General features: G+C 44.0%; 1 protein-coding gene across 1 annotated transcript; it reads left to right on the top strand.

Annotated features, from left to right (window-relative positions):
• Window positions 1–61865: 61865 nt before the first annotated feature.
• On the top strand, window positions 61866–131888 carry LOC311107545 (short transient receptor potential channel 3-like; the record flags this gene model as incomplete). Its single annotated transcript, XM_084150052.1, has 13 exons — window positions 61866–62020; window positions 71138–71912; window positions 72353–72403; window positions 74786–74971; window positions 88543–88707; window positions 91644–91860; window positions 100160–100393; window positions 101139–101403; window positions 102530–102725; window positions 103654–103863; window positions 131127–131210; window positions 131325–131400; window positions 131740–131888. The coding sequence occupies 13 exons, from the start codon at window positions 61866–61868 to the stop codon at window positions 131886–131888; spliced, it is 2763 nt and encodes a 920-aa protein (XP_084006178.1).
• Window positions 131889–144179: the final 12291 nt, after the last annotated feature.

Here is a 144179-nt window from a genome sequence, read left to right as displayed (position 1 = left end):
TAATTTGATTTTTGGGGAGAATCCTGTTTCCATCCCGTGTAGTAGGTGGTAGGATGCACATTAAATTGTGTGATCGCCAATATATCATGGAAGAAGAAGAAGAAGAAAAAGAAGGGATTGGCGGGAAATCAGTTGAGAGATGCATTGAGTAGCCCATCCTCCACACCTGGTCTTTTGGCATGCCTATTTGTGTTTTTATATTGGTATACTATTATTTATCACCATCAAATGAACATAATATAACCTGCTTGGGCTGGCCGACTCAGGAGTCAGGACAGAGCTCACCCTGCCTGGAACCCGGTAAGTAGACTATACTATTCCCACTTCAGAGAGTATATCAGTGGTCAGTGGACCGTTCTGATAAAGAATGTGTTGTTTGCATCGCTGAGCAGTGCCCAGGAAATAATCAAATCAAATTGTTAGATGCTATACACCCTGGGACTCCCTAAAAACACATCACTTCGAAACAGGTGACATTTCGTAGCAGGTTAGCAGATAACTTTCGCTAACCCTTTTCCTAACCTTAACCTAATTCTCCTAACCTGCTGTGTAAGTTATCCCAAACCTACTACGAAAAAGTTGCCGCTGTATTGAAGTGGCGTGTTTTTAAGGAATCCAATACCACCCCCTCCCCAAATCAAACGCAAACATGGATGTCAATGTTTGCACACGCTCCGTTCTACTTCCTGTCTGCGGCAGCATTGGTCCCGTATTGCAAAGATGATTAGCTAGGACAAACAGGGTTGAAACAGACAGGTGTGCGCACAGGAAGAAAGGAGTGAAGTTGAAGAAGTAATGGTAGTAGGAGTAGAGACACAAGATGATGTTCCTTGTCAACAGAGGGATCCTGACATGTTGCATGTTAAGAAGGTGGACTTTGTAGCGTTTATTACTTTGGCTATGAAATGCACAGCACAAACGGAGAGGAAATCTGAGAACATAGGCAACATTGTGAGTGTGGCTGAGCATTTATTGGGACTCAGGAACATTTCTACAGAAGCATTACAAGGAATTCTGTCGATGAATGCTCCGTCCTCACAGGCACCTAAATTGGCTTTCAAAAACTTTCGAAAGGCAGGGCAGGATGGATATAGATCTGTAACAGTTTGGATCTAGAGTGTCACCCCCTTTGAAGAGGGGGATGACCGCGGTAGCTTTCCAATCTCTGGGGATCTCAGACGTTACGAAAGAGAGGTTGAACAGGCCAGTAATAGGGGTTGCGACAATTTCGGCGGCTAATTTTAGAAAGAAAGGGTCCAGATTGTCTAGTCCAGATGATTTGTAGGGGTCATTGTCATGTGTACATACAGTGCATTCGGAAGGTATTCAGATCCCTTGACCTTTTCCACAATTTGTTACGTTACAACCGTATTCTAAAATTTACTCAATCGTTTTTTTCCTCATCGATCTACACACAATACCCAATAATGACAAAGCAAAAACAGGTTTTTAGAAATCGTTGCACATTTTTATATAAAAATATATATACTGAAATATCACATTATTACATAAGTATTTAGACCCTTTACTCAGTACTTTGTTGAAGCACCTTTGGCAGCAATTACAGCCTTGAGTCTTCTTGGGTATGACGCTACAAGCTTGGTACACCTGTATTTGTGGAGTTTCTCCCATTCTTCTCTGCAGATCCTCTCAAGCTCTGTCAGATTGGATGGGGAGTGTCACTGCACAGCTATTTTCAGGTCTCTCCAGAAATCGGGTTCAAGTCCGGGCTCTGGCTGGGCCACTCAAGGACATTCAGAGACTTGTCCCAAAGCCACTCCTGCGTTGTCTTCGCTGTGTGCTTAGGGTTGTTGTCCTGTTAGAAAGTGAACCTTTGCCCACAGTCTGAGGTCCTTAGTGCTCCGGAGCAGGTTTTCATCAAGGATCTCTCTGTACTTTGCTCCGTTCATCTTTCCCTCGATCCTGACTAGTCTTCCAGTCCCTGCCACTGAAAAACATCCCCACAGCATGATGCTGCCACCACCATGCTTCACCGTAGGGATGGTGCCAGATTTCCTCCAGACGTGATGCTTGGTATTCAGGCTACAGAGTTCAATTCTGGTTTCATCAGACCAGAGAATCTTGTTTCTCATGGTATGAAATTCCTTTAGGTGCCTTTTGGTAAACTCCAAGTGGGCTGTCATGTGCCTTTTACTGAAGAGTGGCTTCCGTCTGGCCACTCTACCATAAAGGCCTGATTGGTGGAGTGCTGCAGAGATGGTTGTCCTTCTGGAAGGTTCTCCAAACTCCACAGAGGAACTCTGGAGCTCTGTCAGAATGACCATTGGGTTCTTGGTCACCTCCCTGACCAAGGCCCTTCTCCCCTGATTGCTTAGTTTGGCCGGGCAGCCAGCTCTAAGAAGTGTCTTGTTGGTTTCAAACTTCTTCCATTTAAGAATGATGGGGGCCACTGTGTTCTTGGGGACCTTCAATGCTGCAGAAAGGTTTTGGTACCCTTCCCTAGATCTGTGCCTCGACACAATCCTGTCTCGGAGCTCTACGGACAATTCCTTCGACCTCATGGCTTGGTTTTTCCTTTGTCATTATGGATATTGCGTGTAGATTGATGAGGGAAAAATGTATCTAATCCATTTTAGAATGAGGCTGTAACGTAACAAAATGTGGAAAAAGCCAAGAAGAGTGAATACTTTTCGAACGCACTGTATGTGCTATTCAATGATTAGTACGGTAGGTGGCATAATTGTATTGTAATAACGGCATGTCATCCAAAGTTAGTATCTTTGTGTGAGATGGTAATCTGTATTTGTCAAACACCTAATGAATAATCTACACTTGCTCCTTCATAACACTGGAAATGGCGCCGGAGGAGATGGCTGCCTTGTTATGGGCTCCTAACCAATTGTGCTATTGTTTGTGTTTTTTCACGTTATTTGTAACTTATTTTGTACATAATGTTTCTGCCACCGTCTCTTATGACCGAAAAGAGCTTCTGGATATCAGGACAGAGATTACTCACCTCGTACTGGACGAAGTCTTTTTTCTTTAACGAGTCGGACGCGAAGGATTTTCTTCAGACACCGGACAAGGCCAAAATCCCCGTCATTCGCATGAGAAAGAGACGGAGATATCGAGGACGTAGGTTGGGGTGCCTTGTAAGGATCCGATGGCGAGTGGGTAATCTGCCTCTACCATCAGTCCTATTAGCCAATGTACAATCATTGGATAACAAAATAGACTAACTACGATCGCGGATATCCTACCAACGGAACATTAACAACTGTAATATCTCATGTTTCACCGAGTCGTGGTTGAAAGACGACATGGATAACATACAGCTGGCGGAATATACAGCTGGCGGAATATATGCCGGTTAGACAAGGGGTGGCGGTCTGTGTATATTTGTAAACAACAGCTGGTGCACAAAATCTAATATTAAGGAAGTCTTGAGGTTTTGCTCGCCTGAGGTAGAGTATCTCATGATAAGCTGTAGACCACACTATTTACCAAGAAAGTTTTCATCTATATTCTTCGTAGCTGTCTATTTACCACCACAAACCGATGCTGGCACTAAGACCGCACTCAATGACCTGTATAAGGCCATAAGCAAACAGGAAAATGCTCATCCAGAGGCAGCACTCCTAGTGGCGGGGGACTTTAATGCAGGGAAACTTAAATCAGTTTTACCTCATTTCTACCAGCATGTTAAATGTGCATCCAGAGGAAAAAAAACTCTAGACCACCATTACTCCACACACAGAGATGCGTATAAAGCTCTCCCTCACCCTCCATTTGGCAAATCTGACCTTAACTCTATGCTCCTGATTCCTGCTTACAAGCAAAAACTAAAGCAGGAAGCACCAGTGACTCGGTCAATAAAGAAGTGGTCAGATGACGCAGATGCTAAGCTACAGGACTGTTTTGTTCCGGGATTCTTCCGATGGCATTGAGGAGTACACCACATCAGTCACTGGCTTCATCAATAAGTGCATCGATGACGTCGTTCCCACAGTGACCGTAGGTACATACCCCAACCAGAAGCCATGGATTACAGGCAACATCCGCACTGAGCTAAAGGGTAGAGCTGCCGCTTTCAAGGAGCGGGACTCTAACCCGGACGCTTATAAGAAAACCCGCTACGCCCTCCGACGAACCATCAAACAGGAAACGCGTCAATACAGGACTAAAATTGAATCATACTACACTGGCTCCGATGCTCGTCGGATGTGGCAAGGCTTGCAAACTATTACAGACTATAATGGGAAGCACAGCCGTGAGTTGCCCAGTGACACGAGCCTACCAGACGAGCTAAATTACTTCTATGCTCACTTCGAGGCAAGCAACACTGAAGCATGCATGAGAGCATCAGCTGTTCCGGACGACTGTGTGATCACGCTCTCCGTAGCCGATGTGAGTAAGACCTTTAAACAGGTCAACATTCACAAGGCCGCAGGGCCAGACGGATTACCAGGACGTGTACTCTGAGCATGCGCTGACCAACTGGCAAGTGTCTTCACTGACATTTTCAACCTGTCCCTGACTGAGTCTGTAATACCAACATGTTTCAAGCAGACCACCATAGTCCCTGTGCCCAAGAACACTAAGGTAACCTGCCTAAATGATTACCGACCTGTAGCACTCACGTCTGTAGCCATGTAGTGCTTTGAAAGGCTGGTCATGGCTCACATCAACACCATTAACCCATTAACCCAGAAACCATAGACCCACTCCAATTTGCAACAGATCCACAGATGATGCAATCTCTATTGCACTCCACACTGCCCTTTTCCACCTGGACAAAAGGAACAACTACGTGAGAATGCTATTCAGTGACTACAGCTCAGCGTTCAACACCATAGTGCCCTCAAAGCTTATCACTAAGCTAAGGACCCTGGGACTAAACACCTCCCTCTACAACTGGATCCTGGACTTCCTGACGGGCCGCCCCCAGGTGATCTGCCACGCTGATCCTCAACACAGGGGCCCCTCAGGGGTGCGTGCTCAGTCCCATCCTGTACTCCCTGTTCACCCATGACTGCATGGCCAGGCACGACTCCAACAACATCATTCAGTTTGCCGACGACACAACAGTGGTAGGCCTGATCAACGATGAGACAGCCTATAGGGAGGAGATCAGAGACCTGGCCGTGTGGTGCCAGGATAACAACCTCTCCCCTCAACATGATCAAGGCAAAGGAGATGATTGTGGACTACAGGAAAAAGAGGACCGAGCACGCCCACATTCTCATCGACGGGGCTGTAGTGGAACAGGTTGAGAGCTTCAAGTTCCTTGGTGTCCACATCACCAACAAACTATCATGGTCCAAACACACCAAGACAGTCGTGAAGAGGGCATGACAAAGCCTATTCCCCCTCAGGAGACTGAAAAGATTTGGCATGGGTCCTCAGATCCTCAAAAAGTTATATAGCTGCACCATCGAGAGCATCTTGACTGGTTGCATCACTGCCTGGTTTGGCAACTGCTCGGCCTCCGACCACAAGGTACTACATCAATGGGGCCAAGCTTCCTGCCATCAAGGACCTCTATACCAGGCGGTGTCAGAGGAAGGCCTTGAAAATGGTCAAAGTCTCCAGACACCCTAGTCATAGACTGTTCTCTCTGCTACAGCATGGCAAGCGGTACCGGAGTGCCAAGTCTAGGTCGAAAAGGCTTCTTAACAGCTTCTACCCCGAAGCCATACGACTCCTGAACAGCTAATCAAATGGCTACCCGTACCCTTTTTTACGCTGCTGCAACTCTCTGTTTATTATCTATGCATAGTAACTTTAACTCTACATACATGTACATTTTACCTCAATTACCTTGACTAACCTGTGTCCCTGCACATTGACTCTGTACCGGTACCCCCTGTATATAGCCTCGCTACTATTATTTTTTACTTATCTATTTTTTACTTAACACTTATTTTTTTGTTAAAACTGCATTGTTGGTTAAGGGCTTGTAAGTAAGCATTTCACTGTAAGGTCTACAGCTGTTGTATTCGGCGCATGTGACAAATCCAATTTGATTTCATTCATGTCTTCAACCATTTAACGCTTATTGTATTGTATTTTTTTCTGAAATATTAAAATATATATTTCCATTGTTCATAATCCATACATTTTAGCATTCAGCACACACAGCTGTATCCCACAACCAATGCTACAGCCCTCCCTGGAGTCTACTGATACAGCCCTCCCTGGAGTCTACTGATACAGCCCTCCCTGGAGTCTACTGATACAGCCCTCCCTGCTGTCTACTGATACAGCCCTCCCTGGAGTCTACTGATACAGCCCTCCCTGGAGTCTACTGATACAGCCCTCCCTAGAGTCTACTGATACAGCCCTCCCTGCTGTCTACTGATACAGCCCTCCCTGGAGTCTACTGATACAGCCCTCCCTGGAGTCTACTGATACAGCCCTCCCTGGAGTCTACTGATACAGCCCTCCCTGGAGTCTACTGATACAGCCCTCCCTGCTGTCTACTGATACAGCCCTCCCTGGAGTCTACTGATACAGCCCTCCCTGCTGTCTACTGATACAGCCCTCCCTGCTGTCTACTGATACAGCCCTCCCTGGAGTCTACTGATACAGCCCTCCCTGGAGTCTACTGATACAGCCCTCCCTGCTGTCTACTGATACAGCCCTCCCTGGAGTCTACTGATACAGCCCTCCCTGGAGTCTACTGATACAGCCCTCCCTGGAGTCTACTGATACAGCCCTCCCTGGAGTCTACTGATACAGCCCTCCCTGCTGTCTACTGATACAGCCCTCCCTGCTGTCTACTGATACAGCCCTCCCTGGAGTCTACTGATACAGCCCTCCCTGGAGTCTACTGATACAGCCCTCCCTGCTGTCTACTGATACAGCCCTCCCTGGAGTCTACTGATACAGCCCTCCCTGCTGTCTACTGATACAGCCCTCCCTGGAGTCTACTGATACAGCCCTCCCTGGAGTCTACTGATACAGCCCTCCCTGGAGTCTACTGATACAGCCCTCCCTGGAGTCTACTGATACAGCCCTCCCTGCTGTCTACTGATACAGCCCTCCCTGGAGTCTACTGATACAGCCCTCCCTGGAGTCTACTGATACAGCCCTCCCTGCTGTCTACTGATACAGCCCTCCCTGGAGTCTACTGATACAGCCCTCCCTGGAGTCTACTGATACAGCCCTCCCTGCTGTCTACTGATACAGCCCTCCCTGGAGTCTACTGATACAGCCCTCCCTGGAGTCTACTGATACAGCCCTCCCTGGAGTCTACTGATACAGCCCTCCCTGGAGTCTACTGATACAGCCCTCCCTGCTGTCTACTGATACAGCCCTCCCTGGAGTCTACTGATACAGCCCTCCCTGGAGTCTACTGATGACAAAAAAACAAAAAAACACAGATCACTCTGAAACATATCTTGCAGCAAACGTGGCTATGCCTTTTTGTACATATACAGTGCCTTCGGAAAGTATTCAGACCCCTTGACTTTTTCCACATTTTATTATGTTACAGCCTTATTCTAAAATGGATTTAAAAAATAAATAATTCTCAGCAAACTACACACAATACCACATAATGACAAAGCGAAAATAGGTTTTTAGACATTTTTGCAAATGTATTAAAAATGAAAAACAGAAATACCTTATTTACATAAGTATTCAGACCCTTTGCTATGAGACTCGAAATTGAGCTCTGGTGCATCCTATTTCCATTGATCATTCTTGATTTGTTTCTACAATGTGATTGGAGTCCACCTGTGGTAAATTCAATTGACTGGACATGATTTGGAAATGCACACACCTGTGTATATATAAGGTTCTACAGTTGACAGTGTATGTCAGAGCAAAAACCAAGCCATGAGGTCGAAGAAATAGTCTGTAGAGTGGCCAGACGGAAGCCACTCCTCAGTAAAAGGCATATGACAGCCCGCTTGGAGTTTGCCAAAAGGCACCTAAAGACTCTCAGACCATGAGAAACAAGATTCTCTGGTCTGTTGAAACCAAGATTGAACTCTTTGGCCTGAATGCCAAGCGTCATGTCTGGAGGAAACCTGGCACCATCCCTACGGTGAAGCATGGTGGTGGCAGCGTCATGCTGTGGGGATGTTTTTCAGTGGCAGGGACTGGGAGACTAGTCAGGATCGAGGCAAAAATGAACAGAGCAAAGTACAGCGAGATCCTTGATGAAAACCTGCTCCAGAGTGCTCAGGACCTCAGACTGGGGTGAAGGTTCACCTTCCAACAGGACAACAACCCTAAGCACACAGCCAAGACAACGCAGGAGTGGGACAAGTCTCTGAATGTCCTTGAGTGGCCCAGCCAGAGCCCGGACTTGAACCCGATCAAACATCTCTGGAGAGACTTGAAAATAGCTGTGCAGCAACACTCCCCATCCAACCTGACAGAGCTTGAGAGGATCTGCAGAGAAGAATGGGAGAAACTCCCCAAATACAGGTGTGCCAAGCTTGTAGCGTCATACCCAAGAAGACTCGATGCTGTAATCGATGCCAAAGGTGCTTCAACAAAGTACTGAGTAAAAGGTCTGAATACCTATATAAATGTGATAATTCCGTTTTTTTTATTTTTATAAATTAGCAACAATATCTAAACAACCTGTTTTTGATTTGTCATTATGGGGTATTGTGTTTAGATTGATGAGGGAAAAAACGATTTAATCAATTTTAGAATATGGTTGTAATGTAACAAAATGTGGAAAAAGTCAAGGGGTCCGAAGGCACTGTATGTTTACTGATGGTGGACAAAAATAATTGTGTTGATTAATGGGCACATGTCTCTTTGGATCATTGATCCATGGAAAGATTAATACATGAATAAGTATTCTATAATTAATTCAAGTTTCAAGTTTTATTGTCACATGCACTAGTACAGTGAAATGCCTTTCTTGCAAGCTCCAGACTCAACAATGCCGTTATCAATATCAATGTAGTACTAAAAATAACATAAGTTAGAACAAATAAGAAATGGAAAGAACACAAGAAAGTAAGCATGCTATATACAGGGTCAGTTCCAGTACTATATTTACAATGTGTAGGGATACTGGAGTGATAGAGGAAGATATGTATAGGGGTAAGGTGACTAGGCATCAGGATATATGACAAACACAGTAGCAGCAGTGTAAATTATGATTGTGTGTGAGTGCATGCATGTGTGTAGAGTCAGTATAAATGTGTGTGTGTTGGAGCCATGTGAGTGTGCATAGAGACAGTGCAAAAATAAAATACAAGGGTCAAGTCTGTGTAGCCATTCTGTTAGCTATTTAGCAGTCTTCTGGCTTGGGAATAGAAGCTGTTCAGGAGCTTGTTGGTGTCAGACTTGAGGCATCGGTACCGCTTGCCATGAGGAAGCAGAGAGAACAGTCTATTCATGAAGCTCACTGTATTTTTTTTACGCACTGCAAAAGTGAACGTGAACCCGATCATAATGCTCTCTCCTTTCTGTTTCTTTTCTCTAGAACTCACTATCTTCAGACAGTGTTTTATAACATCTCTGTTGATAGTCATTAGCTAAAGATCACAAAGTAGTAGTAGAAGAACAAAAGTAATATTTTATTGTATGTATTGACAATGCAAAGGGCATTTCCTCATCCTCCTACACCCTTGGCATTAGTTCAATGACTTCTGGAAACATGCTCACGTTGGCCACTAGATGTCTCTAGACACTCCTTTTTATGCTTATGTCAAAGAGATGAGCGCGACAGACAGTCATATCTGTGGTTTATGCAGTTCATAGCCTCATAACCTGTCCATTGCTTTAGTTCTTCAGTCATATTTTTCCAATTGTCTTGTCAACTTGTGTGATTGTCCTGTCCATTTCAGATGACAGGCCTGTGTCTACTCCCTCTGCACTCTCTTTGTGTTATGCAGATGCACATCTGGATCGTGTTCATTAGGGAACACTGTAGCAAACATTTTTAGCAACGGAAAACAAAAATGAACGTTCCTTATTGGTCCAGGTAGTCCCTACATTTTATTCAGTCAGTTTTCTTCCATTTGGTGCCTAATGAAAACATCCCTGATACTGCTCACCTGATGAATGCAAGCCTGTGCTCCCACACACAAGAAGGTGCCTCACAAGCTCAGACACAAGCTTTGAAAAATAGCTATGTCAAAACGCTTCAGCTTTCATTAACAAAAGAGCACAATTAGTTAAAAATCATCTCTACAAGCACACAATAGTCTCTCCCACCACCTCATAATTAATTGGATTTAAACACCTTCATCTATAGTTGATGAGGTTTTATGGAAATAATGTACTGCAGGCGATCGATTAGTGTAATTACCCAGTAAAAAAATGACATGAGAAATGCTGATGAATGGTTAGCTGTTTCTGGATCGCAGCTATGAGCGTTTTAAATCACCCAGTGTGTCCTTGCCACAACCAAACCACATGATGATACCTTGGTTGACCATGGCCCATAGGGAATAGGGTGCCATTTGCGATGCAGCCTGTGTAAGTGTTGGATCAGTGCAGCAAAGTTGTATAGCCTAGTCCTGTCCACACCAACAACCGTGTTCAACAAACAGCCATGTTTGACAACCATGTTTTTGAATGTTTATTATGACTGAGTCAGTGCGCCGAGATTGCAGTTAGGTCACGGTGGATAAAAATCTAGTTCAAATTCAATGGTATCCCTCAATGCCCTGCAATAAAGGCAGGAATAAACAGATGGTGTGAAAAAGATTAACACAAACTGCAGTGACAGTGTGTGTATATATACTGAACAAAAATATAAACAGAACATGCAACAATTTCAAAGATTTTACTGAGTTACAGTTCTCATAAGGAAATCAGTAAATTTAAATAAATTCATTAGGCCCTAATCTATGGATTTCACATGACTGGGAATACAGATATGCATCTGTTGGTCACAGATACCTTAACAACAACAAAAGTAGGGGCGTGGATCAGAAAACCAGTCAGTATCTAGTGTGACCACCATTTGACTCATGACAGCAGCATGACACATCTCCTTTCCATCAGGCTGGTTGATTGTGGCCTGTAGAATGTTGTCCCACTCCTCTTCAATGGCTGTGCGAAGTTGCTGGATATTGGCTGTAACTGGAACACGCTGTAGTACATGTCGCTCCAGAGCATCCCATAAATACTCAATGGTTGACATGTATGGTGAGTATGCAGGCCATGGAAGAACTGGGACATTTTCAGCTTCCAGGAATTGTGTACAGATCCTTGCAACATGGGGCCGTGCATTATAATGCTGAAACATGAGGTGAAAGCGGCGGATGAATGGCACGACAATGGGCCTCAGGATCTCGTCACGGTATCATACAAATTGCCATCAATAAAATGCAGTTGTGTTCGTTGTCCGTAACTTATGCCTGCCATACCATAACACCACCGCCACCATGGGGCACTCTGTTCACAAAGTTGACATCCGCAAACTGCTCGCCCACACAACGCCATACACGTGGTCTGCGGTTGTGAAGCCGGTTGGACGTACTGCCAAATTCTCTAAAACGGCGTTGGAGGCGGCTTATGGTAGAGAAATGAACATTAAATTCTCCGGCAACAGCTCTGGTGGACATTCCTGCAGCAAGCATGTCAATTACACGCTCCCTCAAGACTTGAGACATCTGTGGCATTCTATTGTGTGACAAAATGCACATTTTAGAGTGGCCATTTATTGTCCCCAGCACAAGGTGAACCTGTTTAATGATCATGTGGTTTAATCAGCTTCTTGATATGCCACACCTGTCAGGTGGATGGATTATCTTGGCAAAGGCGAAATGCAAATTAACAGGGAGGTAAACAAATTTGTGCAATATATTTTAGAGAAATAAGCTTTTTGTGCATATGGAACATTTCTGGGATTTTTTTTTCAGCTCATAAAACATGGGACCAACACTTTACATGTTGCATTTATATTTTTGTTTAGTTTACAGTTGAAGTCGGAAGTTTACATACACTTAGGTTGGAGTCATTAAAACTTGTTTTTCTACCCCTCCACAAATAGATTTGGCAAGTCGGTTAGGACATCTACTTTGTGCATGACACAAGTAATTTTCCAACAATTGTTCACAGACAGATTATTTCACTTATAATTCACTGTATCACAATTTGAGTGGGTCAGAAGTTTACATACACTAAGTTGACTGTGCCTTTAAACAGCTTGGAAAATTCCAGAAAATGATGTAATGGCTTTAGAAGCTTCTGATAGGCTAATTGACATAATTTGAGTCAATTGGAGGTGTACCTGTGGATGTATTTCAAGTCCTACCATCAAACTCAGTGCCTCTTTGCTTGACATCATGGGAAAATCAAAAGAAGACCTCAGAAAGAAAATTGTAGACTTCCACAAGTCTGGTTCATCCTTGGGAGCAATTTCCAAACGCCTGAAGGTACCACGTTCATCTATACAAACAATACTACGCAAGTATAAACACCATCGGACCACGCAGCCGTCATACCACTCAGGAAGGAGACACGTTCTGTTTCCTAGAGATGAACATACTTTGGTGCGAAAAGTGCAAATCAATCCCAGAACAACAGCAAAGGACTGTGTGAAGATGCTGGAGGAAACAGGTACAAAAGTATCTATATCCACAGTAAAACGAATCCTATAGCGACATAACCTGAAAGGCCACTCAGCAAGGAAGAAGCCACTGCTCCAAAACCGCCATAAAAAAGCCAGATTACGGTTTGCAACTGCACATGGGGACAAAGATCATACTTTTTGGAGAAATGTCCTCTGGTCTGATGAAACAAAAATACAACTGTTTGGCCATAATGACCATCGTTATGTTTGGAGGAAAAAGGGGAAGCTTGCAAGCCGAAGAACACCATCCCAACCGTGAAGCACGGGGGTGGCAGCATCATGCTGTGGGGGTGCTTTGCTGCAGGAGGGACTGATGCACTTCACAAAATAGTTGGCATCATGAGGAAAAGGAAAATTATGTGGATATATTGAAGCAACATCTCAAGACATCACTCAGGAAGTTAAAACTCGGTCGCAAATGGGTCTTCCAAATGGACAATGACTCCAAGCATACTTCCAAAGTTGTGGCAAAATGGCTTAAGGACAACAATGTCAAGGAATTGGACTGGCCATCACAAAGCCCTGACCTCAATCCTAAAGAACATTTGTGGGCAGAACTGAAAAAGCGTGTGCGAGCAAGGAGGCCTACAAACCTGACTCAGTTACACCAGCTCTGTCAGGAGGAATGGGCCAAAATTCACCCAACTTATTGTGGGAAGCTTGTGGAAGGCTGCCCTAAACGTTTGACCCAAGTTAAACAATTTAAAGACAATGCTACCAAATGCTAATTGAGTGTATGGAAACGTATGACCCACTGAGAATGTGATGAAAGAAATAAAAGCTGAAAGAAATAATTCTCTCTATTATTCTGACATTTCACATTCTTAAAATAAAGTGGTGATCCTAACTGACCTAAGACATGGAATTTTTACTAGGATTAAATGTCAGGAATTGTGAAAAGCTGAGTATAAATGTATTTGGCTAAGGTGTATGTAAAATTCCTCCTTCAAATGTGTATATATACAGTGGCTTGTGAAAGTATTCACCCCCTTTGGCATTTTTCCTATTTTGTTGACTTACAACCTGGAATTAAAATTTATTTTTGGGGGGTTTGTATCATTTGATATACACAACATGCCTACCAGTTTGAAGATACAAAATATTTTTGAGCCACCTTTTGCAGCAATTACAGCTGCAAGTCTCTTGGGGTATGTCTCTATAAGCTTGGCACATCTAGCCACTGGGATTTTTGCCCATTCTTCAAGGCAAATCTGCTCCAGCTCCTTCAAATTGGATGGGTTCCGCTGGTGTACAGCAATCTTTAAGTGATACCACAGATTCTCAATTGGATTGTGGTCTGGGCTTTGACTAGGCCATTCCAAGACATTTAAAATGTTTCCTCTTAAACCACTCGAGTGTTGCTTTAGCAGTATGCTTAGGGTCATTGTCCTGCTGGAAGGTGAACCTCCGTCCCAGTCCCTCAAGAATTTCCCTGTATTTAGTGCCATCCATCATTCCTTCAATTCTGACCAGTTACCCAGTCCCTGCCGATGGAAAAACATCTCCACAGCATGATGCTGCCACCACCGTGCTTCACTGTGGGGATTGTGTTCTCGGGGTGATGAGAGGTGTTGGGTTTGCGCCAGACATAGCGTTTTCCTTGATGGCCAAAAAGCTCAATTTTAGTCTCATCTGACCAGAGTACCTTCTTCGATATGTTTGGGGAGTCTCCCACATGCCTTTTGGCGAACACCAAACGTGTTTGCTTGTTTTTTTCTTTAAGCAATGGCTTTTTTCTGGCCACTCTTCCGTAAAGCCGAGCTCTGTGGAGTGTACGGCTTTAAGTGGTCTTATGGACAGATACTCCAAACTCCGCTGTGGAGCTTTGCAGCTCCTTCAGGGTTATCTTTGGTCTCTTTGTTGCCTCTGATTAATGCCCTCCTTGCCTGGTCCGTGAGTTTTGGTGGGCGGCCCTCTCTTGGCAGGTTTGTTGTGGTGCCATATTCTTTCAAATTTTTTATAATGGATTTAATGGTGCTCCGTGGGATGTTCATAGTTTCTGATATTTTTTTTATAACCTAACCCTGATCTGTACTTATCCACAACTTTGTCCCTGACCTGTTTGGAGAGCTCCTTGGTCTTCATGGTTCCGCTTGCTTGGTGGTGCCCCTTGCTTAGTGGTGTTGCAGACTCTGAACAGGTGTATATATACTGAGATCATGTGACACTTAGATTGCACACAGGTGGACTTTATTTAACTAATTATGTGACTTCTGAAGGTAATTGGTTGCACCAGATCTTATTTAGGAGCTTCATAGCAAAGGGGGTGAATACGTATGCATGCACCACTTTTCCGTTATTTATTTTTAGAATTTGTTTTAATGTTATTTTTTTTCATTTCAATTTTGACTATTTTGTGTATGTCCATTACAATTAAATTACAGGTTGTAATGCAACAAAATAGGAAAAACGCCAAGGGGAATGAATACTTTTGCAAGGCACAGTACACTCGCAACATATTTATACCCAGTGAATGAGTAGTATGGGACATGGCTTTCACAAACCGATAACCATAATGTTCCATTCCTCTACAAGGGTTGACATTCTACGTATGCACCAAATAGGCACCAAGGAAGTACAATTAACATTGTTACAAAACAGGTGGTCAAAACAGTTTACTTTCATGAGTAGCTCGCTCTAATTGTGTATCCTAATCTATGTATTTTGAATAGGCTTTACATTTTTAGAAAAGTTGGCATATGCATGCATACAGCTAAGATGGACCGCATAGATGAAATAATGAATGAATGAAAGCTTAATTAAAGGCTGGAGATGAAGAGGTCACGGTGGCTATAGATCTCCCACCTAGTGGAAGGTCGTCACCCACCTCTGCTGTTCAATAAACCTGCCCTGTCAGGAGTCCATTACCCTCTGCACCCCTCCATCCCTCCCCTCCACCCCTCCACCTCTTTACCCCTTCATTCCTTTCCTCCACCTCTCCACTCCTCCATCCCTCTCCTCCACCTCTCCACCTCTTCACTGCTCCATTCCTCCACTCCACCTCTCTACCCCTCCATTCCTTTCCTCCACCTCTCCACTCCTCCATCCCTCTCCTTCACTCCTCCTCCATCCCTCCACTCCACTCCTCCATCCCTCTCCACCCCTCCATCCCTCTACTCCACCTCTCCACTCCTCCATCCCTCTACTCCACCTCTACACTCCTCCATCCCTCTACCCTCTACCCTCCATCCCTTTCCTCCACCTCTCCACTACACACCTCCACCTCTCCACCCCTCCATCCCTCTACTTCACCTCTCCACCCCTCCATCCCTCTACTCCACCTCTCCACCCCTCCATCCCTTTCCTCCACCTCTCCACTACACGCCTCCACCTCTCCACCCCTCCATCCCTTTCCTTCACCTCTACTTCACCTACAGTGGGGAAAAAAAGTATTTAGTCAGCCACCAATTGTGCAAGTTCTCCCACTTAAAAAGATGAGAGAGGCCTGTAATTTTCATCATAGGTACACGTCAACTATGACAGACAAAATGAGAAAAAAAAATCCAGAAAATCACATTGTAGGATTTTTAATGAATTTATTGGCATATGATGGTGGAAAATAAGTATTTGGTCAATAACAAAAGTTTCTCAATACTTTGTTATATACCCTTTGTTGGCAATGACACAGGTCAAACGTTTTCTGTAAGTCTTCACAAGGTTTTCACACACTGTTGCTGGTATTTTGGCCCATTCCTCCATGCAGATCTCCTCTAGAGCAGTGATGTTTTGGGGCTGTCGCTGGGCAACACAGACTTTCAACTCCCTCCAAAGATTTTCTATGGGGTTGAGATCTGGAGACTGGCTAGGCCACTCCAGGACCTTGAAATGCTTCTTACGAAGCCACTCCTTCGTTGCCCGGGCGGTGTGTTTGGGATCATTGTCATGCTGAAAGACCCAGCCACGTTTCATCTTCAATGCCCTTGCTGATGGAAGGAGGGTTTCACTCAAAATCTCACGATACATGGCCCCATTCATTCTTTCCTTTACACGGATCAGTCGTCCTGGTCCCTTTGCAGAAAAACAGCCCCAAAGCATGATGTTTCCAACCCCATGCTTCACAGTAGGTATGGTGTTCTTTGGATGCAACTCAGCATTCTTTGTCCTCCAAACATGACGAGTTGAGTTTTTACCAAAAAGTTATATTTTGGTTTCATCTGACCATATGACATTCTCCCAATCCTATTCTGGATCATCCAAATGCACTTCAGACGGGCCTGGACATGTACTGGCTTAAGCAGGGGGACACATCTCGCACTGCAGGATTTGAGTTCCTGGCGGCGTAGTGTGTTACTGATGGTTGGCTTTGTTACTTTGGTCCCAGCTCTCTGCAGGTCATTCACTAGGTCCCCCCGTGTGGTTCTGGGATTTTTGCTCACCGTTCTTGTGATCATTTTGACCCCACGGGGTGAGATCTTGCGTGGAGCCCCAGATCGAGGGAGATTATCAGTGGTCTTGTATGTCTTCCATTTCCTAATAATTGCTCCCACAGTTGATTTCTTCAAACCAAGCTGCTTACCTATTGCAGATTCAGTCTTCCCAGCCTGGTGCAGGTCTACAATTTTGTTTTTGGTGTCCTTTGACAGCTCTTTGGTCTTGGCTATTGTGAAGTTTGGAGTGTGACTGTTTGAGGTTGTGGACAGGTGTCTTTTATACTGATAACAAGTTCAAACAGGTGCCATTAATACAGGTAACGAGTGGAGGACAGAGGAGCCTCTTAAAGAAGAAGTTACAGGTCTGTGAGAGCCAGAAATCTTGCTTGTTTGTAGGTGACCAAATACTTATTTTCCACCATAATTTGCAAATAAATTCATTAAAAATCCTACAATGGGATTTTCTGGATTTTTTTTCTCAATTTGTCTGTCATAGTTGACGTGTACCTATGATGAAAATTACAGGCCTCTCTCATCTTTTTAAGTGGGAGAACTTGCACAATTGGTGGCTGACTAAATACTTTTTTTCCCCACTGTATCTACTCCTCCACCTCTCCACCCCTCTACCCCTACATCCCTTTCCTCTACTCCTCCACCCCTCTACCCCTACATCCCTTTCCTCCACTCCTCCACCTCTCCACCCCTCTACCCCTACATCCCTTTCCTCCACTCCTCCACCTCTCCACCCCTCTACCCCTACATCCCTTTCCTCTACTCCTCCACCCCTCTACCCCTACATCCCTTTCCTCCACTCCTCCACCTCTCCACCCCTCTACCCCTACATCCCTTTCCTCTACTCCTCCACCCTCTACCCCTACATCCCTTTCCTCCACTCCTCCACCTCTCCACCCCTCTACCCCTACATCCCTTTCCTCTACTCCTCCACCCCTCTACCCCTACATCCCTTTCCTCCACTCCTCCACCTCTCCACCCCTCTACCCCTACATCCCTTTCCTCCACTCCTCCACCTCTCCACCCGTCTACCCCTGCATCCCTTTCCTCCACTCCTCCACCTCTCCACTCCTCCATTCCTCTACTCCACTCTTCACTCCTCCATCCCTCCTCTCCACTCCATCCCTCTGTTTTATCTCTCTTCTCCTCCCCCAAGCCATCGCTCCTCTCCACTCCTCCTCTCCTTCTCCTGCTGTGACCCAGGTCTCTTGCCAGCAGTCTGTCTGCCAACACACGTCAACACTGATGAGTGATATCCCACCACTCTGAGGTAGGAGAGAGGCATTTGGACTGGCAGCCATGACGTCGCTGACAAGGCTGTGAGGGAAAGAGAGAAGGGACGTGTGTTCAGAGAGATGACACACACACACACACACTCACAGACAGACAGAGATGAATCATTGTCTAGAACTATCACTACCAATTCGAGAATTTGATAAGACCTATGAACCATAAATTCTTATGAGGTATGACACGGCAAACAAATTACGTTTGTAAAGTCGTAACATACAGTGACATTCTCAATGAGGTCATGTTTCTACATCATGGTAATCTTGTTTAATTCTAATTATTATGCTTTTTAAGGGAAATCCTGGCTCACTTCTTACATAAATATGTTATAAAAGCTTTCCTGAGATAATATTTACCCACTTTCACATCTTCAACACAAATGTAAAATCAGTTCTCTATAGCTGCAAAACATGGAAATCCACACAACCCCTAATCAATACACTACAAGTCTTCATCAACAACTCAGTACATTACATTCTGAGGACATGGTGACCAAACATGACCTGTGGAAGAAAATGAAATGGGAGGCCATCAGCAGCGTAATAACTGGAAATGGATTGGACACACAGGAAAGACATCAAACATGACAAGACAAGCACTGGACTAAAACCCACTAGGAAAAATAATGCAGGGAAGGCCAAAAAACTACCGGAGACTCTCTGCTCTACAAGAACTGAGAAAAGTGGGGATTTCCTGGCTAGAGGCAAAAGCCCTCTCATGGAAGAGGGTGAGGTGGAGAGCCATGGACACCCTCTATTCACAAGTGGAGCCATGGTGGACACCATATACTCCCAAGAGGAGCCATGGTGGACACCCTGTACTCCCAAGAGGTGCCATGGTGGACACCCTCTACTCCCAAGAGGGGCCATGGTGGACACCCTCTACTCCCAAGAGGAGCCATGGTGGACACCCTCTACTCCCAAGAGGAGCCATGGTGGACACCCTCTATTCCCAAGAGGTGCCATGGTGGACACCCTCTAATCCCAAGAGGGGCCATTGTGGACACCATCTACTCCCAAGAGGAGCCATGGTGGACACCCTGTACTCCCAAGTGGAGCCATGGTGGACACCCTCTACTCCCAAGTGGAGCCATGGTGGACAACCTCTACTCCCAAGAGGAGCCATGGTGGACACCCTCTAATCCCAAGAGGTGCCATTATGGACACCCTGTACTCCCAAGTGGAGCCATGGTGGACACCCTCTACTCCCAAGTGGAGCCATGGTGGACAACCTCTACTCCCAAGAGGAGCCATGGTGGACACCCTCTACTCCCAAGAGGTGCCATTATGGACACCCTCTACTCCCAAGAGGAGCCATGGTGGTCACCCTCTACTCCCAAAAGGAGACATGGTGGACACCCTCTATTCCCAGGAGGGGCCATGGGGGACACACTCTAATCCCAAGAGGGGCCATGGTGGACACCCTGTACTCCCAAGAGGTGCCATGGTGGACAACCTCTACTCCCAAGAGGAGCCATGGTGGACACCCTCTATTCCCAGGAGGGGCCATGGGGGACACACTCTACTCCCAAGAGGGGCCATGGTGGACACCCTCTACTCCCAAGAGGAGCCATGGTGGTCACCCTCTACTCCCAAGAGAAGCCATGGTGGACACCCTCTATTCCCAGGAGGGGCCTTGGGGGACACACTCTACTCCCAAGAGGGGCCATGGTGGACACCCTCTACTCCCAAGTGGAGCCATGGTGGTCACCCTCTAATCCCAATAGGAGCCATGGTGGACACCCTCTATTCCCAGGAGGGGCCATGGGGGACACACTCTACTCCCAAGAGGGGCAATGGTGGACACCCTGTACTCCCAAGAGGAGCCATGGTGGACACCCTCTACTCCCAAGAGGAGTCATGGTGGACACCCTCTATTCCCAGGAGGGGCCATGGGGGACACACTCTATTCCCAAGAGGGGCCATGGTGGACACCCTCTACTCCCAAGAGGAGCCATGGTGGTCACCCTCTACTCCCAAGAGGAGCCATGGTGGACACCCTCTATTCCCAGGAGGGGCCTTGGGGGACACACTCTACTCCCAAAAGAGGCCATGTTGGACACCCTCTACTCCCAAGAGGGGAGATGTTGTACACCCTGTACTCCCAAGAGGAGCCATGATGGACACCCTCTACTCCTAAGAGGAGCCATGGTGGACACCCTCTATTCCCAGGAGGGGCCATGGGGGACACACTCTACTCCCAAGAGGTGCGATGGTTGACACTCTGTACTCCCAGGAGGGGCCATGGGGACACACTCTACTCCCACAAGGATCCATGGGGTCACCCTCTATTCCCAAGAGGAGCCATGGTGGACACCCTCTACTCCCAGGAGGACCCATGGTGGACACCCTCTATTCCCAAGGGGAGCCATGGTGGACACCCTCTACTCCCAAGAGGAGCCATGGTGGTCACTCTATACTACCAAGAGGTGCCATGGTGGACACCCTGTACTCCCAAAAGGATCCATGGGGGACACCCTCTATTCCCAAGAGGAGCCATGGTGGACACCCTCTACTCCCAGGAGGAGCCATGGTGGACACCCTCTATTGCCAAGGGGAGCCATGGTGGACACCCTCTACTCCCAAGAGGAGCCAAGGTGGACACTCTGTACTACCAAGAGGTGCCATGGTGGACACCCTCTACTCCCAAAAGGAGCCATGGTGGACACCCTGTGCTCCCAAAAGGAGCCATGGTGGACACCCTGTACTCCCAAAAGGAGCCATGGTGGACACCCTCTACTCCCAAGAGGAGCCATGGTGGACACCCTTTATCCCCAAGAGGAGCCATGGTGGACACCCTCTTTCCCAAGAGGAGCCATGGTGGACACCCTCTACTCCCAAGAGGAGCCATTGTGGACACCCTCTATTCCCAAGAGGAGCCATGGTGAACACCCTCTATTTTCAAAAGGAACCATAGTGGACACACTCTATTCCCACAAGGATCCATGGGGGACACCCTCTATTCCCACGAGGAGCCATGGTGGAAACCCTCTATTCCCAAGAGAAGCCATGGTGGACACCCTCTATTCCCAAGAGGAGCCATGGTGGACATCCTCTACTCCCAAAAGGAGCCATGGTGGACACCCTGTACTCCCAAAAGGAGCCATGGTGGACACCCTCTACTCTCAAGGGGGGCCATGGTGGACACCCTGTACTCCCAAGAGGAGCCATGGTAAACACCCTCTACTCCCAAGACAGGCCATGATAAACACCCTCTACTCCCAAGAGGGGCCATGTTGGACACGCTCTACTCCCAAGAGGGGCGATGGTTGACACCCTCTACTCCCAAGAGGAGCCATGATGGACACCCTCTACTCCCAAGAGGAGCCATGGTGGACACCCTCTATTCCCAGGAGGGGCCATGGGGGACACACTCTACTCCCAAGAGGGGCGATGGTTGACACCCTGTACTCCCAGGAGGGGCCATGGGGACACACTCTTCTCCCACAAGGATCCTTGGTGGACACCCTCTATTCCCAAGAGGAGCCATGGGGGACACCCTCTACTCCCAGGAGGAGCCATGGTGGACACCCTCTATTCCCAAGGGGAGCCATGGTGGACACCCTCTACTCCCAAGAGGAGCCATGATGGACACTCTGTACTCCCAAAAGGACCCATGGTGGACACCCTGTACTCCCAAAAGGAGCCATGGTGGACACCCTGTACTCCCAAGAGGAGCCATGGTGGACACCCTTTATCCCCAAGAGGAGCCATGGTGGACACCCTTTATTCCCAAGACGAGCCATGGTGGACACCCTCTATTCCCAAGAGGAGCCATGGTGGACACCCTCTACTCCCAGAGGGGCCATGGTGGACACCCTCTATTCCCAAGAGGGGCCATGGTGGACACCCTCTATTTTCAAAAGGAACCATAGTGGACACCCTCTATTCCCACAAGGATCCATGGGGGACACCCTATACTCCCAAGAGGAGCCATGGTGGACACCCTCTATTCCCAAGAGGAGCCATGGTGGACACCCTCTATTCCCAAGAGGAGCAATGGTGGACATCCTCTACTCCCAAGAGGAGCCATGGTGGACACCCTGTAATCCCAAAAGGAGCCATGGTGGACACCCTCTACTCCCAAGAGGAGCCATGGTGGACACCCTTTATCCCCAAGAGGAGCAATGGTGGACATCCTCTACTCCCAAGAGGAACCATGGTGGACACCCTGTACTCCCAAGATAGCCATGGTGGACACCCTCTATTCCCAGGAGGGGCCATGGGGGACACCCTCTATTCCCAAGAGGGGCCATGGTGACACCCTCTACTCCCAAGAGGGGCCATGATGGACACCCTCTACTTCCAAGAGGAGCCATGGTGGACATCCTGTACTCCCAAGTGGAGCCATGGTGGACACCCTCTACTCCCAAGTGGAGCCATGGTGGACACCCTCTACTCCCAAGAGGAGCCATGGTGGACACCCTCTACTCCCAAGAGGTGCCATTATGGACACCCTCTACTCCCAAGAGGAGCCATGGTGGTCTTCCTCTACTCCAAATAGGAGCCATGGTGGACACACTCTATTCCCAGCAGGGGCCATGGGGGACACACTTTACTCCCAAGATGGGCCATGGTGGACACCCTGTACTCCCAAGAGGAGCCATGGTGGACACCCTCTACTCCCAAGAGGAGCCATGGTGGACACCCTCTATTCCCAGGAGGGGCCATGGGGGACACCCTCTACTCCCAAGAGGGGCCATGGTGGACACCATCTATTCCCAAGAGGAGCCATGGTGGTCACCCTCTACTCCCAAGAGGAGCCATGGTGGACACCCTCTATTCCCAGGAGGGGCCTTGGGGGACACACTCTACTCCCAAGAGGGGAAATGGTGGACACCCTCTACTCCCAAGACGGGCCATGGTAAACACCCTCTACTCCCAAGAGGTGCCATGTTGGACACCCTCTACTCCCAAGAGAGGCGATGGTTGACACCCTGTACTCCCAAGAGGAGCCATGATGGACACCCTCTACCCCCAAGAGGAGCCATGGTGGACACCCTCTATTCCCAGGAGGCGACATGGGGGACACACTCTACTCCCAAGAGGGGCGATGGTTGACACCCTGTACTCCCAGGAGGGGCCATGGGGACACACTCTACTCCCACAAGGATCCATGGGGGACACCCTCTATTCCCAAGACGAGCCATGGTGGACACCCTCTACTCCCAAGAGGAGCCATTGTAGACACCCTCTATTCCCAAGAGGAGCCATGGTGGACACCCTCTATTTTCAAAAGGAACCATAGTGGACACCCTCTATTCCCACAAGGATCCATGGGGGACACCCTCTATTCCCACGAGGAGCCATGGTGGACACCCTATACTCCCAAGAGGAGCCATGGTGGACACCCTCTATTCCCAAGAGGAGCCATGGTGGACACCCTCTATTCCCAAGAGGAGCCATGGTGGACATCCTCTTCTCCCAAGAGGAGCCATGGTGGACACCCTGTACTCTCAAAAGGAGCCATTGTGGACACCCTCTACTCCCAAGAGGAGCCATGGTGGACACCCTTTATCCCCAAGAGGAGCCATGGTGGACAACCTCTATTCCCAAGACGAGCCATGGTGGACACCCTCTACTCCCAAGAGGAGCCATTGTGGACACCTTCTTTTCCATAGAGGAGCCATTGTGGACACCTTCTATTTTCAAAAGGAACCATAGTGGACACCCTCTATTCCCACAAGGATTTATTTTTTTATTTTATTTTATTTCATCTTTATTTAACCAGGTAAACCAGTTGAGAACAGGTTCTCATTTACAACTGCGACCTGGCCAAGATAAAGCAAAGCAGTGCAATAAAAACAACACAGAGTTACATATGGGGTAAAAAAAACATAAAGTCAAAAATACAACAGAAAATATATATACAGTGTGTGCAAATGTAGCAAGTTATGGAGGTAAGGCAATAAATAGGCTATAGTGCAGAATAATTACAATAGTATTAACACTGGAATGCTAGATGTGCAAGAGATTATGTGCAAATAGAGATACTGGGGTGCAAAAGAGCAAAATAAATAACAATATAGGGATGAGGTAGTTGGGTGGGCTAATTTCAGATGGGCTGTGTACAGGTGCAGTGATCGGTAAGGTGCTCTGACAACTGATGCTTAAAGTTATTGAGGGAGATAAGAGTCTCCAGCTTCAGAGATTTTTGCAATTCGTTCCAGTCATTGGCAGCAGAGAACTGGAAGGAATGGCAGCCAAAGGAGGTGTTGGCTTTGGGAATGACCAGTGAGATATACCTGCTGGAGCGCAGACTACGGGTGGGTGCTGCTATGGTGACCAATGAGCTAAGATAAGGCGGGGATTTGCCTAGCAGTGATTTATAGATGGCCTGGAGCCAGTGGGTTTGACGACGAACATGTAGTGAGGACCAGCCAACAAGAGCGTACAGGTCACAGTGGTGGGTAGTGTATGGGGCTTTGGAGACAAAACGGATGGCTCTGTGATAGACTACATCCAATTTGCTGAGTAGAGTGTTGGAGGCTATTTTGTAAATGACATCGCCGAAGTCAAGGATCGGTAGGATAGTCAGTTTTACGAGGGCATGTTTGGCAGCATGAGTGAAGGAGGCTTTGTTGCGAAATAGGAAGCCGATTCTGGATTTAACTTTGGATTGGAGATTCTTTATGTGAGTCTGGAAGTTGAGTTTACAGTCTAACCAGACACCTAGGTATTTGTAGTTGTCCACATACTCTAGGTCAGACCCGTCGAGAGTGGTGATTCTAGTCGGGTGGGCGGGTGCCAGCAGCGTTCGATTGAAAAGCATGCATTTAGTTTTACTAGTGTTTAAGAGCAGTTGGAGGCTACTGAAGGAATGTTGTATGGCATTGAAGCTCGTTTGGAGGTTTGTTAACACAGTGTCCAATGAAGGGCCAGATGTATACAAAATGGTGTCGTCTGCGTAGAGGTGGATCTGAGAGTCACCAGCAGCAAGAGCGACATCATTGATATACACGGAGAAAAGTGTCGGCCCAAGAATTGAACCCTGTGGCACCCCCATAGAGACTGCCATAGGTCCAGACAACAGGCCCTCCGATTTGACACACTGAACTCTATCTGAGAAGTAGTTGGTGAACCAGGCGAGGCAGTCATTTGAGAAACCAAGGCTATTTAGTCTGCCAATAATAGAGGGTGTCCATGGGGGACACCCTCTATTCCCACGAGGAGCCATGGTGGACACCCTCTACTCCCAAGAGGAATAATGGTGGACACCCTCTATTCCCAAGAGGAGCCATGGTGGACACCCTCTATTCCCAAGAGGAGCCATGGTGGACACCCTCTATTCCCAAGAGGAGCCATTGTGGACACCCTCTATTTTCAAAAGGAACCATAGTGGACACCCTCTATTCCCACAAGGATCCATGGGGGACACCCTCTATTCCCACGAGGAGCCATGGTGGACACCCTCTACTCCCAAGAGGAGCCATGGTGGACACCCTCTATTCCCAAGAGGAGCCTTGGTGGACACCCTCTATTCCCAAGACGAGCCATGGTGGACACCCTCTACTCCCAAGAGGAGCCATTGTGGACACCCTCTATTCCCAAGAGGAGCCATTGTGGACACCCTATATTTTCAAAAGGAACCATAGTGGACACCCTCTATTCCCACAAGGATCCATGGGGGACACCCTCTATTCCCACGAGGAGCCATGGTGGACACCCTCTACTCCCAAGAGGAGCCATGGTGGACACCCTCTATTCCCAAGAGGAGCCATGGTGGACACCCTCTATTCCCAAGAGGGGCCATGGTGGACACCCTCTTTTCCCAAGAGGAGCCATTGTGGACACCCTCTACTCCCAAGAGGATCCTTGGTGGACACCCTCTACTCCCACAAGGATCCATGGGGGACACCCTCTATTCCCAAGAGGAGCCATGGTGGACACCCTGTACTCCCAAAAGGAGCCATGGTGGACACCCTGTACTCCCAAGAGGAGCCATTGTGGACACCCTGTACTCCCGACTAAGTACAGTAAGTCACCCACTTCCACCCTAGATGTGTGAATGATACTTTCAGCAAGCTAGATATCATAGCCATAAATGTTCAACAAATCTTTCTCAATGTCCCGAGCCCTTTCTACACTCGGGCGACTACGATAATCAAAGTACAGAACTCAAATGTCAGAAACATTCATGTCAGATGTACTTAATAACACACACTTTGCTGGTGCTTGATGGAAAATATCTGTGACATGCTAAGAGGCTTGACAAGACGCCATGATCTCAATGACGTTTCTCTCCACGCCTCAGACAGAAAGGATGCTGTTTGCTATTCAGGTATCATTGTGTCAGGCCGCGGCATGAATTATGTGACGCAGAGAGAATCTCGCACGCACGCACACACACACACACACACACACACACACACACACTGTCCTCTAATGATGGTTATCTATATCTGTTGTGAATGTGATGCTGTTTTGTGACCCCGAGCTACATTCAGCCTTGTTTGCAACCCTCTCAGGATATTGAAGCATCTGTCATCTTAGCATCAGAGAGGGACCCAAATTGAAAATGCATTTTATGAGCCCAGGTAAAAACATTGAGTAATACCGTGGGGAAGCTGGCTGAAGGCTCACACACAAACATTTTTAAACCAGAGATCCAGGAGCTGAGACTTCTCAAATAGAAGATACTGAACACCTCATCAGATGAGTACTAACATACTGACATTAAGCACACTGCAGGTTCCATAGAGGAAAAGTAAGGAAAGACATGTATGTGGAGTTGGGTTATAAGACCCTTGAACACATACAGTAGACAATTATGGGGGGGGGGGGGGGGGTGGATCCTTAATAAATATTATCAGTAGTATAAAAAAAAAAACATCCTGGAGATATCCTGGACATGGAAGGTCATTTTTTGGTGCAAGGAGAAGCACTTCTCTTCATTAGTATTCAGGCGTCTTAATTCTGGATGACTCATTATCCTAATTGCTCCAGTAAGTCACTCTGGATAAGAGCGTCTGCTAAATGACTAAAATATACATGTAAATGTAGAAGATCAGAGACCTCACTGTCTACAGTCAGCAAACTCCTTCACTGGCTGCTAAAGATGGATCTAATTAAGGCAAGATTATAGTGATTAAATGCTCACAGGCATTTATCAAGCCATTCTGATAAAATAGAGAAGGGAATAAAGTCTAATTGATTTGATACCATTGGAGCAAGTGTAGTGTGACAGTCGATGGGCTTCATCATCAATCATCGATTAGACCTCAATCAATATAACCTACAGTGGCAGGTATAGAGATATTTGAGTTGTAAGACAGTCCATTTGCACTATACACATCCCATCCACAAAGGGCAGCAGCCTACAGTGGGGAAAAAAAGTATTTAGTCAGCCAACAATTGTGCAAGTTCTCCCACTTAAAAAGATGAGAGAGGCCTCTAATTTTCATCATAGGTACACGTCAACTATGACAGACAAATTGAGAAAAAAAAATCCAGAAAATCAGGATTTTTAATGAATTTATTTGCAAATTATGGTGGAAAATAAGTATTTGGTCACCTACAAACAAGCAAGATTTCTGGCTCTCACAGACCTGTAACTTCTTCTTTAAGAGGCTCCTCTGTCCTCCACTCGTTACCTGTATTAATGGCACCTGTTTGAACTTGTTATCAGTATAAAATACACCTGTCCACAACCTCAAACAGTCACACTCCAAACTCCACTATGGCCAAGACCAAAGAGCTGTCAAAGGATACCAGAAACAAAATTGTAGACCTGCACCAGGCTGGGAAGACTGAATCTGCAATAGGTAAGCAGCTTGGTTTGAAGAAATCAACTGTGGGAGCAATTATTAGGAAATGGAAGACATACAAGACCACTGATAATCTCCCTCGATCTGGGGCTCCACGCACGATCTCACCCCGTGGGGTCAAAATGATCACAAGAACGGTGAGCAAAAATCCCAGAACCACACGGGGGGACCTAGTGAATGACCTGCAGAGAGCTGGGACCAAAGTAACAAAGCCTACCATCAGTAACACACTACGCCGCCAGGGACTCAAATCCTGCAGTGCCAGACGTGTCCCCCTGCTTAAGCCAGTACATGTCCAGGCCCGTCTGAAGTTTGCTAGAGTGCATTTGGATGATCCAGAAGAGGATTGGGAGAATGTCATATGGTCAGATGAAACCAAAATAGAACTTTTTGGTAAAAACTCAACTCGTCGTGTTTGGAGGACAAAGAATGCTGAGTTGCATCCAAAGAACACCATACCTACTGTGAAGCATGGGGGTGGAAACATCATGCTTTGGGGCTGTTTTTCTGCAAAGGGACCAGGACGACTGATCCGTGTAAAGGAAAGAATGAATGGGGCCATGTATCGTGAGATTTTGAGTGAAAACCTCTTTCCATCAGCAAGGGCATTGAAGATGAAACGTGGCTGGGTCTTTCAGCATGACAATGATCCCAAACACACCGCCCGGGCAACGAAGGAGTGGCTTCGTAAGAAGCATTTCAAGGTTCTGGAGTGGCCTAGCCAGTCTCCAGATCTCAACCCCATAGAAAATCTTTGGAGGGAGTTGAAAGTCTGTGTTGCCCAGCGACAGCCCCAAAACATCACTGCTCTAGAGGAGATCTGCATGGAGGAATGGGCCAAAATACCAGCAACAGTGTGTGAAAACCTTGTGAAGACTTACAGAAAACGTTTGACCTGTGTCATTGCCAACAAAGGGTATATAACAAAGTATTGAGAAACTTTTGTTATTGACCAAATACTTATTTTCCACCATAATTTGCAAATAAATTCATTAAAAATCCTACAATGTGATTTTCTGGATTTTTTTTTCTCATTTTGTCTGTCATAGTTGACGTGTACCTATGATGAAAATTACAGGCCTCTCTCATCTTTTTAAGTGGGAGAACTTGCACAATTGGTGGCTGACTAAATACTTTTTTTCCCCACTGTAAATGGCTAGGTGTGTGACAATATATTATATATATTATATTATTAATTTTCAATACGTTTACAAAAATGTCTTAACATTTTCGCTTTGTCATTATGGGGTATTGTGTGTAGATAGGTGAGGAAATAAATATATTTAATCAATTTTTAATTCAGGCTGTAACACAACAAAATGTGGAGAGGTGTGAATACTTTCTGAAGGCACTGTACCTGGAGAGTAGCCTCCCTACCCAGCACAGTCTTCCTGGTGTTTCCTACCCAGCACAGTGTTCCTGGTGTTTCCTACCCAGCATAGTGTTCCTGGTGTTTCCTACCCAGCACAGTGTTCCTGGTGTTTCCTACCCAGCATAGTGTTCCTGGTGTTTCCTACCCAGCACAGTCTTCCTGGTGTTTCCTACCCAGCACAGTGTTCCTGGTGTTTCCTACCCAGCATAGTGTTCCTGGTGTTTCCTACCCAGCATAGTGTTCCTGGTGTTTCCTACCCAGCATAGTGTTCCTGGTGTTTTCTACCCAGCATAGTGTTCCTGGTGTTTCCTACCCAGCATAGTGTTCCTGGTGTTTCCTACCCAGCATAGTGTTCCTGGTGTTTCCTACCCAGCATAGTGTTCCTGGTGTTTGTTTGAATCCTTTTAGTTTGGCTGTTTGTTTTATTTGGTGTATTATTATTTGTGTCATCAATCTGACCTGCTTGTGTGGGCGACTACAGTGCCTCAGGCTACATGTACAGTGGCTTGCAAAAGTATTCACCCCCCTTGGCATTTTTCCTATTTTGTTGCCTTACAACCTGGAATTAAAATATATTTTTGGGGGGTTTGTATCATTTGATTTACACAACATGCATACCACTTTGAAGATACAAAATATTTTTTATTGTGAAACAAACAAGAAATCAGACAAAGAAACAGAAAACTTGAGCGTGCATAACTATTCACCCCCCCCCCCCCCCCCAAAGTCAATACTTTGTAGAGCCACCTTTTGCAGCAATTACAGCTGCAAGTCTCTTGGGGTATGTCTCTATAAGCTTGGCACATCTAGCCACTGGGATTTTTGCCCATTCTTCAAGGCAAAACTGCTCCAGGTCCTTCAAGTTGGATGGGTTCTGCTGGTGTACAGCAATCTTTAAGTCATACCACAGATTCTCAATTGGATTGAGGTCTGGGCTTTGACTAGGCCATTCCAAGACATTTAAATGTTTCCCCTTAAACCACTCGAGTGTTGCTTTAGCAGTATGCTTAGGGTCATTGTCCTGCTGGAAGGTGAACCACCGTCCCAGTTTCAAATCTCTGTAAGACTGAAACAGGTTTCCCTCAAGAATTTCCCTGTATTTAGTGCCATCCATCATTCCTTCAATTCTGACCAGTTTCCCAGTCACTGCCGATGTAAAACATCCCCACAGCATGATGCTGCCACCACCATGCTTCACTGTGGGGATGGTGTTCTCAGGGTGATGAGAGGTGTTGGGTTTGCGCCAGACATCTGACCAGAGTACCTTCTTCCATATGTTTGGGGAGTCTCCCACATGCCTTTTGGCGAACACCAAACATGTTGCTTATTTTTTTTTCTTTAAGCAATGGCTTTTTTCTGGCCACTCTTCCGTAAAGCCGAGCTCTGTGGAGTGTACGGCTTAAAGTGGTCCTATGGACAGATACTCCAATCTCCGCTGTGGAGCTTTGCTGCTCCTTCATGGTTATCTTTGGTCTCTTTGTTGCCTCTCTGATTAATGCCCTCCTTGCCTGGTCCATGAGTTTTGGTGGGCGGCCCTCTCTTGGCAGGTTTGTTGTGGTGCCATATTCTTTCAATTTTTTAATAATGGATTTAATGGTGCTCCGTGGGATGTTCAAAGTTTCTGATCTTTTTTATAACCCAACCCTGATCTGTACTTCTCCACAACTTTGTCCCTGACCAGTTTGGAGAGCTCCTTGGTCTTCATGGTGCCGCTTGCTTGGTGGTGCCCCTTGCTTAGTGGTGTTGCAGACTCTGGGGCCTTTCAGAACAGGTGTATATATACTGAGATCATGTGACACTTAGATTGCACACAGGTGGACTTTATTTAACTAATTATGTGACTTCTGAAGGTAATTGGTTGCACCCGATATTATTTAGGGGCTTCATAGCAAAGGGGGTGAATACATATGCACGCGCCACTTTTCCGTTATTTATTTTTTAGAATTTTTTTAGAATTTTTTCCATTTCACTTCACCAATTTGGACTATTTTGTGTATGTCCATTACATGAAATCCAAATAAAAATCAATTTAAATTACAGGTTGTAATGCAACAAAATAGGAAAAACGTCAAGGGGGATGAATAATTTTGCAAGGCACTGTAGCTAGTCCTGGGCCCTGTTGGGTATTCTAGCTGTCTCCTTGGCCATATACATAAAACACCCCATTCCCTTACCTGACTTTTCATGTTAAATTCACACTCTGTGAAGTTACAGGCTTTAGCTTATCCTCGCTTCCGTAGATTGAGCCAGAGTGGGATATTGGATGGGGTTGCTAACCGGTTTCCTAACAGGACATAATAATCAGTGAGTGCACTGTCGATGTATTGTATTCATTAACTCTTCAACAAACACATTCACACACACTGCAACATGCACTCACACAGACACTGATTACCTAGCACAAAGCTTTGCCAAAGCTCTAAATTCGCTTAGCCTTTTAAATCCCACCTCCCCTCCACTCACCCTCATCTCACAAAACGCTCCAATTTACTGCCGTGATGAAGCACTGGAGATGAACACACACACAGCAGGCCAAAGACCCATCACCGGCTGTGCCTCGCTTCACTCATCATTCATATACAGATGAGAGAGGGGATGGGAAAGGGAGTCTATTTCAAAAGAGGTGAGATATGACAGGAGAGTCCATACAACATTCACACAGTAGGGAGGAACAGAGGTCAAATCGATCATTTTAGGTCTAACTCTCAGCACGTGCGTTGGGAGACTAATGCTTGTTTTCCAGGGAGCAAATCAGAACTGGGTCCATGGTTCTCAGGACAGCACTGGAAAGAGGTTGTGAGGTCTATAGAGGGATTAGCGGTTGTAGGTCGAAACGGATGTCTCAGTGGGGAAAGAGAGAAAATAAACCGCAGTTGGATTAAATGTACTTCACTGCTAAATTAACATAATTAAAGAGCATACAGTCTTGGAGAAGTTCTTCAATTCCCCTTCTCAATAAATAGACAATCATGATTATTTTTCATTCATTTTAAGTATGATGTGGTTGTTTCTGAATCTAATGGGTCGTTGGGAAGCTTAATAGAGAACAGAGAAGTTCCATTTGTTTAATATTAAACTGAACTGACACGTGATCAGCTAATCAACTCCTTCATTCTCGTGATTGTATTGTTTGCAATTAAGAGTTCAACTTCTAACAAATCTGAGCTGATCTGATTGGTCAAAAGACCAATTAGTGAAAAAAAAGATGATAATTTGGATGTCTGTGTAAACACATCCTCAAGGAGCAGTACATCTGCCCCAATTTTAGAAGAACAGGAGGTGGTTCTCATGAGGAATGGGAAGTAGCAGGGTGTGGTGGGAGAGGCGAGTGAGGGAGAGGATACTAATAGTGTATGGTCAGACAGCTTCCTATCCTCCTCACTAATGCATGGTGGGTCAGACAGCTTCCTATCCTCCTCACTAATGCATGGTGGGTCAGACAGCTTCCTATCCTCCTCACTAATGCATGGTGGGTCAGACAGCTTCCTATCCTCCTCACTAATGCATGGTGGGTCGGACAGCTTCCTATCCTCCTCACTAATGCATGGTGGGTCGGACAGCTTCCTATCCTCCTCACTAATGCATGGTGGGTCGGACAGCTTCCTATCCTCCTCACTAATGCATGGTGGGTCAGACAGCTTCCTATCCTCCTCACTAATGCATGGTGGGTCGGACAGCTTCCTATCCTCCTCACTAATGCATGGTGGGTCGGACAGCTTCCTATCCTCCTCACTAATGCATGGTGGGTCGGACAGCTTCCTATCCTCCTCACTAATGCATGGTGGGTCGGACAGCTTCCTATCCTCCTCACGAATGCATGGCTGGTCAGACGGCTTCATATCCTCCTCACTAACGCATGGCATATTTATGAGCTAGGAACTGTACTAAACAAAAATATAAACTCAACATGCAACAATTTCAAAGATTTCACTGACTTACAGTTCAATTGAGGAAATCAGTCAATTGAAATAAATTCATTAGGCCCTAATCTATGGATTTCACGACTGTCACGACACTGTAGAGTTTTACGCGTTGCTGCGTACCGCTGTATTTGCCGAATAAACCGTTTATTCTGTGATTTACCCTCCTGCGCCTGACTCCGTCCAAATCACCCACTACAGAATCACACACCCAACAGCATGGAGTCAGCAGGAGCGGTGAATATGCCTGGAGTTGTTGAGCGGGTCCGGGAGCATTCCAACATGCTAGCCAGCTTGGGCGAAGTGATAGATCGGGTTCTCCAGGTCGTCCAGCGCCTGGAGAGGCATGGACCCGACCCTGCGGAACCAGCTGAGCGACCGGACCCAGCCACCACACCCCAGTGCCCAGAGGTATTCATCTGTCTCGACCTAGGGAATACGACAGGACAGCGGCCCGCTGCCATGATTTCCTCCTGCAGTTGGACCTCTATTTTTCCACCATCAGCCCGACTCCATCGGGTCATGAGAAGGTGTCTGCCCTCGTCTCCTGCCTCTCAGGAAAAGCCCTGGAGTGGGCCAACGTGGTCTTTAGTGAAGGAGGAGACGCGTTGTACAACTACGTCTTTGATCACCCCCCCGAAGGAAGAGTGGCGGGCGAGCAATTGGTCCATCTGAGGCAGTGTACGAGGACCGCGCAGGACTTTGCCCTGGAGTTTAGAACTCTAGCGGCTGGGTCCGGGTGGAACGAGCGGGCCCTCATCGACCGCTTCCGGTGCAGCCTGCGAGAGGATGTCCGAAGGGATCTAGCCTGCCGGGATACCACGTTGACATTCAACCAACTGGTGGACATGGCCATCCGGTTGGACAACCAGCTGGCTTCGAGAGGACGTCCTGGAAGGGGCCTGCCCGTTTCACCTCCCCTCAACCCGGATCACGTTCCGATGGAGCTGGGTGGTGCAGCGATCCGGGAGAACGGAGGACAACAGATCCAGTGTCACTCTTGTGGCAAGAGAGGACATTCTGCTTCACGCTGTCGTCAGAGTTCCTCTGGGTTTGGAGGCAGCAGGCAGGGCACTCTCGCGTCACCCCAGGTAGCGCAAACCCACACTCGTTCAGAGCCCTCTGCTGTGCACTTCACCATCCATGTCCACTTCCCTGATTACACGGTAGTTCCCCAGTGTAAGGCGCTGGTCGATTCAGGCGCAGCTGGGAACTTTATGGACAGGTCTTTAGCTAATAGTCCATGTATTACATTGGTTCCCCTACCCATTCCATTGCCCAACAAAGCACTTGACAGTCGACCATTAGGGTCAGGTTTTGTTAGGGAGGTTACAGCACCAGTCACAATGATTATGCAGGAGACCATAGGGAGCAAATCACCTTTTATATTATTGAGTCCCCTGATTTCCCTGTTGTGTTGGGCCTTCCCTGGCTAGCATTACACGATCCTACCTTGTCATGGCCGCAGAGGGTTCTCAAGGGGTGGTTGCAAGAGTGTTAGTGTAGGTGTCTAGCTGTTTCCGTTGGTGCATCCACGGTGGAAAGTCCAGACACTACCTCCACCCCGAATACCTCGACATGGCGCACGCGTTTTCCAAAACGCAGGTGACCAAATTACCACCCCATCGGGAGGGGCATTGCGCGATAAACCTCCGGTTAGACGCTGTGCCTCCCAGGAGTCATGTAGATCCCCTGTCGCAGGCTGAAACGGAGGCTATGGAGACATATGTTCCCGAGTCCCTGCGCCAGGGGTTCAGATGTCCCTCCACTTCGCCCGCCTCCTCAAGTTTCTTTTTTGTGAAGAAGAAAGAGGTCTGCGCCCTTGCATTGATTACCGGGCACTTAATCAAACTACCATTCACTATAGTTACCCTCTACCCCTCATCTTCTCTGTTATCGAATCAATGCATGGGGTGCACTTCTTCACGAAATTTGATCTCAGGAGTGTGTACAACCTGGTGCGTGTACAGAAAGGGGTCGAGTGGAAGACAGCCTTTAGCACAACCACGGGGCATTATGAATACCTGGTGATGCCGTATGGGTTGATGAATGCTCCACCAGTCTTCCAGTCCTTTGTGAAAGAGACGTTTCGGGACATGCTTGGTCGCAGTGTGGTGATCTACATTGATGACATTCTGGTGTATTCCGCTATGCGCGCCGAGCATGTGTCCCTGGTTCGCAGAGTGCTGGGCCGACTGTTGGAGCAGGATCTAAATGCCAAGGCAGAAAAGTGTCTGTTCTTCCAACAGTCCATCTCCTTCCTCGGATACCACATCATCACCTCAGGTGTGGAGATGGAGGGAGACCGCATTTCAGCCGTGCGTAAATGTCCGACTCCAACCACGGTGAAGGAGGTGCAGCACTTCACTGGCTTTTCCAATTACTATCTGAGGTTTATCCGGGGCTTTGGCAAGGTCACAGTACCCATCACCTCTCTGTTGAAGGGTGGGCCATCCCGGCTCCGCTGGTCTGCTGAGGCTGACATGGCTTTCAGTAACCTGAGGGCTCTGTTCACCTCAAGCCCCGGTACTGGCCCATCCCGATCCATCATTGCTGTTCGTAGTGGAGGTGGACACGTTCGAGGTAGGGGTAGGTGCTGTCCTATCCCAACACTCAGGTACACCACCCAAGCTCCGCCCCTGTGCCTTCTTCTCTAAGAAGCTCAGCCCGGCGGAGCAGAACTATGACGTTGGTGATCGGGAGCTGTTGGCTGTTGTCAGAGCCCTGACCGCATGGAGGCACTGGCTCGAGGGGGCGAAACACTCTTTCCTCATCTGGACTGACCACCGTAACCTGGAGTACATCGGGCAGTGAGTAGGTTGAACCCTCGCCAGGCCAGGTGGGCCTTGTTCTTCACCCTGTTTGATTTCACACTGTCCTACATACCAGGCACAAAGAACGTGAAGGCAGACGCACTGTCACGGCTGTACGACACAGAGGAAAGGCCCATAGACAACACCCCCATACTCCCGGCTTCCTGCATTGTGGCGCCGGTATAGACGCGGACATAGAGCGGGCGTTACGCACAGAGCCATCTCCACCTCAGTGCTGCCCACGTCCACCTCTAGCGCACCGTGCGTCGCCAGAAGGCCAACGCTGACCACCACTGCAGTGAGGCCCCGGTCTTTGTACCGGGTGATTGGGTCTGGCTCTTGACCCGGAACCTGCCCCTCCGCCTGCCCTGCCGGAAGCTGAGCCTGCGGTTTGTGGGGCCGTTCAAAGTCCTGAGGAGAGTAAACAAGGTTACGTATTGGTTACTACTCCCTCCTGATTACCGTATTAAACCCTCGTTTCACGTGTCTCTCCTCAGGCCGGTGGTGGCTGGTCCGCTCCAGGAGTCTGAGGTGCAGGAGGTCCCTCCGCCCTCTCTGGACATCGTGGGGGCCCCGGCGTCCTCCGTCCGTACCTTGTGGAGTGGGAGGGGTACGGTCCGGAGGAGCGGTGCTGGGTCCTGGTGAGGGATGTCCTCGATCCCTCCCTGTTGCGGGATTTCCACCGTCGCCATCTGGCTCACCCTGCTCCACGTCCTCCTGGCCGTCCCTGAGGCCGGTGTCGGCACGCTGCTGGAGCTGTGTGTCAAAGGGGGGGGGGGGTACTGTCACGACTTCCTCCGAAGCTGCCTCCTCTCCTTGTTTGGGCAGGCTTCAGCGTTCGTCGTCACCCACCTTCTAGCCACTGCCACACGTCATCTCATCATTCCATTTGTATTGTCTTGTTTTTACACACACCTGGTTCATATCCCCTCATCAGTACCTGTATAAGTATTCCCTCTGCCCCCCATGTATTTGTGTGTGATTGTTTTTCATGTGGAGGTGACGATAGCTCGGTGGAGCTTTATGTATTGTATCGCCGGGATATTCACCAGTATGCTTTGTTTTCTCCAGTGCGCCGTTATACCGCACTGTAGAGTTTTACGCATTGCTGCATACCGCTGTATTTGCCGAATAAACCGTTTATTCTGTGATTTACCCTCCTGCGCCTGACTCCGTCCAAATCACCCACTACAATGACTGGGAATACATATATGCATCTGTTGGTCACAGATACCTTAAAATAAATTGGCCTCACAATGGGCCTCAGGTACTCGTCACTGTATTTCTGTGCATTCAAATTGCCATCGATAAAATGCAATTGTGTTCGTTGTCTGTAGCTTATGAGGGAGCGTGCAATTGGCATGCTGACTGCAGGAATGTCCACCAGAGATGTTGCCAGAGAATAGAATTTTCAGTTCTCTACCAAAAGCTGCCTCCAACGTAGTTTTAGAGAATTTAGCAGTATTTCCAACCGGCCTCACAACCGCAGACCACGTTTATGGCATTGTGTGGGCGAGCGGTTTGCTGATGTCAACGTTGTGAACAGAGTGCCCCATGGTGGCGGTGGTGTTAAGGAATGGGCAGGCATAAGCTACGGACAAGGAACACAATTGCATTTTATCAATGGCAATTTGAATGCACAAAAATACTGTGACGAGATCCTGAGGCCCATTTATTTTAAGGTATCTATGACCAACAGATGCATATATATATTCCCAGTCATGTGAAATCCATAGATTAGGGCCTAATTAATTGATTTCAATTGACTGATTTCCTCATATGAACTATAACTCAGTAAGATCTTTGAAATTTAAAAATTTTGTTCAGTATAATTAGTGACCTTAATTCATCAATCAAGTACAAGGGAGGAGCGAAAACCCACAGGCACTCGGCCCTCCGTGGAATGAGTTTGACACCTGTGCTGTACACAATCACCCTCTCAGCTGCCATCAAAACAGCACTGTGTCACGCCCTGGCTCTGGGACTCTGTTATGTTGAGCCAGGGTGTGTTGTTTCTATGTGTTTTTGTGTGCTAGGTTGATTATCTAGTATTTTGTTTCTTTGTTGGCCGGTGTGGTTCTCAAGCAGAGGCAACGTGAATCAGCTGTTGCTTGTTGTCTCTGATTGGGTACCATACTTAGGCAGGGGCGGTGTGTTCATTAGGGCGATATGGGCGACGCACTGCCAAACGGGAAAAGGAAGGGATTTTTTTTCTAATCAATTATATCACGGCAACAGTAGTTATCAGTGTTCTAATCTAGACGTCTGATCTGCCACTAAATGTCCAATCAGGCTAAAGTCGTGCTTCAAATGGCCCCGCCCCTTTTGGGGCGATTTCAGTCAGGTTGAAAATCGCCCAGGAGTCTCTCATAGACTCTCATGTAAAATCTTTTTTTTTTCAAATATCAGAGCTTTCAATACAATCTCTATGGGTTCCGGGAGGGCTTGCACTTACGCGCTTTCGTCATACGTAACATAAGTAACCATGAACATAACTAAGAAAAGAGCGGGTAGCAGCGTCAATCAATTCACGTACTACTGTCAAGATGGCTAGCTTTGCGAGGCAAAGATGAAACTGAGGGCTCCACCAACCCTGGTATTTTTCTTGGACTTGTCAACTTTGTGGCACAATTAGATGAGGTGTTTGATGACCATCTAAAAAATTCTAAAGTTTTCAAGGGCACATCAAAGACCATTCAAAACGAGCTACTGGAGTGTATGCTAGCGGTCATGAGGGAACATATTGTGGAGGAGGTGAAGTCGGCGAACTTCGTAGCTATCCAAGCTGACGAGACCACGGACGTTTCTACACAGACACAGCTGGTGCTTGTGCTGAGGTACATAGATAGCAACCACAAAGTGCAGGAGCGCTTTTTTGAGTTCCTTCCCATCTCGGAATCAACCTCAGTCTCAATCGCCAGTGTGCTTTTGGAGAGACTGAACGGTCTTTTTGCCGACGACGAGAAAGTCAAACTCATTGCGCAAGCTTACGATGGAGCCAGTGTGATGAGGGGAGAGAAGGCTGGTGTGCAGCAAAAGGTGCATGAGCATTTCAAGAATGCCCATTACGTGCATTGCTATGCGCATCAGCTGAATTTGATCATGCAGCAAGCTAGAACAGTTTCAGTACAAGTAATGTACCCTCTCTCTCTCTTTGTCCCTCCCTGTCTGTCTCTTTAACACACACACGCCCAAATCAGTTCACAGTTGATGTTGTTTAAAATAGTTATTTTTAATTTTAATTTTTACAAATCTATACAATTGGCCAGAATATGGTTGTTCATATTTACAAATCTATACAATTGGCCAGAATATGGTTGTTCATTTTTACAAAGCCATACAGATAGCTGTGTTTACCTTTTCTATAAATTATTTTCAAATTCTGTTTTCAGGCAAAATGTCTATCACTGTTCATTTTCACAAATCTATACAAGAGGGCAGAATATGGAAGTCTATAAAAATTTCTTATTACCAATAACTTGCATCAATGTTTTCAGTAGCCTCTATCAAAAGCTCCTGCTTGCTTGTTGTGAATTATGCTCAGGTGCACATATTTCCAATTCAACCATGAGGCCTTTTTGAAGCAAGTAATGTGTATATCAGTATTGACTTATATGCTGCCCCTGTCTTCATGTTGTTGCTGGACATATCTTTTTTTAAATGTGTGTAGGTCACCTAAATCATCAGAAAAATTGCCCCCCCTGAGAATTTTTTCAGGAGCCGCCACTGTACTTAGGTAGCCTGTTTTGCCACAGTGTTTGTGGGATCTTGTTCCGTTTGGTTTGTGTAACCGTAGGACTTCACGTTTCGTATAGTTGTTGTTTTGTTCGTGTGATCATTCAAATTAAAAGTATGTTCGCATTCCACGCTGCGCCTTGGTCCTCTGTGTATGACGATCGTGACAGAAGATCTCACCATAACTGGACCAAGCAGCGTGTCCAGGAGCCAACGCCAGAGAGGACTCTGATGAATATCAACCTCGACTGGGTCAAGCAGCGTGTCCAGGAGCCAACGCCAGAGAGGGCTCTAGCGGATATCCACCTCGACTGGGTCAAGCCGCGGGAGGAGGAGAGAGGCTGGACTTGGGAGCAGAGGAGCGAGAGTCTGGCGAAAGCCATGGAGGCCTGGCCCACTGGGAGGAGAGACGCTCAGAAATTTTTTAGGGGGGGGGGGCTCACGCCGTGGATGACGGGGCAGCAGGAGGCCGCCAGGTTACGGGAGTCACTGGTCACCAGGGGGAAGGAGGATGTAGAGGCACGGCGAGAGGTACTGGGGTGTGTTGCCAGTCCGGTCCGGCCCGTTCCTGATCCCCGCGTAGGGCCAGTGGTGTGTGTCCCCAGTACGGTCCGGCTTGTTCCTGTCCCTCGCACCGAGCCTGTGGTGCGCGTCGCCAGCCTGGTCCGGCATGTTCCTGCCCCTCGCACCAAGCCAATGGTGCGCGTCGTCAGCCCGGTCCGGCCTGTTCCTGCTCCCCGCACCAAGCCAGTGGTGCGCTTCGTCAGCCCGGTTTGGCCCGTCCCTGCTCCCCGCACCAAGCCAATGGTGCGCGTCGTCAGCCCGGTCCGGCCCGTCCCTGCACCAAGCCTGTGGTGCGCGTCGTCAGCCCGGTTCGGCCTGTCCCTGCTCCCCGCACCAAGCCAATGGTGCGCGTCGTCAGCCCGGTCCGGCCTGTCCCTGCTCCCCGCACCAAGCCAGTGGTGCGCTTCGTCAGCCCGGTTCGGCCCGTCCCTGCTCCCCGCACCAAGCCAATGGTGCGCGTCGTCAGCCCGGTCCGGCCCGTCCCTGCTCCCCGCACCAAGCCTGTGGTGCGCGTCGTCAGTCCGGCACAGCCCGTGCCTGGTCCGGCACCGGTCAGCTGCTCCACTCCGGAGCTAGAGCAATCCGCTCCACCAGTGTTCAGTCCAGCTCCGGCCAGCAGGGCCAGACCGGACCAGGGGCGCTTTGGGGGGTTAGAGAGGGAGTGGGGGTCATGCCCGGAGCCGGAACCGCCTCCGAGGAGGAATGCCCACCCGGCCCTCCCCTGTTCGGTTTATGTTTGGCGCGGTCGCAGTCCGCGCCTTTGGGGGGGGGGGTACTGTCACGCCCTGGCTCTGGGACTCTGTTATGTTGAGCCAGGGTGTGTTGTTTCTATGTGTTTTTGTGTGCTAGGTTGATTATCTAGTATTTTGTTTCTATGTTGGCCGGTGTGGTTCTCAATCAGAGGCAACGTGAATCAGCTGTTGCTTGTTGTCTCTGATTGGGAACCATACTTAGGTAGCCTGTTTTGCCACAGTGTTTGTGGGATCTTGTTCCGTTTGGTTTGTGTAACCGTAGGACTTCACGTTTCGTATAGTTTGTTGTTTTGTTCGTGTGATCATTCAAATTAAAAGTATGTTCGCATTCCACGCTGCGCCTTGGTCCTCTGTGTATGACGATCGTGACACACTGTTTCTGTGTACTTCAATGTTTGCAACATTTCCTTCATTCTAAATGTAGCCCATGTTTCTATCCTCCTGGATTTGTGTTTTTCCAAAATGTATATCTAGTCCCTCTTGTGAATGCAGTTGAATGAACACAAGTAATAAGAAATGAGATAGCAAATGATAAAGAACATTTACATACACCATGTTGTGCTGTTGATGCCTTATTTGCATATTTCCCAGTGTGCCTTTGAATTTAATATCAGAGCTTACCTCCCATGACAGAGTTGGTTGTTGTAGTCTTCTTCCAAAAGTCTTATCAAGACTAGGAATGTAACATCTATAAGATTATATTAATCTAACCTTTTGATACAAGGTGAAAATGTGAAGGTAGGAACGGGAGCTACTAAGACAAATACTAAGAAAAGCAGCATGGGGCTGGAATGGGCTTGAGAAGACTACCCAGAGCAGAATGCGATGGAGAGTCGTCGTCAGTGGCTTATGCTTCCTCAGTAGCGATGGGCATAACTTAAAGTAATTTGAAGATATTACATGTAAACATACAGCAGCACCAGGTCTTTCTATCTTGCAGCATTATAACCTTTTGAAGAACAACATGTCTTAGTTAGTAGCCAAAACCAAGCAACCGGGTGATGCCTTGATAAAAGTCTTTAAGCAAGAGATATGCTCGTCTTTTTGTATATTCTTATGATTTCTTTCTCTTGGCTCATGTTTTGACCTATCATCTTCATGATTTGGAGGATTTATAGTTGTTTTTGCCCTCACTGAATAAGAACCCCCACATCTGAGACAAAACAAACATTTCATCCACACTGTCTGTCTTGTGTCACATGCTATGCTAATATGATTATGGCCAGCAATTCTGCGTCTGTTTTGGCTTTGAAGTATGACGCCGGCAGCTTCTGAAGATCAAAAGAGAGTGAGGGGGCTTTTATTGAAGCCAGACTGCTTTGATTCCCTGGCAAAACAATGGGTCAGTAAAAACTGATACAAGTGGACAGGTGAACAAGGAGGTATTGTGATAGTATCACCTAGTTTACAGTGGGGGAAAAAAGTATTTAGTCAGCCACCAATTGTGCAAGTTCTCCCACTTAAAAAGATGAGAGAGGCCTGTAATTTTCATCATAGGTACACGTCAACTATGACAGACATATTGAGAAAAAAAAATCCAGAAAATCACATTGTAGGATTTTTAATGAATTTATTTGCAAATTATGGTGGAAAATAAGTATTTGGTCACCTACAAACAAGCAAGATTTCTGGCTCTCACAAACCTGTAACTTCTTCTTTAAGAGGCTCCTCTGTCCTCCACTCGTTACCTGTATTAATGGCACCTGTTTGAACTTGTTATCAGTATAAAAGACACCTGTCCACAACCTCAAACAGTCACACTCCAAACTCCACTATGGCCAAGACCAAAGAGCTGTCAAAGGACACCAGAAACAAAATTGTAGACCTGCACCAGGTTGGGAAGACTGAATCTGCAATAGGTAAGCAGCTTGGTTTGAAGAAATCAACTGTGGGAGCAATTATTAGGAAATGGAAGACATACAAGACCACTGATAATCTCCCTCGATCTGGGGCTCCACGCAAGATCTCACCCCGTGGGGTCAAAATGATCACAAGAACGGTGAGCAAAAATCCCAGAACCACACGAGAACCACCTAGTGAATGACCTGCAGAGAGCTGGGACCAAAGTAACAAAGCCTACCATCAGTAACACATTACGTCGCCAGGGACTCAAATCCTGCAGTGCCAGACGTGTCCCCCTGCTTAAGCCAGTACATGTCCAGGCCCGTCTGAAGTTTGCTAGAGTGCATTTGGATGATCCAGAAGAGGATTGGGAGAATGTCATATGGTCAGATGAAACCAAAATATAACTTTTTGGTAAAAACTCAACTCATCGTGTTTGGAGGACAAAGAATGCTGAGTTGCATCCAAAGAACACCATACCTACTGTGAAGCATGGGGTGGAAACATCATGCTTTGGGGCTGTTTTTCTGCAAAGGGACCAGGACGACTGATCCGTGTAAAGGAAAGAATGAATGGGGCCATGTATCGTGAGATTTTGAGTGAAAACCTCCTTCCATCAGCAAGGGCATTGAAGATGAAACATGGCTGGGTCTTTCAGCATGACACTGATCCCAAACACACCGCCCGGGCAACGAAGGAGTGGCTTCGTATGAAGCATTTCAAGGTCCTGGAGTGGCCTAGCCAGTCTCCAGATCTCAACCCCATAGAAAATCTTTGGAGGGAGTTGAAAGTCTGTGTTGCCCAGCAACAGCCCCAAAACATCACTGCTCTAGAGGAGATCTGCATGGAGGATTGGGCCAAAATACCAGCAACAGTGTGTGAAAACCTTGTGAAGACTTACAGAAAACGTTTGACCTGTGTCATTGCCAACAAAGCGTATATAACAAAGTATTGAGAAACTTTTGGTGGCTGACTAAATACTTTTTTTGCCCACTGTATATTCACAGAGCTTAGAGGTAGCCACAGGCTTATCAGAGTATCCTCTGAAGTTCACATTTTAAATAAAGATACATTTACATAGACGGTAGGGGGCTTGCTCCCAAGTCTGTTTTAAGACCAACCCAAGCACGATCACATAAAATCTAGCTGGCATTGTGGAGGTACAGTCAATCAAGATCTATTCTTTGTTTGAAAGGATTGACTTTAGATGCAGTATAATGTTAGCTAGCTAGCTAAGATTAAGGGGAGACCACAGGATTTTAGCTAGCTAATATTAGCATTGCTAGCTATTTTTGACAAACTTTGCTAGCTAATGACAACAGTGTCATCTGTCTAAAATAAATTTGACGACATGATAATGTTTCCTACTAAATATTTGACTACTTTAGCAATGTCATCGTATTTCCAGGCACTATAGTGTAATTTAGACGAAACAGTAGTTAGCCTCCGTCCAGAAAGACTGGGCTTATAACCACTTTAGGGCACCACTATGGCGCAGCCGGTAGAGGGCGGCTTGAGAACGTTCATAATAATGGCATGACGCGACCGAGTGACGGAGGTGCAACCTATAAATAGGCAGCAGTCTAAAGTTACCAAGGTAATTCAAGGCAGGATGGTGGCCGGTAAGTGGATTGCGAGTTACAGGCTGAACGTCTCTGTGTGTCATCGCAGCTTGTGTCTCCTGTGTCCTCTGGGCGTTTTCCAGTGGCAATGACAGAAGCTGAATGATATTATGATCAACATCTCCCCTCCCTCCTACCCCACCCTGCTTCCTGGTCAACATCTCCCCTGCCTCCTACCCCACCCTGCTTCCTGGTCAACATCTCCCCTCCCTTTTACCCCTCCCTGCTTCCTGGCTGCCTGACTATGACTAACTGTGGAGAAACTCTCAACATCTATTTCACCTTAAGTAAAAGAAGGTTCAGGAGGGTAGCTTAATTCCCTTCATTGATGTTTATTGCTGACACGTTTCGGAGCAAGCTCCTTTTGTCAAAGCACTTTTGCAACAGTGTCAGACTGCTTCACTCTTGCTCTCTTCACATTTCTCTCATAACCTCCTCAACATTCACATTCTTTTGAAAACCAGTTCTCTTGAGTTTCAGAGATAGGAATTATAGTAATGGATTGCATCTGTAAACGATTGTCAGATTGTATCAGTGAAGGGTGGACACACAGAAAAGTAATGATTGCCAATGGCAGCTGCAAATACCGAAGTCCAGAGTTTATACCGTTTACATAAATCAAACGCCCAAAGCGTCAAACTAAACTATTACAGAAAACATCCACCTTGCCATAAACACAGTGAATAGTAGCTCAACCGAGCTACACGCTCTCACAACAAACAATCACTCACAAAGACAAGGGGAACAGAGGGAAGACTTATACACATACTAATTAGGGGAATGAGCACCAGGTGTGTGTGATTGACAAGACATGACAAGTGGAGTGATGAGAATGGGATCGGCAGTAGCTAGTACTCCGGTGACAACGAACGCCGAAGCCTGCCCGAACCGGGGGGGGGGGGCAGCCTCGGTGGAAGTCGTGACAGCAGCAAATCATTTGTAGCATATCACTACACAAGTTCGTAATACACTTATTTAGGGTTCAATGGACAGAGATAAAGCGCATTCGGAAAGTATTCAGACCCCTTGACTTTTTACAGCTATTTTCAGGTCTCTCCAGAGATGTTCGATCAGGTTCAAGTCCGGGCTCTGGCTGGGCCACTCAAGGACATTCAGAGACTTGTCCCGAAGCCACTCCTGCGTTGTCTTGGCTGTGTGCGTTGTTCTATTGGAAGGTGAACCTTTGCCCCAGTCTGAGGTCCTGAGCGCTCTGGAGCAGGTTTTCATCAAGGAGCTCTCTGTACTTTGCTCCGTTCATCTTTCACTCGATCCTGACTAGCCTCCCAGTCCCTGCCACTGAAAAACATCCCCACAGCATGATGCTGCCACCACCATGCTTCACCGTAGGGATGGTGCCAGGTTTCCTCCAGATGTGACGCTTGGCATTCAGGCCAAAGAGTTCAATCTTGGTTTCATCAGACCAGAGAATGGTTTGAGAGTCTTTAGGTGCCTTTTGGCAAACTCCAAGCGGGCTGTCATGTGCCTTTTTACTGAGGAGTGGCTTCCGTCTGGCCATCCTCTGCAGAGATGGTTGTCCTTCTCCCATCTTCACAGAGGAACTCTGGAGCTCTGTCAGAGTGACCATCGGGTTCATGGTCACCTCCCTGACCAAGGCCCTTCTCCGCCGATTGCTCAGTTTGGTTGGGCGGCCAGCTCTAGGAAGAATCTTGGTGGTTCCAAACTTCTTCTATTTAAGAATGATGGCGACCACAGTGTTCTTGGGGACCTTCAATGCTGCAGAAATATTTTGGTACCCTTCCCAGATCTGTGCCTCGACACAGTCCTGTCTCGGAGCTCTACGGACAATTCCTTCGACCTCATGGCTTGGTTTTTGCTCTGACATGCACTGTCAACTGTGGGACCTTATATAGACAGGTGTGTGCCTTTTCATGTCCAATCAATTGAATTTACCACAGGTGGACTCCAATCAAGTTGTAGAAACATCTCAAGGATGAGCAATGGAAACAGGATGCATCTGAGCTCAATTTCGAGTCTCATAGCAAAGGGTCTGAATATTTATGTAAATCGGGTATTTCTGTTTTTGTAATATATTTTCAAAAATGTATAAAAACCTGTTTTCACTTTGTCATTATGGGGTATTGTGTGTAGATTGATGAGGAAAACAATTAATTTAATCCATTTTAGAATAAGGCTGTAACGTAACAAAATGTGGGAAAAGTATAGGGGTCTGAATACTTTCCGAATGCACTGTATATGCTGCGTTTATAACCAAGTGAGAAGGTGATACTTACCAGTTGTGAAGTCGTAAATACGAGTTGGGTGCATTCAACTGGGAAATACCATCCAACATGGAGGTCATTAGAAGGCTTTTGATTGTTTTGTTATTTTTTGCCCATTAAAAGTATATCCAGATCTGCTTTCACTTTCTAAATCAAAAGGAAGATGAACAGAATACATTTTGTATCAACAATTTTCTATTTTCTTCTTACCATAAACAACAACTGCTGAAGATGCTGCCATGCTTGCTGTCTTTTTTGTTGACAAGCGACATCAGAGAGGAGAAAGTGGGAAACAAGGAGCTCAGGGTGATAAAGGAGTTTCCCCACTAGTAATTACCAGTTAGACGGGAGTTCAAGTGGATTTTTCCCAGTCGAATGCGGTGTATACGAAATTACGAGATGTTGTGAACACCCCATCCTCTTGAGAACCAGACCCAACCTCTAGAGAACCAGATCCAACCGTTTGAAACACACAGACCCAAACAAGGCATCTTCTCCATAAGCTAGGAGAAGGTTATGTTGATCAGTGAAAAAAAGTCCTTAGTTCATTCAAAATCCCAGGCTCTGAGATAACAAGTGAAAACAGTTTTCCTTGATTTAGTTTACTTACTATGATATAAACAGACACCCGCTGCCTGTTAAAAGAACTGAAAACAACACACCAAATACATTTGATTGACAACTATGGTCCATTTGGTGGCCTGGGCTGGTCTGGGCTGGTCTGGACTGGTTTGGGCTGGTGCCTCTAGCACACCTCTCTGCCAGGTCTGTCCCCACCAGGTCTGTCCTTTCCTGTCACTCTCCACTGTGTCTGTCCAATTAAAAGAAAAACAAGATATGGTCCCTTTGGGATACCTTTATCATTCTCACCATCATTTACTCCCAGTGTTTCCTCTCAGAAGTCAAAGGGAAATGAATCCATCCTCCACTAGACTACTGTGTTGCTAGGTAAGGATAGCATTAATTATTACCTTTGTGCCAGCCTTTTGATGAGACCAGGAACAAGAAGCTGGCACAAAGCTGCTTTAAAGCTGAGAAACGAACATCAGTATTCTTCCGCGGATACTGCATTCACCTCATTCACTGGAGTGAGACCCGGAGTGTGATCCAGGGTTTTGTGTTTCGAGACAGAGCCCCGGCGCATGCTTTACAAACTCCCAACTCCATTGATAAACCCTTCACAGTTCTCCACAGTAATCCACCAGTTCAGTTCAGAGGTCACTCATCCATTGTACTGTACACATTATGCTTTACAGAAGCTGCTTTACGCTAAAGAAGGGAGTATAAGCTGAGGCGTGCACAGTCTGGTGACCTCTGCATTCAATGATATCTGCTCCCAATTTTGATGATAGATATTGGTCATTCTCTAGAGACCTGAGAATATGTAATACCTTTGTTGAACCCTTTTCACACTATTTTGCCAACCCAAACCATACTGCGTATCCAGCCAGCACAGCACAACTTGTTTTGGCTCAGCTCTGTAGTGTTGAAAAGGTTTCTGTAAAGCACTGTAACATAACATAAACTCCTAGTGGAATGTTTTTGGTCAAAACTTTGCTAGGAGTTGACATTTCACAACATTGTCCAGCTGTCCAGTTAAGAGATGTGCCATGGGACACATTAGCATTGTCCAGCAGCATTGTTTATGAAAGCAATGAACATATTGACCCAACCGACTAATCTATTAACGTCCTCTGCAATGTTATTCACTCCAAAACTAGCCTTCCTCGGGCAACCACTTGAGACAAATTCACATTAGAGTTTCAGATAGATACACCCATCACCCAAAACCAAGAGAGTGAATGCATGGAGAGAGGGGGTGAGGTTTGGAATCTTCCCCAACTTCCATCCAATAATCACTGAACAGAAATATAAACGCAACATGTAAAGTGTTGGTCCCATGTTTCATGAGCTGAAATAAAATAGCCCCCAAATGTTCCATACGCACAAAAAGCTTATTTCTCTCAAATTGTGTGCACAAATTTGTTTACCAGATATTTTATTTCAGCTCATGAAACATGGGACCAACACTTTACACGTTGAATTGATATTTTTGTTCAGTGTAGTAAGGAACTCCCCACACCTGGTTGTCTAGGTCTTAATTGAAAGGAAGAACCAAAAACTTGCAGACACTAGGCCCTCCATGGAATGAGTTTGACACCCCTGGTGTACAGTGTGCTGTTTCAGGAGTTTTTAGAGAAATACGCCACACACAGTTTCAAGTCACACACTGCCAGACCTGGGTTCAAATACTATTTAAAAAAACATACATTTTAAATACTTTATCTGTGCTTGATTGAGCTTGCTTGTCTTAAAGGACCAATACAATAGTCCCACAACCTCAAACCCCGCCTATCTGGATTTCCAGGCAGGCTGGAGCAAACGCTCAATGTAGTTGAACGATTTCAAATAGTAATTGAACCCAGGTCTTCACCCTGCCTCGCTCACCAAACAGCAGCGAACATACCACAGAGTTTTTTATCCCGTTGATATGAGCACAATTCAGCGTACAGTAAACAAACGACTCACTCTTCAAAATGGCATGAATGTTTTGAGCCACTACAAACAAACTGACCAACATGTTGTCTCGAAGCAATGCGTAACATTCTTCAACATTCTCATTTTAACATGACTTCCAATTAGGTTACAGTAGTTTGGGTGACATACTGTATGAGTACAATGTTTTTTTGATTGATTATTGGGTAAACAATTTGTACAGTTAACTATTTAAAAGTACATAGCTCCCTAGAGGATGACACATTAAAGCGATAAAAACTCGTATTTCCGATGTGGTCCTTCTAATAAGACCATGTTGATTCTAGAGCCTCCACCTTGACCTTACCTATCAACCTATCATATTGACCTTACTTATCCACCTATCATATTGACCTTACCTATCAACATATTATACTGACCTTACCTATCAACCTATCATATTGACCTTACCTATCCACCTATCATATTGACCTTACCTATCAACATATTATATTGACCTTACCTATCCACCTATCATATTGACCTTACCTATCAACATATCATATTGACCTTACCTATCCACCTATCATATTGACCTTACCTATCAACCTATCATATTGACCTTACCTATCAACATATCATATTGACCTTACCTATCCACCTATCATATTGACCTTACTTATCCACCTGTCATATTGACCTTACCTATCAACATATTATATTGACCTTACCTATCAACATATCATATTGATCTTACCTATCAACCCATCATATTACCCGCTCGGTCTCTGGACAGGTACATTTCATACATGTGGCTAAAGCAGTGTTAGACAGATCAGCCAGGAGTAATGATCATTTTAGCATTTCCCCAGCAGAATGGTCTCCAGAGGATGTCCACAGTAATTGAACTGGCCTTCAGTCTCATTAAAATAACCTTTTCTTTGGCAGGATGAATAAAAAATCAGAACGGTGGTGTGAGTGAAGACCATCAAAGAATGTTTATGGTGTTATTTACCTCTGGCATGTAGCTATCTAATCTAACCATAATTTCTGCATTTACAGTTATGGTGAGAGTGACAGAGGTCCTGCACCCGACTCAATTCAGATGGCAGAGAATTACCTCAAACTATGCTGCCTTCACTTGCTCATCGGAACTGGGAAATGTTTCAGCTATGAAGTCGTCCAACATGATTGTGTTCAAGCAGGCACATGCACAAATAGGGCTCTACCTGTGCAGAACACATGCCCCTTTGCCCTTCCAGTCTCTAAAGTGCCCTTTTGTTTTGGGTAAAAAAAATGTATACCGTTTTTGTCGTTGTTGTTCTGAACCCACAGCCAACAAGTTCTCGTTAAATGTGGCCATCTATTGCTTTTATGGAACTAATTCATCAAAGTCATAATTGCTCAACGGGTCTGTGACCGCGGTTGTGTTTTTCTTTTTTTCATTTGAGCACCTGCCCCTCAAAAGTTCTGTGCACGGCCCTGTGTTCAAGTGCTTTTGAAGTCAGAACGATTCTTCAACCAATTAGATTTTAGCTAGCTAGATACGTAGCTAAAACATTGCTTGCTAATAATGAAGTTAGCGAGCTTGCTTAACATTGACAATATGGTCAAACTAGCTACATTATCTGCATTGATACATTTGACGATGTCGACATTGATTTTGCTTAATCATCTTTTGCTTGAAAAGGTGAAAGGTCAGTGATGAAATGTCACAATTCAGAAACTGTGGTATCATCTCCAAATCTGACCTGGGAGGGTCGTTCAACTGGTTATTTAGTTGTGTCCTTGTATTTCCTACTTACGAGGAGCATTTCAAGGCACCATAAGACCTGAGTATTACAATAGGACGAGGCAACAGGTTTGTGTGTCGTGAAATGTTCCAAAGCTTTGTGGGAATATAAATTGTATATTATTTATGTCCTTACCAAACAATCCACTTTGCATTCAGGCCACATCCTGAACTCTTTCACTGCATCGATATCTTGAGATTAGCAGTAGCCTATGTATGCAATGCTGTACACGATGCTGTACACTGTACAGAACCCATAGGGTTCTAGTCAAAAGTAGTGCACCATTTAGGGAACATGGTGCCATTTAGGATGCTGTTTCAGATTTGAAAATGCATGAGTCATAGACAGTGAGGAACAAACCGTTGGAGACATGGGGCGGATGTAGATTAACTAGCTGTTTTCCTTTTGTTTCTTTGTTTGGTTGTTTATATACTGCTATGAGGAATTTCCAATTATGGTCCAGACAAAGTTCTGTTTCATGTGGGACAATACTAGCGCTGCCTGAAATATCATGAAATATTGAATTATTATTGAAAGACATTAACAGTGTATGTCCTTGCAGCATTTATGTTAAAGTCACAAAGAAGGAACCTCTAGCTTCACATGTTCTTTTTAGCACAGCACAACATACTTGTTTCTAGGGGCAGGTGATTCAGTGCTCTGCTGTTGCTATCCCTAAAGAACACAGCACAACGTTTATTTAATGGTCAGTTTGACAGCTTTGAAACATACATCTACTTACAGTGCTGGTTCTAGCCTGCAGGCTCAGACTCAGAATATGAATGTTTATTGAAGGACCATACAGCGACAGAAGTATTTATTTAGAAATCTTCTGAACCATTATTATTATGCATGGTGTCCATTCAAGTTATTGAGTGACTTACTGATTGACTTGTTGTACTAACTGAAATCATTTAGATTTGCGATAGTTAATAAGGTAATTACTTAAAGCTGGACTCAACAAAGAAGTTACTGCAATCAACTAACACAGTTTTTTTCCCCTCAGACATCATTGCACGCGCGATAGAAGAGCACAATATGTACTGCACTTTTTTTTTAACCATGTTGCGTGATGCTCCTCAGCTCAGCAGCAAAAACTATAACAGTGGTGGTGGTGCGGACAGTGGTGCCGTTTCCCCCTACTGCAGATTCCATCTTTAAGCAATATATATATTTTTGTTTGTATAGATTTTGTGAATATTTCTGTATTATTTATTTTTGCTCTGGAAGTGTAGAGAACTGTAGGTTGTATAGATAATTAAATACAATTGTAAATCCTAAATTGTAGGCGGCTGAACACCTCATATAGACAAAGCAATATAATAATAATAATATGCCTTATCTGCCACCCCAGTCCTTGAGAAAGATGTCTGTGTCTCCTCCACCTTGCTCTGTTGTAAATGCTGCTCTGCTGCTTTCCTCTCCTCTCCTGCATCTATCTGCATCAGTGTAGCGTCTGTCATGGCTGACAAAGAGACAAAACTGATTGTACACCCAACCAGCCGGGGCTGCCAGGGCTGATGTGCGATAAGACCATCAAGGCACGAGGCAGCCAGCCAGGCACATAGCCCACAAGCTCTCCCCAGGTCGACAATCGCAATTCAGCACTTTTGTACTCAGCTATAGGGGCCTAGCAGTGATTCCCAAACTGTTCTTACATAACAGTGTACAGCAACCCCTAATAAGCCTTATACTCACTGGGGTGGGAATAGTGAAAAAAGTTTGTTTGTTTAAGCCCCACTACATCCTTGGCAGTTTCTACTAACTCTCCCTGTACTTGAATTCATGTATCATTATCGTGGGGTGTTGTCTACCAACAAAGGGCTTTGGTGAGACTTCCTGTTGGCAGGAAATCTATATAGTACCTCATAAGAGAGGTGCACTAGTGATGGTAGCTTTGACTCCAGGCCATTATCCATACATGCAAAGTCAAGTTCATACAAAGCTATTTTGCATTGTTGTCACGAATGGCACCTCTAAACCTCTTGTTTCTACCAAGGCTAGGTAGGGGGCTCCTTGTTTCTACCAAGGCTATGTAGGGGGCTCCTTGTTTCTACCAAGGCTATGTAGGGTGCTCCTTGTTTCTACCAAGGCTATGTAGGGTGCTCCTTGTTTCTACCAAGGCTATGTATGGGGCTAATCTGTCAAACATACGGCCAGCAAAGGAGAACCAGGACTTTCACTCGCTCCTCACTGACAGACACACACTGTCACACACTGTACACTACAATTAATAACATTCACAAAGTTGAATTTAACTGTACACACCCATGGGTTTAAGATTCCATCATTACTGCATGAGCCCACTAGAGGGAGCCAGATAATTTAACTTTGCAGCTTGATTGATTAATTTCAGACCAGGGACCTTAATGCCACAATCCTTAATTCATTTTTCAGCAAAACGGCAGCCACGTCAAGCGGTTCGCTATGAAGCTGAAGGATGGTGCAGGAGAATTGTTACCACTCTCCAATCATAGATGGAGAAACTGTATGTTAATAATAATAATAATAATAATAATAATAATAATATGCCATTTAGCAGACGCTTTTATCCAAAGCGACTTACAGTCATGCGTGCATACATTTTTTTTGTGTATGGGTGATCCCGGGGATCGAACACCTGCTTCCACGACAGACTGACCAGGTGAAAGCTATTATCCCTTATTGATGTCACCTGTTAAATCCACTTCAATCAGTGTAAATGAAGGGGAGGAGACAGGTTAAAGAGGGATTTTTAAGCCTTGAGACAATTAAGACATGGATTGTGCATGTGTGCCATTCCAAAGGGCAATGGGAAAGACATACGATTTAGGTGCCTTTGAACAGGGTATGGTAGTAGGTGCCAGGCGCACCGGTTTGTGTCAAGAACTGCAACACTGCTGGGAGTTTTCATGCTCAACAGTTTCCCGTGTGTATCAAGAATGGTCCACCACCCAGAGGACATCCTGCCAACTTGACAACTGTGGGAAGCATTGGAGTAAACTTGGGCCAGCATCCCTGTGGAACTCTTTCGACACCTTGTAGAGTCCATGCCCTGATGAATTGAGGCTGTTCTGAGGGCAAAAGAGGGTGAAACTTAATATTAGGAAGGTGTTCTTAATGTTTTGGACCTGTATGTTGAAGCTATCTATACATGGTTTGATTACAAAGATGTTGTTTACTAACACTGGCATGAAACACCCTTATCCTATAGCTTGGGTTATGATGGAGGTAAGACAGTAGTACTAAGCTAAGGAAGCATTTATAAGTGATTTTCCTCAAGAATCAATACATCATTCTTTTTAAATGACAAAAATGGCTGTTAATATCACAGATTGTACCTTCAAGGGTCAATGTCTGATATACAGTGGCTGTATGAGGGTTATTCTGTCAGATTTAGATTTCTTCATTTAAAGCAATCTTGGAGTTTGCAATCCTTTTAACTAGCCTTTAGGCAGCATAAACAATCATTCGTCAGCTCATGCATCATACATAATGGTATAGATAAGTGCATGTACAGGTAATTGCCAAAATAAAGGAAACTCTTGGGCCATTATTTTAGCTACCATGGCTATGCCCCCATAGGATGACAATACCCCCATCCACAGTGGTCACTGAATGGTTTGATGAGCATGAAAAAGATATAAACCAAATGCCATTGCTGTCTGCCACCAGATTCCAACCCAATTGAACACTAATGGGATATTCTGGAGTGGCGCCTGATACAGCATTTTCCACCACCATCAACACAACACCAACTGATGGAATTTCACGTGAAAGAATGGTGTCACATCCCTCCAATAGAGTTTCAGACACTTGTAGAATCTATGCCAAGGTGCATTGAAGCTGTTCTGGCTCGTGGTGGCCCAACGCCCTATTAAGACACTTTATGTTAGTGTTTCCTTTATTTTGGCAGTTACCTGCGTGCAGTGGTAGAATTCCCTGCTCTCAAGAACTTAACATGTTTATGGTATTACTACGTTATGATATCAAAGGTCTTGCGTTGGACAATTTGCATAATTTAATTGAGATTTGTGTCAGAACAGCCCCTTAGCTTTCAGGCTTATTAAATCTGTGATTGGGTATCTTTGCATCTGTAATGAGGTAGCCACACACACACACACACACACACACACATACACACACACTTTCAAAAATACAGGGCTTCAAACATCTGAGACTGCCCATCTCCCTGTCTAACTATCAGCTCTGATTCAGCCAGATGGAGGGATCCAACTTATCAAACTTGACAACACACACTCTAAACAATCAGAGAAGATAAAGTATGGGCCTAGACCCAGGAATATCATTATCTGAAAGTAAAAGTACCATTACCCAGGCAAATGGAAGTCTGGGGAACCTATTTGCGTGTGTGTGTCCAGAAAGAGTTTGCTGGAGCTCTGTGTGTGTGTGTCTGTGTGTCCGTGTGTGAGGTCTTGTATGTGTGTGTTTCTCCAGAACTGGTTAGCTGGATCCCTCTGTTCTGTTCTGTTCATGGACTATGCATGATGATTAACTATCCATCCCTGTGCCCTCATCAGTACCCAGTGTGTGAATTATGCTGTGACATTCAGGGGGTCTCTATTTTTTTCACAGGACTTCCTATTTTTTATGGGCCTAATAGTAAAGACATGTATTTTAATGGTAAACATGTATTACCTTTTAATGTGGCCTGAACACAACCAGTCAAAAGTAGGCTACCTGCGTACTTTCGTCCACTCAAATAATTCCAGCAACCACACAGTGCACTGTGCACCTGACATTTTATGAAGGGAAAGAGACATCTGTTACAAAACACCAAAAAGTGGAACGACATTCGGCGATTGTCATTAGGCCTACACTCTTGTAGCCTGAATTAATTGATGTCTTGCTGACAAATTGACCTTTTTTGTTCAGGAAACCTGAAAAGGGGCTTAAATACGGGATGGAAACAGCCTACAGCTGTGTCTGTCCCAAGCTCAGCAGTCTGTCCCAAGCTCAGCAGTCTGTCCCAAGCTCAGCAGTCTGTCCCAAGCTCAGCAGCGCCGGAAACTGTGAGGTGGGCTGGAGCTAGTTGATACAATGTTGCAAGTTTGCTAGCAAAATTGCTCAAGACAGACAGAGAGAGCGAGGCAGACAGGCGTAGTAGAAAAATGAATGTGGTTGAAAGAACCTGAACCAACTGTCACTGGTTGGAATAAGCTTTTATTTTCCTATGTACCACTTTTGCAGGACAAAATTGAATTTTAAACAAATAGGAGAATGGTTAAATTGGAGACCCCCCCCCCCCCCAAAAGTTAGATTTTTGTTGCATTTAGGGGAGCTCATGTCTCATTCGGGGGGACTGAGCCCCCTCTGGCCCCCTGTTATTCGCACCCTTAATACTACTCATGTCATGTGTACTTGGGTTGGCTGGCATTTGTCTGAATCAGTCGGGTCAGACATATGGAATGGAACAACTTACTCAAGTGTTCTGATTCAGGGAAATTCTGGGGTTTTACTGTTCAAACGTCTTACAGTCATCACTTTATTACTAAACTCACCACAAACAAACTATAGTAACCATAGAGTATAGCTCAGTAACACAAATACTTGAAAATTGAGTAGGCTAAATGCTAGTCATACCGGTAGATAACCAACTTCATGGTGTATAGCAGGCTGGAGCCAACTCCAATCGAAATTCACTTCCAGAATTGAAAATGTTCTGTAAAGATAATATAAATTCACTTCCTGAAGATGACCAAATTGAAAAAAGGAATTGTCCCTGGTGTTAAGCTTAGTCACGTCAGAGCCAATGTGTTGCTTCGCTGACCACATTGCTATCATTGTATAATATAAGCACTAACCATAGAGTATTGCTCCCAGAGCCTTGGAAGACAGGACTGCAGTAGACAGAGGCCAAGCCATTAATAAACCCATTTACATGAATAACACAGCCCACATGGTAGAATCTACAGCTGCGGTCTGAGGCTTTGGCTGCGTACCAAATGGCACCCCTTTCCCCTTTATAGTGCACAACTTTTGATCAGAGCCCTGTGTGTGTGTGTGTGTGTGTGTGTGTGTGTGTGTGTGTGTGTGTGTGTGTGTGTGTGTGTGTGTGTGTGTGTGTGTGTGTGTGTGTGAACAATGTAAAATGCCCACAAGCAGTTACACTGACACTTTTCTGATAGCTAGAGGGAGACCTTGAGAAGTCAATACCATAAATATGTACCAGTTAATAGTTACACGCATTTTCCATTCTCTCCATTCACAGAAAACATAAATGGTATCATGTGCTTGTCATAACTCACTGTACAGAGACGGGGGGGGTGAGACGGCGGTACCGACTTCAGACAAGTCTCGTGGGGCTTGTGGGTTTGTAGGCTAAACCGTACAGATGTTTTCGTGAGAAGACCGATTTTCGGGATGTCTCCTGGTCTGACAAACAGAGCTCTAGCTCTGCCTCTTTCCACCTCAGATGCGGAAGGCCGACATCAGTGGATGTAGTGGATTGAGACGCAGCCCATGCAAAAAAAAGATATCTCTATCTGTCAATCGACTCTAGGGGGTTAAAATCTTTGTCTTTCTAATGTCTAATTCTCTTTTTGTCCTTAGAAGAGTTGTTTTTATTTAAAGCAGCAATCAGCAGTTGAAACAATAACAAAGCCTATCCCCGCCCCTGTTTCGGTAAAAAGCTGAGGGATGGGGCTGGAGAAATGTAACCACTTTCAAATTCATAGAAAGAGCTATGGATGCAAGGACTGACCATCCATGATATCAAAATTAGTTTTAACCATGTTTTGAGGCTATAGTGCTTGTTTAAACTTACAAACATTGGAGTAAAACAAGCTTATATTTTGGGTTCTGATGGTTTATGACAGTTGAACTAAGCACATTCTTTGAGAATAAATGCGTACACATAATTAATTTATAAGTCCTTTAACTAGGTAGTCCCAGTTGAGGTCAGAAGACCTCTTTCCCAAGGGAGAATGACCGACCACATGAAGAGTGAGAGATCTGGTTAATAAAACGGTATAGACACTCAGACACCCAAGTGTACAGTACTATTAGCATGACCTATATTTACGTCTTGAGCTCACAGCTGCTAGTCCATAGAGAGGCTGTCTTCTTCTAACACTGTCAAACCCTGTCTGGATCATAAGAATACGAATAAATGCTATTAAATGTACTGATATAAATTGAATGCTAAATGCCAAAAGCTAATATTGCAAAAATTTGATTTCCATGGTTTTCTGTGTCAATTGTTTCCTAAATGATCATGTTAGATATTTAGACAGTCCTGAACGAGGTCAATTGATTGCCTTTTTCCCCAACATGTGATAACAATTTAGGCCTATACAACATTCGGCATGCAACACATTTCTCAATGTACTAATTTGGTATATATATATCATAACAGCTTTTCAGATGAAAAATCCAATTATCTGTCTCCATCTCCCAAACAGAATTACAAATATGATTGGTGTACCTACAGTAGAGGTTATCTGGAGGTCAGCACCACATGCAGCTAATGGGCCATTTTTAAAACTCAGCTAGCTACAAGACAACTGGAGAAATCTAATTCCAGCTAGAGAGTCAGGTTATGCTTCACTCTCCCCAGTCCCATATGTGTAACACATCTCAGAGTAGGAAAGGGCCGAGAGGAGAGAAAATGTATTTCCACTTTTACGGGTAAGAATACAAGTTATGCCTAAAACTTATTAAGCCCTTTAGTCCTTTCAATAAACCATTAGGAAGACCTTATTAAGAGCTGTCCTAACCTGTTAGAAGCTACCAGGTGCAAGCAGATGCCTTGCGTGAATCTGCCTGTGCCATGCCATAGAGTGGATAATGATTTGGAAACGATCAAGTTGTATCGACCAATCGCATCGCCCGTCTGTGTAACAGAGGTGGTTGTGAGCAAAAATACAAATGTGCCTTCTCTGCAAGATAATGGAAAGTATTCTTCTACTTGTTTTTCTTATTTTTTTGTGAACCACGCTCGTTTTATGATTGACCTTGCTTGAGACCTGAAGACTTGCATTAGCTACGCAAGCTAACGCCTAGGCTTTAGCTCAGCGGGCTAACACAGTATTGTGGTACATAGGAGACCAGGGTTAGAAACCCAGTGGGTCACACTGGCAGTATAAACTCTCATCAAGCAATTCCAGCCAATGGCGAAATAGGCACTCCATTAACTCATCTGAATGGAGGGAGTTGACACTTGATTTAGGAATTGGCAGTCTCATTCAAGCTCATTTTGATATCACTAACCACCTTTGAACTTCCTGCTACAAATTTGACTCCTGCTTTGCACCAGTCTCTTTGATCTAAGACTTCCAAGATGCAACATAATGCTGGTACAAGTCCGTAACCCAACAGGCTGATCAAGCCTCTTTCTAATACAAAACACTTGTCAAAACACTACAGTTCACCTGTTCTCAATGAGAACTTGTTTTGAGGCAATCAAAACTCCACCAACTCTGTCATATCGAGCACAAGTCTTCAATGGTTGAAGACCAAGCACTCCCACCACGTCTTGGAGCCCCAAAAACAGATTGTTCTTTCTGACCGAGACTTCTTCCGCACTTCAATCACAGATGCACAGAGCTTCTTGTTCCAAGTGGGCCACACACAGCGATGGGTATTGATAGAGTAGCTGCACCATTCAATCCCTCTAGTGAACTCCTCCATTGCCTCGGCACATCACTCAATAGAGGTCTGGTTATGCTGCAGGCGGTCTCTCTGTTTATTGGCTAACAGCCCCTATTGTTAGAGGGAGCACAGAGGGATATGTGCTAATCATGTTAATGGAAACTAAAACCCAAAGGACAGCCTGGTAACTGGTTGGTTGGTTCTAGTGTTCACATGGTCTGGACAAACCTTGAGTTATCACACACACTGGGGACCTATGGAGCATACATGACTGTACATGTGAGAAGTTATATTTTGATTTAGGCTACTATAGCTCATATGATTGATAGATAATTATTGCTGGTACATTTTTACCAGCCACCCCACAGGAAATGAAAGCTGAGGGTAGGACAGCAAATACTTTCCATTAACTGCAGTGAGCTAAGTGATGCCGTACAACATCGTCATCTGTCTGAACCTATAGCTAGTCTCCAGTCTTCCGGTACCCATAGCACCTTCTGATACATCCTTTCATATTGTCCACAAACTTCAATCCAGTTGGCAGCATTGTGCCAAATGTGTGCCTACAGTGAGTCCTCTGCTTGTGCTGATGTACAAGGTGCCATGAATACCCTAAATCCTCTCTGCCAGGGAGGACAGGATGTCGAACTTCCTCTTCCTGCCCTAAAATGCCCTGGACTCCTCCGGTGCCCCGCTGTGTTCTTTGTCCTCATCAGAAGACACAACATAGAGGTTGATCTGGGAGTGGCAGCTCTCCATTGCCACATTCTCTTCTGCTACTCCTTCTTCTAAGCAACCTTCTAATGCATTATGACTACTGCTGTCCACCATCAAAATATGAACTGATTACCTGGCATTGGTATATTAGTGAGGCATGCGGTTGCATATTAATTCAAACCCAGTACTTTGATTTGAATCCCCTACATCTTTTAGCAGTCTGCACTATGCTGCTAAACTGGAAAAGTTGATGCAAGTGAATATCTCCTCTAACCCCTTGGGGTTTAATTGGAGTAAAGGAAATAGCTACGGTCGCTTTGTACCATATGGTCTGAATGGGCAGACAAATGCTGCTTAGATGAACAGGTGTGCTGAGTGAGCAATGCTGCAGTGCTGTTGTTGGTGAGCATGCTGTTGTAGTGAGCAGAATGTTCTGAAATGACCAGATGTGATGAAAGGAGCTGTCCATGGTTCTGAAATGACCAGATGTGATGAACGCAGCTGTCCAGGGTCCTGAAATGACCAGATGTGGCGAGCGGAGCTGTCCAGGGTCCTGAAATGACCAGATGTGGTGAGCGGAGCTGTCCAGGGTTCTGAAATGACCAGTTGTGGTGAACGGAGCTGTCCAGGGTTATGAAATGACCAATTGTGGTGAACAGAGCTGTCCAGGGTTCTAAATGACCAGTTGTGGTGAGGGGAGCTGTCCAAGGTTCTGAAATGACCAGTTGTGGTGAACAGAGCTGTCCAGGGTTATGAAATGACCAGTTGTGGTGAACGGCAGTAATTGGGTCTTACATCTAGTGTTTACTGTGTGCATATTTCATGAACAGTATGCCAAATGGTTAATTCATGTAACAGTACCTTGGGGGATATATGGTGTCACCTCATTTTTGGGAATTCTGTATTCACAACTGCATGGACATTTTGATGTGTTGTAGCACATTTTAGCCATTATACAGTATGTAGCTAGGAATAGCCTAATGGGTTTAAATGCATTCATACTTTCATAAGCAATTCAAACCACTCTAGAAGTTATTCAAGCAGATAAGATTGCTGTAAGAGTGCTGCACTAGTATTCAATCAGGTGGCTCTGTGATTTATAATCCAAATAAAGCAATAATGGAAAGCAAGCAAACATCTTTCCGTTCCAAGGTTTGGGTGATTTACTCAAGGCAAGCACTTCACCTGTTATGTAGCCTAGTGGTGGTGGTGGCAGTGGTAATTATGAAGACGGTTCTTGATGAGCTTTCATTTGACTAGAATGGGCGGTCCACTACAACACCCCTTTTAGTTCACTTATGCAAACTAGCCCACTGTTGTACACCAGCCCGGGGAAATAACCGATGGTAGGCTACCTGCGGAGAACGCAAGCGTGCGTCCGGCTCCATTCCTAAACCTGAACAGACGTGCTGACTTCGAAGCTTTGCCGCAAAAAAGGAGACAGCAGAAAAAAGAGTGACTACTGGCCATATGTCAACGAAGGGCAGAAAGTATCACGAGAGAGTATCGTTCTCCGAAGAGGAGGATGAACAGTGTTGGAAAGAGGAAAACGGCTGTGTGGATGTACATTACCTAAAATCCGTCCAAACAGTCCGGGATTCGTCTGGATATTATGCTTATAATATGTGAGTAGACAAACCTATTTTCGGCGCCACTTAGGCTGTAGAACTCATTGGAGGCTAAATAAAGTGGGCAGGTGAATTTAGATATGCTACTGAATCTTTGTGTGAGTTAAAAACTTTCCATAAAACTGTTGATATTGAATGAATCATTATTTTAAGACACATGCTACTTTAAAGGGGCAGTTTTTTTTCTGCCTTTGGTGCAATGAAAAATCATAATTTCTCATGTATTTTTTGAAAATAACGTTTATTCAAATCTGTTGCACTGACATGTCATATAAAGTCCTCCAATACGAAGCCTTCAACTGGTAGCCTAGCTCAATTATGTTGTTTTGGGCCAAACCAAAATGTGAATTTTATTCATATCAAATGTAGCTGCATCTTTGGAGATTGGCAGCGTTTGTGACAATACTTGCGCCACCTTGTGGATATTTCAGTTCATGGTCAGAGTGAGAGAGTAGACAAGAGAGCATGATGCTGCTGTTCAATCTTTTTGATTGATAATGCATGAGCCGACAGGTAGCCTACATGTCTCCTACTTTTTGTATCATGTTGAGACTCACTCGGCGATGTAAAAATGCTGAAATAGCAGACATTCTATTTAATCTCATGTTCCCATGCAGCCTACTAAATAACTCGCATGATTCAGGTTGTATTATGTGCCTTTCCTGTTTTTAAACCCCTCTGTAATCATTTTACATTGTTTTTGATGAAAAAAGACCCACTTACTTATTAATCCATTCCACACATAGATCACATTTGAGAAGGTACAACGACTCTGAGACAGCATGATTTCTTAGGCCTCAGTATCTATTGTCAACACTGATGATATCCACGGTTCTCTCATTTGCAGGCATCACTCATTTGCAGGCACTAGCTCCCTACTATATTTTGCTATGGCCAGACATCAGAGATGATCATCTAGACAGGAGTATGTCAATCTAATACACTCTGCTATGTTCATGTGTCTATAAATCCACTCCAGTCTTCAAAGGTTCTCCATATCTTACCCATTAATTAACATGTTATTATGTGTCACATGTGGTGACGTAAAGTGGCCTAATATGAGTGATTGCTCTTCTTTATACTATCTTATCCTGGTGATACTTGCTTTGGGCTAATATATTAAATGTAGCAGAGGGCTTATGGTAAGTAGTGCAGTGTTTAACATCATCCTAACTATGGACCAACACTCACTGTTTTGGGTGTTTTTTATGATTAGCAGGCTGGTGCCACATTACATTGTCAGACTAAGCTGAAATGTATATTTAAAATTCTGTTTGAAAAGTCAGTAGAAATACTTTAAAATGAACCTGTCAAACAGTAGGCAGTCCCACAACCCTGCTGTGTTGGGGGTAGTAATAGCTCAGTTCTCGTGCGATGCCATTTGAATATTTACTTAGATATTCCTTAGGTGTACGTTGAGTTTGTGAATATAGGAAAAGTGGATATCTTGCATTTAAAATACCAATGCCATTTTATGCCTTGCCAATGGTATGCCTTGCCAACATGTGATTTGCTCTCTAGGTGTAGCAACCATAGACTGGTCCCAGATCTGTTTGTGCTCTTACCAACTCCATTGCTCATTGTCAAAGCAAATATGTTTGGCATGATAATGAGTGACAAGGAATTGGCATGATAGCACAAAAAGACTGGCACTCAGGCTATGGAGACCACATAGAATTAGAATGAGTAGAATATATATATATATATATTTCTTCAGTCCATGGATTGTTTTAGTGGTCCACCCATTATGGCAACACAATAGTGCCTTGCATGTGTAGAATAGTTGGAGAGGCACAGAATCCTAACAGTATTTTCAGCAGAAGATTCCCAATGACAGAGCATAAAAAAGTATTGTTCCACCTCGACCACCCAGGAATTAAAGGTCATGAATTCCTCCAGGCAGTGAAATTCGTCCTCTCAGAAGAAAATCTTTGCCCTTCCAAGAGCTGCCTTTATCGTATGTTCTTTAAGAAAGACAAAAACAAAACCTGAAGACCATGTCCTACTGCAAATGTTTTTACACATTGGATTGGGGTTCTAATTACGGTGCAAAGCAACTGTATTGTCAAACCAAATTATTTTGGTAGTTTGTTCCAGCGCCTTTCCTGCCAAAATGGTCAAAATTCTGACCTGGCATACTCTTTCTTTTGAAGGTATGTCAGACAAGCTACGGGATCAGTGATTTGCTAATGAATGTAATTAACAGACCTGAGAAAAATTAGTTCCTTGAGTCCTGATCATGTGACCGAATATCACTCGAAGTCCCATTGCAGATTATCACAAAGTACTCTGCACTGTTAATTGTTTTTATGACACTTGTACCTGTCTTACCTGTACCAACATCCTCTGGAGTGGCATAGAAATAGTGTAGGGCAGGCCTACAATAGTAATTAGTACAATAATAAAGACCTGCGATAGACTACCAGCAGGAGCCAGGACATTGTCATGTTGTTGGATGGCGCTTTCTCTTGGTGTCCTGGATCAGTTGAAATGCCCCCGTCATCCTGTCATCTTGGCAGTATCAGAAGCAGAATGGGTAGAATTCAGACTTTTACCTCTTGACTGTGTGCTGCAGCTACTAGCTGACCACTCTGGCAGTTTTCTTCTGATTTGATGGTGCACCTGGAGTGCAGCCTGTAACTGAGTGTGGGGGAAATCCATAAAGTCATGAAAAATGTCTGCAGCCACAGTTAGGGCTGAGGTGTATGAGGAGGATGATGTATGGTGGTTAGAGATAGGGCTGAGGAGGATGATGTATGGTGGTGGCTGAGGAGGATGATGTATGGTGGTAGATGAGGAGGATGATGTGTGGTGGTGGATGAGGAGGATGATGTATGGTGGTGGATGAGGAGGATGATGTATGGTGGTTAGAGTTAGGGCTGAGGAGGATGATGTGTGGTGGTGGATGAGGAGGATGATGTATGGTGGTGGATGAGGAGGATGATGTGTGGTGGTTAGAGTTAGGGCTGAGGAGGATGATGTGTGGTGGTGGATGAGGAGGATGATGTGTGTTGGTGGAGGAGGAGGATGATGCATGGTGGTGGATGAGGAGGATGATGTATGGTGGTTAGAGTTAGGGCTGTGGAGGATGATGTGTGGTGGTGGATGAGGAGGAGGATGATGTGCTGGTGAATGAAGAGGATGATGTGTGCTGGTGGATGAGGAGGATGATGTATGGTGGTGGATGAGGAGGATGATGTATGGTGGTTAGAGTTAGGGCTGAGGAGGAGGATGTGTGGTGGTGGATGAGGAGGATGATGTATGGTGGTGGATGAGGAGGATGGTGTATGGTGGTGGATGAAGAGGATGATGTATGGTGGTGGATGAGGAGGATGATGTATGGTGGTGTTAGAGTAGCTTGTGAAACTCAGCTATGGTACATAATGGAGTTTTTGTTTGATAGAAGTGTGAATTTGGTATTTCCTGTGGTTTTATTGACCAAATAGTACGGTGAAGGGAAGAAAGGCGACATAGGAGGAGTGTGAGTTAGAAGGGCAAGAAGGAGAAATATTGCTGAGGAGGAGTATGCATGGCTTGTAAAGATCAAGGCCTGTATTCACAACACGTCTCAGAGTAGAAGTGCTGATCTAGGATGAAGTCCTCCCTGTCCATCCATATCATCTTATTCATTAAGATCTAAATGGCAACACTGATCCTACAGTAGATCAGCACACCTACTCTGAGACTATTTTTGAGTACAGGCCCATCTATAGTATAGAATGGTTATGAGAAGGAGAAGAAGTATTGGTATTATCCCCACAGTGCTGTTCCTAACAGCTTAGGTTTACTCACAGTCACAGCCCACAGATGTGGTTGTTATATATGGCCTGTCATTAACCTGTTGAATGGGAAAGTGTGGTCCTGGGATGAGTGGGCAGAGAGTTTGTGAGGAAGAGGCTTTGGTTGGACAGAGTTTAGAGGTATCATCCATCATTAGACCGAGGTTCCAATTCCACATTGGGAGAGTCTATTGATTCAACCAGGATAAAAGGGGTTCCTGTCAGTTCATGGTTGTTTTGTGTGGCCTCTCTAAGTGTGTAGGTTCCAGCACATTTGATTGTAACGTTGTCCAATCAATACTTTGCATGGAGACGGTGGCATGTTTTGAAGTAGTGAACTGGATAAGAGGTTTGGTGTCTAGCTCCTTTCCTTTTTGAGGAAATGAAACATTGAGCCGTTCTCAGTAACTCTAGCTAAATGAGGAGTGAACAGTATTGACTGGTGCTCAGGAGCTATTGATAATTAGACATTTCATTTTTCATTTTATTTAAGGCCCATTGCAGTCCAAATTCAGTTTGATGGAACTATTACAGTAAGGTACTTCATTATTATCCATAAAGGATTTGATGTTGAATAAAAATAGCTGCATTTTGCCTTTTTAATAAAAAAATGTTTCCAGTTTGGGCTTGAAATTCATTTTGGAAAGTGAATTTTGTGCAGCTAACCAGGCAGGCCAAGAGTCTTTGTGTTGAGAAAATGGATTTAATTTAGATAGCATCTGACTGGCTACTCACTAGCTTGTGATGAATAGGGCTGGTCAGTCCTTCCCCAAACCCACACTACAGCTTGCGAGCAACCTGAATTAAAAATACATCAAAATGTTCTGATTTGGTGTAGGATAAAGGAGAATGCATTTGCTTGCCTTATAGCACTACCCTCAGACCAAACTGACACATACCTCTTGGGTGAGCTACTGTCTGCCTTACCCCTTGGCATGCCTGCCAAATTTCGGGTCAAGGGTTGTGAACATATGTCCAATACGGCACCACCATTATAGCTAATGGACAGATAACCACCATTAGGCCCCATTATGGACCCTATTCGCATAGGACTTTTGGACTTACACCCTCACCCTGTTTAGAGTCCATTTTTGCTGCCACTTAGCCTCCGCCTCAAATGGATGCAATGGGAATGCAGTCCACACTATGATGTCCTGTCTAGTACTAGATCCTTCTCCTCCTCTATTTTGTTAACCTAAAGTGTGGTGTGCTACATGAATACAGTACATTGCTAGGGTAATGTCTATAAGAGTTAGCCATAAGGATAATGTCTATAAGAGTTAGCCATAAGGGTCATGTCTATAAGAGTTATCCATAAGGGTAATGTCTATAAGAATTAGCCATAACGGTAATGTCTATAAGAATTAGCCATAATGGTAACGTCTATAAGAATTAGCCATAACGCTAATGTCTATAAGAGTTAGCCATAAGGGTAATGTCTATAAGAGTTAGCCATAAGGGTAATGTCTATAAGAGTTAGCCATAAGGGTAATGCCTATAATAATTAGCCATAAGGGTAATTATGTGTAAAATTGTAACACAATTATCCTTAATGTTACACTATCGGTCAAAGGTTTTAGAACACCTACTCATTCAAGGGTTTTTCTTTATTTGTACTATTTTCTACATTGTAGAATAATAGTGAAGACATCAAAACTATGAAATAACACATATGGAATGATGTAGTAACCAAAAAAGTGTTAAACAAATTTGAGATTTGAGATTTTAGAATCTTCAAATAGCCACCCTTTGCCTTGATGACAGCTTTGCACACTCTTGGCATTCTCTCAACCAGCTTCATGAGGTAGTCACCTGGAATGCATTTCAATTAACAGGTGTGCCTTCTTAAAAGTTAATATGTGGAATGTCTTTTCTTCTTAATGAGTTTGAGCCAATCATTTGTGTTGTGACAAGGTAGGGGGGTATACAGAAGATAGCCCTATTTGTTAAAAGACCAAGTCCATATTATGGAAAGAACAGCTCAAATAAGCAAAGAGTAATGACTGTCCATCATTATTTTAAGACATGAAGGACGGTCAATATGGAACATTTCAAGAGGTGTTATGGTGTGGGGGTGCTTTGCTGGTGACACTGTCTGTGATATATCTAGAATTCAAGGCACACTTAACCATTATGGCTACCACAGCATTCTATAGCGATACGCCATCCCATCTGGTTTGGGCTTAGTGGGACTATCATTTGTTTTTCAACAGGACAATGACCCAATACACCTCCAGGCTGTGTAAGTGTGATTTGACCAAGAAGGAGAGTGATGGAGTGCTGCATCAGATGACCTGGCCTCCACAATCCCCCACCTCAACCAAATTGAGATGGTTTGAGATGAGTTGGACCGCAGAGTGAAGGAAAAGCAGCCAACAAGTGCTTAGCATATGTGGGAGCTCCTTCAAGACTGTTGGAAAAGCATTCCAGGTGAAGCTGGTTGAGAGAATGCCAAGAGTGTGCAAAGCTGTCATCAATGCAAAGGGTGGCTATTTGAAGAATCTCAAATATAAAATATATTTTGATTTGTTTAACACTTTTTTGGTTACTACATGATTCCATATGTGTTATTTCATTGTTTTAATGTCTTCACTATTATTCTACAATGTAGAAAATAGTCAAAATAAAGAAAAATCCTTGAATGAGTAGGTGTTCTAAAACTTTTGACCGGTAGTGAATATTCTCCGGAAATGTATTCAAATGTAAGAAATGTCCCTTGGGAGAAAGGAACTTTATTATAATATTTGAATGCGTAAGTAAGCCTTGTCCTAGGCTCCTGCCCTATGGGCCGTTCTGGCTATCTCCTGTTTCCGTAGCGTGAGGTAGCTTGATGTACAAGACAAATAGTGGTGCTTATATTTGTCCTGTTTCACTGCATGTACAAGTGGGTAATCTGTACAAGTGTGAGGTGTGAAATGGAAATGTGTTTTTTGTATATCCCACTTCCCCTGAGACACCCTCGGAGAGTGGGTTCACAGCCAGGGGATCAGACATTATTGACCGCGACCCCGGAGCAATTAGGGTTAAGTGCCTTGCTCAAGCGCAGATCGACAGATCTGGGATTCAAACTAGCAACCTTTTTGTTACTGGCCCAACACTCTAACCACTAGGCAACCTGCCGCCCAAGTACAACCCCTGGACAGGCTGCTTGTCTATCGCAGGGCTTTATTTGAATGTATGATCCTCCGATATTCTCCAATGTGGAAGAAAACCAATATCAGAGTGCAAATGTAACCCTATTCTTACTCTAATTAAGATGCTAAATTAGCTTATTAACCCAATCAATTTCTGGCAGCTGTTGTTCTATCAAGGCAAAGGGGAAATAGTATTTTTAATTCTAGGTGATCCCCTGGGTGTCCGAAGCATTTGGCTATATATAGAGGATGCAGTGTCCCCGCAAGCCTGCCAGCAAGTCATTGGGGTAGCAAGTCCTAAGAGTCTTCAGCTGTTCATGCCTGTAAAATGAATTTCCTGCTCAAGTGCAAATCTCAAGGACCATTAAGGGAGGAGAAATGTTACTCAGAGTGAGGTCCCGAAGTGATGTTATTTAATTTACCATTTTTATTTTATTTTTGGAATAGAATAGTCAACCAAGGAGTACATTTTTGTTCACAGTACATTCCTATTGGTAGCCTATTTTACAAGCTGGGTCCATTTCTCTCTTTAATTTACTCCTACTTACATTTTTTCTCCTTTGATGAATTATCCTTGCCTGGCATTACTCAACAAACAAATATGAACAAATGAGCCTGAGCGGTTTGATATGGGAAGCGAGGCATTGCATTGATTGCTTTTTCATGGCTATTGACAAAGGTCACCAATGCAGGGTTAATTGAATTCCCATCACTTGTTTCTCTCTATTGAATTACGCTTTGTTTGCCCATGCATTGTACAGTATGCTGGCGCTTCATTTGGTTATTGTCTAGCTTAATTTGACGCCGGTTTGATTATAATGGATAGAACACCCAAATTACAAATGAACTTCCTTTCATGGATAATTATCAAGATGGACAAGCTATAGATCCTGCGTGTCAGCAAACCCACAGTAGCATACTCCAAATTAGCATGCCCCCCCACATTAAGGTGACACACTTCTTCAAGGAAAGTAAAATAAAAGTGTAACAGGTCTCTTGTGGAGACCACGCTCAAATAAGATGCCCTGCTTGAGTAGGATTCTGATGAAGATTAAATAGTTTATACAATGTTTGACATTTCCTTTCTGTTTTTAGAGGAGAAATGGTGGAAATGAGTTTCAGTACTATTCTTTCCATAGAGGTATGGAGAGGGGGAGATAGGGAGCCTACCTTGTGTGCCAAACTGACTAGCATTACCCATCTGCCAACCAAGGACAGTGGAATGACAGCCTGTCTGGATAGTTCTCTTATCTCTAGAGAAGTAGCAACAGCAGCTGTAATTGACTTGAAATTGGGTTTGATGTTTTTAATCAGAACTGGACTTGAGTTGAATTGAACTGGTCGGCTATAAAGGGAGAGGGAATGGAAAACGCATTTAATTAGTGGAATTGACTATTAATTGGTTACTAATTATACATTATTTGGTCCATTGAGGTGGGCAAGTTAAATAATAAATGCCATGTTCATTCCAATTTTATGGGCCAACTACTATTACTCAATTACTAATTGTGTACAAATACTTCCCAAATATCCTGGGTATTATTAAGCCACTATCAAAAACAAGTAATCCAACATGTGCTTTATGTCTATGGCTCTCATCTCTGGCAGGAGCAGTTGCTTGGTTTGAAACCTGGCACAGAAACCCATGATATGTTAGTGCAACCTGTAGTTGTATCACCCAGGCATCTGTTGTGTTTCATTAAAATGCTATTAACGCCAGAAGGATTTCTTCCACAGTCTGTGGGGCACCTTTCACTGAGACTGCTGGGGTGACTTGGTGCTGAGCTCTAATGAATACACTGCTGCCTCTCTCCACTCTGTTGTGAACGTAAGGGCATGGGGTGGTGGGATGACGTGGCTATGGGTCAACAAACTGTGCAGACACCAAACATGATGCCCTAGATAAGCCCTTATGCCAGAACGCAACATAATTCACAATGCAAGCATGCCTTGCAATCACTGGTCTCTTTGAATGGTGAAGGGTGGTTTTTAGACTTTGTAAAACAGGCCTACAACTGAAGTTGAATCTATTTATAGTTGAAGGACAAACCGTTTTGACTAGTAGAGTGTCTTTATTATCCCAGATGGGTAATGTTCTTTATAGCTGTTAGTCAATAAAACTTGGTGGTAAGTATGTTTGCAAAAGTCAGAGCTCTTCACAGAGGAAGTAACCATGATGTCGTTTTCTCCATCTCTGCAAGGAAAGCGGTGGCAGAACTCGAGCTCCCCACCCACCGGCGGATGACGGCGGCGCGGGAGAAGGGTCGTCGACCGGCGATGCGCGGGCCGGCCTTCATGTTCAACGACCGCACCACCAGCATGACCGCCGAGGAAGAGCGCTTTCTGGACGCCGCAGAGTACGGCAACATCCCTGTGGTCCGCAAGATGCTTGAGGACTCCACCACGCTCAATGTCAACTGCGTGGACTACATGGGCCAGAACGCATTGCAGCTGGCGGTGGGCAACGAGCACCTGGAGGTGACGGAACTGCTCCTGCGGAGGGATAACCTGGCGCGCATCGGTGACGCCCTACTCCTGGCTATCTCGAAAGGCTACGTCAGGATCGTGGAAGCCATCTTGGCCCATCCGTCCTTCCAGGCCAGCGAGCGGCTGACACGGAGTCCGTGCGAGCTGCAGGACGATGACTTCTACTCGTACGATGAAGACGGCACGCGCTTCTCGCCCGACATCACCCCCATCATTCTGTCTGCGCACTGCCAGAAGTACGAGGTGGTGCACATGCTGCTGCTGAAGGGCGCGCGCATCGAGCGGCCGCACGACTACTTCTGCAAGTGCGCAGAATGTGCCGAGAAACAGGGCAAAGACTCTTTCAGCCACTCGCGCTCGCGCATCAATGCCTACCGGGGCCTGGCTAGCCCGGCTTACCTGTCGCTGTCTAGCGAGGACCCGGTGCTCACCGCACTGGAGCTCAGCAACGAACTGACCAAGTTGGCCAACATCGAGAAGGAGTTCAAGGTAGGACACTTATGAGCTACTCCACTCAGGGTTGCAAACTTTCTGAAATGTTCCCAAATGCGTAGGTTTTTCAGAAATCTATTTCTAAGAACTTCTCTGAATTCTTAGGTTTTACAGAAATCCTAGGAATTTGGGGAAATTTCACAGAATTTTGCAAACCTTCTCCTACTCTGAAGCTAATGCTCACTCACTGTTGGTTTGTTCTGCATTTAGTTTGAAGGCGTGACCATGTTTGATCATTTTGAATGCTTTGGAATTCTGACATGGCATAGTACTAACTAAATTGATGATTGTTATCAGGCAAAGTCATGTACAATAGCAATGTGTTGATTCTGCTTAATTAACAATTTCAGCCTCATGTTTTCATTTAAAACCAATGTTGTGTCATGTAATGAATGAATCTTCAACCTGTATTTGTGTTATGCTGCTGTCCCCACCAGGATAAAAAGAGCCATAAAAAAGAAACCACGCAGCACAATTGCTTCTCCCTGGTAAATATGTTTAACTACATAAATTCATTTACGTTGATTAAAAAAGTGCCTAACCTCACACTGGCTAATTACTTGTTGTTACTTCAAGGGTAGTCTGTCTTTTAGCATTTCTGGCTGACTGTCAGATTGTGCATTAAGTTGCTGTTTAGACACAGCCTGCAGATAAACTTTGTGACAGAGATGTGAATTCCCAGAGCTGTTAATGGGAGAGAGGGAAACCAGTGGTGTTTCAAAAAACATACCTGCCCTCTCCTTTAAGAATTACTGCTTAGATTTTTTAATTATTTATTTCATTTGTATTGATTGTAAAAATGAGTTCACTGAACCATATTGCCACAAAAGCTTGTTATTAAGTTACCCACATTTACTAGAGCGTTTCATGCTGTTAAACCATTTTGAGCTTGGTATGATGCAACAAGCTACACTGAATGTGTTTTTAAATGAACATTTTAGGAGAGGACGCTTGTTTGATCCTGTCTCGTAAATAAAAACTTTTTCAGGTTTGTCTGATACAACACTGAACACAGAAGAAACCAAAAAGCTATTTCTGTAGAGAACACATTAAATTGCTCTCAATATGGGCCCTCATACAGGGCTTATTATGTTTTGTCCTGATACCTGTTTTCTTCAATCTATTCTCTGAGTTGTCCTTTTGCATCCCTCTGTGAGAGATGCAGTGAGATGATGGAAGTATATCGGGACATGTTCTAGTGAATCAAAGGCAGTACATTTTTCACTGCCTCTTACCACATGGTGCAATGCTTCACTTGAGAGTTTGGACACAATGTTCAGTTATGAGTAACTGAAAATGTAGGGTTTGGGCTTGTCAAACACAGTATTTAAAAGTGTCTTTGAACAGATGGTTTATGACAATCCATCACAATTAGAAAGAATGAAGCACTAGACATGAACAAAGTGGCAGATGCATGCTGAGCAACGTTGTTCCTTGGAAATTAAATCCAGACTAAATACTCTCAGTATAAGGACAAACAATCACATTTAAAAGCAAAAGACAAGACTTTAGCTCAATGCATCTTTAATTGTGTTCTTAGAGCAAGGTTTAAACAACAATGTGATTGATTTTATTTCACTCCAAGCTAAATTTGTTCTATATTATTTCCATTTCAATAATGAATGTACTTTGCTAAACTTAAGTAAAAGTGGTGATTCTGGAGTTATTCAATATATACTGTAAGTATGACCATAGGTAAAATGGACAGGCTACAGCTTTTCAGTGTGCTATAAGGACAACGTCAGCTGTACCAAAAGCATTCAAGACTACTGTTTCTTCATGCGACTGCATGCATTTGAAATGTGTTGTCAATACTTATTACTGTTTATGTATAATTTGTGTAAACATTATACAAGTTGTGTCCCCTCATTGGCAAGACTGCTTCTTCTTGATATTAGAATTATACCAATTCAACATGCATGGCTTCTTCCTCCCTTGTAGCTTGAGTATATATTACATTTATGTTGGATTGCTTTCCAACAAGTAGAGTGATCTAAACTAGGGATGGTTGACCAGAAGTTCAATTAACAGCTTAAATATGATACCAAGTAATACTGAGGTCAGTATCGTGAATATCGACTGTATACTTACTGTAAATTTGGAGAAAATTATATTAAATACTTTTATAATACTGTGCTGAATACAGTCAATCTTGTCACCTGGCAAGTACAGTCATTTTATCAAAACACTGAGATGCCTTTTCACAAAGGACTATAGTATTAGAGGGCCCACAGGTTTGTTGGAGTTAATGTATGCCTTTTTGAGGAATGCTGAAATTACCAACATAACTGCATCCACAGGAATAAAATTGCAGATGCGCTCAGATAACAATTACATTACCTTACCTCCCCCTACAGTGACAGTAATCCTGTGAAAATAGGGCTTGGGTTAAAATACATTTCACATTGTAGGATTAACACCACATTTATATGAACATTTTAGTTTTGGGGGATTCATTTCCAAGCTATTGTAATCTTTATTATTATCCTGCCCAGTATTAAGATGTAAATGTATTTCAGATTTTCCTACTTAAGTAATAATACAATTGTATGTAATGTGGATATACAACACCGCTCTTGAGTTCAGCTGATGTCGAGGTCATTACACACAGATATCCCCATTGGGTCATCACTATTGAACCCATCACTTACTCAGAAATGCTAAAAGTGTTTTCAGAGAAAAATACGTTGTTTTTTCACTAATACTTTATATATTTTATAACAGAATGTTTGCTGAAGAAATATCACTAAGTTTATATTCTGTTCGTGTCACGTTACCTTTGTAAATGAGATTTACGCCGACGAGCTTGCCCTTCCCTGTCTACGGTAGCTGACTTGACACTAACCTGTGTTTTCTCTCTCTCTGTCCAGAATGACTATCGCAAGCTGTCTATGCAGTGTAAGGACTTTGTAGTGGGAGTGCTGGACCTCTGCCGGGATACAGAGGAAGTGGAAGCCATTTTGAATGGAGATGTTACTGCCGAGAAGGAGGCGGGACAGGGCCTTCGCTCTCTCCTGAGCAGGGTCAAACTGGCCATCAAGTACGAGGTGAAAAAGGTTAGTAGCTAACAGTTTCCTTTATCTATCCTCAGGCCTGGACCTGTCGTTGACTTCTCAATACTTCAACAGGGATGAACTCTTCCCATGTAAACTCTCTCTGACTGGTGATCTCTTATTGATTGAATGGTGAACATATCCAGGGTGTCCTGTAGAAGTGAAGCGAACAAAAAACTAGCCATTTGCTTGGAATCACATCACACCGCAACACCTTTATAGGGCTTCATTTTCTAGCTGCAAAACAGCACTGCAATTCTTTCTTATCTCTCTGATCTCTCAATCTTGTAAGTTATTTCTAGTATCTAGAATATACAGTAATTCATTCAAAACGATTCCCAGAACATGCCTCTTTACATCAAAGTGCCTCCATTGCTACGTGCCTGTGTACCAGACCTGCATCCCTCTTCTACCCATCTCCACCTGCCCTGCCTACAATATTCACCTGCCAAACATTCATCCTAGCAAAAAACAATCACCCCTTCCAACTCAACACGACTTCTTTTGTGACACTATCTACAGTATCCATCCATTTTGTGTCAACATTTTGGCACTACACTTTTTGCAACAGTCAGACATTTTCATTGCTTCAATTCTGGGTGCTTTTGTTTTTTGCCAGAACTACAATATGTTGTAGTGGAAACCACTGTGCTGTACCTCAAGGTTAAACTAATGACTAAACATAACCTTCCTGTTCAGAGTGTCTAGAAGTAACACAGCAATATGTCAACCAAGCTAAAATCAACATATTGAATGTATATGATTATAGTAGCAAGTAAATCCAGTGTATGACAGCACCGATTATCCAAAAGATACAATAAAAAATAAGTAATAAAGAACCAACGAAAAACACATGTAAAGTACCAGACAGCCAGCCAGTCACATGTATGTTATGTGTCAGCCAGACAGCCAGTCACATGTATGTTATGTGTCAGCCAGACAGCCAGCCAGTCACATGTATGTTATGTGCCAGTCAGACAGCCAGCCAGTCACATGTATGTTATGTGTCAGCCAGACAGCCAGCCAGTCACATGTATGTTATGTGTCAGCCAGACAGCCAGTCACATGTATGTTATGTGTCAGCCAGACAGCCAGTCACATGTATGTTATGTGTCAGCCAGACAGCCAGACACATGTATGTTATGTGTCAGCCAGACAGCCAGTCACATGTATGTTATGTGTCAGCCAGACAGCCAGCCAGTCACATGTATGTTATGTGCCAGTCAGCCAGCCAGCCAGTCACATGTATGTTATGTGTCAGCCAGCCATCCAGTCACATGTATGTTATGTGCCAGTCAGACAGCCAGCCAGTCACATGTATGTTATGTGTCAGCCAGCCAGCTTTCACATGTATGTTATGTGCCAGTCAGACAGCCAGTCAGTCACATGTATGTTATGTGTCAGCCAGACAGCCAGACAGTCACATGTATGTTATGTGCCAGTCAGCCAGCCAGCCAGTCACATGTATGTTATGTGCCAGTCAGACAGCCAGCCAGTCACATGTATGTTATGTGCCAGTCAGACAGCCAGCCAGTCACATGTATGTTATGTGCCAGTCAGCCAGCCAGCCAGTCACATGTATGTTATGTGTCAGCCAGCCAGCCAGCCAGTCACATGTATGTTATGTGCCAGTCAGACAGCCAGTCACATGTATGTTATGTGTCAGCCAGACAGCCAGTCACATGTATGTTATGTGTCAGCCAGACAGCCAGCCAGTCAACTTCTTAGTACAGTATTATTAATCATAGGACTGGGTGAGCTTTGCCTACTCGGTGGGATTTCCTGCGCTCAAGGTCGTCCGGTGATGTGATGTTAATCAAGTTAACAGTTACAGGGCATGGATAAAAGTGCAGTGCTCCCTGCATAAAGGGGCCATCATACACTGCAATTTTAAAAGATTAGATTTTGACAATAATTAAAACCTCACTAAAGCCTTCTTCTTGCCATAATGTGTGAGGTTCATTGAGGTGTAAATGCCTGATGGAATTGAAACCGACATTAATGTGATTGATTAATTGGCAGCTGTGGCCACAATGGTAAAGGATGTTGTCTCCTCCTCCACCATGGTAAAGGATGTTGTCTCCTCCTCCACCATGGTAAAGGAGGTTGTCTCCTCCTCCATGGTAAAGGATGTTGTCTCCTCCTCCACCATGGTAAAGGAGGTTGTCTCCTCCTCCATGGTAAAGGATGTTGTCTCCTCCTCCACCATGGTAAAGGATGTTGTCTCCTCCTCCACCATGGTAAAGGAGATTGTCTCCTCCTCCACCATGGTAAAGGATGTTGTCTCCTCCTCCACCATGGTAAAGGAGGTTGTCTCCTCCTCCACCATGGTAAAGGATGTTGTCTCCTCCTCCACCATGGTAAAGGAGGTTGTCTCCTCCTCCACCATGGTAAAGGATGTTGTCTCCTCCTCCATGGTAAAGGTTGTTGTCTCCTCCTCCTCCATGGTAAAGGATGTTGACTCCTCCTCCACGATGGTAAAGGATTTTGTCTCCTCCACCATGGTAAAGGAGATTGTCTCCTCCTTCATGTTAAAGGAGATTGTCTCCTCCTCCTCCATGGTAAAGGATTTTGTCTCCACCATGGTAAAGGATGTTGTCTCCTCCTCCACCATGGCAAAGGAGATTGTCTCCTCCTCCACCATGGTAAAGGATGTTGTTTCCTCCTCCACCATGGTAAGGGAGGTTGTCTCCTCCTCCACCATGGTAAAGGATGTTGTTTCCTCCTCCACCATGGCAAAGGAGATTGTCTCCTCCTCCACCATGGTAAAGGATGTTGTTTCCTCCTCCACCATGGTAAGGGAGGTTGTCTCCTCCTCCTCCATGGTAAAGGAGGTTGTCTCATCCTCCTCCATGGTAAAGGAGTTTGTCTCATCCTCCTCCATGGTAAAGGAGATTGTCTCCTCCTTCATGTTAAAGGAGGTTGTCTCCTCCATGTTAAAGGAGGTTGTCTCCTCCTCCTCCTCCATGGGAAAGGATGTTGTCTCCTCCTCCACCATGGTAAAGGATGTTGTCTCCTCCTCCACCATGGTAAAGGATGTCGTCTCCTTGCCACCAAGTGGTGGTTCAGATATCATGGTATGAAACTCAGAGGAGGCCTCAATCTGATTTGGCCCTGTACTGTTATTATAAAAAAAAGAAAAGGATAATAAAACATTAATACGGTTGAGTTTTTTTGTTGATATTATTGTTTTGTATCCTTTATTATACCAGAGAAGTCCCAATGAGATTTACATGTACTTTTCAAGTAAGCCTAGGGCCATATGTATCAAGTGTCTCAGAGTAAGAGTGCTGATCTGGGATCAGGACCCCATGTCCATGTAATCTTATTCAAAACTGACACTGAATCAGCACTCCTACTCTGAGAGGCTTGATACTTAAGGGCCCCGGCCAAGAAAGCATAATTTATTAAAGACATGCTCCAGAACTTTGGCGACTACTAAGTATTTTTTAAACCTCCCACTTTGGTCAATGTGTAGTTCATACATGCATAATCTATGAGCAGAATTAATGTCTTCCCTCAATTAACCACAAAATTCCTAGTTTAAAAACGACTGATTTTCTGGAAGCTGTGTTAAGCCATTTTCCCTACATTTCCCCCCACGTGGGCCAGCCCTGTAGCAATTCGAGTTCTAGCCAAGGAGCTTCAGCCCCTTACCATTTGAGTGACAGCTAGCAAGATGCACACACAGCCGAGCGAGTGAGCGCAATAACGTGGTGCACATATCTGCACATACACTACATGACCGAAAGTATGTAGACACCCGCTCGTCGAACATCTCATTCCAAAATTATGGGCATTAATATGGAGTCGGGCCCCCCTTTGCTGCTATAACAGCCTACACTCTTCTGGGAAGGCTTTCCACTAGATGTTGGAACATTGCTGCGGGGACTTGCTTCCATTCAGCCACAAGAGCATTAGTGAGGTCGGGCACTGATGTTGGGCGATTAGGCCTGGCTCGCAGTCGGCGTTCCAATTCATCCCAAAGGTGTTCGATGTGGTTGAGGTTAGTGCTCTGTACAGGCCAGTCAAGTTCTTCCACACCGATCTCGACAAACCATTTCTGGATGGACCTCGCTTTGTGCACGGGGGCATTGGCATGCTGAAACAGCAAAGGGCCTTCCCCAAACTGTTGCCACAAAGTTGGAAGTATAAAATCGTCTAGAATGTCATTCTATGCTGGAGCGTTAAGATTTATCTTCACTGGAACTAAGCGGCCGAGCCCGAACCATGAAAAACAGCCTCAGACCATTATTCCTCCTCCACCAAACTTTACAGTTGGCACTATGCATTGGGACAGGTAGCGTTCTCCTGGCGTCCGCCAAACCCAGATTCATCCATTGGACTGCCAGATGGTGAAGCGTGATTCATCACTCCAGAGAACGTGTTTCCACTGCTGCAGAGTCCAATGGCAATGAGCTTTACAATACTCCAGCCGACGCTTGGCATTGCGCATGGTGGTCTTAGGCTTGTGTGCGGCTGCTCGGCCATGGAAACCCATTTCATGAAGCTCCCGATGAACACTTTTTGTGTTGACATTGCATCCAGAGGCAGTTTGGAACTCGGTAGTGAGCGTTGCAACCCGAGAACAGACGATTTTTACACGGTACGCACTTCAGCACTAGATTGGCCCATTCTGTGAGCTTGTGTGGTCTACCACTTCGCGGCTGAGCCGTTGTTGCTCCTAGACGTTTCCACTTCACAATAACAGCACTTACAGTTGACCGGGGCAGCTCTAACAGGGCAGAAATCTGATGAACTGACTTGTTGGAAAGGTGGCAACCTATGACAGCGCCACGTTGAAAGTCACTGAGCTCTTCAGTAAGGCCATTCTACTGCCAATGTTTGTCTATGGAGATTGCATGGCTGTGTGCTCGATTTTATACACCTGTCAGCAATGGGTGTGGCTGAAATAGCCGAATCCACTAATTTGAAAGGGTTTCCATTAACTTTTGTATAGTGTATGTGATTTTCGGGGACCACTTTTGGCTCATGAGCGCTACTTTCCAGAACTACTGGCTAAAAAGCATACAAAAGTACCAGAGAATCTCTTTAAGCTACTGAGTGGAATTCCTATTTGGTGCTTAACACCAAATCAGAATGATAAGGAGGCATTTGAGGTAGTGCCAAATCCCATAATCAGTGTTGTGCATTTACAGTGTATCTCAGCCTCAGGCTGCCACTTGAGAAATACATTTTTGAGCAACACCCTCTCTCCCTATTGTCAATGGATCCAGCCTGAGGGAGAGCTTTGCTATTTCGCAAACCCCCAAATGACATTTTCCTCATCTGCAGCAGAGATGCGAACTGGAGCTGGTGCTCTTCACACTCTGAGGGGTAACACATGGAGTGGAATCCTGATTGTTTGTGCCACCTTTCCCCTCAGGAACATTGAGTCATCTGGATCCACCTCCCCAGGATGTGACCTAGCTGTGCCATGACCACAGATAGAATGCCCTGATTGACCTCTCCAGGATGTGACCTAGCTGTGCCATGACATTTACATTTACATTTTAGTCATTTAGCAGACGCTCTTAACCAGAGCGACTTACAGGAGCAATTAGGGTTAAGTGCCTTGCTCAAGGGCACATTTACGTCATTTAGCAGGCGCTCTTATCCAGAGCGACTCACAAATTGGTGCATTTACCCTATAGCCAGTGGGATAACCACTTTACAATTTTTTTTGGGGGGGGGGTAGAAGGATTACTTTATCCTATCCCAGGTATTCCTTAAAGAGGTGGGGTTTCAAATGTCTCCGGAAGGTGGTGAGTGACTCCGCTGTCCTGGCGTCGTGAGGGAGCTTGTTCCACCATTGGGGTGCCAGAGCAGCGAACAGTTTTGACTGGGCTGAGCGGGAACTATGCTTCCACAGAGGAAGGGGAGCCAGCAGGCCAGAGGTAGATGAACGCAATGCTCTCGTTTGGGTGTAGGGACTGATCAGAGCCCGAAGGTACAGAGGTGCCGTTCCCCTCGCTGCTCCATAGGCAAGCACCATGGTCTTGTAACGGATGCGAGCTTCAACTGGAAGCCAGTGGAGTGTGCGGAGGAGGGGGGTGACGTGAGAGAACTTGGGAAGGTTGAACACCAGACGGGCTGCGGCATTCTGGATGAGTTGTAGGGGTTTAATGGCACAGGCAGGGAGGCCAGCCAACAGCGAGTTGCAGTAATCCAGACGGGAGATGACAAGTGCCTGGATTAGGACCTGTGCCGCTTCCTGTGTAAGGCAGGGTCGTACTCTCCGAATGTTGTAGAGCATGAACCTGCAGGAGCGGGTCACCGCCTTGATGTTAGCGGAGAACGACAGGGTGTTGTCCAGGGTCACGCCAAGGCTCTTCGCACTCTGGGAGGAGGACACAACGGAGTTGTCAACCGTGATGGCGAGATCATGGAACGGGCAGTCCTTCCCCGGGAGGAAGAGCAGCTCCGTCTTGCCAGGGTTCAGCTTGAGGTGGTGATCCGTCATCCATACTGATATGTCTGCCAGACATGCAGAGATGCGATTCGCCACCTGGTTATCAGAAGGGGGAAATGACCACAGATAGAATGCCCTGATTGACCTCCCCAGGATGTGACCTAGCTGTGCCATGACCACAGATAGAATGCCCTGATTGACCTCTCCAGGATGTGACCCAGCTGTGCCATGACCACAGATATAATGCCCTGATTGACATCCCCAGGATGTGACCTAGCTTTGCCATGACCACAGATAGAATGCCCTGATTGACCTCTCCAGGATGTGACCTAGCTGTGCCATGACCACAGATAGAATGCCCTGATTGACCTCTCCATTATGTGACCTAGCTGTGCCATGACCACAGATAGAATGCCCTGATTGACCTCTCCAGGATGTGACCTAGCTGTGCCATGACCACAGATAGAATGCCCTGATTGACCTCTCCATTATGTGACCTAGCTGTGCCATGACCACAGATAGAATGCCCTGATTGACCTCTCCGGGATGTGACCTAGCTGTGCCATGACCACAGATAGAATGCCCTGATTGACCTCTCCATGGTGTGACCTAGCTGTGCCATGACCACAGATAGAATGCCCTGATTGACCTCTCCAGGATGTGACCTAGCTGTGCCATGACCACAGATAGAATGCCCTGATTGACATCCCCAGGATGTGACCTAGCTTTGCCATGACCACAGATAGAATGCCCTGATTGACCTCTCCAGGATGTGACCTAGCTGTGCCATGACCACAGATAGAATGCCCTGATTGACATCTCCAGGATGTGACCTAGCTGTGCCATGACCACAGATAGAATGCCCTGATTGACCTCTCCAGGATGTGACCTAGCTGTGCCATGACCACAGATAGAATGCCCTGATTGACCTCTCCAGGATGTGACCTAGCTGTGCCATGACCACAGATAGAATGCCCTGATTGACCTCTCCAGGATGTGACCTAGCTGTGCCATGACCACATATAGAATGCCCTGATTGACTTCTCCAGGATGTGACCTAGCTGTGCCATGACCACAGATAGAATGCCCTGATTGACATCTCCAGGATGTGACCTAGCTGTGCCATGACCACAGATAGAATGCCCTGATTGACCTCTCCATGATGTGACCTAGCTGTGCCACATGACCACAGATAGAATGCCCTGATTGACCTCCCCAGGATGTGACCTAGCTGTGCCATGACCACATATAGAATGCCCTGATTGACCTCTCCAGGATGTGACCTAGCTGTGCCATGACCACATATAGAATGCCCCGATTGACCTCTCCAGGATGTGACCTAGCTGTGCCATGACCGCAGATATAATGCTCTGATTGACCTCCCCAGGATTGAACACATACAGTGAGGGGAAAAAAGTATTTGATCCCCTGCTGATTTTGTACGTTTGCCCACGGACAAAGAAATGATCAGTCTATAATTTTAATGGTAGGTTTATTTGAACAGTGAGAGACAGAATAACAACAAAAAGATCCAGAAAAACGCATGTCAAAAATGTTATAAATTGATTTGCATTTTAGTGAGGGAAATAAGTATTTGACCCCCTCTCAATCAGAAAGATTTCTGGCTCCTAGGTGTCTTTTATACAGGTAACGAGCTGGGATTAGGAGTACACTCTTAAATGGAGCGCTCCTAATCTCAGCTTGTTACCTGTATAAAAGACACCTGTCCACAGAAACAATCAATCAAACAGATTCCAAACTCTCCACCATGGCCAAGACCAAAGAGCTCTCCAAGGATGTCAGGGACAAGATTGTAGACCTACACAAGGCTGGAATGGGCTACAAGACCATCGCCAAGCAGCTTGGTGAGAAGGTGACAACAGTTGGTGCGATTATTCACAAATGGAAGAAACACAAAATAACTGTCAATCTCCCTCGACCTGGGGCTCCATGCAAGATCTCACCTCGTGGAGTTGCAATGATCGTGAGAACGGTGAGGAATCAGCCCAGAACTACACGGGAGGATCTTGTCAATGATCTCAAGGCAGCTGGGACCATAGTCACCAAGAAAACAATTGGTAACACACTACGCCGTGAAGGACTGAAATCCTGCAGCGCCCACAAGGTCCCCCTGCTCGAGAAAGCACATATACAGGCCCATCTGAAGTTTGCCAATTAACATCTGAATTATTCAGAGGAGAACTGGGTGAAAGTGTTGTGGTCAGATGAGACCAAAATCGAGCTCTTTGGCATCAACTCAACTCGCCGTGTTTGGAGGAGGAGGAATGCTGCCTATGACCCCAAGAACACCATCCCCACCGTCAAACATGGAGGTGGAAACATTATGCTTTGGGGATGTTTTTCTGCTAAGGGGACAGGACAACTTCACCGCATCAAAGGGACGATGGACAGTGCCATGTACCATCAAATCTTGGGTGAGAACCTCCTTCCCTCAGCCAGGGCATTGAAAATGGGTTGTGGATGGGTATTCCAGCATGACAATGATCCAAAACACACGGCCAAGGCAACAAAGGAGTGGCTCAAGAAGAAGCACTTTAAGGTCCTGGAGTGGCCTAACCAGTCTCCAGACCTTAATCCCATAGAAAATCTGTGGAGGGAGCTGAAGATTCGAGTTGCCAAACGTCAGCCTCGAAACCTTAATGACTTGGAGAAGATCTGCAAAGAGGAGTGGGACAAAATCCCTCCTGAGATGTGTGCAAACCTGGTGGCCAACTACAAGAAACGTCTGACCTCTGTGATTGCTAACAAGGGTTTTGCCACCAAGTACTAAGTCATGTTTTGCACAGGGGTCAAATACTTATTTCCCTCATTAAAATGTAAATCAATTTATAACATTTTTGACATGCGTTTTTCTGGATTTTTCTGTTGTTATTCTGTCTCTCACTGTTCAAATAAACCTACCATAAAAATTATAGACTGATCATGTCTTTGTCAGTGGGCAAACGTACAAAATCAGCAGGGGATCAAATACTTTTTTCCCTCACTGTAAAGATCTATTTTATCCAGGAAAATGTTGTTGTAGACTACAGATTATGTATTACTAATCTCTGTGACAGATGCCTTTGTACCACCACTGTGATTTTGGGGCTTAATCAAATGAAATTGTATTTGTATATGTCACATATTTGTCACACCTAATACAACAGTTCTATAGTTGTAAACTTTACTGTGAAATGCTTGCTTACGTGCCCTTCCCAACGAAGCAGAGTAAAAATTATTCCACATGTGTTATTTCATAGTTTTGATGTCTTCACTATTATTCTACAATGTAAAAAATAGTAAAAATAAAGAAAAACCCTGGAATTAGTAGGTGTGTTCATACTTTTGACTGGTAGTATATATAAATATATACATTTTATAAATGGTATAATTGCGTGATATGATTGCATTTTGCAACCATGCTCCCCCGTTGCCCCAAGATGAATGGTTTTGACCACTAAAGTCTTACTTCACTACAAGCTTTATTGCTTTGATTGGTGTAGCTAAACCACAAGTGTCTGTCCTATAATGATCAGGCACCTGCAAAAGAACATTCAAGGAACTTGTTTATCTATTTTGCTGTGCTGTTGTAACATTTGTATTGGTGTTTTGTGTCTGATGCACTCAGGGTGTCATTTCCGACATGCATCATGAGCAAAGTAATTGTAGCCTATCATTTCACTTCCCCTGTGAGAACCATGAGCACGGCTGACTTAGCTTTGCTGTAATGCAGCAGAAGCCTGCACGCAGCCTACCTACCAAAGGTTTCACTGTGTCCATTATAATGTAGAAAAACGCATGTCTCTTATGGAAGATACCAAAACTTTGGAGATAACAATATATGGTGAAGTCAAAGATACTGTTTTCCATCTGTGGTGAAGTCAAAGATACTGTTTTCCATATGTGGTGAAGTCAAAGATACTGGTTTCCATCTGTGGTGAAGTTAAAGATACTGGTTTCCATCTGTGGTGAAGTCAAATATACTGGTTTTCATCTGTGGTGAAGTCAAAGATACTTGTTTCCATCTGTGGTGAAGTCAAAGATACTGTTTTCCATCTATGGTGAAGTCAAAGATACTGGTTTCCATATGTGGTGAAGTCAAAGATACTGGTTTCCATATGTGGTGAAGTCAAAGATACTGGTTTCCATCTGTGGTGAAGTCAAAGATACTGGTTTCCATCTGTGGTGAAGTCAAAGATACTGGTTTCCATCTGTGGTGAAGTCAAAGATACTGTTTTCCATCTGTGGTGAAGTCAAAGATACTGGTTTCCATCTGTGGTGAAGTTAAAGATACTGGTTTCCATCTGTGGTGAAGTTAAAGATACTGGTTTCCATCTGTGGTGAAGTCAAAGATACTGGTTTTCATCTGTGGTGAAGTTAAAGATACTGGTTTCCATCTGTGGTGAAGTTTTCCCTATTATGCTAATGTCAACTCCAGCAGAACCAGCCTAGCCAGCTGGCTAATATTTCTCGATCACTCCACGTGGAAATCATTATGACGTTCTTTCCCTCCCTAATTCGTGAATATGTATAAGTAGCCTGCGTCATTCTTCAGAGGTGGAACCTAAACAAGAATGACATCGAAATAGGGGCGGCATTTCCCTCTGATGGGCGCTTTTAAAGTAAAATGATGTGTATAAACCCTGGATTGCTTATGCTATGTAATGGCCAGTGAGAGACTTTGAAGCCACCGGTCAACCATATTGGTACTCCCCAGTAGGAGCAGTCCTCCATAGGAATTAATGAAATTCTACAGTATTTCACTAAAATCTTTCACGGACAAAATTATATGTATTACAGTAACATTATTACTCTCTAAAAATATATATTTTAAGGATTTATTTTTTATTATTTTTATTTCCATGTTCAGTTCACTTAATATAATTTAAAAGTATGCATTTAAGGTGTCTGTAATATAATATACTTGCCAAAAACGAATGTAGACATTAATAAATGTATTTCTATATCGTCCCAAATCTTTTTTTACAATGGAGGAGTACCAACATGGCTGCGTGGGGCTTATAAACAACCTGTCATCTAGGGTAATTCATATTACATTTACATTTTAGTCATTTAGCAGACGCTCTTATCCAGAGCGACTTACAGTTAGTGAGTGCATACATTATTTTTGTATTTTTCATACAATAAGAGTTAAGATAAATAAGAGTTAACAAAAATGTTTACTAAATAAACTAAAGTAAAAAATAAAAGAGCAACAATAAAATAACAATAACGAGGCTATATACAGGGAATACTGGTACAGAGTCAATGCAAATAGTCCGGTTAGCCATTTGATTAGCCACTTGCTATGTTAATGATGCTGAGATTTGCATGTCAATGTGACTCACAAGGTTAAATTAATCATACAAAATATATATATATTTTAAGTATTAACTGAAAACAGAGTTGTACAGCAAGTTGAATCTTTAGTTGGTACTTCAGACAACTGAAACAAAAAACATGCCATTATAGTTAGCTTGTAAAATGGGATTCGCAAAGTTAGATAATGCATAAAATAAATTCAATCAAAAGGAAGTTGCATAGCAAGTTGAATCATTAGTTGGGGCCTTATAAAATTGTATAAAATACCATTACATCATAATAAATAGCTTTTAAAAGCTTTTGAAAAACTGTAAGGCAATGTGACATCTTTCAGGATGACCCAAAGCACCATTAGAGCTTTTGAACACCTAGCTAGCTACCCCTGACAGACATTGAGTTTTGAACACCAACCCCTGACAGACATTGAGTTTCTACCTATTGACTTTTGCCCGGGTTTTCTCACATGAAGTGTATTAAAATGTCCTTATCCTGTTACTGCCAGGTTAATGTTCACCTCAACTCTTCTGCATCTCGTTCTTGTCCCAGGATTTTTTGTACACTGACAAATCATCCCAACGCCACACGGCTCTCCCTCTCCAAAGAATCGATAATAATAGACTCGCTGCTCCTTATTCATAGCCGTTCTGGCTTCGCCTCGATTGTTCATTCAACAGCATAATTAGTTGGCCATATTTTCCAATTTAGTCGTTGCTAACCTTGTAGCAAAAAGGGGGAGCCGAGGTAGCACAACCTTGACATTAAAAACCCAAAGGCACAGAGGTGTGTTATTCATTAACCTAGTGGGTTCCATTCAGAACACATTGCACACTTGAGGATGGAACTTGTTTCTTGCTACAGGTGGCAATGCATCTCTCTCTGACCCAGAATTCATGTGTCTGTATCTCAAACCAATCAATGAACTTGACCAAGTTATTCTCAAAGTACTTGGGAGCAACAGCTTGATGGTCAATCCCATTTAAATCCCAGTTTGAGGGTCAATCCCAGGAAACGGCCCCCACTCCCGTCCATTTTTATTTTCTTCAATTGGAATTTCATGTCTGTTTGTTCCCATTTCAGAATGAACATGGGAACCCAAACTTTTTACACTCCTTTGATACTGGTTAATGTTCTTATCTTGTAGTATTTGGTCTTTACAGAGCAAATAACCAAACATTTGCTATTATAAAATGATTGTGGATTGACTGGGCTGGCAGACAGTGTCAAGAAAACCCACAGAGAGAACTGTTCAGTTCATTAATGGCTCAGTGGCTTTTGATTGAAAACTTCCATTACTCAGACAGGGAACACCACCTACCCAAATCTCCCCACACCAGCCACCGCTGACGAGAGCGTAATTCATTTCCCCAGATTTGATCAAGCCTGTTAATGTGATTAAATTAGACTCTCTCTCTCTCGCTCCCACACCCACACACACACACAGACACACACAGACACACACACACACACACACACACACACACACACACACACACACACACACACACACACACACACACACACATACACAAACTATAGGCCCACTCAAAATGCAAATGACCAACCAATGACTGGTGCCTCCACTCAGCAGTCCCCTTTTGTCTGGTGTCCACCTGGTGCCTACAGAATAGATTCAGAACTGGGTTTTCATCCTCATTGTCCAGACTAAACGGAGTGGCAGTGTAGAGGATGAACCAGCTCTGCCACTCAACCTCTTTGCTTCCCTAGACTGCTTCCCCATTGTATTAGCTCTATTATAAATACAGTATATAGCTCATCCCTGCTTCCCCAGGATGCTTCCCGATTGCATTAACTTTCCTGTTTTCTCTCTCCTCCCCCACAGTTCGTGGCCCACCCCAACTGCCAGCAACAGCTGCTGACGATCTGGTATGAGAACCTGTCTGACCTGAGGGAGCAGACTATCGCTGTGAAGTGCCTGGTGGTGGTGGCTGTGGCCCTGGGTCTGCCCATGCTGGCTGTGGGTTACTGGTTCGCCCCTTGCAGTCGGGTAAGAGTACCACGTCCACTGACATACCCACTGAGTGTCGCTTACCAGCCTGAAACACTTTGGTCAGAATTCCAATGTAGTTGTAGTCAGAGAAATGTTGATGGAGTCTGTTTGTTTATAAACTGCACAAACGCTTGTATGTACGTGCACGCTGAGATGTTGAACTGTTGCACCCTCTATAACCACTCTGGTTATTATTTGACCCTGCTGGTCATCTATGAACGTTTGAACATCTTGAAGAATGATCTGGCCTTGTAGCTGAAATGTACAATAGGTACATGTGTTATTGTTTTTGTTTTGAGAAAATGAGCATGGTGGAGAAAAAACCACAGTACATACTCTGCTGTTCCATCGTGCGTGAAATGATGTACAATGATGTCAGAGGTGTTCGTTGTTTGCCGTAACGTCTTTGTTGTAATATCGCAAACGGACGTGGCAGTTTCACCGCTATAATCTCCACCCGACACAGCCAGAAGAGGACTGACCACCCCTCAGAGCCTGGTTCCTCTAGGTTTCTTCCTAGGTTCCTGCCTTTCTAGGGAGTTTTCCCTAACCACTGCCTCTGCACAGTGCTCTTTGGGGGTTTAGGCTGGGTATCTGTATTGCACTTTGTGACAACTGCTGATGTAAAAAGGGCTTTATAAAATAAATGTGTTTGATGTTAATTTGATTGATTGATGATTGTTTTGCAATGTGACAAGTAATATCTGCCAAGAGAGTATAGATAGAAGTCTGGCATGTGAGTCTACCCACCGCCATCATTCCTGCCACTCAAAACCTCTCAGGTAGATCAACTGGAGCATAACCAGGCTGTAGATTTCAAAGTGAAATATGGAGGCTGTGTTGGGACAAAATTAACCAGTTGTGTTCCCTTTCAGTTATCTCAACTCAAACCAGAGCATATGACGAGTATTGTTTCTAGCCCATAGAATTACATATAAAATAGTAATTATATATGTGTCCATTACTCAAACATCCTCTTGAAGTAAAACAGATATTTACAGTCACCTGTGATTAAAGTAAATAAGTCTAGGAGTGTGAGGGTAAATAAGTATAGGAGTGTGAGGGTAAAAAAGTATAGGAGTGTGAGGATAAGTAGTCTAGGAGTGTGAGGGTAAATAGTCTAGGAGTGTGAGGGTAAATACGTCTAGGAGTGTGAGGGTAAATAAGTCTAAGAATGTGAGGGTAAGTAGTCTAGGAGTGTGAGGGTAAGTAGTCTAGGAGTGTGAGGGTAAGTAGTCTAGGAGTGTGAGGCTAAATAGTCTAGGAGTGTGAGGGTAAGTAGTCTAGGAGTGTGAGGCTAAATAGTCTAGGAGTGTGAGGGTAAGTAGTCTAGGAGTGTGAGGGTGAATAGTCTAGGAGTGTGAGGGTAAGTAGTCTAGGAGTGTGAGGCTAAATAGTCTAGGAGTGTGATGGTAAGTAGTCTAGGAGTGTGAGGGTGAATAGTCTAGGAGTGTGAGGGTAAGTAGTCTAGGAGTGTGAGGCTAAATAGTCTAGGAGTGTGAGGGTAAGTAGTCTAGGAGTGTGAGGCTAAATAGTCTAGGAGTGTGAGGGTAAGTAGTCTAGGAGTGTGAGGGTGAATAGTCTAGGAGTGTGAGGGTAAGTAGTCTAGGAGTGTGAGGCTAAATAGTCTAGGAGTGTGATGGTAAGTAGTCTAGGAGTGTGAGGGTGAATAGTCTAGGAGTGTGATGGTAAGTAGTCTAGGAGTGTGAGGCTAAATAGTCTAGGAGTGTGATGGTAAGTAGTCTAGGAGTGTGAGGGTGAATAGTCTAGGAGTGTGAGGGTAAGTAGTCTAGGAGTGTGAGGCTAAATAGTCTAGGAGTGTGATGGTAAGTAGTCTAGGAGTGTGAGGGTGAATAGTCTAGGAGTGTGAGGGTAAGTAGTCTAGGAGTGTGAGGGTGAATAGTCTAGGAGTGTGAGGGTATGTAGTCTAGGAGTGTGAGGCTAAATAGTCTAGGAGTATGAGGGTGAATAGTCTAGGAGTGTGAGGGTGAATAGTCTAGGAGGGTGTAGCATGCTTGTTTGTTTATATTCACTTACCCTGCCCTACCCAGGTGGTTTATAGATAAGTCTTAAGTTTCAGTAGTATAACGAGAGTCTCTCGCAACGCTCCAATGAAATGTAAGTGTTACATTTTCTATCTTTAGGGATGTTGTTTACCCTCTCATAAAGCCAAGGCTAAGAATGTGTGTTTTAATCACTGAGGGCTTTAAGAGGAATGGAGAGAAGCAGAGCGACTGCTGGGCATCTTTATGGGTTAGTGGTGTGGGCGGGCACAATGCCAGTCTGGGTTGTTGACATCATTACTATTGCTGGCATCATTTGTATTTAGGGGTGGCACCTTGAGAACACTTCGATTTGTTTTTCAGGAGGGGCCAATTGGTGGGAATAAAAATGTGATTAGGACTAGTAGTAGCTTTTCAGTTGTATAGATCATGAACGAAACCAAATAAAGTTTAAATCAATTGATACGACCACCTAAACTGAATTGATTTGTGATTGTTGTAAAGTTACTCCAGACTTCACAACAAACTCATTTCATCTGAGGGGTATATTACAAAGCAGTTTCAAGGAGTTAGCCAACTAACCTTGATAAACAAGCAGAAATAACTGTTTTTCTGGTTCATTAAGAAAGCTAAATGTACATGTATGTGTTTTTGGTTGTTGAGAAAATTAGACCAAGCCCATTTCAAGGATGTGTAGGCAAATTAGCTGGCTAACTCCTTGATCGTGCTTTGTAGTATAGGTTGAGGTGGTTGCACCATAGTTACTCCAGAGACTTCTTATTGGCTGAATTATGCCTGTGCATCCCACCAATCCCACCTTAAGGTTTTACTTGCTATGATGTGGTTGTTTTACCTCCCTAAGTTGAATGCACTGGTTGTAAGTCATTATTGATGGGAGCATCTGCTAAATGACCTTCTTATTTCCTGTAGCTGGGCAATGTCCTGCGCAGCCCCTTCATGAAGTTTGTGACCCATGCCTCCTCCTTCATTATCTTCCTGTGCCTGCTGTTGTTCAACGCATCGGACCGCTTCGAGGGCATCAGCACCATGCCAAACGTGACCGTCACTGACCACCCCATGCAGATCTACCGGGTCAAGACCACTGAATTCAGCTGGACTGAGATCCTCATCATGGTCTGGGTCACAGGTGAGAGAGGATTTATTTGTTTAACATGTTAAGGACATTCATCAGAGTCATGTTTCAGGGTGCAAAAAGATCACTTAAATATTTTGTCTTGCCCATTCACCCTCTGAATGGCACACACACAATCCATGTCTCAATTGTCTCAAAGCTTAAAAATCATTATTTAACCTGTCTCCTCCCCTTCATCTACACTGATTGAAGTAGATTTAACAAGTGACATCAATAAGGGATCATAGCTTTCTCCTGGATTCACCTGGTCAGTCTATGTGGAACAAGCTCCCCCACAATGCCAGGACGGCAGGACAGCAGAGTCACTGACCACCTTCCGGAGACACTTGAAACCCTACCTCTTTAAGGAATACCTGTAATAGTATAACAGTAATACTTCTACCCCCCCCCCCCCCCCCATAAATAATAATAATAATAATAATAATAATAATAATAATAATAATAATAATATAATAATAATAATAATAATAATAATAATAATAATAAAAATACAATCATAATAGGGTGTTTGTCCCACTGGCTATCCTTAGTTGAATGCACCAATTTGTAAGTTGCTCTGGATAAGAGCGTCTGCTAAATTACTTAAATGTAAATGTCATGGAAACAGCCGGTGTTCCTAATGTTTTGTACACTCAGTGTATATTTCCCAGGTATCCCTTGAAAGCAGTGCCAAGTGTTACTGAGTGGACTATCCTGGTTAGATTCAAGTGTTACTGAGTGGACTATCCTGGTTAGATTCACATTAAATGAAACATATATTGTTTTATGTACTGTGCTCTATTTAGAACAGTAATCTCTTTTCAATGTGCTCTGAAGGACCTAGCAAAAACAGCAGCTGTATGGAACAGTGGTCAGGAGATTATCTTGGCCTTTTCACAATTATACTGATATACAGTATATGGTATAGTTACAGACAGTAATGAGCTTTTTAAAATAAAAAGTTTCCATAGCTTCCCTGGTCAGTTTTACTTAATGCTTAGCAGCCAGACTGACCTAAACTGGAACGAGCAGTTGACAGTGCGTACTTGCGAGTGAGAGAATCAGGTAACTCTCTGGGGAGGGGGAAATCTGATGAGATTTTGGTGAGGAGCAGTCTTCAGTCCTCCTGCTGCTCCTGCAAGATTGAAATACTAATTACGGTGACACATCTGTAAATTGACCCTCTCCTTCCTCTCCTCTACACAGCAGTCTCCATTCTGTTCTCAGCATGGGGAGGTTTCCAGGGTTGTGTTCATTTGGCATCAAATGGAAGAAAATGGACTGATACAGGGAGGAACTACAAAACATAAAAAAATTGGTTTCCGTTGCATTCCCTAATGAACACGATCTTCATATCGAGCCTGGTCGAGTTTGACGCCATTGCAGATGCATCCCGTTTGGTCGGATAGGGCAGAAACCAGGAAGTGATTATAATGAGTCACTACCGGCCTTTTGACATGACCCAAGAGGTCCTCTGACCTTCATTCACCAAACAACTAAATGCAGGATCAAAGGAGGGAACATTTCATCAATTTTCTCTCCCCCTTTGACAGATTGAGTTAACGAATCGATGCAGTGACTATAACTATGTTCCATCTTCTGAATTTTTAAAAGCTATATTTTTTTGTTTAAATGTTTTTTTAAATCTTATTTGTTTGGTGTTTTTTTTGGGGTGTAGATCAGCTTTAATATTGCAGATAGATTGTAACTTCCAACAATGTAATTGTCAGCATACTTCCAATCCCCCATATGTTTTTTCTAGGATTTTATGTATTTATATGTATGTATGTGTATATGTACGTGTATGTATGTATATATATATATATATATATATATATATATATATATATATATATATATACATACATACACGTACATATACACATACATACATATAAATACATATACATATCCTTTAAAAAAATATATTTCCCTTTATTACTTTCCAACCCCACAACCCCTTCCCTAATTGGAGTAAACTAGTGAACAACAACGCTTAGGCCTCTACTTCTAGCTTATACATACTAAATACATTTTATGGACACAGTCAATTTTACAATAATTGTATTTTGTTTGTTTTTACTCCTGAACTTCCTCTACCCTCAACCTCTCCGATCATTTTCATGATGTCCATCCGGTTTGCTTCTACAGTTGAAGTCGGAAGTTTACATACACCTTAGCCAAATACATTTAAACTCAGTTTTTCACAATTCCTGACATTTAATCCTAGTAAGAATTCCCTGTCTTAGGTCAGTTAGGATCACCACTTTATTTAAAAAATTTGAAATGTCAGAATAATAGTAGAGAATGATTTATTTCAGCTTTTATTTCTTTCATCACGTTCCCAGTGGGTCAGAAGTTTACATACACGCAATTAGTATTTGGTAGCATTGCCTTTAAATTGTTTAACTTGGGTCAAACATTTCGGATAGCCTTCCACAAGCTTCCCACAATAAGTTGGGTGAATTTTGGCCCATTCCTCCTGATAGAGCTGGTTTAACTGAGTCAGGTTTGTAGGCCTCCTTGCTCGCACACGCTTTTTCAGTTCTGCCCACACATTTTCTATAGGATTGAGGTCAGGGCTTTGTGATGGCCACTCCAATACCTTGACTTTGTTGTCCTGAAGCCATTTTGCTACAACTTTGGAAGTATGCTTGGGGTCGTTGTCCATTTGGAAGACCCATTTGCGACCAAGCTTTAACTTCCTGACTGATGTCTTGAGATGTTGCTTCAATATATCCACATAATTTTCCTTCCACATGATGCCATCTATTTTGTGAAGTGCACCAGTCCCTCCTGCAGCAAAGCACCCCCACAGCATGATGCTGCCACCCCCTTTGCTGTTGTTCTGGGATTGATTTGCACTTTTCGCACCAAAGTACGTTCATCTCTAGGAGATAGAACGCGTCTCCTTCCTGAGCAGTATGACGGCTGCGTGGTCCCATGGTGTTTGTACTTGCGTAATATTGTTTGTACAGATGAACGTGGTACCTTCAGGCGTTTGGAAATTGCTCCCAAGGATGAACCAGACTTGTGGAGGTCTACAAAAAATGTTCTGAGGTATTGGCTGATTTATTTTGATTTTCCCATGATGTCAAGCCAAGAGGCACTGAGTTTGAAGATAGGCCTTGAAATACATCCACAGGTACACCTCCAATTGACTCAAATTATGTCAATTAGCCTATCAGAAGCTTCGAAAGCCATGACATCATTTTCTGGAATTTTCCAAGCTGTTTAAAGGCACAGTCAACTTAGTGTATGTAAACTTCTGACCCACTGGAATTGTGATACAGTGAATTATAAGTGAAATAATCTGTCTGTAAACAATTGTTGGAAAAATTACTTGTGTCATGCACAAAATAGATGTCCTAACCAACTTGCCTAAACTATAGTTTGTTAACAAGAAATGTTTAGAGTGGTTGAAAAACTAGTTTTAATGACTCCAACCTAAGTGTACGTAAACTTTCGATTTCAACTGTATATGCCATATCTTTCTAACTGTGCTCTTTCACAAAATACTATGACTTTTCAGATCACCCAGTAGTGCTATCTGCAGGGTTAGCTCCAGGTAAATATTGCAATCCTTCAGCCATTCCTGGACCTGTGTCCAAAAACAAGCTACAAATGGACAGTACCAAAACAAATGATCTAATGATTCTGTCTCTTCGCAGCAAAATCTGCAGAGCTGGGAAGATTGTATCTCCCATATAAATAACATTATATTGGTAGCAAGAATTTTGTATAATAATTTCAATTGAAAAATTATACGTTTTGAATCCAGTGTCGTTTTGCATATCAGTTCATAAACACTATGCCATGGAATCGGTACGTCAAAAATCTCTTCCCAACTATTTTGCAATCTATATGGGACGGCTGTCAATCCTTTGGTCCTTAAATGAAACTGGTATACTTTTTTATTTATCACAATTTTCTTTAACCAATTATGTTCTTTAATGCAGGGCCGACAGACAAGTTCTTACTTTTCCCTCCTTCCACTTTCCTCTTCCATTTTTGCGGTAATGCTACAATTATTTGGTTGTAATTTTGGGTAGAGCAGACATTTCCATATGTTTTTGTTAGCTGCATGTGTGACATAACTCCACCAGTCCTACCTATGATATCATTTACGATTATACCTTTTTTAAACAATACCTTTTTTTTATCAATTAGTATATTTGAGTTTAACCACAATATTTGTTGCATTATTTGTTCTGTCATTTCCGGAGGATTAAATTGAAATTGCAACCAACTTTCTATGGCTTGTTTTAGAAATAGTGATATTTGGGAGATTATTTCCTTTTCAAATAACTGAAAGTGAGAGGTTGTAATCTGAATAAAGGGAAAAAGGCCATTCTTGAACATGGGGTGAGACAATCTTCCTAATTTTCTAGAGAACCAGTTCGGATTTAAGTATAACTTTTGTATGACTGAAGCTTTTAGTGATAGGTCTAATGCTTTAATATTTAATCATTTCTGTCTTCCGAATTCATATTCATTATATAAATAGGTCCATTAATTTTGTCTGGCTTGCCATTCCAAATAAAATGGAATATTTTTTCTCATATATTTTAAAAAACTGTTCGCTAGGCGTAGGCAAGACCATAAGCAAATAGGTAAACTGGGATAATACTAAAGAGTTAATCGGGGGGATTTTTCCACAAATAGACAGGTATTTACCTTTCCATGGTAGCAAGATCTTATCTATTTTTGCTAACTTTCTATTAACATTTATTGGAGTGAGATCATTTATTTCATTTGGGATATGTATTCCGAGTATATCCACATCACCATCAGACCATTTTATTGGTAAACTACATGATAATGTAAAGATTGTGTTTTTTAGTGATGCAATACGTAATATAGTACATTTATCATAATTTGGTTGTAATCCAGAGAGGTTAGAAAATGTATCTAGATCCTCTATGAGGTTGTGGATTTAAAAGAAAACATGAATCATCAGCGTACAATGACACCTTTGTTTTTAAGCCCTGGTTTTCTAATCCCTTGATATGATTGCTGGATCTAATTTTAATAGCTAACATTTCGATGGCCATAATAAATAGATGTGCCGATAGTGGACAACCCCGTTTTACTCCTCTTGACAGTTTAAAACTATCTGAGAAATAGCCATTATTTACTATTTTACACCTAGGGTTTACTATACATGATTTTAACCCATTTTATAAGAGATTCTCCAAAATTGAAATGCTCCAGGCATTTATATATAAACTCCAGTCGTACTTTATCAAATGCCTTTTCAAAGTCTGCTATGTGTAGCAGGCCTGGTTTCCCAGATTTTTCATAGTGTTCTATTGTTTCCAGTACTTGCCTTACATTATCTCCAATGTATCGTCCATGTAAAAACTTGTCTGATAAGAATTAATAATGTTTGGCAATACCTTTTGAATTCTATGCGCCATACATTTTGCTAGAATCTTTGGATCACAACACTGAAGTGTAAGGGGCCTCCAATTTTTTTAATGGATTTAGATCTTTATATTTCCCACTTGTATCCTGTTTCAGTAATAATGAAATCAGACCTTCTTATTGAGTGTCTGATAATCTACCATTTACATAGGAGTGGTTAAAACATGCTAATAACGGTCCTCTGAGTATATCAAAAAAGGTTTGGTATACCTCGACTGGTATGCCATCCAACCCTGGAGTTTTCCCGGACTTAAAGTCTTTAATTGCATCCAGAAGTTCCTCCTCTGTAATTTCACCTTCACATGAGTCAATAGAAAAAAATCCCTACAATTAGCTTCAGTTAGAGGAGATGGAGGCAACTGAAATGAAAACATATGCTTAAAGTACTTTGCTTCCTCCTTCAAAATATAATTTGGTGAATCATGGGTGACTCCGTCATTTGTAACCAGTTGTAGTACATTCTTTTTATTAGCATTTCTATGTTGAAGATTTAAAAATAATTTGGTGTATTTTTCGAGTTTGCTTTATCTTTATAATATATTACACTTGATCTTTCTTGAATAAGTTTATTTTTGTTTTTCCTCAAAATTTATTCTGAGCCTCTATGTTACAGTTTTTATTGCTATCTATCTGTTATGTTAGACCTTCTATTTCCTTTGTTAGTATGGACTCTTTTGACCTAAATTGCTTTTGTTTTTGAGATGAGTACTGAACTGCATGGCATCCAAAGGCACATTTAAAAGTGTCCCAAACAATAAGGGGATTTTCTGTACCTATGTTATGTTGGAAAAAATCAGTTATAAATTCCTCTGTCCTAGTTAAAAACATGTTATCATCCAATAGGCTTTGATTTAATTTACAATATACTCGCCCACGTGGAAATTCAGTAAGAGTAATGTATATGCCAATTATATGATGGTCCGACCGCATTCTGTCCCCTATCAACACTTTTTAAACTTTTGGTGCCAATGAGAATGACATAAGAAAGAAGTCAAGACAACTAGCTTGATTGAGTCTCCGCCATGTATATCTGACTAGGTCAGGATATTTAAGCCTCCATATATCTACTAGTTCTAATGTATCCATGACATTCATGATTTCCTTAAGAGCATGAGGGTGATAATTTGTAATGTGATTTCCTTTACGGTCCATTGAGCTATTTAAAACTGTATTATAATCTCCCACCATAATAATAGAGTCTTGTATTGCTTGCAGGGTTGATAATTTATTATATATATATTGTCAAAGTGTGGATCATCATTATTTGATCTGTAAAGGTTAATGAACATATCTGTTTATGGTCCAATAACATATTTAAAATCATCCATCTACCTTGCGGATCTGTTTGGACAATTTGTACATTTGGATCAAAATTACTGTTAATTAATATCATCACCCCTTTAGAGTTTCTTTGCCCATGGGAGAAGTATATTCCCTCCAATTGTTCTCCACTATTCCCCCTGCTAAAGCCCCTCCCCATCCCAAGTTGGGTTGTCATCCCAGCGATCGGCATACCACCCCCGTCCCCCCGGATACCTAGGCCCCCCGAGAGGCCAGGACCCATCCTTCGAAAACAGCACACAGTGCCACCCACAAAACAGAAGCAGGTCAACCGCCAAAAGCATTTCCAATGCTCTCAGCTCAATATATATATATAGCTATTAAAAATATATATCTATTCAAATATCTTGCATATCTTAATTTCCATCATTATCAATTAATATGCGTAATACTGTCGGCAGTTCATGCGAAGGATTGTTACCTATAACCCGGATTTTCATTGTATTACATTACATTTTTGTCAATCAATTATTATTTTAGCAAACAATTATTGTGGTTCATCCTATATTCTCCCTAACATCCTTACCCCCTAGCAACAGATGTGGGATACACACACACACACGCACATACTCTAACACACTCAACCCCTTTCCTCCACAATCAACCATAAGCTCAGATGCTCAACGGTTGTTACATCCCAGAGCCAAACTCAAGAATGGACCTGATTTACGAATGCATATACAGTTACAGCTGTTTGAGAAAGCATGCAAGATTGAGCAAAAATTGACAAAATTTTGAGATTTAATTAACCTATTTCAAGTGCTAGGTGATGGAGATCAGATCCACCCTTTCCCCTGAGACACAAACACTCTGGTCCCCCGTTGTAACCATTTTTCCCAAGCATCTCCGTGCAGTCAGACCTTTGATTATTTTGTGCCACCAGGGCCTAAATAATATGCCCCCTCTCTGATTGTCCGAGTGTGACCCCCTCCCCATGAGTTACTGCAGCCAGTGTTGCCAGCACTGCCACTACCTGGGTGGGGGGTACCCCACCGGAATCCCCATCGGCTAGGTACAAGGTCGTCAAGGTTCTCATTAGAAGTTTTGAGAATTTCCCTGTATATTATGGTCTCCCATCAGGGGGCTCTGGCTTTGTAGGACCAACCCTGCCAGGCAGCTATGTTAGAGGTTTTAATCTGTAGTGATTCAATGAATGGCTTCAAAGTAACAGCTAGATTCAGACAGTTGATTTAATAAACAAACTAACCAATTTTCAGGCCCTGAAGGTGGTTCCATTAGATAGACATTAGGTGGTTACTAAATCAACACACTTCAGTCTCACTATTGCCAGCCGATTCAATGACACTGTGGTCATGTTCATTAGGGCACGACATAGCACATTTTTTTGCAACAGAAAACGAAAACGAGTGTTTCTCAGACTGTCCCTCCTCGTTTCAGACCTTTTTCTTTTGTTTCGTACCTAGTAAACACAACCCATGTCCTCTTGTTGCTGTTTGCTCTGCAGGGATGTTTCTCTCAGTTTCAGAACATTTTAATCTGTTTGGTGCCTAATGAACACAACCCACGTCTTTGTTGCCTTTTACAGGGATGATGTGGTCTGAGTGTAAGGAGCTGTGGACCGAGGGGCCAAGGGAATACATCCAGCAGCTGTGGAACGTTCTGGACTTCGGCATGCTCTCAATCTTCATCGCCGCTTTCACCGCCCGGTTCTTCGCCTTCCTCCAAGCCACCAGAGCCCAGCAGTATGTCAACGAAAAGGTCCACGCTACTGATCTCTCCCTAGTGACCCTACCCCCGGAGGTCAAATACTTCACCTACGGTGAGAGAAGAGCTTCTGTATTGATTATGTTCCTCATGTCAGGATGCAGAATGAATACACCCATGACACAGTTAAGACAAGTAGGCATCTTCCACACATCTACAAATACCACCACAAACTCATTATACCTATCCACATGGCCTGCAAGACGTGTAACGGTGTCAATGAATCAATCAATCAATGATTATGCTTAAGGCAATACTACAGGCGCGCTAATCTCAAGAATCATTAGAGAATTAACGCAGGTCTATCACCAATCATACTAAGCTCTAATTATCTAATGGTGCACGGTGACACATTTAAGTGCAACATTATCAATCTGGTACACTGTACACACTCTAGTATATCGTTAGAACATGCAAAAGGTCAACAAAAGGCCGGCATTTAAAATCACATAAATGCCTGTTTTTAATTTGACATTGAGAGCATAAGTGGTATGCAAATAGTAGTATTTTATAGTCCTGTTTCATTTAGTTTTACCTGATATTTACTGAGAAATTAGGAGGTTTATTGGTGCTTGTGTTGATGAATCCCAAAGAAACTAAATACAAATTTTAGGGGAATTATTATGTAATGACAATTTACTGTGTTATTTCAAAGCCTGCGAAGACCTAGTTAGTCTGTAAAACAAAGTGTAACCCAACCATTGTGTAGAACAATCATATAGCGCCATGCATTAAACACATTGTACATGTTGCTGTGAGTGATATGAAAACAACTGAGTGTTACACCTTCCTCCACGTAGCGAGGGACAAATGGCTGCCATCAGACCCCCAGCTGATCTCAGAAGGACTATACGCCATCGCCGTGGTGCTGAGCTTCACACGCATCGCTTACATCCTGCCGGCTAACGAGAGCTTCGGACCGCTCCAGATCTCCCTGGGCCGCACTGTCAAAGACATCTTCAAGTTCATGGTCCTGTTCATCATGGTCTTCCTGGCGTTCATGATCGGCATGTTTATCCTCTATTCCTACTACTTGGGTGCGAAGGTCAACCCGGCATTCACCACGTGAGTGATTATAGCAGACACTGTGACCACTTGAGGACACTTATTAGAACAGACATATGGGGAGACACTTATGGGGACAGTCTCATTCAACTTGTGTAAGAGAATGTTAATTGATGAGATCTGGAGTCAGTAACAGGAACTGCTTCGTACACAGTCAGTAGGGAGGCTTTGTACACATTCAACCTTACTGTTTTGTCCCCAAAGCCCCTGAATTGAATACACTCCTAAAATATGAGAATACGATTGATACACATCTACTGCCATGAACCTATCTACATAAAACATTTAAAAGTTCTCCATTCATGTAGGGAGCTCTTTTCTTCCTCTGAGTCCAATCAAGCAGTGCTAGCCCATTCAGTCTATCAACTCAGTCAGTATAGTGCAGTATGAAGTAGGAAATGGCCCACCTTGGACTCCATTTCTAAGAGTGCCTCAAAACGGAATTGTGACAGCTCAGAAAAAATGGCTTATTTCACAATGGAGTGGATTCCCTCCAAGGTTACTCTTTCCAAACGTGAGAAAATGAAATCCTTCCCATTGTTATGGTTATTCTTTTCCTCAATTGTCCATATTGTATTTTATTAGCCAAGTTGGCTTGGCATAAATGGAACACACACTTACAAATGGAACACACACTCACATATCTAACATTGCCAAGATTCCCAATGGTCATTTCTGACCTTAACAAGGACATCAGTGGAATTCGTATAACACAAACTATCAAATACAGTGACATCACCTGAAAAAATAAGAATAATTTCATGGCCACAATTCCCATGAAGCTATCCTTCAATCTTGTTGTTCATTTTCCTCAAAGTCACTTTGGCAACCAGAATACTATATCCCAGGATGATGCCTCACTTTAGTATCAAGCAAGACATGCTAAGATATTTGCTTCATTCCCCACACATCATATAGCTACATGTCTCCCCTTATAAGTTAGGCTACACATGAAGTGACTTCATAATCACATCACTTTATTTAAAGTAGCACTTTGTTATCGCCTGTCACTTGGGCCAAAGCCAAATGTAGTTTGTGGTCTCACTAGGGCACAGCCACAAACTAGAAACCCTTAGATCTAATCAGTCTGTTCTGTGACATTCCACTTCCTTCCTTGTCACCACAGGGTGGAGGAGAGCTTCAAGACTCTGTTCTGGTCTATATTTGGGCTGTCTGAGGTGTCTTCCGTGGTGCTCAAGTACAACCACAAGTTCATCGAGAACATCGGCTATGTGCTCTACGGAATCTACAACGTGACCATGGTGGTGGTGTTGCTCAACATGCTGATCGCCATGATCAACAGCTCCTATCAAGAGATCGAGGTGAGTCACTGGTGTAGGGTGAAGTTACCCCAGCCTAGACCTTATCTTGGGTCAGTTTAGCATTTTCCCCACTTAATGGTTAGGATTGGGGGAGGGGAAGCAGATCCTAGATCTATACCTAGGGGAAAACTTCAACCTGGGGGTGTGTTAGTGGCATCTGTACACCCACCATTTCATTTGGATATAATTATAGGGATAGTGTATTTTGGGGTAATCTGTTTGTTTTTGCTGTGGTTTTTCTATAATGCTGTATGTAGCACAGTATGCCCTAAGCACCTATGCTCTGTTGTCTCTAACTGTGAAACATCAGGGGGCCGGCTATGAATAGCTCTGAAATCAATCATTTCAAGATTATCCTTGTTATGGGAATATTTTTTGCTATTTCCTACTTGCCTCATATGACCACAGTACAGCCGTGCTAAAGCCACAATGAATCACCCCCCCCTCATGTATTATTGTTTTAATCAATTATTTGGAGATGATCCATGTTATGTGTTGTGAGAATTTCCTTTGGTAATCCGCAACACAAGCTACAAGAGGTGACATGAGGCCTCTGCTGTAATTTCCTATCAGAGATAACAATAGCTTGTGACTTTTCGATGGCAGTATTAGGCTAATACTGTTGTCTCTCATAGATTAGACCTACAGCAAATGAAGTATTTGTATTTGTATTTATTATGGATCCCCATTAGCAGCAGCTACTCTTCCTGGGGTCTGGCAAAATTAAGGCAGTTATAAAATTGTAAAAACATTACAATAAATTCATAACATCCAATGAGAGAGACAGAAGTGAACAGGTTATCATTAGTTCAAATAGGTTTCTGATAATGGTGTTTGTAACACTTACTGAGCTAGCCTCACTAAGTCAATCTCTTGACTTCCAGGGGGTGTTCACTCAGAGAGTGAAATAACTCTGTTTATCTCTCAGGATGACGCGGACGTGGAGTGGAAGTTTGCACGCTCCAAACTGTGGCTGTCCTACTTTGACAACGGCAAGACGCTGCCTCCTCCCTTCAGCATCGTTCCCACTCCCAAGTCCTTCTACCACCTCATTAGGTGGATAGTTGGCATGCTGCATTGCCGACGACGGAGCCTGAAGAAGGACGTCGAGCTGGGGATGGACAGTTCGAAGTCCAGGGTATGGATGGATGGGTGTATTTATGGATGGAATGAATAAATGGATGGATTCATTCATTCATCTATTGATTAATTTGTCCGTTCGTTCATTCATTTATCTCCCATCCTCTCTCTCTCTCTCTCTCTCTCTCTCTCTCTCTCTCTCTCTCTCTCTCTCTCTCTCTCTCTCTCTCTCTCTCTCTCTCTCTCTCTCTCTCATTGCAATGTTTACACATAAAACACACAAATCCGCTCCAGCTGGAGACAACATTTAATGCAGAGATCTCTGTTTATAGGGGTTATGGTTTGTACATTATGATTTCTCAGTGCTGTCTCTGGATGGTCATAATTTGCACTCACCTCTTAATGACCCTAGAGAGGATCAATGACATTTGCATTATGTCTGTGGCTCGCCATATTTACATTGCAAATAAATATGAACACTATCCACCTAAAGAGAAGGCTCTTTATTGTATGCATTGGAGTCTGGGATACTAGTCTAGTAAGAGAACATGGACTATTACTCAAGCCCTACTTAAAAGATGATGACATCCAATTTATATGTATGGATTCTTGAAATCCCCTTTAAGACAGGTTTGATGCCTGTCTCTAATCTAATCCTTGGAAGATATCATCTGTTTAAAACTTCAATCAGCAGGCCCCCTATGGCACACAATAACAGTATCAAGATGATGATTAATATGTGGCTGGGGTCTCTCTCTCTCTGCCTCTCTCTGTCTCTCTCTCTCTCTCTGTCGCTCTCTGTTTCTCTGTCTCTCTCTCTCTGTCTCTCGCTCTGTCAATCTCTCTGTCTCTCAAATCAATTCAAAGGGCTCTATTGGCCTGGGAAACATATGTTTACATTGCCAAAGCAAGTGAAATAGATAATAAACAAAAGTGAAATAAACAATACAAAATTAACAGTAAACTTTACACTCACAAAAGTTACAAAGGAATAGAGACATTTCAAATGTGTTGGAACGATGTGCAAATAGTTAAAGTAAAAAGGGAAAATAAATCAACATAAATATGGGTTGTATTTACAATGGTGTTTGTTCTTCACTGGTTGCCCTTTTCTTGTGGCAACAGGTCACAAATCTTGCTACTGTGATGGAAAACTGTGGTATTTCAATAGATATGGGAGTTTATCAAAATTGGATTTGTTTTCAAATTATTTGTGGGTCTGTGTAATCTGAGGGAAATTTGTGTCTCTAATATAGTCATACATTTGGCAGGAGGTTAGGAAGTGCAGCTCAGTTTCCACCTCATTTTGTGGGCAGTGTGCACATAGCCTGTCTTCTCTTGAGAGCCAGGTCTGCCTACGGCGGCCTCTCTCAATAGCAAGGCTATACTCACTGAGTCTGTACATAGTCAAAGCTTTCCTTAATTTTGGGTCAGTCACAGTGGTCAGGTATTCTGCCACTGTGTACTCTCTGTTTAGTGTCAAATAGCATTCTAGGTTGCTCTGTTTTTTTGTGAATTCTTTCCAATGTGTCAAGTAATTATCTTTTTGTTTTCTCATGATTTGGTTGGGTCGAATTGTGTTCCTGTCCTGGGGCTCTGTTTGTGAACAGAGCCCCAGGACCAGCATACTTAGGGGACTCTTCTCCAGGTTAATCTCTCTGTAGGTGATGGCTTTATTATGGATGGTTTGGGAATCGCTACCTTTTAGGTGGTTGTAGAATTTAACGGCTCTTTTCTGGATTTGGATAATTAGCGGGTATCGGGTATCGGCCTAATTCTGCTCTGCATGCATTATTTGGTGTTTTATGTTGTACACGGAGGGTATTTTTTGCAGAATTCTGCATGCAGAGTCTCAATTTGGTGTTTGTCCCATTTTGTGAATTCTTGGTTGGTGAGCGGACACCAGACCTCACGACCATAAAGGGCAATGGGTTCTATAACTGATTAAATTATTTTTAGCCAGATCCTAATTGGTATGTTGAATTTGATGTTCCTTTTGATGGCGTAGGAGGCTCTTCTTGCCTTGTCTCTCAGATCGTTCACAGCTTTGTGGAAGTTACCTGTGGTGCTAATGTTTAGGCTGAGGGACGTATCGTTTTTGTGTGCTCTAGGGCAAAGGTGTCTAGATGGAATTTGTATTTGTAGTCATGGCAACTGGACCTTTTTTGGAACACCATTATTTTTGTCTTACTGAGATTTACTGTCAGGGTCCAGGTCTGACAGAATCTGTGCAGAAGATCTAGGTGCTGCTGTAGGCCCTCCTTGGTTGGGGACAGAAGCACCAGATCATCAGCAAACAGTAGACATTTGACTTCAGATTCTAGTAGAGTGAGGCTGTGTGCTGCAGACTGTTCTAGTGCCCTTGCCAATTCGTTGATATATATGTGTTGAAGAGGGTGGGGCTCAAGCTGCATCCCTGTCTCACCCCAATGCCCTGTTGAAATAAATGTGTGTGTTTTTTGCCAATTTTAACCGCACACTTGTTGTTTGTGTACAGTGCCTTGCAAAAGTATTCATCCCCCTTGGCGTTTTTCCTATTTTGTTGCATTACAACCTGTCTTTTAAATTGATTTTTATTTGGATTTCATGTAATGGACGTACACAAAATAGTCCAAATTGGTGAAGTGAAACGAAAATAATAACTTGTTTCAAAACTTTGTAAAAAATTAATAACGGAAAAATGGTGCGTGCATGTGTATTCACCCCCTTTGCTATGAAGCCCCTAACTAAGATCTGGTGCAACCAATTACCTTCAGAAGCCACATAATTAGTTAAATAAAGTTCACCTGTGTGCAATCTAAGTGTCACATGATCTCAGTATATATACACCTGTTCTGAAAGGCCCCAGAGTCTGCAACACCACTAAGCAAGGGGCACCACCAAGCAAGTGGCACCATGAAAAATGTGTGCACTCACTAACTGTAAGTCGCTCTGGATAAGAGCATCTGCTAAATGACTAAAATGTAAATGAAAACCAAGGAGCTCTCCAAACAGGTCAGGGACAAAGTTGTGGAGAAGTACAGATCAGGGTTGGGTTATAAAAAAATATTTGAAACTTTGAACATCCCACGGAGCACCATTCAATTCATTATTCAAAAATGGAAAGAATATGGCACCACAACAAACCTGCCAAGAGAGAGCTGCCCACCAAAACTCATGGACCAGGCAAGGAGGACATTAATCAGAGAGGCAACAAAGAGACCAAAGATAACCCTGAAGGAGCTGCAAAGCTCCACAGCGGAGATTGGAGTATCTGTCCATAGGACCACTTTAAGCGGTACACTCCACAGAGCTGGGCTTTACGGAAGAGTGGCCAGAAAAAAGCCATTGCTTGAAGAAAAAAATAAGCAAACACATTTGGTGTTTGCCACAAGGCATGTGGGAGACTCCCCAAATATATGGAAGAAAGTACTCTGGTCAGATGATACTAAAATTGAGCTTTTTGGCCATCAAGGAAAATGCTATGTCTGGCGCAAACCCAACACCTCTCATCACCCCGAGAACACCATGTTTTTCATCGGCAGGGACTGGGAAACTGGTCAGAATTGAAGGAATGATGGATGGCGCTAAATACAGGGAAATTCTTGAGGGAAACCTGTTTCAGTCTTCTAGAGATTTGAGACTGGGAAGGAGGTTCACCTTCCAGCAGGACAATGACCCCAAGCATATTGCTAAAGCAACACTCGAGTGGTTTAAGGGGAAACATTTAAATGTCTTGGAATAGCCTAGTCAAAGCCCAGACCTCAATCCAATTGAGAATCTGTAGTATGACTTAAAGATTGCTGTACACCAGCGGAACCCATCCAACTTGAAGGAGCTGGAGCAGTTTTGCCTTGAAGAATAGGCAAAAATCCCAGTGGCTAGATGTGCCAAGCTTATAGAGACATACCCCAAGAGACTTGCAGCTGTAATTGCTGCAAAAGGTGGCTCTACAAAGGGTGAATAGTTATGCATGCTCAAGTTTTCAGTTTCTTTGTCTTATTTCTTGTTTGTTTCACAATAAAAAATATTTTGCATTTTCAAAGTGGTAGGCATGTTGTGTAAATCAAAGGCCCAAAAAAAATCCATTTTCATTCCAGGTTGTAAGGTAACAAAATTGGAAAAATGCCAAGGGGCGGTGAATACTTTCACAAGCCACTGTACATGGATTTGATAATGTTGTATGTTTTTCCCCCAACACCGCTTTCCATCAATTTGTATAGCAGACCCTCATGCCAAATTGAGTCAAAAGCTTTTTTGAAATCAACAAAGTATGAGAAGAATTTGCCTTTGTTTTGGTTTGTTTCTTTGTCAATTAGGGTGTGCAGGGTGAATACGTTGTCTGTTGTACGGTAATTTGGTAAAAAGCCAATTTTACATTTGCTAAGTACATTGTTTTCACTAAGGAAATGTATGAGTCTGCTGTTAATGATAATGCAGAGGATTTTCCCAAGGTTGCTGTTGACGCATATCCCACGGTAGTTATTGGGGTCAAATGTGTCTCCACTTTTGTGGATTGGGGTGATCCGTCCTTGGTTCCAAATATTGGTGAAGATGCCAGAGCTGTGGATGATGTTAAAAAGTTTAAGCATAGCCAATTTGTGGTCTGTATATTTGATCATTTCATTTAGGATACCATCAACACCACAGGCCTTTTTGGGTTGGAGGGTTTGTATTTTGTCCTGTAGTTCATTCAATGTAATTGGAGAATCAAGTGGGTTCTGGTAGTCTTTAATAGTTGATTCTACGATTTGTATTTGATCATGTATATGTTTTTGCTGTTTGTTCTTTGTTATAGAGCCAAAAAGATTAGCTAATTGGTTTATCCATACATCTCAGTTTTGGATAGATAACTCTTCGTGTTGTTGTTTGTTAACTGTGTTCCAATTTTCCCAGAAGTGGTTAGATTCTATGGATTCTTCAGTTCAATTGAGCTGATTTCTCATGTGCTGTTCCTTCTTTTTCCATAGTATATTTCTGTATTGTTATAGTGACTCACCATAGTGAAGGCATAGGCTCAGGTTTTCTGGGTCTCTATGTTTTTGGTTGGATAGGTTTCTCATTTTCTTTGTTAGGGTTTTGCATTCTTCATCAAACCATTTGTCATTGTTGTTAATTTTCTTAGGTTGTCCCAGTCGTAGCTTGTTCTTTTCAGAGTTCACAGTTGTCTTGAACTCACTGAAGTCTCAGATTTCCCAGTTCCGAGTTTCCAGTTGTTTTGAACGCGGCAGAAGTCATGCTGGATTGACAGCATGGCCAATGTATTCAACCTTTTCTGGCCCATGGCATGTGAATGGTCCTCTGTAGCTCAGCTGGTAGAGCACGGCGCTTGTAACGCCGAGGTAGTGGGTTCGATCCCCGGGACCACCCATACACACAAAAAAAAAAAAAATGTATGCACACATGACTGTAAGTCGCTTTGGATAAAAGCGTCTGCTAAATGGCATATTATTATTATTATTATATCCTTTTAAGCTTGGAAAAGAGACCCTTAAACCCAGACTTGGACCACACATCCACTCCACTGAATAGCAGGTTAGTGATTGCTTTGTAACGCTTGCAGTTAGCCACTGATTCCTTCCAAACCACTCATTGTTGAATTTGCGATTTCCAACTTGTTGTGTAATGTTTATGACCAATGGTTGATGAGCACCGATACGTTTTATCTATAATTTCTCTTCATAATTTCTCTTCATATGATAAGGATTGAAAAGGATTTGCCAGTAGATTGTCGACTTGATTCATGATGATGACTGCTATCTTGCTAGCTAAGATTTTGAAAGTATGATGTTGACATGATCTTTCCAATCAAAGCTACGGTAGATATAACGTGATTTGAAGTAATTTTTAACTGTGGCCAATGACCTTGAGCCTTCTTGGATGGGATGTTCTAATGTAACTCTATGGCAGCACCCAGGGGGCTTGAATTTTGAAGCTCTCTCCGTAGATTTTGCAGTGACATAGTGTCCCCATGAGTGAAATAACACTGAGCCAATCACGGCGCAACTAGAGAACATTACCAACCCCTACGCTCCGTATTTTCCGCTGGCTGCCCCACCACCACAGAAAGCACTGAGCTAGGCTGAAACACCTGCATTTTGGAGCTGCCTTACTCAAGAAAGCAAAAAATAGACTTTATTAACTCAATGATTCTTTTTTTATTATTATTGTTTGCAAACTGATATCTGACACTAATTAATGCCAAAATAACATGCAAAACAGGCTCTGCCCCACCTGCCCTGAATGACGGGTCGCCACTGATCTGTGGGAACATGGCGGCTCTCAACACCTGACAAAAGAAAGAGTTGGCCACTACTATCCGAGAGAAATTACCTCTGCCCTCGACTTGCAATTAAAACCGATAAATGAATTTCTTGCCTTGCTGACTTCTAAAGTGGATACCTACTCAACTAAAGTGTAAAGATTGGAGACAGCGGCCAATGTGACAGAGGGGCGACTCCATGACCTGGAAACCCAACTTCTACTTCTTCTTCTTTGGTATATTGGCGATCACACAATTGAATGTGCATCCTACCACCCACTATGCGGGATGGAAACAGGATTCCCCAAAAAACGGTACAAACCACCAAAAAACTACCAGAAATAAATCAAACAACTTTTCTGTAAAACATTTTTAACTGAACTGATCCCTACACAGGTTCAAGGGGAACCTAGGAGGGTGTGTCTTCCAGCGCCAGTACCCCTTGCAAGTCTTCAGAACGTATATCTTCGTCAATGTGGACTATTCTGAAGCTGTGCACCAGAAGAGGAAATAATTTATCCCAGCCATGAAAGCAGACAGAGCATGTGGGGACATTGCTTGCATCTGCTATGACAGGCTCATTGTCCACCCTCCCTCCCAAAAGCCTGGAAGGGATGAGAGAGCCAAGCCTATGGGTTCGTAGCTTCATCCCCGCAGCACACAATTACACACACCAACTGATGAATGGACTGCTGAATGTTTATTTTTTCTCCCTTGCTTTGTTTGCTCTTTTACATATTATATGTCTATCTCTGATAAGATACCCAGGAAAGTGATGAAAATAGCCCATAATAATATATGTAGCCTTAGAAATAAGGTTCATGAAATCAACTTGCTAACATCAGATAACATTCATATGTTAGCCATTTCTGAGACTTACTTAGATAATTCATTTGATGATACAGCAGTAGCAATAGAAGGATATAACATCTATAGAAGGATATAACATCTATAGAAGAGACAGAAATGCTTATGGGGGAGGTGTTGCTGTATATATTCAGAGCCATATCCCTGTAAGGCATAGATAAGATCTTATGTCAAGTGTTATTGAAGTGTTGTGGTTGTAGCTTCACTTGGCACATCTAATGCCTTTTCTTTTGGGGTGTTGCTATAGAGGCACCTGAACCAGTGCCTGTAATCTGGTTCAGGTTATTAATCAACCTACCAGGCTGTTTGCAAACACTACAGGAACAAGATCATCCACATGTATCGATCACATTTTTACTAATACTGTAGAACATTGTTCTAAAGCTGTATCCATACCCACTGGATGCAGTGATCACAATATAGTGGCTATATCCAGGAAAGCCGAAGTTCCAAAAGCTGGGCCTAAAAAGATTTTGCTGTGACTCTGATGTGGATGATGTAAAACATATTTGTTGGTCTGATGTGATTAATAAGGAGCATCCAGACGCTGCATTTGATGAATTTATGAAATTGCTTCATCTAATTATTGATAAACATGCACTTGTTAAGAAACAGACTGTTAGAACGGTTAAGGCTCCATGGATTGATGAGGAATTGAAAAACTGTATGGTTGAAAGAGATGGGGCAAATGGAGTGGTTAATAAGTCTGGCTGCATATCTGACTGGCTGACTTACTGCAAATTGAGAAATGATGTGACTAAACTCAACAAAAAGAAGAAGAAACGGTATTATGAAGCCAATATCAATGATATAAAGAAAAACTTTGGAGTACTTTAAATGAAATTATGTGCAGGAAGACAAATTCAACTCCATCTTTCATCGAATCAGATGTCTTATTCATCACAAAACCATTTGATGTTGCCAAATATTTTTATGATTACTTCATTGGCAAAGTGGGCAAACTTGGGCAGGAAATGGCAACAACGAACAGTGAGCCATAATATTCATGCATAAAAAAAAAATGAAATAAAACATTGTAAGTTTAAATTTTGTAAAGTTAGTGTGGGAGAGGTGGAAAGATTATTGTTATCAATCAATAATGACAAACCTCCTGGCATTAACAACTTAGATGGAAAGCTACTGAGGATGGTAGCTGACTCTATAGCCACTCCTATCTGTCATATATTACATCTGAGCCTAGAGGAATGTCTTTGTCCTCAGGCCTGGAGGGAAGCCAAAGTAATTCCGCTACCCAAGAGTGGTAAAGCGGCCTTTACTGGTTCTAACAGCAGACCTATAAGCTTGCTGCCAGCTCTTAGCTGCCAGCTCTTGTTTGACCAAATACAATGCTATTTATTTATAAACAAATTAACAACAGACTTTCAGCATGCTTATAGAGAAGGGCACTCAACATGTACTGCACTGACACAAATGACTGATGATTGGTTGAAAGAAATTGATAATAAAAAGATTGTGGGAGATTTCAGTGCATCCTTTGATATTATTGACCATAACCTGTTGTTGAAAAAAACGTATGTGTTATGGCTTTTCAACCTCTGCCATATCGTGGATTCAGAGCTATCTATCTAATAGAACTCAAAGGGTTTTCTTTAATGGAAGCTTCTCTAATGTCAAACATGTAAAGTGTGGTGTACCGCAGGGCAGCTCTCCAGGCCCTCTACTCTTTTCTATGTTGACCAATGACCTGCCACTGGCATTAAACAAAGCATGTCTGTCCATGTATGCTTATGATTCAACCATATACGCATCAGCAACCACAGCTAATTAAGTCACTGAAACCCTTAACAAAGAGTTGCAGTCTGTTTTGGAATGGGTGGCCAGTAATAAACTGGTCCTGAACATCTCTAAAACTAAGAGCATTGTATTTGGTACAAATCATTCCCTAAATTCTAGACCTCAGCTAAATCTGGTAATGAATGGTGTGGCTGTTGAGGAGTTTAAATTACTTGGCGTTACCTTAGATTGTAAACTGTCATGGTCAAAACATATACAGTTGAAGTCGGAAGTTTACATACATCTTAGCCAAATACATTTAAACTCAGTTTTTCACAATTCCTGACATTTAATCCTAGTAAAAATTCCCTGTTTTAGGTCAGTTAGGATCACCACTTTATTTTAAGATGTGAAATGTCAGAATAATAGTAGAGAGAATTATTTATTTCAGCTTTTATTTCTTTCATCACATTCCCAGTGGGTCAGAAGTTTACATACACTCAATTAGTATTTGGTAACATTGCCTTTAAATTGTTTAACTTTGGTAAAACGTTTCGGGTAGCCTTCCACAAGCTTCCCACAATAAGTTGGGCGAATTTTGGCCCATTCCTCCTGACAGAGCTGGTGTAACTGAGTCAGGTTTGTAGGCCTCCTTGCTCACACACGCTTTTTCAGTTCTGCCCACACATTTTCTATAGGATTGAGGTCAGGGCTTTGTGACGGCCACTCCAATAACTTGACTTTGTTGTCCTTAAGCCATTTTGCCACCACTTTGGAAGTATGCTTGGGGTCATTGTCCATTTGGAAGACCCATTTGCGACCAAGCTTTAACTTCCTGACTGATGTCTTGAGATGTTGCTTCAATATATCCACATAATTTTCCTTCCTCATGATGCCATCTATTTTGTGAAGTGCACCAGTCCCTCCTGCAGCAAAGCACCCCACAGCATGATGCTGCCACCCCCGTGCTTCACAGTTGGGATGGTGTTCTTTGGCTTGCAAGCATTCCCCTTTTTCCTCCAAACATAAAAATGGTCATTATGGCCAAACAGTTCTATTTTTGTTTCATCAGACCAGAGGACATTTCTCCAAAAAGTACGATCTTTGTCCCCATGTGCAGTTGCAAAACGTAGTCTGGCTTTTTTATGGTGGTTTTGGAGCAGTAGCTTCTTCCTTGCTGAGCGGGCCTATCAGGTTATGTCGGTATAGGACTCGTTTTACTGTGGATATATATACTTTTGTACCTGTTTCCTCCAGCGTCTTCATAAGGTCCTTTGCTGTTGTTCTGGGATTGATTTGCACTTTTTGCACCAAATTACGTTCATCTCTAGGAGACAGAACGCATTTCCTTCCTGAGCGGTATGATGGCTGCGTGGTCCCATTGTGTTTATACTTGCGTACTATTGTTTGTACAGGTGAATGTGGTACCTTCAGGCATTTGGAAATTGCTCCCAAGGATGAACCAGACTTGTGGAGGTCTACAATTATTTTTCTGAGGCCTTGGCTGATTTCTTTTGATTTTCCCATGATGTCAAGCAAAGAGGCACTGAGTTTGAAGATAGGCCTTGAAATACATCCACAGGTACACCTACAATTGACTCAAATGATGTCAAAAAAGCCTATCAGAAACTTCTAAAGCCATGACATAATTTTCTGGAATTTTCCAAGCTGTTTAAAGGCACAGTCAACTTAGTGTATGTAAACTTCTGACCCACTGGAATTGTGATACAGTGAATTATAAGTGAAATAATCTGTCTGTAAACAATTGTTGGAAAAATTACATGTGTCATGCACAAAGTAGATGTCCTAACCGACTTGCCAAAACTATAGTTTGTTAACAAGACATTTGTGGAGTGGTTGAAAAATGAGTTTTAATGACGCCAACCTAAGTGTATGTAAACTTCTGACTTCAACTGTAGATTCAATGGTTGTAAAGATGGGGAGAGGTCTGTCCGTAATAAAGAGATGCTCTGCTTTTTTGACCCCACACTCCAAAAAGCAAGTCCTGTCTTATCTTGATTATTGTCCAGTGCTGCAAGAAAATACCTAGTTAAGCTGCAGCTGTCCCAGAACAGAGTGGCACATCTTGTTCTTCATTGTAGTCAGAGGGCTAATATAAATACTGTGCATGCCAGTCTCTCTTGGTTAAGAGTTGAGGAGAGACTGACTGCATCACTTCTTCTTTTTATAAGAAACATTAAATTGTTTGCATAGTCAACTTACACACAGCTCTGACACACACACTTACCCCACCAGACATGCCACTAGGGGTCTTTTCACAGTCCCCAAATCCAAAACAAATTCAAGAAAGCGTACTGTATTATATAGAGCCATTATTGCATGGGACTCCGTTGAACAGCAAACCTGGTTTCAAAATACAGTTAAAGCAACACCTCACAGCACAATGCATTCCCCTATCTGACCTAAATAGTTTGAGTGTATGTATTGATATGTAGGCTACGTGAGCCTTTTGTAAAAAAAAAAATGTATTTATGTAGTTCTGTTCTTGAGCTGTATGTAATGTTTCATGTTTTGTGTGGACCCCAGGAAGAGTAGCTGCTGCTTTTGCAACAGCTAATGGGGATCCTATTAAAATACCAAAATACTGTCATCCTTATACACACTGTTCTTCAGTATACTATTTTTGTCTGCACACACTTGAAACATGAAAATCCTTTACAATTCTTACATTTCAGTGGTTTGGAAGCTCTTAAAGCATATCTTACATAACCATAACATGTGTAGGTATTTTCTTTTATCAAAAAACAGGACTGGCAGACTTTCTTGGCAACCCAACTTCCTTCATGAGCAATCTTTTCTATGAACTGTTTGAGTGGGAGAAGCTAGGTCCCATGACGCTGATAAACATTTCACACTGTACGGTCCTCTCTGGAACGGATCTTGGCGTATGATTGTATGAATCCACAGTTTTGAAGTCAAACAGCAAATTGTTCACCTCGCAGTGGAATCGGGGACTCTGACCTATGTAGAGAAGAGGATCAGCATCTACCCAGATCTGAGTGCCGAACTGTTGAAACAGAGGGCGACCTACAACGAGGTGAGATCCCAGCTACGCAAGCTAAACCTGAGATGCGGCTTCATCCACCCGGCAAATCTCATCTTGACCTTCCAGAATATAACACAGAAGTTTTTTACTGCCAAGGAGGCTCAATACTTATTTGATAAGCACATCAAGCCCAACACACAAGGGGACGAGGTGACAGAATTTGGCTAACCCCAATTTGACTAGCTTAATATTCAGGTATGCTATCCACGCACAATCATGCAGACTAGCCTATGGCTGTGATGCTGCCCACAGCATAAGACAATGATGAGGACACCCACTCAATTGGGTAAAAGGAACACTATTATTATTGCTGAACATTGGACTTGGTTATTATTATTTTTCCTATGTTCCAGGACAATTAAGACATTGATGACCCCAGGCCAATTAATGAACAATGGACAATATATTGAAGTGCCATACAGACGGGTTGCTTCCTTGTGGGGCTACAGCGCATTGCATCCCTATGGACTAAACTGTTTATGATAGATGGCCAGTCCCATATGGGCTTCCACACAATTCATTTTTTCTAGTTTTTTCTTCTTCCTATGTTTAAGGTCAATTAGACCATATTGGTCATAATAATAAGGATGTTTGACTGTTTAGACTTGCATTTCTGTTGCTATATTTAGCCTACTTTATTTATTTTTTTCTCTTATGTTTCTCTTCATTACCCACCCTAATTTATGGTTCACAGGGAGGGTCTTCTGGGTGGGGAATGACCAATGGGTGGGTTTCCTTGTGGGTCCTGCTTTTTGTTTTACATCCATGGGTGTATTAACACTAAAGATAATAATTACATCATTAATATGTAATTTTTACAATGGCAACGCTAGCTATTATCTCTTGGAAATCTGAAAGCCCTAAACTCACATATTAAACGTTCCAGCTGTGTTGATATCCTAGCAAGAAACCATGTTGATATAGCAACGCTCCAAGAAACCCACCTGTTTCAAAAGGACTCGCATAGAATAGAGAACCATTTGTACAAACTGGCTGCTTTTTCATCAGACCCAAACAAAACTAAAGGTGTAATCATAATGATACATAAGAAAATCAAAACTACCATCTTGGGTAAAAGCAAAGACCAGGAAAGCAGAATCACTTTCCTTAAATGTATCCATAATGGAAAGAAAAATTGCCTTTATTAATGTGTATGCTCCAAATTCATATGATTCTAGGTTTTTTTATTCTCTGAACAGCGTATTGTTAGAATGAACTTAATTCCATCTGGTTATTGGGGCAGTCATGAATGCCATTTTGGACATGCGGGATAAATCTAATAAGACCAATTACAATCCACACGCAACCAAGGCTCTCGAGCATATACTCTCTGATTACAACCTCATTAATGCCTGGCAAGCACATAATTCTAAATCAAAAGAGTACACTTTCTATTCAAATAACAGGAATAAATCATTCTCACAACTCGATGATTTTATACTATTATCTAGACCTCTATTTAATTTAATGAAGAAAATAGAAATTCGACATATGAGCTTGTCTGACCACCACGCTTACTACTGCCAATATAACATTTCAGAATCTCCTAAAAGAGCCACAAGATGGCGTTTCAACATTTCACTACTACAAAATCCTACATTATTTGATCAATTTGAACTAAATGAATTCATAATGATCCATAAAAAAATTAGCGATGACTCCCATTCTTTGGAATGCCATCAACCTTTAAAAAAATGATGCACCTGCATTTGCATCCGGGTGAATAGTTATGCACGCTCAAGTGTTCTGTTTTTTTGTCATATTTCTTGTTTGTTTCACCCCAAAAAATATTTTGCATCTTCAAAGTGGTAGGCATGTTGTGTAAATCAAATGATACAAACCCACAAAAAAATCTATTTTAATTCCAGGTTGTAAGGCAACAAAATAGGAAAAATGCCAAAGGGGGTGAATACTTTCACAAGCCACTGTAGCAACTATTAAATCTGAAAGAGGGGAATTACTACCAGAACCCAAATTAATCATTCAGATTATTCTATAAAGAACTGTACACCTCTGATTGTAAATCCACACCAAGCCACCTCGCTGGGAGCCCAAATGACTCTTTATTATGTCACGGTTTCGGCCGAGGCTGCTCCTCTTCCTTGTTCGGGCGGACTTCGGCGGTCGTCGTCTCCGGAGTACTAGCTGCCACCGTTCGATGTTTTTTGTTCTTTTGGTTTTGTCTGTGCATAACACCTGTCCCTTATTTGTGTCTTGATTATTCTCCTTATTTAGTTGGTTTGTTTGGGGCAGGTGTTATGCGTGATTGTTATTGTCAGTTTGCCTCCGAGTAGTTCTCTCTCTCGTTTATTTAGTTTTTCGAGAGTTCGCACTGCGTGCGCCTTTTCTTGTTTTTCCGCACTGTGTGTTGTGCGTAATTGTTTGTGCCGCCCGGTTGGGTTGGCGACTCATTTCCCGTGTTGGGATACATATATATACTAAAGTCCGTTGAAGAACCTCCTTGTCCCTGCGCTTGATTCCTGCACTACATCCACACTCAACACTCTGACAGAATCACGCATCATCATGGAATCAGCAGGAGCGACCGCGCCGACCGCCGATCTGGACGAACGGCTTCGTGGTCAGGAGGACCGTATGAACCAGGTGTGTCACGCCCTGGATAGGGTGATGACCACCCTACACCGATGGGAGACCAGCGGGGTGCCCACACCTCCAACCACCGACCCAGCTCCAGCGGTCAGCCCTCAGGGTACATCTCCGGAACCCAGTGGGATTCGGCTCTCGCTCCCGAGGGCGTACGACGGCTCCACCGCCGGGTGTCAAGGGTTCCTGCTGCAGGTGGAGCTCTACCTCGCCACCGTCCACCCGGCGCCCTCGGGACACGAGAGCGTCTCAGCCCTCATCTCCTGTCTCACCGGCAAGGCGTTGGAGTGGGCCAACGCCGAGTGGAGGAGAATGGACGCCGCAACCACGAACTATGCGGAGTTCTCCCGCCGCTTCCGTGCTGTATTCGACCATCCACCAGAGGGGAAGGCGGCGGGGGAGCGTCTGTTCTACCTCCGACAGGGGATGAGGAGCGCACAGGACTTTGCCTTGGAGTTCCGGACCCTAGCGGCTGACGCAGGGTGGAATGAGCGGGCCCATATCGACCATTTCCGCTGCAGCCTCCGGGAGGACGTCCAGCGAGAGTTGGCGTGCAGGGACACGTCGTTGACGTTCGACCAGCTGGTCGACATGGCCATCCGGCTGGATACCCTGCTCGCCACCCGTGGGCGTCCCGGAGGGGGGGGTCTGCCCATTCCACTCTCCAGCACCTCTGAGCCTAGCCCTATGGAGCTCGGAGGTGCTGGCGCTAGGGAACGCAGGAGGAGGAGCCCTAGGGGACCCGGCCCTTGCACCAACTGTGGTCGTGGAGGGCACACTGCGGCTAGGTGCTGGGGCGGGTCCTCCAGGGGAGGAGATGGCAGGTCTAGCATTGGGGGGTCCCCCCAGGTGAGTAGGCGCCCTGCTTACCCAGAGCTTTCTGTCGTGCACCTAACCTTGCCTGTTTGTTTCCCACAGGTTGCACCTCGTTCCCAGCATAAGGCGCTGGTAGATTCAGGCGCAGCTGGGAATTTTATAGATCGCCAGTTCTGTTTAGAGTTAGGGATTCCCCTCCTTCCTGTTGATAAGCCTTTCCCCGTCCATGCCCTAGATAGCCGTCCGTTAGGGTCTGGGTTGATTAGGGAGGTCACAGCACCACTTCAGATGATGGCGCAGGAGGGTCATGAGGAGAGAATTCAGCTTTATCTGATTGACTCTCCTGCGTATCCGGTGGTGCTGGGTCTTCCCTGGTTGATGACTCATGACCCTATTATTGGGTGGCGAGAGAAAGCTCTTAAAGGGTGGTCTGCTCAATGTGAGGGGCGGTGTCTGGGTGTTTCCATAGGGGCGACCTCGGTGGAGAGTCCGAATCTAATGCCAGCACTGCAGATTCCCCCCGAGTATGAGGATTTGGCACTGGCGTTCAGTAAGACTAGGGCTGCGCAGCTGCCGCCTCATAGACGGGGGGATTGTGCGATAGATCTCCAGTCAGGCGCAGCTCTCCCGCGGAGCCATGTGTATCCCTTGTCTCAAGAGGAGAAAAAATCGATGGAGACGTACATCTCTGAGTCTCTTAGACAGGGGTACATACGGCCCTCCGTTTCACCCGTTTCCTCAAGTTTCTTTTTTGTGAAGAAGAAGGATGGAGGTCTGCGGCCGTGTATTGATTACCGCGGTCTCAATCAGATTACAGTGAAGTACAGCTATCCACTTCCTCTGATTGCGACTATGACGGAGTCACTGCACGGCGCGCGGTTCTTTACAAAATTGGATCTTAGGAGCGCATATAACTTGGTGCGCATCCGTAAGGGCGATGAATGGAAGACAGCGTTTAGCACGACTTCCGGGCACTACGAGTATCTAGTCATGCCATATGGGTTGATGAATGCTCCCTCAGTCTTCCAATCCTTCGTTGATGAGATTTTCCGGGACATGCAGGGACAGGGAGTGGTTGTGTACATCGACGACATTCTGGTGTATAGTCCTACCCGTGCGGAGCATGTAGCCCTGGTGCGCCGAGTATTGCGGAGGCTGTTGGAGCATGACCTATATGTCAAGGCAGAGAAATGTCTGTTTTTTCAGAAGTCGGTCTCCTTTCTGGGTTACCAGTTATCTGCGTCAGGGGTGAAGATGGAGGTAGACCGGGTGTCAGCTGTGCGTAATTGGCAAACCCCAACCACTGTGAAGGAGGTGCAACGGTTCTTGGGTTTTGCGAATTACTACCGGAGGTTTATCCGGGGTTTTGGACAGGTGGCAGCTCCCATAACGTCTCTGTTAAAGGGGGGTCCGGTGCGCTTGCGGTGGTCAGCTGAGGCGGACAGGGCATTTGGGAGACTGAAGGACCTGTTTACCTCGGCGCCGGTGTTGGCGCATCCGGATCCCTCTTTACCGTTCCAAGTAGAGGTGGACGCGTCAGAGGCCGGTATAGGGGCCGTTCTTTCCCAGCGTTCTGGTACTCCACCTAAACTCCGTCCCTGTGCGTTCTACTCTAAGAAGCTCAGTCCGGCGGAGCGGAATTATGACGTAGGGGACAGGGAGCTGTTAGCCGTGGTACAGGCCCTAAAGGTGTGGCGGCATTGGCTCGAGGGGGCTCAACACCCTTTCCTCATTCAAACTGACCATCGTAACCTGGAGTACATCCGGGCAGCTAGGAGACTGAATCCTCGCCAGGCTCGTTGGACTATGTTCCTGGCCCGGTTTGTGTTTAAGATCACATACATCCCTGGGTCCCAGAACGGGAAGGCAGATGCTCTGTCCCGGCGGTATGACGCGGAGGAGAGGTCAGTTGAGTCCACGCCCATACTACCGGAGTCTTGTCTGGTTGCTCCGGTGGTGTGGGAGGTTGATGGTGAGATCGAGCGGGCGTTACGCACCGACCCGAGTCCTCCTCAGTGTCCTGTGGGTCGGACGTACGTTCCGCTCGAGATACGCGATCGCCTCATTTGTTGGGCTCACACGTCTCCCTCCTCTGGTCATCCGGGTATCGGCCGGACAGTGCACTGCCTTAGCACGAAGTACTGGTGGCCAACGTTAGCTAGGGATGTGAGGATTTATGTTTCCTCCTGTTCGGTGTGTGCCCAGTGTAAGGCGCCCAGACATTTGCCCAGGGGTAAGTTACAACCCCTGCCTATTCCACAACGACCCTGGTCCCACCTCTCGGTGGATTTTGTTACCGACCTTCCCCCCTCACAGGGAAACACTACCATCCTAGTCGTTGTGGATAGGTTCTCGAAGGCCTGTCGTCTCCTTCCCATGCCGGGTCTACCCACTGCCCTGCAGACCGCGGAGGCTCTGTTCACCCATGTCTTCCGGCATTACGGGGTACCCGAGGATATAGTGTCTGACCGAGGCCCCCAGTTCACCTCGAGAGTGTGGAGGGCATTTATGGAACGGTTGGGGGTGTCGGTAAGCCTTACCTCGGGTTACCACCCGGAAAGTAATGGGCAGGTTGAACGTGTCAACCAGGATGTGGGTAGGTTTCTGAGGTCATACTGTCAGGGCCGGCCGGAGGAGTGGGCGAGATATGTGCCCTGGGCGGAGATGGCACAGAACTCTCTTCGCCACTCCTCCACCCAACTAACCCCGTTTCAGTGTGTGTTGGGGTACCAGCCGGTGCTGGCACCATGGCATGAGAGCCAGATCGAGGCTCCCGCTGTGGATGAGTGGGTAAGGCGCTCGGAGGAGACGTGGGACGCTGCACACGTCCATCTGCAGCGTGCCATACGTCGACAGAAGACGAGCGCCGACCTACACCGCAGTGAGGGGCCAGTGTACGCACCTGGAGATCGAGTCTGGCTCTCAACCAGAAACCTGCCCCTCCGCCTGCCCTGCCGGAAGCTGGGTCGGCGGTTTGTGGGGCCGTTTAAAGTCCTGAGGAGATTGAACGAGGTGAGTTATAGGTTAGAACTACCTGTTGACTACAAAAATATTAACCCCTCGTTCCATGTGTCTCTCCTCAGGCCGGTGGTAGCTGGTCCACTCCAGGACTTTGAGATTGAGGAGACTCCTCCGCCCCCGTTGGACATCGAGGGGGCTCCGGCGTACACCGTGAGGTCCATTCTGGATTCTAGACGCCGGATGGGGGGTCTTCAATATCTCGTGGAGTGGGAGGGGTACGGTCCGGAGGAGCGGTGCTGGGTGCCAAGGAGGGACGTGCTAGACCAGTCCCTACTGACCGATTTCCATCGGGGTCATCCTGCGCGCCCTGCTCCGCGTCGTCCGGGTCGTCCTCGAGCTCCGGGTCGGCGCACGGCTGGAGCCGCGCGTCAAGGGGGGGGTACTGTCACGGTTTCGGCCGAGGCTGCTCCTCTTCCTTGTTCGGGCGGACTTCGGCGGTCGTCGTCTCCGGAGTACTAGCTGCCACCGTTCGATGTTTTTTGTTCTTTTGGTTTTGTCTGTGCATAACACCTGTCCCTTATTTGTGTCTTGATTATTCTCCTTATTTAGTTGGTTTGTTTGGGGCAGGTGTTATGCGTGATTGTTATTGTCAGTTTGCCTCCGAGTAGTTCTCTCTCTCGTTTATTTAGTTTTTCGAGAGTTCGCACTGCGTGCGCCTTTTCTTGTTTTTCCGCACTGTGTGTTGTGCGTAATTGTTTGTGCCGCCCGGTTGGGTTGGCGACTCATTTCCCGTGTTGGGATACATATATATACTAAAGTCCGTTGAAGAACCTCCTTGTCCCTGCGCTTGATTCCTGCACTACATCCACACTCAACACTCTGACATATTAACTCAAAAATACATTGGATATAGCATGAATAAAGGCAAATCACCTGGATGGGATGGTATTCCTTCTGAGGTCTATTTAAAATATAAAATTCCACTATTGCTCAAAATGATTAATACAGCCGTTCACAATGGTTCATTTCAGAGAGATGCGAATACAGCACCTATTCCGCTTTTTATTTAAAAAAGGTAAGAATGCCACCCAGTGTTCTCACTATCACCCCCTATCTTTTATAAACACAGATATTAAACCGTTTTCAAAATGATGTCGTCTCATCTTGAAACGTACAGTACTTACCCAAATTGATCCACACGGACCAAAGCGGGTTTGTTCAAAAACTATAATCCTCAGATAACTTCTGTCGATTATTACAAATCTAAGATGCTTCATCAGAAACCACAGCTCCTTGGGCTAAATTATCTCTCGATGCAGAAAAAGCTTTTGATAGACTGAATGGTCATATCGCTGGTCAGTCTTGGAACATAAGGGAATTGGCTCCAATTTCATTAATATGATTAAAATACTATATGCCAATCCCTCAGCCATAGTTACAGTGGGGGAAAAAAGTATTTAGTCAGCCACCAATTGTGCATGTTCTCCCACTTAAAAAGATGAGAGAGGCCTGTAATTTTCATCATAGGTACACGTCAACTATGACAGACAAAATGAGAAAAAAAATCCAGAAAATCACATTGTAGGATTTTTTATGAATTTATTTGCAAATTATGGTGGAAAATAAGTATTTGGTCAATAACAAAAGTTTCTCAATACTTTGTTATATACCGTTTGTTGGCAATGACACAGGTCAAACGTTTTCTGTAAGTCTTCACAAGGTTTTCACACACTGTTGCTGGTATTTTGGCCCATTCCTCCATGCAGATCTCCTCTAGAGCAGTGATGTTTTGGGGCTGTCGCTGGGCAACACAGACTTTCAACTCCCTCCAAAGATTTTCTATGGGGTTGAGATCTGGAGACTGGCTAGGCCACTCCAGGACCTTGAAATGCTTCTTACGAAGCCACTCCTTCGTTGCCCGGGCGGTGTGTTTGGGATCATTATCATGCTGAAAGACCCAGCCACGTTTCATCTTCAATGCCCTTGCTGATGGAAGGAGGTTTTCACTCAAAATCTCACGATACATGGCCCATTCATTCTTTCCTTTACACGGATCAGTCGTCCTGGTCCCTATGCAGAAAAACAGCCCCAAAGCATGATGTTTCCACCCCCATGATTCACAGTAGGTATGGTGTTCTTTGGATGCAACTCAGCATTCTTTGTCCTCCAAACACGACGAGTTGAGTTTTTACCAAAAAGTTATATTTTGGTTTCATCTGACCATATGACATTCTCCCAATCCTCTTCTGGATCATCCAAATGCACTCTAGCAAACTTCAGACGGGCCTGGACATGTACTGGCTTAAGCAGGGGGACACGTCTGGCACTGCAGGATTTGAGTCTCTGGCGGCGTAGTGTGTTACTGATGATAGGCTTTGTTACTTTGGTCTCTGCAGGTCATACACTAGGACCCCCGTGTAGTTCTGGGATTTTTGCTCACCGTTCTTGTGATCATTTTGATCCCACGGGGTGAGATCTTGCGTGGAGTCCCAGATCGAGGGAGATTTTCAGTGGTCTTGTATGTCTTCCATTTCCTAATAATTGCTCCCACAGTTGATTTATTCAAACCAAGCTGCTTACCTATTGCAGATTCAGTCTTCCCAGCCTGGTGCAGGTCTACAATTTTGTTTCTGGTGTCCTTTGCCAGCTCTTTGGTCTTGGCCATAGTGGAGTTTGGAGTGTGACTGTTTGAGGTTGTGGACAGGTGTCTTTTATACTGATAACAAGTTCAAACAGGTGCCATTAATACAGGTAACGAGTGGAGGACAGAGGAGCCTCTTAAAGAAGAAGTTACAGGTCTGTCACAGCCAGAAATCTTGCTTGTTTGTAGGTGACCAAATACTTATTTACCACCATAATTTGCAAATAAATTCATAAAAAATCCTACAATGTGATTTTCTGGATATTTTTTTCTCAATTTGTCTGTCATAGTTGACGTGTACCTATGATGGAAATTACAGGCCTCTCTCATGTTTTTAAGTGGGAGAACTTGCACAATTGGTGGCTGACTAAATACTTTTTTCCCCCACTGTATTACAGGCAATATCTGCTCTGCTCCATCCGCCTCTGCTATTCTTATTATCCATGGAACCTTTGGCCCAGGCAATTCGTCAATCAAAGGAAATAACACCAATTTCCCTAAAATCTACTGATCACTTAATCTCATTATATGCAGACAATATTTTATCATATCTAGACAATGTACCTCAATCGCTCCCAAATGCACTGAAGATCATAGATAAATTCAGCTTCATCTCAAGTTATAAAATTAATCTAATCAAATCAGCCCTACTGCCTCTCAAGACCCCGGTGGAGGACTCCATCTCTACTAATGGAATCCCAATCGTTTCCCATTTTAAATATTTGGGCATAGATATACAGTATTTCCTTCTTTAGATAAAACCATTGCCAGAAACTTTAACAGAACGCTAAATCAATTCAATCCGACCTCAGTAGATGGAATAGTATCCCAGTTGCTTAAACCGGCAGAATATCTAATGTCCAAATAAATACACAGAACAAAAATATAAACACAACATGCAACAATTTCAAAGATTTTACTGAGTTTCAGTTCATATAAGTGTCACGCCCTGACATTGAGATCTCTAGTTGAGTTGGTCAGGGTGTGAAATCTAGTTTATATATTTCTATGTTGGCCGGGTGTGGTTCCCAATCAGAGGCAGCTGTCGGTCGTTGTCTCTGATTGGGGATCATACTTAGGCAGCCATGTTGCCTACCTTAGTTGTGGGATCTTGTTTCTGTTTCTCTTGTTTGATGTTTAGCATCTTGAACTTCACGTTCTGTTGGATTTTGTTATTTTGTCGGTGTTTATTAAAATAAACGACTATGTACGCATACCACGCTGCACCTTGGTCCGATCCTTTACACAACCAACGTGACAGAAGATCCCACCACCAACGGACCAAGCAGCGTGGCCAGGAGGAGCAGACATGCTGGACACAGGTGGGGAAAACATTCTGGACATGGGAGGAGATATTGGCCGGTAAGGGACTCTGGGCGAAGGAAGAAGCCCAGGCAGGAGAGAAAAAATGGCGACTCAAAAGATCCTGATCTTTTGGGTGCACGGGGGTGGTTGGCGGAGCAGCAGGAGGCCCTGGAAGGGCTGATTGTGGAGAGGGAGATAGCGATAAAAGAAGCCGCTATGATAGATGCCCTCCAAGACCTGCAGCTCAGTACTCTGAGAGAGGAGACCACTGCCTTACGGGAGCTGTTAGTTAAGAGGGAGCAGATGCTCTCTCTTCAGAAGGAGGCGCTGCAGGAGGCTCACAGGGAGAAGGAGTCAGTGGATGCACGGAGAGAGGAGCTGGCCAGGCAACAGGAGGAGCTGAGAGAGGAGTTAACCCTCCAGCAGCAAAGAGCTCGGTCCTTAGAGCAGAGGCTGGCGGAGCCAGGTTTAGCAGAGCCAACTCCCCGCACTCGCTTTGAGGAGCGTGTGACCGTTCAGGCACCAGGCTATGCGCCGGCTTTACGCACTGTGCCGTCAGTGCGCCTTCACAGACCGGTACGGCCCGTGCCTGCTCCTCGCACCAAACCAGTGGTGCGTGTCCCATGCCTGGTACGGCCCGTGCCTGCTCCTCGCACCAAACCAGTGGTGCGTGTCTCCAGCCCGGTGCGCCCCGTACCTGCTTCTCGCACCAAACCAGTGGTGTGTGTCTCCAGCCCAGTGCGCCCCGTACCTGCTCCTCGCACCAAACCAGTGGTGCGTGTCTCCAGTCCGGTACGGCCCGTACCTGCTCCTCGCACCAAACCAGTGGTGCGTGTCCCCAGCCTGGTACGGCCCGTGCCTGTCCACAGCCCAGTGTGTCATGGGCCAGCGCCCCGCACTTGCCGGGCTCCAGTGATGATCCATGGCACGAAGCCTCCATTGATGATCCATGGCACGAAGCCTCCATTGATGATCCATGGCACGAAGCCTCCAGTGATGATCCATGGCACGAAGCCTCCAGTGCCAGAGCAGTCCGCTCCACCGGTGCCTAGTCCAGCTCCGGTCAGCTGCTTCACTCCTGTGCCAGAGCAGTCCGCTCCACCGGAGCCTAGTCCAGCTCCGGTCAGCTGCTCCACTCCAGTGCCAGAGCAGTCCGCTCCACCGGTGCCTAGTCCAGCTCCGGTCAGCTGCTTCACTCCAGTGCCAGAGCAGTTCGCTCCACTGGTGCCTAATCCAGCTCCAGTTATCTGCTCCCTACCAGAGCCGGGGCAGTCCGCTCCACCGGTGCCGAGTCCGGGTCCGGTCGTCTACTCTTCCCTCATGCCGGAGCCATCCGCTCCACAGGGGTCCAAGCCGGAGCTAGACGTCAACCCCTCTCCAGGGTCGGGGTCTCCCACACCAGGGTCCAGACAGGACTAGGCACATTGCAGGAGGACTGTTGGGCTGGGACCAGACGTCAGCCCCTCTCCAGGGTCGAGGGCTCCCACACCAGGGTCCAGACAGAGCTTGGTGCATTGTGGGAGGACTGAGAGGGGGAGCATCGCGCCGGGGTCCAGATCGGACCGGGCTTGCAAAGGGGAGGCAGGATGGGAGAAGAGTTTACTGCCTACGTCACAGCCGGAGCCGGAGCCGCCACCGAGGCTAGATGCCCACCCGGACCCTCCCCTAATGAGTCAGGTTTTTGCGGCCGGAGTCCGCAACTGGGGTGGGGGGGATAGGTAATGTCACGCCCTGACATTGAGATCTCTAGTTGAGTTGGTCAGGGTGTGAAATCTAGTTTATATATTTCTATGTTGGCTGGGTGTGGTTCCCAATCAGAGGCAGCTGTCGGTCGTTGTCTCTGATTGGGGATCATACTTAGGCAGCCATGTTGCCTACCTTAGTTGTGGGATCTTGTTTCTGTTTGGCTTGTTTGATGTTTAGGCTCTTGAACTTCACGTTCTGTTGGATTTTGTTATTTTGTCGGTGTTTATTAAAATAAACAACTATGTACGCATACCACGCTGCACCTTGGTCCGATCCTTTACACAACGAACGAGACAATAAGAAAATCAGTCAATTGAAATCAATTCATTAGGCCCTAATCTATGGATTTCACATGACTGGGAATACAGATATGCATCTGTTAGTCACAGATACCTTTGAAAAAAGGTAGATCTGAAAACCAGTCAGTATCTGGTGTGACCACCATTTGTCTCATGCAGCGCGAGACATCTCCTTTGCATAGAGTTGTTCAGGCTGTTGATTGTGGCCTGTGGAATGTTGTCCCACTCCTCTTTAATGGCTGTGCGAAGTTGCTGGATATTGGCGGGACCTGGAACACGCTGTCGTACACGTCGATCCAGAGCATCCCAAACATGCTCAATGGGTGACATGTATGCGGTGGTTGAATGGCAAGACAATGGGCCTCAGGATCTCCTCACAGTGTCTCTGTGCGTTGAAATTGCCATTGATCAAAATCAATTGTGTTCATTGTCCATAGCTGATGCCTGCCCATACCATAACCCAACCGCCACCATGGGGCACTCTGTTCACAACGTTGACATTAGCAAACCGCTCGCCCACACGACGCCATACACACTGTCTGCCATCTGCCCGGTACAGTTGAAACTGGGATTCACCCATGAAGAGCACACTTCTCCAGGGTGCCAGTGGCCATTGAAGGTGAGTATTTGCACACTGAAGTCAGTTAAGACGCCGAACTGCAGTCAGGTCAAGACCCTGGTGAGGATGACAAGCGCGCAGATGAGCTTCCCTGAGACGGTTTCTGACAGTTTGTGCAGAAATTCTTTGGTTGTGCAAACTCAGTTTCATCAGCTGTCCGGGTGGCTGGTGTCAGACAATCCCGCAGGAGTAGAAGCCAGATGTGGAGGTCCTGGGCTGGCATGGTTACATTACGGTTGTGAGGCCGGTTTGACGTACTGCTAAATTCTCAAAAACTACGTTGGAGGTGGCTTATGGGAGAGAAATTAACATTACATTATCTGGCAACAACTCTGGTGGACATTCCTGTAGTCAGCAGGCAAATTGTACGCTCCCTCAAAACTTGAGACATCAAGGACAAAACTGCACATTTTAGAGTGGACTTTTATTATCCCCAGTACAAGGTGCACCTGTGTAATGATCATGCTGTTTAATCAGCTTCTTGATATGCCACACCTGTCAGGGGGATGGATTATCTTGGCAAAGTAGAAATGCTCACTAACAGGGATGTAAATAAATGTGTGCTCATAATTTGAGAGATATAAGCTTTTTATACGTATGGAACTTTTCAGGGATTTTTTTATTTCAGCTCATGAAACATGGGACCAACCCATGGCTCCCCCTTCTGGGTATTGGGATAAAATTCATAGTGCAGTTAAAAAATGTATATGACAAGGTAAACGATCCCGGATAAAATGTATACATTTACAAAGAGGTAAGAGGACTATCCATACCAAATTTTAAATTGTATTTTCAGGCACTAGCATTTCGCCCAATCCTAAATTGGTTTAGACATGATTATTCTGCCCTCTGGCTGAGTATAGAGAGAAATATGGTGTATCTTATTGCCCTGGAATAGGTGGTATTCACTGAAAGATCCCTTAAACAAGGTAATATGGTGTCTCCTATTGCCCTGGAAGAGGTTGTATTCACTGATATATCCCTTAAACAATGTAAACTATCCTATTATTGCTCACACAATTTCTATTTGGCGCAAAATTGAAAAACAATGTAACTGGGAATCAAAATGGCATGCCCATACTCCAATATTTCACAATAATGCCTTGCGATTTGGAGGGTGGCCTTTTGCATCCCCCCAAATGTGAAATCCGTACCCTTACCGATATCATGGACAGTAAAGGTATGAGAACATTTCAAGATTTAAAAGATACATGCACATTACCAGGCAACTCCTTTTTTCTATATTTACAACTTAGATCAGCTATGCTGGCCTATGGATTCCCTTGTGAAACCCAACTACTGAACCATCTAATGATGGGATTTATAAATAAATTATCTGGGCTCCCGAAAGGACTGATCTCTATAATATATTGTCACGTTCGTTGAATGACGGGTCAGACCAAGGCGCAGCGTGATATGCGTACATGTTTATTAACTTATCGACAAAACAACAACCGAAACGTGACGTCCAAGGTAGAACACACAACATACCTTACAAGGAACAAGATCCCACAACTAGACAGTGCCAATAGGCTGCCTAAGTATGGTCCCCAATCAGAGACAACGAGCGACAGCTGCCTCTGATTGGGAACCACACCGGCCAACATAGATCCACACATACTAGAACACAAACATAGAAAACGCACAACAAGGAAAATACACACCCTGACTCAACATATAAGCGTCCCCTGAGTCAGGGCGTGACAGATATAAATACCTTTTGGAAAGCTCATATTCTGAGCTAGCCATTAAAAAAGTATGGTCTACAGATCTAATTGAATTTGAACAACCCTTTAACTGAAACAGAATCTGGAAAAATATGACCTTGGCATCCCGTAATCCGAACCATAAACGTATACATTTTAAGTTTGTTCACTGTATTTAACACCAAGGAAACGTTAGCCCCAACTCCCAACTCTTCACTGTGTCCCCTAAATCAGGTAGGCACATTCCTTCATATGATGTTGGAGTGCCCTGCAGTTAAATGCTTCTGGGGCAAATAAATCAAATAAAAATTGAAGTGCATGAATTTAAATATTCAATGCAATCCATATATTATGTTACTTAACGATGATAGCCTCTTGAATATCTCAATCAATCAGATAAGATTACTGCTGGCAGGCAGCACTGCTGCGAAAAGGATGTTGACTCTAAGATGGTAATCACCTCACTCTCTCCCATTTAATCAGTGGATACAGTTACTATTATAAGTTATAACATTAGAATTATCGATAGCGAGAATGAATGGTGCTAGTCAAGGAGCAATTGAGGCCTGGACAAATATATTGGACCTAGCTATCTGGGTGGCCGGCTAAACTAAATAAAAAGTTGATCACAAAATTATTATTTTCATAATGGTTGATTGAGTATCCAGATAAAACATCCAAATGTGTGTGTGTTTGTGCTTGTCTGTGTTTGCAGCTCAATCTCTTCACCCAGTCCAACCCGCGCATTGCAGAGTCCCACAGTTTTAACAGCATCTTGAATCAACCCACTCGCTATCAGGTAAGGTGACCTCTCCATCAGTCTAAAATATCATATTCATATCATAAAATAATCATATTATTAACATAATAGCATATAGGCCTACATTTTTGACATTTTCCTTTCTTGTTACAGCAAATCATGAAAAGACTCATCAAACGCTACGTGTTGAAAGCACAAGTGGACAAAGAAAACGACGAGGTCAATGAAGGTAATCTTACATCTTAACTTTTACTTTGAAGTACCTCATCTGAAATTGTCTTTGAGAATCTGTTGCAGTGTTGTTACACAATACCACAAATAAAAAATTCTCTGGGGGAGGAAGAGGTCTGCAAACTGGGCGAATTCCACAGGGTTCTCATTGGCGTTTGAAGCTAAAATAAACCGTGCTAACTGCATTGTGCACTTAAAAAGATATTGAATTATGGAGAGTAGATCAGTTTAACATTGTCATGCAGTGAATATTGCATTTGAAAACACTTAAACTGAATTCTTCAATACAAACCACTTGAACATAAATTACATTATTTCTCCACACATTACTTTGCAGGTGAGCTGAAAGAAATCAAGCAGGACATCTCCAGTCTACGGTACGAACTCCTGGAAGACAAGTCTCGGGCTACAGAGGAGCTGTCCTTTCTTATCCAGAAACTGAGTGAGAAACTGAAGCTAGGCCCTACAACACGCTTCTACGAGTGACCCCACCGCCACCCCACAGGACAAGCAAAGCAGCCAACATCCCAGCATTTCTCCACATACTCCACAGCACCCCCTGGCCAGGTTGTTTGGTAAAAGAGAATGTCTTCTCTCTGCAGTTTGCATGAAGTTAGTTTAAACAGACAAGATCAGCACAAGTAAAGGCAACAGCATAAAGGATTGTTGCCTCACTATTTTGGTGTAGGGAGAAGTTGCCCTTAGACTCTGATCTTGGGTCAGTTAAGCGTTTCCCCACTAATGGTTATGATTATGATTGATCTGTACCTAGGGGAAACTTCACCCCAGAGCCACTATTTTTCATTAAGACAAAAATAGGGTTAGTGTTATTGATATTTACATATCATAACTTATTAACATCTTTTAAGTAAAACATAGTGGCGTAATCTCTTTCATAAGACATACTTTAGACAATGGTTGTTTAATACTGGTTTTATCTGATTCTTTCTCTCGTTACAGATTTATAACCAAACAGTAGGATTATTTGCAACATTTCCTCATAAATTCTCTCATAAAATAATCAGTCATTGATTAATGTCATTATTATGTTTTTTCCTGAAATCCACCTAGTTGCAAAGCACCTTTTATTTTCTACATAAACACTGGTCTTGTTGCTCTAGTGCTATGGCTATTTTGGGGTTCTTCCATTTCGTGTTTTGAAGTTGTGTCCAGCCCTGGTCCTGGAGAGTGCACATCAGAATACAGTAAACAGTACAGGGGAATAGCCAAAGATCTACATTGCATTCGGAAATTATGCAGACCCCTTGACTTTTTTCACATTTTGTTACGTTACAGCCTTATTTTAAAATTGATAAAATCGTGTTTTTCCCTCATCAATCTACACACAATACCCCATAATGACAAAGCAAAAACAGTTTTTTAGACTTTTTTGCAAAAGATAAAATACAAATTTCTTATTTACATAAGTATTCAGACCCTTTGCTATGAGACTCGGAATTGAGCTCAGCTGCATCCTGTTTCCATTGATCATCCTTGAGATGTTTCAACAACTTGATTGGAGTCCACCTGTGGTAAATTCAATTGATTGGACATGATTTGGAAAGGCACACACCTGTCTATATAAGGTCCACACAGTTGACAGTGCATGTCAGAGCAAGAACCAAGCCATGAGGTTGAAGGAATTGTCCGTAGAGCGCCGGGACAGGATTGTGTCAAGGCACAGATCTGGGGAAGGGTACCAAAAGATTGCTGCAGCATTTAAGGTCCCTAAGAACCCAACGGCCTCTATCATTCTTCAATGGAAGAAGTTTGGAACCATCAAGACTCTGGCCACCAGGCCAAACTGAGCAATCGGGGGAGAAGTGCATTGGTCAGGGAGGTGACCAAGAACCCGATGGTCACTTGACAGAACTCCAGTGTTCCTGTGTGGAGATGGGAGAATCTTCAAGAAGAACAACCATCTCTGCAGCACTCCACCAGTCAGGCCTTTATGGTAGAGTGGCCAGACGGAAGCCACTCCTCAGTAAAAGGCACAACAGCCCGCTTGGTGTTTGCCAAAAGACACCTAAAGGACTCTCAGACCATGAGAAACAAGATTCTCTGGTCTGATGAAACCAAGATTGAACTCTTTGGCATGAATGCCAAGCGTCACGTCTGGAGGAAACCTGGCACCATCCCTACGGTGAAGCATGGTGGTGGCAGCATAATGATGTCGGGATGTTTTTCAGCGGCAGGGACTGGGAGACTAGTCAGGATCGAGGGAAAGATGAACGGAGCAAAGTACAGAGACATCCTTGATGAAACCTGCTCCAGAGTGCTCAGGACCTCAGACTGGGGCGAAGGTTCACCTTCCAACAGGACAACGACTCTAAGCACACAGCCAAGACAACGCAGGAGTGGCTTCGGGACAAGTCTCTGAATGTCCTTGAGTGGCCCAGCCAGAGCCCGGACTTCAACCCGATCGAACATCTCTGGAGAGACCTGAAAAGAGCTGTGCAGCAACGCTCCCCCTCCAAGCTGACAGAGTTTGAGAGGATCTGCAGAGAAGAATGGGAGAAACTCCCCAAATACAGGTGTGCCAAGCTTGTAGCATCGTACCCAAGAAGACTCGAGGCTGTAATCGCTGCCAAAGGTGCTTCAACAAAGTACTGAGTAAAGGGTCTGAATACTTATGTAAATGTGATATTTCATTTTTTTTTTTTATTTAACTTTGCAAAAAAATATTATGAAAACTGTTTTTGCTTTGTCATTATGGGGTATTGTGTGTAGATTGATGAGGGAAAAAACTATTTAATCCATTTTAGAATAAGGCTGCAATGTAACAAAATGTGGAAAAAGTAAAGGGGTCTGAATACTTTCCGAATACACTGTACATAAACTCTGGATTGCTGATGATGAAAGGCTTTGAAGCCACCGGTCAGCCATATTGGTACTCCCCAGTAGAAGCAGTCCTCCATAGGAATGAATGGAATTCTACAGTATTTCAAATACATGTTTCAAGGACAAAATTACATGCATTTAAGTATTGTTTTGTTGTAGTGGGGACAGTAACATTATACTTTAAATGTTTTTATATTTATTCGTATTTTTATGTTTCAAATATAATTTGAATGTATGCATTAAGGTGTCTGTAATAGAATAATCGTGGCAAAAACAAATGTAGACATTAAAAAATGCATTTCTATAGCTTCCAAAATATTTGTTACAATGGTGTGGGAGTGCCAAGATGGAGGCATTGGACATAACATAAAGCCTGCAACACCTTCGTAAGTTGTACATTAAGATTCAGAAATGCTTATGTCAACAACCACAGGGTTGTCACTGCATACTATATCTACTAGGTACTGTGTTAGGTATGTCATTAGAGCATACCCTTACAACAAAGGACAACAATGTACCTGAACTCAATCCAAGCATTTGTAATAGATCCTTAAGAACTAGGTAAAGATCATGTAACAGCAATCTGACATTATCAAAGATCATGTAACAGCCATCTAACATTATCAAAGATCATGTAACAGCCATCTAACATTATCAAAGATCATGTAACTGCCATCTGACATTATCAACGATCATGTAACATCCATCTAACATTATGAAAGATCATGTAACAGCCATCTGACATTAGCAAAGATCATGTAACAGCTATATAACATTATCAAAGATAATGTAACAGCCATCTAACATTATCAAAATGTTATGATATACAGTAGTTGTCATTCCATCATCATAAATGGGACTTGGTTAAGCATTCCTCTCAGGTCAAATGTGGTGAATTCTATATAACACATGCTTATATTCTATGATATAACACATACTTTTATGTGGGTCTCATCATTCCTTTTAAATTACTCGTACTGCATTTATGCCAAATGCACCATACAAGACTATGTCCAATACATTACCACCTTATTGATAGAGGTCCTTGTGTGGGTAAACCTATTTTCTCTGTGTAGCCCTGATGTGAAATTGTGGATAGAAAGTGGAAAATGTCCTCTTTGGGACCAGGTTTGGTTTACACTTAAGCATTTATTGGTATAATAAACAGCTTTAGATTTCCTTAATGATCTATGCAGGATATTACATTCCTTTTGTCTGATATCTATATTGTAATTATACTAGGGAACAGAAACATGCATTTGATTATATATTGTATTTCATAGGAAGTCTTTCCATAGGATGTTCTTAGACACTGTAAATAATGTTTGTTCTAGCTCAATAACCATAACATTTCAGTCATGGTGGAAATGTTCTCTTTTTAATTATCTCTTTTTAATTATCTCTTTTTAATTATCTATTTTTGAGTAGAACAGAAATAGTTGAAAACGAATATTTGTATGCATATGAAAATCCATAGCTGCTGTGTTATAAAAAAGGCTTGAGATAAGCAATGGAAAACCTCATACAATATATCTCATAATACAATACCTAATATTATCAGAAACCTCTCCACTAATTTTGGATAGATGCACCAACTATTTATTGGGGACAAGCTTGCGTTATAATTGTTTTGGTTACAGTAGGGTATTCTTTACATTTAAGCTATGTATTTTCATATATCCATATGTATGACTTTATTTTGATGGCTATAATTACATAATTGTACAATGAGATGATCTAGAAACTATATGGGGATGCATATTTTTAACCTGTTTTCTATATAAAATGCCTTTGGAAAAATGCAGAGTTGGATTGATTTTGTTGTATAACATTCAGTAAATGTAAGACCAAGGTATTAAGTAGCAAACCCCAGATTTGGGACCAGACAAGCACTCCCTAGAGAGTATAGTGAACATAAGCACTATGTTAAATGACAGCCTTAGGAGTCAAAATACACTCTCCTCCTCTTTTGGCACATAATGCAAGTTATTATGAGAAAATAAACATTGTGTAATATAAATCCAACATGAAATGTAATACTAAGATATTAGGTAGCAAAGCCCTTATACAGAGATACACCTGGTAGTGCAGAGTCACCATGAAGGAAAAAGTAAAGACACTTACTGTACAGTATGTTCCCTGGCAACCAGTCAGATCCAGTAGCAGCTGGTCTTTCTCAGCTAGAGGGCAGTAGTGCGCTATAGAAGATTGGGATTTCTGATACTTATGCTGCATTTGTAAGCAAGTGGGAAGTAGGAATTTACCACATACGACTGGAAAAATCCACTTGAATGGCCCTCCAACTGGTAATTACTAGTGGGATACTCGTCCTCATCCTGAGCGCCCACTTGCTGACCTCTGACGTCACCTAGGAAATGACCTCGATTACAGCATTTTAAGCAGTTAAATACAACTACAAAACATTATTTATAAAAAGCAATTTATTAATATTGTTTTTGAACACTATAATTTATTTACAAGCATGATAGCTGTACTTTTAGTTTACGCAGCTTGTTGCCCATTAGCCAATCTGCGTTTCTTAACAAGTTCAAAGCATGTGAATGCATCCTACTGGTATTTACGACTTAACTGGTAAATTCCCACCTCCCACTTGGTTACGAACACAGCATTAGGACACACTTGCAGATAAAGCAAACTACACTGAGGCTTCCCTCAGACTGTTTAGGCTGTATTTTCAGGATAGTTGTATGTTTACATTTGTACATTTTTGTCATTTAGCAGACACTCTTATCCAGAGCGACTTACAGTTAGTGCATTCATCTTAAAATGGCTAGGTGGGACAGCCACATATAACAGTCATACTGTAGTAAGTACATTTTTATTCAATAAAGTAGCTATCAGCAAAGTCAGAGCTAGGAAGGGGTGAAGTGCAAGTGTTTGTTCACAAAAAGCTTCTTATTTTTTTATCGGTGGGGGGTCGGGGTGAGGAGGGAGTGTGAGGGGCCACTTTGGGATTATTTAAGATACTGTTTGAAGAGGTAGGGTTTCAGATGTTTTCGGAAGATGGGCAGAGACTCTGCTGTCCTAGCTTCAAGGGGAAGCTGGTTCCACCATTGGGGTGCTAGGACAGAGAAGCGCTTGGACTGGGCTGAGCGGGCGTTGCCCTCCCGTAGGGGTGGGAGGGCCAAGAGACCAGAGGTGGCAGAACGGAGTGCTCGGGGTGGTGTGTATGGTTTGTGCATAGCCTGAAGGTAAGGAGGGACAGTTCCTCTTGCTTTTCCGTAGGAAAGCTCCATGGTCTTGTAGTGGATGTGATGTTCGACTGGAAGCCAGTGGAGTGTGCGGAGGAACAGGGTGACATGGGAGAACTTGGGAAGGTTGAAAAACAGGTGGGCTGAAGCGTTCTGGATAAATTGCAGGGGTTTGGTGGAACAAGCAGGGAGCCAACTGCGAGTTTCAGTAGTCCAGACTGGATTAGGAACTGTCCCGCTTCCTGTGTGAGGTAGGGTCGTACTCTACAGATGTTGTAGAGCATGAACCTGCAGGAGCGAGTCACTGCTTTGATGTTTGCAGAGAATGACAGGGTGTTGTCCAGGGTCACGCCAAGGTTCTTTGCACTCTGGGAGGGGGACACCGTGGAGTTGTCAACCGTGATGGAGAGGTCTTTGAGCAGGCAGGCCTTCCCCCGGAAGGAAGAGCAGCTCCGTCTTGTCGAGGATGAGCTTGAGGTGGTGGGCCGACATCCAAGCTGAGATATCAGCCAGGCACGCAGAGATGCGTGTCGCCACCTGGGTGTCAGAAGGGGGGAAGGAGAAAAGTAGAGTGTAGTGTCATCCACATAGCAATGATGGGAGAGACCGTGTGAGGATATGACAGAGCCGAGTGACTTGGTGTATAGAGAAAAGAGGAGAGGGCCTAGAACCGAGCCCTGGGGGACACCAGTAGTGGGAGTATGTGGTGCAGACACATGGTGTAGATTTTAAAACTCTGTGGTTGTAGTTTCACATCAATATACAATGACAATGTCTACAAGGGAAGAAAATGAAGAAGAAGTGGAACAGATTCAGGAGTTTTAATGTGGTTAACACATCCAATACAGCATAAATATTCTGCAAGCTGATAACTCTGAAACACACCTGTCCTGAAAATACAGTGTAGGCAATTTGAATGAAACATCAGTGCAGTTTTTGCAATTGATTGAATTGTGGCCTAAGAATCCCTTATTGTATGTAATTGACATAATTGCTCAACCAAAGTATTACCGTGACCTTTCACCAAAGTATTACTGTGACCTTTCACCAAAGTATTACTGTGACCTTTCACCAAAGTAATTGAATAAGCTGTATGTCAGTAAATGTCGCTTGTATTCAAGAATATTATCAGATACCTGTACATATATCATCAGATACAAGATATCCCTAGTCGACCTGTGAATGACTCAGCCAAAAGAGTAGTACATTTGACTACTACTACTGCAGTTGCTTTCTGGCAAGCGTAACTGTTGCATAGTTCAACATCACGCACCTCCAATGCATAAACCTGAACCAATCGTGTTTTTGCTTGTGCCACTCCCCAGGAAGCAAAGCATGAGTAATTATGATCTGTTTGTGCTGTAAAGCCAACTCCTATGGTCATTGCCAAACCAGTTTGGCAAGACAGCACAAACAGATCTGTCAATAAGCAAAGCACTCTCTAAAGTGAAGCGAACATAGCACTGTGTAAAATGACACCCTCCATTGTAATACATAACCAACTCTCCAGCATTTGTACAATATGAACATGCAAGTCAAAATGACAAACATACACATTCAATAGATTTATGCAGTTGCTGCTGGATATGCTGAAGTAGGCAACTGACAATAAAGAAAATAACCTTTGCACTGTGGACCACTATATGCAGTGTGGAGAGACATTATTTTCTCTTTTCTTTCTTACTAATCATTTTTTTATTTTTAGTGTCTTTCACACTCACATATTTTCTGGTACGAGGTATGTTGACGTGATCAATGTTCCGCTATAATTTAAGGCACTTTTCAGTTTTGAGAATGGGCAGCTATTGAAGTCCAAAATACTGTAGTCAACCTTTAACCTGGTTGTCAGTCTGTTTCTGCTCTCTTGCCAACTCCTTATGGAATTGTCATGTCAAACTTGGCTATTGAAGTAGACTTTTTAACCTTTTCTTTGAAACAACACAAACAACTATTGATGTAGAGTTTGCATAAACAGAAAATGTTATTTTGCCCTAAACTCTCTTCGTAGCCTTGTTGTAAGAACCAGACATCCTGGTACGCTGGAAGTAGGCCCTACTATGTTTTCATTTGGTAGAGATTGTTTGTCTGTGCTATAACAGGTTGTGCTGAGGTCATCCGAGTGATGCTCAAAGACCAAGGGGAAGAGTTTGACGAGAAGGTTGTCACCATGGAGATGTGGATGGAGGGCACTCTCAAAGCCAGCTGTGTGAGTCTATGACTACTACCACGGTAACCAGTGGTACCATAGTCAAGTCATGTTATTACATTTCACCTCACTTTTACAGTACATGCAGACAAACATGTCTTCATTAATTCAGTTGTATCTGAGAAGGGAGTAACCTTCAAAAAAGATTAACCTTCAAAAGTGTAATAAATGTGTATCCTTATGATGTGTGCTCTTAATATTAATCAATTGAAATAAATGTTGCTGTTTTACACAAGGTCTCTAGGACCAGCTTATAATTATATATTTTTTTGTATTGGAAAACAGTAATTTTGACAGTGAGTTTTATTAGCACTATGGGTTCACTATTCACTGTAAAAATGCTGCAAAACTGCTTGCAAAAATGCTGCAACACCCCGAGGGCTTGTTCAACTTCTCCTGATTCTGGGGATTGGCTGAATGTTTACTGAAACACCCTTGACATTGTTCTCCTAACAAGGCAGTTTAGATAGCAACGTAGCAAACATGACACTGGCATCCCGGGCTTCTAAGCAACAACACCCATGTGGGCCTTACAGAGAGAGCCCTTAACAAGCTCCATAGGGGGAAGAAGATAGATGCAAGATCAGCCAAACGGATTCTGACAAACATATCAATACAAAACACAGCTACTACAAATACTGTCTCATAACTCATGCTCATAAGTTTTTGTGAATGCACTTATGTATTCATAGAAGGTGTTACCAAAAGGTCATCTCAGAATCATGAATTTGAATCATGACTTTTAGATGCTAGGTGATTGAGGAAGTGATTAATCACAATTTAGATTTTTGAACTAGGATTAGTGCCCAATGCAGCCGTTTTTTTATATCAATATCAAATCATTTCTGGGTAACAATTTAAGTACCTTACTGTGATAGTTTTCCATTAAAATTGACCAAAATAGCTTTTTAGCAAAAAACTATTTCTCAAGCGACAATTTTGCTTGGACGGTCTAGGAATTGTCTGAGTGGGGAGGGGGAAACTTAAAACTATCTGTTATTAGCAGAGAGGTTTGGAACTCTCTTTGTTATTGGTTTATTAACCAATTTACCGCCTAGTGATGTCACCAGGCAAACTGACACTCCCGCCCATGCAAATAGGCTGATTAGAAAGTCCTGTGTAGATTGCATTTTCAACCAGCATCTATCAGGAAATAACCCAATAAAGAATTATCACACTTTCAGTGTTAATTTTATCAGCTGTTGTATAATATGATACAAAACACGGGGAAAAAATAATTTTGACTGCACTGGGCCTTTAATCATATTACTTTGATTTTCGTTTACAGTTGTTTGGTCAGCTCCCTAAATTTGAAGACTGTGGCCTCACTCTGTACCAGATCAATGTGATAAGGAGGCATCTCACACGGAAACTTGGTAGGTGGAGGAAAAACAGAAAAACCTGCTTGCAACATAATGAGATTCATATTGACTCACCCATTTTGTGTAATATGTCTTGCTCAATATCTGTATCATAGTTTAGTGAACTAAAGTAGCAGTATAGAAGTAGTAGAGTAGGACTAAAGTATTGAATATAGGAAAACTAGCTACTTACCTACTGTAACCACAATGCAAGTTTGATTGAATTGAGCCCCAAATGTATTAATAATGATATTTGGTTCCCTAGGACTCCGGTAAAGAGGGGTACCTTAAAGTACTCATGCCCTTTGTGAAAACCCTGTGCAGAAATCAAGGAAGCTTTCTGGTTGGCAACAAGATACATGTATTTCTGTTATCAAATTATCATCAAAGATGTCAGCTGGCATAGACTGTACATCGTGGTAGGGGGTAGGGAGGCACTAGAGTAGCTCAATTGGGAGCATGGCGCTTGTAATGCCAGGGTAGTGAGTTCGATCCCCGGGACCACCCATACGTAAAAATGTATGCACACATGACTGTAAGCCGCTTTGGATAAAAGCGTCTGCTAAATGGCATAATATTATATTATTATAGAGGTTGTTTTATAGACTTCTGATAGACTGTACATGGTGGTAGGGGGTAGGGAGGGACTAGGAATTGTTTTATATACTTCTGATAGACTGTACATGGTTGTAACGGGTAGGGAGGGACTAGGGGTTGTTTTATAGACTTCTGATAGACTGTACATGGTGGTAGGGAGGGACTAGGGTTGTTTTATAGACTTCTGATAGACTGTACATGGGGGTAGGGAGGGACTAGGGGTTGTTTTATAGACTTCTGATAGACTGTACATGGTGGTAGGGGGTAGGGAGGGGGTAGGGGTTGTTTTATAGACTTCTGATAGACTGTACATGGTGGTGGGGGGTAGGGAGGGACTAGGGGTTGTTTTATAGACTTCTGATAGACTGTACATGGGGGTAGGGAGGGACTAGGGGTTGTTTTATAGACTTCTGATAGACTGTACATGGCGGTAGGGAGGGACTAGGGGTTGTTTTACAGACTTCTGATAGACTGTACATGGTGGTAGGGGGTAGGGAGGGACTATGGGTTGTTTTATAGACTTCTGATGGACTGTACATGGGGGTAGGGAGGGACTAGGGGTTGTTTTATAGACTTCTGATAGACTGTACATGGTGGTGGGGGGTAGGGAGGGGGTAGGGGTTGTTTTATAGACTTATGATTGACTGTACATGGTGATGGTAGGTAGGGAGGGACTAGGGGTTGTTTTATAGACTTCTGATAGACTGTACATGGGGGTAGGGAGGGACTAGGGGTTGTTTTATAGACTTCTGATAGACTGTACATGGCGGTAGGGAGGGACTAGGGGTTGTTTTATAGACTTATGATAGACTGTACATGGTGGTAGGGGGTAGGGAGGGACTATGGGTTGTTTTATAGACTTCTGATGGACTGTACATGGGGGTAGGGAGGGACTAGGGGTTGTTTTATAGACTTCTGATAGACTGTACATGGGGGTAGGGAGGGACTAGGGTTGTTTTATAGACTTCTGATGGACTGTACATGGGGGTAGGGAGGGACTAGGGTTGTTTTATAGACTTCTGATGGACTGTACATGGGGGTAGGGAGGGACTAGGGTTGTTTTATAGACTTCTGATAGACTGTACATGGTGGTAGGGAGGGACTAGGGTTGTTTTATAGACTTCTGATAGATGTACGTGGTGGTAGGGAGGGACTAGGGGTTGTTTTATAGACTTCTGATAGACTGTACATGGTGGTAGGGAGGGACTAGGGGTTGTTTTATAGACTTATGATAGACTGTACATGGTGATGGTGGGTAGGGAGGGACTAGGGGTTGTTTTATAGACTTATGATAGACTGTACATGGTGATGGTGGGTAGGGAGGGACTAGGGGTTGTTTTATAGACTTATGATAGACTGTACATGGTGATGGTGGGTAGGGAGGGACTAGGGGTTGTTTTATAGACTTCTGATAGACTGTACATGGTGGTGGGGGGTAGGGAGGGACTAGGGGTTGTTTTGGACCGGGACCTCTCATGTACTCATGGTCTCTTCCTCTTTCTTGCAGATGTCCTTAGCCTACTACACCCTCATGCTCCTGCTGATCCACCACCAAGTCCTCAGCCCCCCTTGCCTTGATGCCTTCCAGAAGTACCTGAGGAGGCTGTGTGCCCGACCCAACCTGCACGCTTACCTCGAAAGTGAGGACTTCAAGAACAGACCCATCATTCCTGGGAAGAGAGCCTACAGTCCATTTGGCCCTAGTCCTCTTACCTTACCTCAATATTATGTGGTCCTCTGTAGCTCAGCTGGTAGAGCACGGCGCTTGTAACGCCAAGGTAGTGGGTTCGATCCCCGGGACCACCCGTACACACAAAAAAAAAATATGTATGCACGCATGACTGTAAGTCGCTTTGGATAAAAGCGTCTGCTAAATGGCATATTATATTATTATATTATACAATATCCAATATGCCTCAATATTATTAAAGCATGTATACATTCAACCAGAATGGATCACCCTGCATTGTAATTTGGCTGTATATTGAGTACTGTGTGTCTTGGAGTTGCTCTTGCTTAATATTTTAAAGATAATCTCCTTTTCCTTTTAGAATAAGTGATGCTGGATCCTATTGACACCTGTAGAGACAATTGACTGAAATGCTGTCTCAAGTATTGCATTACAAACAGCAGCTCAACTTACACACTGTAAGAGCCAGTTATGGTTGTTGTCAGGTGTCAAATTAAAAAAGAGTGTGAGAGACTGTATAGGTAGGATGATCAGGTTTGGTATTTGCAGTCCTATATAATGAGCATTTAATTTACTACAATAAGAACATAGGTCTATTCTTTGGATGTAGACTCAATGACTTGAGGGAAGGTGTGTGTTTTTTTGTTTATGTCTCTGGAAGATTCTTTGTGCAAATATGGGGTCTACTGCAGACAACTCATTAAAAGAGACACATTGGGCCTAGGAAATGCCAACGTTATGAAGCACAATTTTACAACATGCTGTGGCTTGGCCTAATTCCAGCATGTATGGACAGTTGAACTGAAGCATGGTCATCGTGGAGCAGGCCTCGGATAAGGTATTTATTGGATGCTCACATGAGAATCTTGA

Source organism: Coregonus lavaretus (assembly GCF_964263955.1).
Source record: "Coregonus lavaretus genome assembly, chromosome: 32".
Classification (NCBI taxonomy): Eukaryota; Metazoa; Chordata; class Actinopteri; order Salmoniformes; family Salmonidae; genus Coregonus; species Coregonus lavaretus.
The sequence above is the reverse complement of the archived record's forward strand: the minus strand, read 5'-3'. Positions and strand labels throughout refer to the sequence as shown.